Source organism: Temnothorax longispinosus, chromosome 7 (genome assembly GCF_030848805.1).
Source record: "Temnothorax longispinosus isolate EJ_2023e chromosome 7, Tlon_JGU_v1, whole genome shotgun sequence".
Lineage (NCBI taxonomy): Eukaryota > Metazoa > Arthropoda > Insecta > Hymenoptera > Formicidae > Temnothorax > Temnothorax longispinosus.
The window spans coordinates 7,275,770-7,386,884 of record NC_092364.1 but is presented as its reverse complement, the minus strand read 5'-3'; the positions used below and the strand labels follow the sequence as shown (position 1 = coordinate 7,386,884).

General features: G+C 36.0%; 3 protein-coding genes, 2 long non-coding RNA genes and 2 pseudogenes across 7 annotated transcripts; 2 read left to right on the top strand and 5 right to left on the bottom strand.

Moving 5' to 3' along the window:
• Positions 1–3,510: 3,510 nt before the first annotated feature.
• On the bottom strand, positions 3,511–6,623 carry LOC139815959 (18S rRNA (guanine-N(7))-methyltransferase-like; annotated as a pseudogene).
• Positions 6,624–20,262: 13,639 nt separating this feature from the next.
• LOC139816224 (uncharacterized) lies at positions 20,263–25,034 on the bottom strand. Its single transcript, XM_071783623.1, has 2 exons — positions 24,349–25,034; positions 20,263–24,234 (listed from the first exon to the last, which is right to left on the bottom strand). The coding sequence occupies exon 2, from the start codon at positions 23,591–23,593 to the stop codon at positions 20,933–20,935; it is 2,661 nt and encodes an 886-aa protein (XP_071639724.1). The 5' UTR covers positions 23,594–24,234; positions 24,349–25,034; the 3' UTR covers positions 20,263–20,932.
• Positions 25,035–26,927: 1,893 nt separating this feature from the next.
• On the top strand, positions 26,928–28,076 carry LOC139816405 (uncharacterized). Its single transcript, XM_071783890.1, has one exon. The coding sequence runs from the start codon at positions 26,928–26,930 to the stop codon at positions 28,074–28,076; it is 1,149 nt and encodes a 382-aa protein (XP_071639991.1).
• Positions 28,077–32,853: 4,777 nt separating this feature from the next.
• Positions 32,854–53,678, top strand: LOC139815836 (uncharacterized). Its single transcript, XR_011732835.1, has 2 exons — positions 32,854–33,179; positions 52,769–53,678. It is a non-coding gene; the product is annotated as an uncharacterized lncRNA (long non-coding RNA).
• LOC139816230 (putative nuclease HARBI1) lies at positions 49,766–51,123 on the bottom strand (annotated as a pseudogene).
• LOC139815835 (uncharacterized) lies at positions 51,196–52,775 on the bottom strand. The gene is made up of 3 exons (XR_011732834.1): positions 51,683–52,775; positions 51,410–51,606; positions 51,196–51,317 (listed from the first exon to the last, which is right to left on the bottom strand). It is a non-coding gene; the product is annotated as an uncharacterized lncRNA (long non-coding RNA).
• An 864-nt stretch (positions 53,679–54,542) lies between the features above and the next one.
• On the bottom strand, positions 54,543–97,958 carry LOC139815834 (fatty acid synthase-like). Of its 3 annotated transcripts, none has more exons than XM_071783019.1 (18): positions 97,347–97,958; positions 95,914–96,073; positions 78,813–79,010; positions 78,372–78,622; positions 78,044–78,275; positions 65,788–66,203; positions 64,596–64,886; positions 64,299–64,503; positions 64,062–64,222; positions 63,539–63,856; positions 62,923–63,422; positions 60,713–61,017; positions 60,210–60,629; positions 59,079–60,097; positions 58,688–58,929; positions 57,915–58,611; positions 56,962–57,799; positions 54,543–56,854 (listed from the first exon to the last, which is right to left on the bottom strand). In XM_071783019.1, exons 3-18 carry the CDS (start codon positions 78,982–78,984, stop codon positions 56,679–56,681), a joined length of 6,243 nt encoding a protein of 2,080 aa, XP_071639120.1. In that variant the 5' UTR covers positions 78,985–79,010; positions 95,914–96,073; positions 97,347–97,958; the 3' UTR covers positions 54,543–56,678. The 3 variants fall into 3 exon arrangements, with proteins under 3 accessions (XP_071639120.1, XP_071639121.1, XP_071639122.1); XM_071783020.1 differs by having other exon boundaries at positions 95,914–96,041; XM_071783021.1 differs by lacking the exons at positions 95,914–96,073; positions 97,347–97,958 and adding an exon at positions 84,514–84,901.
• Positions 97,959–111,115: the final 13,157 nt, after the last annotated feature.

Sequence of the window (111,115 nt, the reverse complement as noted above, 5' to 3'; positions counted from 1 at the left end):
CATAATACATAATACACTACTATGCGTGTACTTGGCGCCTTTTTTTACCTTTTTTTTGAAAAAGATAATTTTGTACGGATATCACGCCTTTTTGTAGTGTTACGCATCTTAATCTTAACAGAAAAAAATTACACCTTATAAAGAAATGTGTCTGAAGTTGTTAATATATATAATATATACATTGCCGGACATTGCTTTTATGTAAAATATGCATCTATATTATGTTGCTTGTAAAAATTATTTCTTATCAACTTTTTCCAAAAATAATAAATTGTGAAACATTTTAAGACTAAAACCAATTTGTTTAAAATGTACAAGTTCGCGCAGGAACCTGAGCTCTAGAAATTATAGAAAAGAGAACGATACTTTTCTCGTTGTTATGTCGGTAAAGAGATTGTGTATTTTCGTAGCCGTTAGATTATAATCAGTAAATTTATCGGAATAAATGGTTTACAAAGAACATATAGCATAAACACAAAATCAGAGAATGTTGAATTATTCTTGCATAATCCTTTCTCATATGTAACGACAAGAATTTAATCTCTCATCAAGATTAAGTTTAAGAACACAAAAGTCTGTTAATTTTGCATCTAAATCAGAGAAAACAATCAAATGATTTCAATCTGTATTTCTGTTTCAAGAAAGGATCCTGTAAGTCAAACATATGATTCAAAACGCATGTTACATAATTAGAGCAATATTATACAAAGCATATATAAATTGAAGTACTGTGTCAATTGAGAATTCGTTTATCACAATTCGTATATATATCTCACTTAAAGTATAAGCAAATGAACATATGCAAAGTAAAGCATTCGAGAGAAGGTTTAGGCTCTTATAAATATTGAGTGAGATTCGGTAACTGCAATATATTGTTCTTTCTAGCTATCAATTGACACAGCAACTTATATGGTAATTCAGGTTATAAGTATTTCGAGTAATAATATAGATATGTTAATAACTGAAGAACGAACTAAATTAAACGATAAGTAACTTTTCATCAGTAATATAGTGCTTCGTACACTTTAATAATTGGCAAATAGCCACAGGATAAATCGCAATATTCGTTAAGATAATAGCAATTATACGTGAAGATTCGATTCACATTTGCATCGAGAACGTAAGTTAAACAATTGCATATTGAAGATCAATGACTTTATCCGCGGGTTGCCACCATGTAAACTTGACTTTAATTCGACTGAGCTCAGACCGATAATTAGTTCCATAAGATTTAGCTACGTATCCTTTAGGCGAAGATACAATCCGTTGTCCCGTGTTTTATGCGAGGACGATATCCTTCGATCCGTGCCAAATGCGAGAACGATATCCTTCGCTCCGTGCCAAATGCGAGGACGATATCCAACGCTCCGTGCCAAATGCGAGGACGATATCCAACGCTCCGTGCCTTTTATGAGAACCTTGCGTTCATCATAATCCGATTGATAGATGCCGATTAATCCCGCACGTGATCTTTAAGTTACACGAATTCGATATTTTACCCGATTGCGTCCGCCGTGTTAATTGTAATGATGGTCAACGACCAAAACCGTAAGTTACCTGGTTGCATCCGCCGTTGATAATTGTAATGATGGTCAACGACCAAAACCGTAAGAACCTTTTCCGATAGATAGGATGGCCGCTTCGTTCCTTTATGACGATGCCACATCGCAATGTCCAAAATGGCCGCTTTTGTCCGTTTTCCGAATCCTTGTCGCAATGGCTAAGTTCGTCCTTCCTTCAGTCGTATATATCGGGAGAAGTGCTTGTAATCGCCTCTGATCCGGATTGCAATGTCTCCTCTGATGTTACGGAGACGTCCTTGTAATAGTCCTGGTCAGTCTCAGACTCAATAGTCTGGCGGATTGCACTCGCGTAGCAATGGAATAAATATACGACGCCGGGTGAAGGAACGCAACTCTACGCCTCGCTCGCCGGAAGAAGAATACCTTCCCGGCGGTCTTCACGTTCATCTCGATACGTTTACGCTTGCGCAGTATCGTCGATCCGAGTCGTTTTCCGGCGCTGGGGCGCAACGTCGCCGTCGCAGCGCGCGCGAAACTCTTAACGCTAAAGATAACTAGGGAACTGTAACACCGATGCCATCTATCGTATCGCCACTTATAAATCCACTATGCTCACAGATGTCTACACCTACACAATCTCTTCACGATTTTTATTGCCCGTTTCTAAACACAATTCGCTATCTGTATTTTAACTGGTACTTTACTCTTGTACGTATGGGGTACTCACGTTCGAGTTGGCCAAAGGCCGTGTTTTTATTTTTCCGCTACGTGCCCTACGAGCGGAAATATTGCGACGCAAAGTTGAAATGTAAAAATATTATATTAAGATATTTCTACTAACGTCGACGTCTCTCAATATATATGACATATATATATCAGAGAAATGTAACTTTCACTTTTTCGACACTGGTCGATAGACTTATCGGTCAGGAAGAAGATTTCTATTTAGGTAAATTAGAAAATAATATTAACAGGTCGCTTATCGCAATTATTTATTTTTTATTTAGTAAGATAGAAAAAAATTTTATAATTATCTAACAAACAGTAATACAGCATTGCTCTACATAGATTTTTGTAGTAAATTTACTGCTCTACAAAAAATATTTCTTATCATTTTTTCATAAATTCAACCGTTCAAAAGATGTTCAAAGTTTGATAAATATAAAACTTGTTTTTGCTTCTTATGAATTTTGTATCATATCGACTATCAAAAATTATGAAATAATTAATACATATTTTTGTAGAAAATTTAACGATCTATAAAAAAGGTCTTATATTTTTTTCATAAATAAAACCATTTAGACGATATTAAGGTTTAAAGTTCAAAGTGTATAAAAATTACTTTTTTTATATTAAATAAATAAAGCTCAGAATTTTGTTATAATATGAAAAAAAAAGAATAATTTTTATACACTAAACTTTAAACTTTAAACCTTAATATCGTCTAAATGATTATATTTATGAAAAAAATATAAGAGACCTTTTTTGTAGTTAAATTTTCTACAAAAATATGTATTGATTATTTCATAATTTTTGATAGTCGATATTATAAAATTTATCAAACTTTAACTTTGAATATCTTTTGAACGGTTGAATTTATGAAAAAATGATAAGAGATCTTTTTTGTAAAGCGATAAATTTATTACAAAAATCTATGTGAAGCAATGCTGTATTACTGTTTGTTAGATAGTTATAAAATTTTTTCTATCTTACTAAATAAAAAATAAAAAATCGCGATAAGCGACCTGTTAATATTAATTAATATTAAGGGCCCAAACTTTAACAGGTATCTTATTTTACCCTCCTGCAAGTATGCTATTCGTGAAATAAAAAAATGGCATAGTTCTTTTAAGAAAAAATATGTAACATCAACAATGTATAATCAACGGACATTATATATATTTCAACTTTTATTTATTGTATTACAATTATTAATAAAATTATATAATTTCCTTTATTCACGGTCGTACTTATTCGTATCCTGCGCCGTGACATGTCATATGTACGTTCCGAGCTCATGTGTACCAATGGGCCTGCTTAGTCTGCCTAATTCTCTATTAACATTTTTTGTCATATTTTGTAAAGGTTTATCTATGGTAATTTCATAAAGGAATCATTCCGCCGCACATGATAAAAATTGGAATACATTATACGTAGAGTTTAAAAATGTAAAGATTTTTTGCATAAATGCATTGCCATATTTATATTTAACAGACTGTTAAATCTACATATAATTTTCTGCAAAAACTAATGATGTTACAATCACGCCAATATTTGTTTTACTGCCCTAAAAAATAAACAAAGTTTTATATATATTGCATAAATATACATTTCAAACATAAAGAAACGAGTAAGAATTAAATAAACAATTTTAGCCGAATAAATATATTACAACTTCTCTCTACAACTAATTTTGCATGTGAATATCTTAATGGGGACAAAAAAGTAATTTGAAAATGTTCTTTATCAATTCTTTTACAAACTGCGGAGAGAGTATTACAAGATACATGTGGTGCAACAATAAAAGTAAAGTTTTATGGAAATGCACCTATCGGATTCTACAAATACAAATATCCTAAGAAGCTTTGCGAGCAAGGAAGTTATGGTGCTAAAATATTTTATTTCTTAGCCAAACATATGGATGGAGATATCAACAATAACGTAAAATACCAGTGGTTGGATCATGAAGAATTAGAAAAAGTATTACCTACTAGAGTACAACAGAGTATTTCACAATTTATGTTTACGTAAAGAATAATAATAATAATATAAAATATTGAACTCATTCTTTGATCTCTTATTATTAATATTGTCTATTATTACCGTAATATTAACATTATAGTTAGAGAAATATTTAAAATAATTGCAAATACAAAATAATAAAATAACGGACAACGAGAGAATCAAACCTTCTTGAATTAGCGACGGTTTGTCTATCTTCGTTCTCAACGCCTAGTGGTTTTGGAAGCGGAGCAGCCGGTCATTAAAACTAAGAACATTTTCTTTTCTTTTGCGCTATTCGGAAAATCGACAACCACACCGCCATAAAAGCCAGCTTTTGTGGCTTGTGCCGTGATTAATTCAACCTGTTCACCGTTCTCTGGATAGAATTGTAACACTGCTCTTGCGCTTCTTGACAGGCATGCATACTACGTTGAGAAGAAACGATATAAACGTTTTGTAGGATTGTGCGAAGTTTTGCTTGCATAGCACAACCACTGAAGCGCAGAAATACTGACAGCCCCATCAAACGTACCAGCTTTAAATGGCAATCCTTGACCTATATCTCCCAAAATTAAGTCACCATCTAATTCTCTTTCAACAGCTACGTCTAAAAATAATGTGTTAATATGATTATATATCAAGATATATATATATATATATATATATATATATATATATATATATATGCATATGTTACATATGCTGTAAAAAAATATTCTTAAAATATAACTGTATCGCACCATAATTAAAATACCAAGCATAGCTGAAGAGATGTCCACACCTATCCATACGTGTCCCTGATCTTCCAATACACTGCCACTGAGCCCTGACCCACAACCGATATCCAAAAGCAAGCAGCTCTGATCTTCAGGTAGCACAAGAAGTTCTATAGCACGTTCACACATCTGTACTTAAATTTCTATTATACGAGAGCTGCAAAAACATGGATTTTATTATGAAGATATAGTAAATATCTAGGTAATTCGTATAAAAATTTCATATAGACATACCCATCTCTCTACAACTAATTTTGCATGTGAATATCTTAATGGGGACAAAAAAATGATTTGAAAATATTCTTTATCAATTCTTTTACAGACTGCGGAGAGAGTATTACAAGATACATGTGGTGCAACAATAAAAGTGAAGTTTTATAGAAATGCACCTATCGGATTCTACAAATACAAATATCCTAAGCTTTGCGAGCAAATATTTTATTTTTTAGCCAAACATATGGATGGAGATATCAACACTAACGTAAAATACCAGTGGTTGGATCATGAAGAATTAGAAAAAGTATTACCTACTGGAGTACAACAGAGTATTTCACAATTTATGTTTACGTAAAGAATAAAATATAAAATATTGAACTCATTCTTTGATCTCTTATTAATATTGTCTATTATTACCGTAATATTAACATTATAAAAGACTCCTAATATCCTTTTTAAAGGAAAATATTCCCCTTTACACAAACATTTATGCACAGTCACAATTATTAAATTTTATGTTTGATATTCTTTAACAAAAAAATTTTTTAGGCACATTTTTCGTTACTAAAAAAATATTTTATGCATATATTATTTTTAAGTAGTAGATTGATTATATAGAAACAGACAAAAATTAATTAGATCAATTTTATCAATTTTTTTATTTATAATTAACATTATAAATTATAAAAAAAAATTATTAAAATAGTGTTTTTTATATTAACAAAGTATATCTTACAATTAGAATCTCCCGGGTCTCTTTCGGCCAGTATATTTGGAGTCATCTCTAACTTCTTTTCCTTGCCGGCGCCGCCTTTCTTTCTTCTCTAAAATCCAATCACTACTTTTCTTCAATGATTTACCCTTGGCTTTCTTTATGTATTCCCTATAAATAATAGATATAACAGACAACGAGAGGATCAAACCTTCTTGAATTAGCGACAGTTTGTCTATCTTCGTTCTCTACGCCTAGTGCCTTTGGAAGCGGAGCAGCTCCTCCGGTCATTAAAACCAAGACCATTTTCTTTGCTTTTGCGCTATTCGGAAAATCGACAACCACACCGCCATAAAAGCCAGCTTTTGTGGCTTGTGCCGTGATTAATTCAACCTGTTCACCGTTCTCTGGATAGAATTGTAACACTGCTCTTGCGCTTCTTGACAGGCATGCATACAACGTTGAGAAGAAACGATATAAACGTTTTGTAGGATTGTGCAAAGTTTTGCTTGCATAGCACAACCACTAAAGCGCAGAAATACTGACAGCCCCATCAAACGGTTCCCAGTCAAAATGTCTCTCCTAAATGATCTCATACAAAAAAGTCTCGGGAAAAATATCTCAGTTCAAAATGTCTCAGTCCAAAAATATCTCAGTCCAAAATGTCTCAGTCCAAAAATATCTCAGTCCAAAAATGTCTCAGTCCAAAATGTCTCAGTCCAAAAATATATCTGACAATAATTAACTTCGGAGATACATCATACAATTAATATTACACAATATCATTATAATCAATTACATCTTACAAATTTTTATTACAAAATATCATTATAAAAAATTAATATTACATTTAATTAGTATTAGGACAGTTGTAAACTCATGTGACAACTTGTCTCGCGTGGAAAGTGTATATGCGTGGAGGCAGTAGGTTCCGCCCCCCTGCGGGGGGCTCCACTATTATTAAATTAGACACATAGTGTGCCTTCAAAGTACATGCATGGACTTTCCACGCGTGGAAAGTTGTAAACCCATGTGGCACCTCGTTTCGCGTAGAAAGTGTATGCGTGGAGGCAGTAGGTTCCGCCCCCCTGCGGGGGGCTCCACACTATTATTAAACTAAACACATAGTGTGCCTTCAAAGTACATGCATGGACTTTCCACGCGTGGAAAGTTGTAAACCCATGTAGCACCTCGTTTCGCGTAGAAAGTGTATGCGTGGAGGCAGTAGGTTCCGCCCCCCTGCGGGGGGCTCCACTACTATTATATTAAATTAAACACATAGTGTGCCTTCAAAGTACATGCATGGACTTTCCACGCGTGGAAAGTTGTAAACCCATGTGGCACCTCGTTTCGCGTGGAAAATGTATGCGTGGAGACAGTAGGTTTGCGATTAATAAATCACAAACAATTAAGCCAACACTAGAAACATGTACCCGCATCATTTAAATCGACGATTTAGAACGTTAATGAATCCAGCAGACGTTTCATCCCACCAATATTATTTTACTTGAGATATTTTTGTTCGATAGATTATTGCCTGAGATATTTTTGGACTGAGACATTTTGGACTGAGATATTTTTGGACTGAGACATTTTGGACTGAGATATTTTTGGACTAAGACATTTTGGACTGAGATATTATAGACGAGATATTTTTGCTGAGATGTTTTGGGCTGAGATAAAATAAGGGGTCACCCCATCAAACGTACCAGCTTTAAATGACAATCCTTGACCTATATCTCCCAAAATTAAGTCACTTTCATCACAGCTCATCTAATTCTCTTTCATCACAGCTACGTCTAAAAATAATGTAATGTGTTAATATGATTATATATCATCTTTCACGCAAATTTTTACAGACAGCGTTACTAGCAACGTGCACAACTTCATTTGAGGTTATAATTGGGTACAACATTCATCGCACGATACTGTTATACGTGCAAATCGGAAACGTACCTCGAATCCAGCTCTTCTGCGATCAACAAAGTCGGGATCGAACGTGTCAGTCGTCACTTTCTGCCAAGCGTAGAGAACCTTCTGTTCCGGCAGCGGTGCAATGGTAACACGATATAGGGATACGAAATCTCCAGATAAGAGCACGAAGCAATTCAAATTCAGTATATCGCCGGCACGATTATACGGTGTTACTACCGTTTCGCGTACGCGCGTGCGGCTCGTGCAAACGTTATTAACGCGCGGCCGCAATCGCGCGGCAGAAACGCCTCGTGTGAACAGGCTCCTTGATCTCAGTATCCTCAGCTTCCTGCCATCAATATAAAAATAAAAAATAATATAATAGGTTATTAACCTGTATGTATAAACACTCACGTAAACGTAATAATAAACAGTAAATAAAAATAAGTATAATAGTAATTAATCGTCGCGTCGCGTAAAGAGTCACGGTCGGTCTCGCTCCACGCGTACTTCGTACTTACCGTGTCTCTCGAGTGGGGGTTTTTTCGTTTGTATTCCTCGGGTGAGGAATTATGGTGTCTTGTACCCGAAGGTAATTGACACAAATCATGTAAACCAAAAAGACGCAGACGACCGCACACTTCCGACAATACAAAATGACCGCATACAGTCATTGACAAAAACTCTGATTCAACTCGCGTACAGTCTCAGACAAAACACTAGATCGATTATGTAACCTCTAAATAACTTTGCCAATACTTTTAAGAAATTTATAAATTATATAGAGAACATTCCACTGTTTGGATTCAATGATACGCAACAAATCGATATTAGCAAAAAATTTCGCCTCTCTCAATTCCTTGTCCATAGCAATTCTTGAGTCGTCATATTTACGACACGTCAATAATACATGGTAAAGATCCTCCCTCTCGTATCCACAATCACATCTTTCCTGTTCCACGTATCCTTTTCTTTTTAATGAAGAGCCCAAATTAAAGTGATTCGCCCTCAGTCGGTTAAATAACGTTACGAAATATCTCTCTGAATTTATTTTATGAAACCACGGTTTAGTTGCCAGCCTATCATAAAAATGCTCAAAGTAGAACGCTCCCTTATGCGAAGAGTCGCCCACGATCGATGACTGGGTCGCCTCCCAAGACTCCCTTTTATCCTGTGTCCTAAAGTCTCCAACCGGCACTTCGATTGAAGGGTCAGCTTCCTCCTGTGACGCTTCCTTAGCCAGCACGTCCGCTAGCTCATTGCCAGCAATGCCAACGTGTGCTGGGATCCATAGCAGGATAACCGTTTTGCCATATATAGTCTCCAGATCGAAAATATAGCGTCTAGCTTCCGTGACATACCGATTTTTATGGACATTAATATGATTGTTGTAAATCGATTGTAGAGCAGATTTACAGTCAGACATAATGACGATGACTCTCTTCCTAACCTCATGCTGCAGGATCATAAGTTGAAGAGCAGATTTGATAGCAAACGCCTCTGCAGTAAACGACGAACACGAGCCCGGGAGGCTAATCTTGTAAGCAGTATCCTGATCAGATATAACAATGTTGGCGCCCGTCGAGCGGCACGACTCATCAAAAGAACCATCCGTGTAAATAATTTCCAAAGGAAAGGTCAAATTATGTTTCCTGACGACACTACGAACAAGCACCTCATCCGGGTATCTCTCATGCTTCCTTAACTCACCAGTGACCAAGTCCACGGAAGGTCTAAAAGTATGTGCGCCAAAGGGGCCCTGAAAAACTTCAAACTGTCTCTGAGGTCCGATCCCCGTCCTGAATCTCAGTTTCCTCCAAATTTCAGAAAGCATAGAAAATTTGTAAGTCGGAAGAAAAAAACGGCGATAATTCTCTCGGTCCAGGGTACATTGTATTTTGAGACACAAACCGTTGTTGTTATAAGCTATAGCCTTTGTAATGAAGTTCCTGCCTAGCATAATCGCTCTATCTCTAAGTAGCATGACTTTAGCTTCGGCTATCAAAACGTTATTGGGAGTGCTGTTCCTGTATCCCAGGGCGGTGCGTATACCCATATATTGGGTCCTTTCCAGCTTGAGCTGAAATCCCGAGTCGCTAGGGAAATATATGAAGATGCCATAGTCTGAGACAGATCTAACCAGACTTTTGTAGAGCATGAGGGCCGTGTTAACCTCCAAGCCCCTTGACACCCCGCACAAGTATCTCATAACAGAGTTGGCCCTATTAACTTTGCCTCTAACTTCCTGGACCTGACGGTGAAAATTAAGGCTGTTGTCAAGCCAAACTCCAAGAAATTTGGCCCCGTCGCAGTTGAATACGTCGCATCCTTGTATATTGATGCTCAGACTTTTGTCGACGTAACCATTTCTATTGAATTCAACCAAAACTGTTTTTTTAGGTTCAAGATCAAGGCCAATAAGTTTTAATTTCTGAGCAATAATGTTAACGGCTTGTTCAAGCAGGAGTCGATTCCGACGTCGATTATGACCCGAGACGTATAGGCCAATGTCATCCGCAAACTCCACCATTTCAACTCCCGCCGGAAGATCCTCACGGAGAGCCCGAGTGAGGAGCGAATACAATGCCGGACGGCGCCTTGCGGGAGGCCCCTGTAAACAAAGCGATCCACGAACTCACCGGAGTTGACGATAAATCGAACTTTTCTTCGATATAGCCAATTACGAACAAAATTGACGATACCCGCAGGACAGCCAAGCGCCACTAACCTATCCAGCATGATATGGAATTCCACGCTGTCATATGCCGCAGAGACATCGAGGAAAGCAGCCAAGGTATATTCGCCCGCACTCAGAGCAGCTCGGATATCTGATGTAATCCTGACCAGGTTATCGGCACAAGACTTCCCCCTCCTGAAACCGCTCTGTGAAGAGCTAAATTTTTCTTCTTTTTCAGCCCACCAGATCAATCTCTCGTTAATCATGCGCTCCATAAGTTTGCCAACGCATGAAGAGAGAGAGATAGGACGCACCTTTTCCCGACCAACCTTATCTATAAATATCACCTGATAGCAGGACCAATCCGCGGGGAGCACACCAGTAGACCAAACTATATTGAATAGTTCTAGGAGACAGGTCCTGCCTGATTCAGGAAGGAGCCTGAGCATCTTATACTTCATGCCATCCATGCCAGGAGCGGAGTCCCTCCTGATCATTTCAATCGCCCGATCCAACTCGGATCGAAGGAATGGAGCATCAAGTTCTTCATTGGGGCAAACGCGTTCTGCTCCAAAAGAAGGGTTTACACCCACATAGGGGGGAGCGAGAGTATCCATTGTTTTTCTAATTTCCATTTCTCTGTCCTTGGTCTGCCATTTATTCCACTCTATATTTTTTCGAGCATTCTTCAAGATCCGAATGGTACTCCAAACATAAGAAAGGCTCGAAAATCTATTGATTTCTTTGCAGAAATCTTCAAAATTCTCCCTTTTTGCTTGATTAAGGATTTTCCTGGCCACAGCACAGCAACGCTTATAGTTATTCCATGCATGAATGTTCCTAAGCCTCTTAAATTCAGCAAAGGCAAGCCTCCTGTCCCGAATAGCGGCATCACAGTCCGCATTCCACCATCTATGAGATCTCTTGGTTTTTCGTGGAGAATCCGATGCACGTAATGTGTCTCCGTCCCCCAGAAGCCTGATGGACGGCCCCCTTAAGGGAGTCAGTGAAAGCCTGATAATATTTTTCAAAATCCAGCTTGAAAGAAGGCAAATTTGGCAGGAGGGAGGAATCGATTTCCCTCCTGACAAAATCTTGATAATGAGACCAGTTCGTTTTTTTGGAAGATGATTTATTTGAAAGCCTTCTATAGATCTGGGTGGGAGCGTCAATAGAAAAGCTTATAGGGAAATGATCGCTGTCGCAAGCATCCTCAAGTTGGCGGTAGTCAATGTTACCGACGATATCTCCAGAGCCAAACAAAAGATCGATGTTGGAATCCCTTTGACCACTGTAACCAATGCGGGATTTGGTGTCAACATTGATACATGAAAAATTCTCGTTAAACATTAGGTCATGCAAAAGCTCGCCGTTGTTGTTTGTAGTTTCACAGTTCCATGCAGTGTTGTGAGCATTAAAATCACCTAAGATAATTGTATCATTGGAATTACTATTCAAAGAGTTGAAAATAGAATTAAAGTCCCGAGTACCAATATTAGATCTGGGGTGTCTGTATATCGCAATTATGTTTATATTATTAACAAGATTCGTGGTTCTGATACTAATTACATCGTAGTCAGTCGGAAGTGCCCCGTTGATCGGCAATATATCGAAAGTGATGTGAGAACGGACGGAGATGGATACTCCTCCACTACCCAGCAGGTTGTCGCTATGGAGCGTCTTGAATCCAGGGAAATATACTGGAACACGACCGGTACAGCGAGTCTCTGTCAGTATGATAATATCATACTCCAGTGCGATTTTAGATAGTTCATTTTTGTGGCTTTTGTATCCTCTACAGTTCCAAAGAAGAAGATTGAATGTTTATACAAAAATAGGGCGATGATTCTCTTTATTCCTAAAATACCTTGGTAGTACTCTATAATCCGACTCCCCAACACCCCCATCATTGTGGAGAGGGGGGAGGCCCCTCCCGGGACCACCACGAGCATCCGATTCCGCCAGAGCGCGCATCAGCATCTCACGCGCACCCGGGGTTCTTCGCAATAGCAATAGAATGCTCTCAATGGTCTCCAAAATACGATGATCCTCCCGTGGGCTAGACTCCGCTTCGTCGTCGGGAAGATTCCCGCGACCCACCCCAAATCGGGCTGTGTTCATAATGCCATGTTTTTCCTTAGTGATTTCGCCAGCACGAAGATCAAATGATTTATAAAAATTGCGCGAGGCTTCATATGAGCTCTGTTTGTCGTTGTGTATATTGCGTGAGATGCGTTCTCTTTTATCTCTCGATTGTGGAACAGTCGTCTTAGCCGATTGAGAAGGTTCGGCTCTCAGTGCCTCAGAATATAACGCCGGACCGGCAGAACTCGGCAAATCAGGCCACGACGTAGGACTCAGAAATTTATTACGATCCAAAGGGGGGGAAGGACCATCACCCTCCACGATTCGTTTCGCACTATGAAAAGAAATGTTCTTATGAGCCATCACAATATTTATGTTCTTGTTTTTTTCAAAAACGGAACAACCTCTGAAAGTAGACTTATGGTGGCCTCCGCAGTTGCAACAATGTATCGGTTTTTCGCATTGGCCATGGGCTTTATCTCCACATATTATACAACGCGTGTCACTCTTACAGGATATTTTAGTGTGACCAAACCTGAAACAGTTGAAGCACTGCCGAACTTGCGGGACGAAAGGGCGAACCCTGAGGCAGACACCATTAGTAAAGATATTCAGGTCTCTAATGTTTTTGTCCTTGAATGTCACGATGATGTTGTCCGTGGCCAGCAGCGTAGTCTTGTTGTTTACCGGATCCCACTTCCTGCGGTACATGCGCTCCATACTTAGGATTCCAGATCTGTCCCGAATACTCGACCAAAGGTCCGGAATCGACGAGGGCCAGTCCGAGACAACTCCCTTGCAAACGATGAAACGTTGTTCCAAACCGGCCTTAAGTTTCGCCGGTTCCTTAAGCGCATCGATCTTGTCAAGCGCGAAATTAGCGTCTCTGAAATCCTTAAATACAGCCTTTGCCGAAAAGTGATTAGTCATGGTAACAGATAACGGACAAATCTGCAAATCATTTAAAATCATCCAGATCTTAATCAGATTCTTACCCCTTCTAGTTGTAGTCTGATCGGGAGGGAGGCGCAATATAATATTAGCCTTACCTATAAAATCGTCATCATATCTAGAATATTTCCGCAATACCGGAGAGTCATCGACAGCAAGGTCACGTGCCTTTAAAATAGATCCGCTAACAGTGTATACTTCCTTAGTAATAATGGCAGGCATGTTTACATTGACTTGAGAGTCATCAGGTACATTAGTATTTGTCATGCCGGAATCACGTGATTCTCCGGCTTTTCCATCACAGTCTCTATGTACAGGCGGCAAAGGAGGAGCGTTGTCATTAATATCACTAGTATTGCGGAGTACCTGATTCGATCCCTGAGAATCTGCAAAGTTCGAGTTAACGTCAACCTCCATATCATCCCGGGGCGAATTATCCTCCATGTCAATATTGCGTCGTTTAAGGATTTCCTCCTCTCTTTGCCTCTTAGAGGAGGAGTTTCTTTGGAGCTTCACCTCCTGCCAATCCGTCCCAGATGAGATGTTTTTAACAAACGAGTCGAATTCCTGCTCATTTAGGCTCGTTTTCAGTCTTTTGCTGGACTTATACTGGGAATCATTACCCGAATGAGCCTCGTCACGCGCTGACCCCGTGTCACTTAATATCTCCGAAGATTCCATACAAGGAGACTATTCTCTACAAAACTAACCGCTCCCCCTCCGAGAGGGGAACAACAGAGGCTATAGATAATTAGGGCCCACCCAAATTATAACAACCCCCCGATACACAGCACACGTCTTCCGCGGTCCGTATAAGTGAGGTTAACCACAGCGAGCAAGCGCGACAACAAAACACGTCCGACTCGTACCACGGCTCGAGCCGAACTCCTGTCTCTCGAGTGCTCTCGAGATAGGTTAACTGATGAATAGGAACTGACTGACAGCGCGCTAAACGAACGCACTGTCTACACTGCACTGCACTGCGATACTAACGCCGCTAGCCGCCAGTGTCGAAAAAGTGAAAGTGACGTTTCTGATTATGACGTCATCATATAAACGTCGGCGTTAGAAGTAGTATCTTAAAAATAAATTTTCACATTTGGACTTTGCGTCGCAATATCTCCGCTCGTAGAGCACGTAGTGGAATATTATGAGAGAAACCCCCCCCTAATTTTGGACCCCAAGCTATCGATCAAGCCTACTTAGAACTTGATCCGTTCACTCGTTATCGAGATCTTAACATCTCGGGTACTCGCAACCCGTCGCGTCGCGTAAAAAAGTCACGGTCGGTCTCGCTCCGCGTGTACTTGGCGCGAGACACTACCGTGTCTCTTGATATATTTTGTTATATATATAATTATAATATAACAAATGCGTCTCAAGCTTGAACAAGACTTGCAACTAATTCGCACGACGGCCTCAGAACTTTTTTCCGCGCGAGGACGACTGTTTTTTTCGTGAGCGTTATGTTTTAACACTAAATACAGAAGGACACATCGGGGGCGGCAGTGTGGTCTAGTAGTAGAGCGCCAGACTCGTAATCTGAGGAACCAGGTTTGAGTCCACTAGAGTCATGAAGCATGGAATGTTTTTCCGATAGCTGCGCCCCTCCGTGCAAGATAGGCTCATGCGCGGAGAAAACTGGGCTCCGTCTTTCGCAAAGAGACGTTAAGCCGTTGGTCCAAAGGGTTAAAGTAAAGGTGAAATTTCATGGGCAGTGAAAAGTAGCAGCAGATCGTACTGATTGGCTACAAAATAGAGAAGTTCTAGGAACTCGAGAACTTCTCTATTTTGCAGCCAATCAGTACGATCTGCTGCTGCTTTTCACTGCCCATGAAATTTCACCTTAAGAGGAGAAGGATAGTATTGGTGGTAGATTGCGAACCCTGCGGGAATATGCAATAAATTACGAATTAATAATTAATACAGAAGGACACATATAAGATATCGCTCTGACTTGACAATTATTGGCCTTGATCTAAAGTTAAATATCCTACTAATTTATTAAAATTCTACATATAATTTGTAAAATCTGATATATGGATAAACCAAAAATCTTGATTCTTACTATAATTTTATTTTCTATAATTATTTGATAATTTCACAAGCAAAATATCTCAAAAGTTAAATTAATATGAATGGATTATTTAGTACTTACAAATTCATTATATATATAACGATGGTAAACGTTATATACATCGTCAGAAAAGTCGTTTTTAAAATCACGAGAACATGGTAATTGTAACATAATTTATTTTTGCAGATAATAATAAACGTATGCATAATGGCTTATGTAATGACTGAAAATAACATATTGTTCAAACGTCTTTCTTAAGGAGGGTGGCTAGTCAAATCAATTTGATAAGAATTAGTTCAAATTTATGGAGGACATTCGTCTATAGGAATCTGTCGTCCATGCCAAAGTTGAAGACGATCGTCTGCATGGTTGTCGAGTAATTAATTATTGAAGTTGTACTCTAATACATGGGCGACATAACCAAAATGTCACGATATCTGTAATATAATCCTTGAAAGCATATTAAAAATGATAAGAATGTAATGAAAATAGGTGCAAATAATTCTTTACATATTTAGGAAGGAGCCTTGCCAAGGCTCAAACGATTTGTCTACATAGTTAGCAAGAAATTATAAAAATAAAACAGCATGTTGTAGCTATTTCGCGTAAAGCTATCGAGCACGCGACGGAGAGCGGCAACGTCGCATTAGAGTCGGCCCTGATAAATCATGGGTGCCAATGGGGCCATAATTTAGTTACAGGTTATACAGAGAAAATAAATTTTCGTATCATAATTTTGATGAAAACAATTGTCAAATAATTGACGCTTTATTTTATTATTTCATTATAATTATTTTTTATCATTACAAAATGATGTAGAATGAAATGTAGAGAGACGTAATGCGAATTAAAATTTGTTAATTGAAAATTGAACAAACTTGTTGAAAATATAAAATAATATAATATTATATATAAAATAAATTAATACATTTTATTAAACAGATATGTTATGCTATTAAACTTTATAACGCAGCATATGACATGTGCAAAAACAGTAATACTTAAATATAGCTTACAGCATACATATCACAAATTTATTTGAGCAACTCTTCGAAATGACTTATGATAATATTCAGCATTTTTTTTTGTTTTAATCACTTCCCAGTGAACACATTTCATAACGGCAATATAACATGGAAGTTACATGTAATATCACAATGTTATTCTTGTGATATATAAGGGCTACATAACATAGAAGAAACATGCAATTTAACATTTGTTATATGCAGGTAATATAACTGTTATACATTTTTTTGCGTTACAGTTATGTAACAAAAATTGTGTAATTGTTACGTAACACGCTTGGATCAATGTTAGTATAACTAGTAATATTCTGGTAATATTAATGGAGTGTAACGGAATAACATATAGAATATAAAACTGTTGATTTGCTTACTGCTCACGTTTTTCTATGCTTTTAAACCCTGCATCGTTTTATTTTGCTAGAGCTAATAATGATCTGCGCTTTTTATCATAAATTTTTAATTGTTTTTAAATATATATATTTTGTTTGAAAGGTTTAATATTGTGCAAAGGCCCTTTAGTTTGCCTTAAGGCAAAAATTATAATTTACAAAATACATAATTTATAATTAATAATTATTAATAATTTACAAGATATTTATAATTTATATGATCAATTTATATAATCATCCATCCATATCGGTAAATAACGTAATTAATCATCATGATGCATATTACCATTACATGTACCAATTTAGTAGAATGCATTTACGTACTGCTTCTATGTACATATAATAGATATAATGTCAATATTAAAAATTTGTGCAGCTATATACTCTTTTTAAACTTAATTTGTTTCTTAAGATGATTTTTGAAAAATTATATATTTGCGCTGGTTGTGACATATGTAGACTATATATAACACTTACATCAAATTAAGAAGTAGCCTACCACGTAAGGCAGTTGGCTCACGATCCAGACCCAGTGAACACAATGCAACATGTAACGTACAGGTTAGTTGTAATTTCCTACTCAACAATATAAATGCAATGTAACACGTGTGTTATATTGTTGAGTAGGAAATTACAACTAACCTGTACGTTACATGTTGCATTGTGTTCACTGGGAGGTCCCGAGTTCGAATCCCACCAAGGTAAGTGTGTTTTTTTAAATTCGAGAAAATATTTATAATCATAGACTGCATCTTAAGAAACAAATTTAGTTATAAAATGGTAATAAAATCTTGAAAAAAAAAAAAATATTTTTTACGCTCATTATTACGGCTAGTACAACAGTTGGTGTAACTGTTACGTAATAGTTAAATAACACGTTATGTAACATGTTATATTGCTGAGTCGGAAATTGTAACTTACATGTAAGTTACATGTAACACTCTGGTTGATATAACCTGTTACATTCGGTTACATTGCCGTTGCATTGCTACTATATTACTGTGTTCACTGGGTTGCTTTTTTCCATTCTCTTTCTTTTCAAGTAGTGATATAATCTCTTCCTTTCTTTGACTGTATGCATGTTGTAATAGGACGTAGCTAATACCTGCATTAGCCATTCTTTTTCTTATCTCGTTGGAATTTGACAAAGGTACAAGTGATTTGAAATTCTTGTCGTATTGCAACATTTCTACGTACTTTTTATTACTGGTAAGTAATTCGTCGACTGTGAAGTTATAAAAGGCCACGTTCTGTAGCATTACTACATCGTACATTGCATCGTGAGCTTTTTCTGGATGTAGAGCAAAGTTTCGAGCTGCCAGCTTTACTAAACTGCAATCTTCACCGGAAAACTTATTCCTAAAAAGTGGCAGAGTGTCTACGAAACCGTCAATAACGTGGATAAATTCTGTGACGAGGCCTACTTGATTGATAAGACGTATAAGTCGTGGAGCATCAAAAGCACAATTATGTGCAATTAACACGCAAGGCTTCTGTAAACCCTTTAAAAATTGGAGCAATTCGTTCGCAACTACGTGCAAAGGCTTCGCAGGTACGCTTCTTCCGTGTAAGAATAGATCGTGTCCTTCGTTGGTTAGTCCATTGACTTTTGAAGCAGCCAAAGATATATTTTCGTATTTTCGTTTGGCCTTATGTATTCATTGAACATTGTGCTCCCACATTTCATAGCAACCTGTAAGACTTCGCAAGTCAGTTTTAACCCCGCAGTTTCCAAATCGAAAAAAACCAAAGCTGTGGAGTTATTATTGTGATCGAAATTGTTTGCTAAGCTTGGCAACTCAGTAGATGATGTATCGCGGTCAGTTTCTACTGCAGGCATGCTCAATAGACCGATGTGACTGCTATAAGTTTCACCTTCGAGATGATCCCGTCTATTTCGTAATTGAGATCTCTGTTTTCTGAGAGTTCGTCTTCGCGCTTTGAAAAGTGGTGTCTTTGCTTTCGTCGACCGTATCCGAGCTGATTTTGCACATCTTTCTACGTGTTTAGACAAATGTGATCCTGGACTCAATTCGTAATATTTATATACCTCTTCTACATATTTTTCTCCGTAATTTTTCTGGGCAACCGCGGATGCATATCTAAAATCAGCAGATTCGGAAAGACTGTAGCACACGGCTTTTGGCGCTTTCTTTGACATAATGTTATTCAGGCTTTCATTAGCCTGGCTCGAAGCGCCAGTCGAGAATTTCTCTGCGTTGTTTGCCAATTTATTAAAAAGTTCTTTTAACTCTTCAAATAAACGTTCGTTTTGAAAACCACCAAGAACGGTTGAATGTGTGTAATTTTCCGGATCCTTCGAATAATTGCACCAATCTCCGCAATTATCATGCATGTTAAAAGCATGGAATGGGATGTTCCTGATTGCAGCAGCCAAATTATCCGGATTTCCTGGATTCTGGGATACAGCATATGTGAAACATCTGTGTAAATATTTGATAGCTTCTGACGTCAGCTCTTTATTAGCATCACTTCTCTTGTCAATTTTGTATAACATATTTGTCACACCTCTCGAAGTGTGGTTTTTGTCTGAGTGCTTCACAACGGGGTGACTGCATGCATTTCTCACAGCGCAGATACTTGAACTGTCATCATCACCTATGAAAACTCCAACTTGTACGTTTTGCGACTTCAAAATCGTGCTATTAGCCGCTAGTTGAGCTGCAGTATCAGGCTCCATTGCTTTGGCACTGCCGTTGAAATTTAGACGACAATCATGCTTTTCCTTCGCTTTTCCTAAATAGCATAAGCGGCACTCCCTGTTTCTCGTTGCAAAATCTAAGACTTTACCAGACTGCGTCCCGATTATAGAAGCGTAGCCATTCAAACTGTCATACTGACGCCCTGAGCCTCGTTTGCTCCAACCCATGTCGTAAGAAATAAAGATTCGTGTTAAATCATTCATCGCTTGATTGATTGATTCGTCTGGCGCATTATAGTTTTCTTGAAATTCACGCGAACCATCTGTTTCTTTCGTCGATAGAACTAAATCTTCGGATTCTTCTCTACTTCTAGAATCATCTGTTTCTTTCGTTAATAGAACTGAATCTTCGGATTCTTCTCTACTTCTAACTAGAAACCCGCTTCGAAGATCTTCAGGCCTATACATCATTAGGGAAAAATAATGAGAGTAAGAATACGAAAGAGATATAATAAATGTCTGAGTTTTTGCTGTGTATAATTATAGATTTTATTTATAATTTTAGATTGGATACAAACATAATTTCTTTTAAAGGAGGGTATCGGCCAATAACGAGCGAAAACAAATTAGTTAGAATTATCGATTTTTTCAAATGTATTGTCAACAATGTTGAAGGGACGTTTCGGCACACCGTGCCTTCTTCAGCCTCATAATATACATTAAAATATACGCTTCAGACTATTTTTACAATCAAAAAAATACCTTAGATATTATGAAGTCGCACGAAATTTATAACTACGTATGGATTTAACCAGTTAATCTCCATGCTGTTGACAGCCTGAGTTATCTCGGTGCGCATTTGTTTGAAACTCTTCATTTTAAATCGAAACAGATCCATGATTAATTCTTCAGTGGACAATGGGAATCAATCGTGTCAGTCAGCGAAGCCAGTTCGTCACAATAGGAGTCAAATATATAAAATTAGAACGCGTGTGAACTGTAATGTAATGAGGTGAATTATGTTATTTGTCAAAAAGTAAAATAGTAACAAAAGTTAACGATTCTACGTACTAAATTGTGGAAATACCGAGAGCTATTTTTAAGTACCGGACTGATTCGAATCCTCCGTGCGACTGGGCTACAACGTCGTGACACAGTCAACCAACAATAAAGACTGTCGGTCTATACGAAAAATAAGTCCCTATGAATTGTTACTAAGTTCGCTTAAGATACTAAAATATGACCCATCAAGTAATTCAGTATCTTTGTTGGAATTAATGCCGTTTTTTTGTTCCTTTATGTGAATCATTTCGGAAATAAGCCTTTTATGATAATTTGTCTCAAAATCTAATATTACAGGATTGTTCCAATTGAAACTATGGTTGAGATTTTGCATATGTTCCGTTATGACCGAATGCTTTGATGGATCCAATTTAAAGTTGGTTCTGTGTTCATTGATTCTTGTTTTTAATTGCCTTTTGGTTTGCCCCACATAAGAGGCATCACAATTGTTACAATTGATTTTGTAGATGACATTATTATTCACGCACAGTTCAGAAACATCTTTATGTGTTCTTATAAATTTGTTTAATTTGTTCAGCACTCTGTAACCAATTATGTGTTCGTTTTTATTTAAAAAACGAGCTACTTTTTCCGAGATATTATTGATAAATGGTATAACAATAATTTTTCTTTCATCATTGTCATCCGAATCAATTGTATCAATTTTATTTTTATTCATATTAAGTTTGCCGTTGAACAATTTATTCAATCTTATATTGATTCGTTTGAAAATTAAATTTAAGGGATAACCATTGGCAATTAACAATTCGATAACATACTTAATGTTCTTAGAATGGAACATAGGATGAGATAAAAGTAAGGTTCTATCAACTAAACCGTATATCGTGCCGATTTTATGGCATTCCGGATGGTTCGAATAATAGGATAAGTATCGGCCTGAGAATGTATCCTTATGATACCAATCTATGACAATAGTGTCATCAATCACATGTAGTTGTAAATCCAAAAAGCTTAACTTACGATCTTTTTCAAATTCAATGGTAAATTTAAGTCTTTCGTGGTAATTATTAAATTTGTTTAAAACGTAATGTGCTTTGTCGCGTGGAACAGGAAAAATTATGTCATCAACGTACCGGAAATAAAACAATAATTCGAAATCCATCGATTCTAATATTGATTCCTCTAAATCTTGCATGACAATGTCAGCAATAATCGGGGACAGCGGAGAGCCCATGGGGGAACCAAAGGTCTGCTTATATGTCACGTTGTTGAATGTGAAATATGTAGATGATAATATGAATTCTATGGCCATTAAAAACTCTTTTTCGGGGATTTTGGTGCCTTTACTAATATCCGGCCATCTTTTTTTGATGCTATTCAATGCAAGATTTAGAGAAATATTCGTAAAAAGAGAAGTTGCATCTAAAGATATGAGAATGTCTGATTGAGAAACTCTCAATATCTTACCAGAGAGCTCCTTATATAAGTCAAAGCTATTGTTCACATGGCTTCTTGTTTTAGGAATGTTATCAGAAATAATCCCTTGTAAATAACTGGCAAAGGAATAAAGTGCTGTATTAATTGAGGACACAATTAGTCGGAACGGATTATTCGGCTTGTGGATTTTTGGAAGGGCATACGCTTTAGGTAATAATGCGTCACTGGAATGCATTCTGAAATAATTCTGTTTCAAAATGTAGTTTTTGTTGAACCATGATTTAAGTAAATTGTTACATTTGTTTTCAATTTGTTTTGCGGGGTTCTTATTTATCACTGTATAAGTACTATCATCTTTTAACATATCTTCTGTTTTTTGAATGTATTCAACTCTATTCATCGCAACAGTGATATTACCTTTATCTGCCCGTGTAAAAATAATATTAGGATTGTTTTTACAAAACCTCTGGGTAATTTTATAGCTAGTAAGAAGCTTCGTGTTGATATTATTAATAGTGGGTTTAGAATATAGGTAATTATGTAATTGTGGGATAACTGCATTTCTAATTCGAGAGAGGTTGCTAATGTTTTGACGTTTAGTATTCCCTTCTATATCTTTAATGAACTCGTGTATATTCTTCTTTCTGTTTAAACTGTTCGGAAGGCAAAAATTGCTTCCCAACTGTAACAATCCGGTAACATCCTGAGGGATGACAATGTTAGAGAGATTGACAAACCATTTGTCATTGGTTTTCTTCAAAAGGTCAATAGTTAACTCTATGAATTCTTCTGGTTGGATGAAAGTTTCTATTACAGTGTTAAGTGGATTGTTGGGAGGTTTGTTACGTGCGTATTGTACTTCGTTAGGGTTGTTTTTATTAATGATCGAAAACATTGTTATTGCTTTCGATGATTTAATTTGATTTAGTTTACTTTTATGGACTAGCCAATTAAATTTTTTGTTGCTGGACATCTCTAATCTACTTTGCAGGTTTAACAAAGGAGTATTATAATGCGCCTGAATGTCATTCCAAATGTATACCGGTAATATGTTGGATAATTTGTTGGAAAGGAAGCCAATCTTTTTATGTAAGTAATCTACTGTTCTGTGTAAATCGAAAATCTCAATATTTAAAATGTTATATTTTAACTTATGTAATGAGCTCTCCACTTTGTTCTTCGATCTTACATGAAACAAGTTAATATTGTTTACGTAGTTGTAATATAAGTGTGATGGTATTAAACCATTATGTTTACACAATTTTAAAAATTGTAATTTGGATACAGATCTTATAGCTCTATAATTCGTGTCGATCCATTGTTTCAATAGTATGGAAGCGTTTTCCCCGAAAAGAAAAGATACAGATTTAACGTTAAAACGATAACAATCATTATAACCCATTGTAGGGTTCCTTCAACATTGTTGACAATACATTTGAAAAAATCGATAATTCTAACTAATTTGTTTTCGCTCGTTATTGGCCGATACCCTCCTTTATTGTTTATATACACGAGCTTGTTTTGTATTTTTATGTTGATAATTTCTTTTATTATTTACGAGTCATTTTATAATATTCATATGTACAATTATTAAAAATTTGTATGTATATTTCCTATAATCCTGCTTATGTATGTAATCATTGTAAAATTCATTATCATTAAAAGAATATAAACTTTTAAAATAAAAAATAAACATTTGAAAAAACTGGATTTTGTTGTAAAAAAAAGTCTAAGTCTAATACTATTATGTCTAATACAATTATTATTGACTTATGCAATTTAGTGAGAATAGAGAAAACAAATGCTCGTAAAAATCCTGACGCCAATAAACTTACAAAAGTCTTTCCAAAGACTCCACATTTTGTATTGTTAAAGATTGTTCTAATTTTGTGGCTTCTTGACAGCTTTGCTTTGCAACTACTTCAATTATAGGTCCAATCTCTCTCTCATATCGTTTGTACGAGGACGGACAAACGGTCGGGATATTCAGGCACTGCAGATACTTGTTAACAGATGTGTATCCTAATCCTGAGTGTACAGTCCCTGTACAAAAGTCCCATCGTTAGAAAATGTAAATATTTTATTTAATTTTTTATTTTTATTAATGAATTATACAATTTTGCAAATATGTAAAAAGATTTATAATGTACAACTTACCTAACGCTGATTTAGTGTTGACATCGTATTGCAACTTATTTGGTCCAGGATGCATATATCCACTCGGTACCTTATTCATTAGCAGGCAGTTCTGGCAGAGTACAGAAAATATGAAGCCAAACCATATCTCTTTTCTTGTTTAATATTTCTCATCCATAAATCCTCATTACAGAAAGTACAGATCATGTGTTGCGACATAACCTTTAAATCAATATACGTCGCCCATCGACCACGCATTCTGTTTCTTCTGTCTCTTCTGTCTCTTCTTCTTTTCTTCGCCGCTTTCCATTCTCCACTTGCTTTAAACGACGATTGTACTGCTTTACAGTTTGCAGTTTTCCTTTCCACCTTTTCATTTTCGTCGAGAACACCAAAATTAAATACTTCAAGATCTCTCGCGTTCCTGTCTTCCCGAGGCCCGAGGTTATTGTATCAGTGCTACCAGCTACTGAGAACGAAATTGCGTGGTTGCCAAATTTCAACGTGAATAATAACGTATTTGGGTTTTAATTGTACAAACAACAAATTAAAACCTTAAGAAATAGCTAATAAAATGCATTCTACATATTTATTTGCTCAAACTCGTTTATTTCTCGCGATGAAAAATGTGATTATTTAGAGTTGGCAGCGTCCGTGTAAAAGTGCAGGCTATGTGCGCGCTTGAACTTTCTGCACTTAAAAGAGACATAAATATATATTGGGCGTTGGAGAGAGAGAGGCAGCAAAAAGCAACGCTACACCTATAAGCTTTCCCCTCTTGCCGCCTGCCCCGCAATGACACTAGCCACCCTCCTTAATGCTTACAAATATATTATTATTATAAATTCAATTATTCATATAACTAAGAATTCTTATGTAATAATTTAAACTGTTAAGGGGATGCTGGAGCCGTAGCCGAACTCAATCGGCGTCGGTAAAGAAGACCGGCGAACTATATCTGTCTGGTTGGCGCTCGCCTGTATATATCAGATGTTCGCGTCATCATTATCTGTTGTACATATTAGCTGATAAGTTGCGCGTATAATTAACGTACAAATTCGTAATTCGTGACTCGCGCGAGACGTTGGCGGATCGCGATAGATAGCAACACTCGCGCGACTCACCCGACTCGTGCTGCCCGCCCACGGGTGGCCCGCAATTATTTGGAACCATGAGTACTCGCTCCGGCCGCTATTCGCAGGTGCGCGAGCCGAGGAGTACCGTGGGAGGATTCGCCGTTCAAACGTGGACTCGAGAACACACACTCGCCTTGCGCTCGCACAGTTCGGAGTAATCAAGTGAACTCGCAGTTTCGGAGCTCGACAAGTCGTCTCAGTAATCTCGGGCTTGAGTGCTTGCCTCTTGCACATGTGCCTGCTATATCGCCTGCTTGCCGTATTGCACGTTTTGCCTGCCTGCCTGCCGCGGCACGTGAGTGCCTGCACATCCTAGCCTGTTGCACGCCTTCCGCTCTCCATCACCACAGGGAGGACCAGACGCCACGAGGCCACCACAAGACCATCGGGCAACGATACGGTGAGTCGCTTTTTCGCTTGCTTTCGCTTTATTCGCCTAATTAAACTTGTGAGGGGATTGCCCCTCTGGTCCTTCGAGCCGCGAAATCTCATCGACCGATCGCAAATCCGGGGCGATTGACACCCCCCCGAGCATTGGTCCTTCGAGCCGGATCTTTCCTTCTCGCGTCTAGAAGCTTCCGCCGACCTTTCGCGCGATTCATCGGAACTCCGCATGAGCGTTTGTCATTGCATTCGACTAATCGGCGTTCGTTATTGTGGTCTCGCCTGCGTGCGGGCCATCATTCGAATTTTCTTGCATCGTGTGATTGGCGCGTGCCCCCTTGCCCTGCGTGATATCTCTCGTCCTTCGTCGCACTCGGCACGTGGCGACGAAGATATCCGCGTAGGAGTAATTGCTTGCGCGCGTGCTATCACTCGACCACCTAGTTTAGTTCATTAATCGAACATTGATCTCGCGGTCCATCGGGACATTGAAATCGGATAATCGGGGTGTGCCTTTCGCGTGATATATCTTGTCCGCACGTCGCATCGTCACGTCGCGGCGAATATATCCGCGTATTCGTTGTTTTCGCGCGCACGCCATTACTCCGATCTCTCGAGCTAATCGTAGCAGAATCGTTGCGGATTTTGCATTTGAAAAATTAATTGCGAAAGGCGATCGACTATTCGTGAACTTTCATCGCCATCAACCTTTGTTTTCGAGCTCGAGTCGTCCGCCCCCCCTCGACCTTGGCGAGCGGCGCGGCTTTCGCTCATGCTTATTTGATCTCCGCATTCCGGAGCGAGACATACTTCTTGCGTTTGTTGTGCTGGCTGCCACCCCCTGAATTCTCTCGACTTTCGAACTCGTTGCTTCGTTTCGTGCGTTGTGTATATATTTTCGCTACCGGCTGACGAGCATAGCGTCGCGCGTTCACGAGCGGCCTTCAATTTGAGACAAGTACATCTTGTACTCCGATTTCAAGATGACTCGAGGCAGCAGCGCGCGGCGCCGCGAGCTGTGCATTCGGCGCATGCAGGAAGTGCATCAATATTCGATGCTCGCGGTAGACAAACGTGGCCATGAGGCCAACCTTTCTTGTTCGGTATCCGGCGGTAGCGCAATTAGTTCAGGATTTTGAGGAGGCCCACCTCCAAATCATCCAAGACGCTACGGATGAAGAATTCGCCCAAGAAGACGTGATACGTAATGACTTTGACACAATGCGGTTCGCGGTAATAGGGCGTTACGAAAGCTTCGTTCCCGCGCGGGAGACCGACGAATCCGCGCGGGGCGCGCCGCCGGCGCATCACTCCGCGATTAAATTACCGAAGATCGCCCTTCCTCAATTCAACGGTGATCTTGACAAATGGCCGTCTTTTATCGCGCTGTATAACCAGGCGATCCACGAAAATCGCAGTGTGTCCGCGATCGAGAAATATCAATATTTGTTGGCCTCGCTATCGGGGGAGGCTCTCGGCGTGGTGAGAAACCTGCCATTGACCGCGGAAAATTACGAGATCGCGTATGATGCGCTTCGGGAGCGCTACCAGAATAGGCGCAAATTAGCGACGCAGTACTGGCGTTCGTTCGTACACGCCAAACCGTTGGTTGCGGATTCCGCCGAATCCCTCCGCGCGTTACTGGACGTGTTCACCGAAAACACGCGCGCCCTGAGTATGCTGGATTATCCTGTCGACGCGTGGGACTTCATGCTGCTTAATCAGTTACTCGAAAAGCTCACTCCCACGCTCCGGGAGAAGTTCGAAGCGGCCCACATGACCGGGGAATCGCCGCGGTATGACCAATTAACGAGATTTCTAGCGGGATACTGCACGGTTCTCGCGTCGGCATCCAACCCTTCGGCACAGTCGAGTAAAGCAAAACCTCAGCCGTCAACGAAAACCGCGTCGACTACTTCGCTCGTCGCTCAAAGCGCCGCGTGCCCAAAATGCACGGAGCAGCATCTGCTGGCTAAGTGCCCCGTTTTCCTTCAGCTCTCGACCCAAGAACGGTATAGCTTTGCACGCGAACGGGGACTTTGTCTGAATTGCCTCCGCGCAGGCCATAACTGGAAGACTTGCCCTAGCCTTTGGACTTGCCGGTCCTGTCAGGCGAAGCACCACTCTCTCCTGCACTTCGAGCAGGCTAGCGTCCCGTCTCTCGCGACCGCTCCGGCGGTAACTTCGGTCGTTGACGTCGCGGCACCGGAGAATGCAGGCGGACACTAAGCGAGCATTGCCTCGAGACATAATCGCGCGCCCGTCGCCACGCGTGATGTCTCTCGCCCGTTCGTCGCATGGGCACGTTCGCGGCGACAATATGTGTAATTGAATGTGACAATATCCGTGTAATTGTAGTTCGTTTGGACGAGGTCGAGTCTTACACACTCACCCCGTCCCGGGTCCCTTACGACTCATCGTGCACCGTCGAGTCACCATACACTCACGGTGCTTTTGGACACCGCCGTCTTGGCGCATCACCACTCGGGTGGCGCCGAACGGTAGGACCTCGTCACGCCGTCTTGGCGTAGCACCATCGTTCTCCCGCTATCATGGAGGGCTTCGGGTGTCGCCAAACGGTCGGACCTCACTCGGAGGTCTTCGACTCCCGCCGTCTTGGCGTCTCACTATTGTTCCTCCCGCTATCACGGAGGGCTTAGGGTGTCGCCGAACGGTAGGACCTCGTTACCGCCGTCTTGGGGTAGCACCATCGTTCTCCCGCTATCACGGAGGGCTTCGGGTGTCGCCAAACGGTCGGACCTCATTCGGAGGTCTTCGACTCCCGCCGTCTTGGCGTCTCACTATTGCTCCTCCCGCTATCACGGAGGGCTTAGGGTGTCGCCGAACGGCTGGACCTCATTCGGAGGTCACACATCGTCACGCGTGATGTCTCTCGTCCGCACGTCGCATGAGCACAGTCGCGGCGAAGATATTCGCGTAATCGTAGCTCGTTGAACGAGGGCGAGGCCCTACACCCTCGCCCCGTTATCGTGCACCGTCGAGTCATCGTACACTCTCGGTGTCCGAGGACACCGCCGTCTCGGCGCGTCACCACTCGGGTGACGCCGAACGGTAGGACCGCATTACCGCCGTCTTGGCGCGTCACCATTCGGGTGTCGCCAAACGGCCGGACCTCACTCGGAGGTCATAACCGGCGAGTCACCACACACTCCCGGTATCGTGGATATCTCCGTCTTGGCGATCACCAGGGTTCCTCCCGCTATCACGGAGGGCTACGGGTGTCGCCAAACGGCCGGACCTCATTCAGAGGCCAAAAATTACCGACGTCTTGGCGTAGGACTCGCGCTTCTCCCGCGATCACGGAGGGCTGCGGGTGCTGCCAGACGGCCAGACCTCCGCCGGAGGTCGTCAACAAATGTTGCGCACACGCGCGCCCTATTATCTCGATTCGCTTGACAAACCCATTAGCGCAATCATTCGGGTCGCGTCGTTGTCTCGCATCCATTTGTGTCCGACCCTTCGCTGTCCGACCCTTGGATTTTGCAAATCCACTCGTTCAAATCTCGTTACAAATAAGCAGATTCGTCGTTAGATAAAATTCGTAGGGTAATTGCGTATCTCATAAGGTTGCGACTCGATCCGGGGCCAAGCCGGTACCCGCGACCTTGGCCGTGGATCAACTCGAAGCGCATTCGGCGCTACTAGCGGTGGTAAAATTGATTCAGCTGGGGTCCGTCGGTAGGGGGATCGATCGACTGGGGAACGGGAAGAGACTACCCAAGTCACTCAGCTCACTCGCTTCATTCCTAGACCCAACGGGACTTCTCAGGGTGGGCGGCAGACTCAGCCACTAAAGACGACAACGCGTTCCCGTTGCGCTGGAAACGTGGCCGAGTAGAAAACGCTACATTTCGGTAGCGATAGCGTCCCGCGTGTCGCCACGGTTCGGGTGGCGGACGGCTCAATCTCGCGTCTCCCGGTTAAGCTGCGCCCTTTGCCGACGGGCACACCACGGGACGCGGACTCCGAGTAAAAACAAAAAAAAATACAAAGCATTGTATTTTGGTGGGCGGTATGGTTGGCGCTCGCCTGTATATATCAGATGTTTGCGTCATCATTATCTGTTGTACATATTAGCTGATAAGTTGCGCGTATAATTAACGTACAAATTCGTAATTCGTGACTCGCGCGAGACGTTGGCGGATCGCGATAGATAGCAACACTCGCGCGACTCACCCGACTCGTGCTGCCCGCCCACGGGTGGCCCGCAATTATTTGGAACCATGAGTACTCGCTCCGGCCGCTATTCGCAGGTGCGCGAGCCGAGGAGTACCGTGGGAGGATTCGCCGTCCAAACGTGGACTCGAGAACACACACTCGCCTTGCGCTCGCACAGTTCGGAGTAATCAAGTGAACTCGCAGTTTCGGAGCTCGACAAGTCGTCTCAGTAATCTCGGGCTTGAGTGCTTGCCTCTTGCACATGTGCCTGCTATATCGCCTGCTTGCCGTATTGCACGTTTTGCCTGCCTGCCTGCCGCGGCACGTGAGTGCCTGCACATCCTAGCCTGTTGCACGCCTTCCGCTCTCCATCACCACAGGGAGGACCAGACGCCACGAGGCCACCACAAGACCATCGGGCAACGATACGGTGAGTCGCTTTTCGCTTGCTTTCGCTTTATTCGCCTAATTAAACTTGTGAGGGGATTGCCCCTCTGGTCCTTCGAACCGCGAAATCTCATCGACCGATCGCAAATCCGGGGCGATTAACACCCCCCCGAGCACTGTCCTTGTATAGACAAAGATATAGACAAGGATAGCACGCTACATTGCACGCACACATACGCACGATGCACGTCGACATTATACTTTTATATTACGCTTCCAAATCTTGATTTGGAGGGTTTATCGATGTTTTTCTTGTTGTGCAATTCGGGGGAACTTGTTTTCGCGTTCGTACCAATGGTATATCTCTTATATGAAATACATCTTGTGACGAGCTGACAGCTCGCCGCAACTCGAGACGCCATATTGGGATAAAAGTAGGATAAGGAAATCTGTGTACTTCCGTAATTTTTTCTCGTTTTCTATATAAAATCGGAGTTCCCCCGAATCATTAATGTACGTACTGCAATTCTGGAGAAGGATTTTTAATTCTGTCAAATTAATATGACGCTACGTGCCGACAAAAAATGCCGGTAAAACAGACGGCTCATCCCTTAACAGATATAAAGATTGCAGTCGGTAAGTTAGAATTCGCAAGTAGGTAACAATGTAAAATAATTACAACTTAACACTCCTCCTTAATTATTTTACACCGTAGCTCGGTGTTCGGAACTCTTGACATGCTTCAGTTTAATTATTTTTCCAATATGTTCCTCAATAAATTTTCTAGGAATCTCAATGTGTTTCTTGCCCTTTGTTACCTTACCTTTACTAGCGTTCTGTATCGCGCGCGCGCGAGAGAGAGAGAGAGAGAGAGAGAGAGAGAGAGAGAGAGAGAGAGAGAGAGAAAGAGAAAAAGAGAGAGAAAGAGAGAGAGAGAGAGAGAGAGAGAGAATTGAACTAAATATTATATTAAATATTATATTATAGTGAATAGCAGACTGATTGTCAACGCACAGCAAGGTTGGTGTGTTTAAATCGTTACCGATATGGATAGATGATTATATAAATTGATCATAGAAATTATAAATATCTTGTAAATTATTAATAATTATTAATTATAAATTATGTATTTTGTAAATTATAATTTTTGCCTTAAGGCAAACTAAAAGGCCTCTGCACAATATTAAACCTTTCAAACAAAATATATATATTTAAAAACAATTGAAAATTTATGATGAAAAGCGCAGATCATTATTAGCTCTAGCAAAATAAAACGATGCTGGGTTTAAGAGCCCGGACACATAGAAAAACGTGAACAGTAAGCAAATCAACAGTCTTATATTGTATATGTTATTCCGTTACACCTCATTAATATTACCAAAATATTACTAGTTATACTAACATTGATCCAAGCGTGTTACGTAACAATTACACAATTTTTGTTACATAACTGTAACGCAAAAAAAATGTATAACAGTTATATTACCTGCATATAACAAATGTTAAATTGCATGTTTCTTCCATGTTATGCAGCCCTTATATATCACAAGAATAACATTGTGATATTACATGTAATTTCCATGTTATATTGCCGTTATGAGATGTGTTCACTGGGAGATGTCAATTAAAGAAACGGCTGCCCGATACTCAGCTTCGGCTGTTGAAGTTGCGACAAGGCGTTGTTTTTTAGAGTACCACCCATATAGCACAGCAGCGCGTGCAAAGTGCTTTGAAAGCGCTATTGAGAATGCCTTTCCCAAAACCGCTGTCACGCACTTTTTTGGCAGGTGGCTATTTTGATGGATTTTGATTCACAGTGTGCTGAAAATTATTTTTAAGACTATAAAAGGTTGCTTGAAAACATGTAATTCACTTTTCAAAACATTTAAAAACATTTTCGTTAATCATGCGTGTAAAAAGCGCTTTGAAAGCGCACGTAGCACAAGAGCGCGTGCAAAGCACTTTGAAAGCGCTGTTGAGAATGCATCTTCTAAAATTGCTGTGAAAATGTGCAATTTGCGTATAAAACATCTATAATAACTTTCAAATCTTTTAGAAATAATTTTTGACTTGCATGAGAAAAACATGACTCGCCCTCGTGTCTTTGTGGAGAGATTAAAACACGACATTTATATTATATCAGACGCTCGCTGCGATACCGTCATATACGGGCGCGATTCGGCTTTTGCATAATGACAACGATTGGCGCACGGCGAAACGCGACGCGGTAGCCAGTTAATTTATCGCTTTTTCGTATAAGCGAAAGAATAATTGGCTACCGCGTCGTAATGTATCTCGAGCGTGGCAAGTGCGGGATGCATGTGTGCACGCGGCATTACTCGCGAGTACGGTGAGAGGCGGGGGAGGGGGGGTCGGACTCACGCCCACGACCCACGACGCCTGCGTCCGATTGTCATTTTCAAAGCCGCGAATCGTAAACATGTCTGTACGTGCGTGTGTGTTCATCAGTCTCGTCAAGAGGTTATTCGATCAAGGCCCGTAGTCTCGACACAGTATATACTGTGGTCTCGATCTGTGTGCAAACGCGTCAAGACGTGTTTCGTCCGGTATATAGAATTTTGTGAAAATTGACGATGTAATATATCATCTGTGTGGTAGTGGGTTAATATATACGAGTAAAAAGAAGAGGAATAAACGCATATATTTTGAGTAATATGGTCGTATAACACCTGATCAAGGGAGCTTGAACCAATATTGTCTGAACTAGTCATCAAGGTCGTCGTCGTCTTCGGACGTGGATACTCTGTAAGTAGTTTCTCATATATTTGTACGCGTGTAAAAATACATGAGTCGTATAATTACCCCGGCTTGTAATATATGCAAGCATTTTTTACAGAGAGTCCGTTTCGAATTGCGCATCAGACGCATAGCGTATATACATCAGTACAAAATTACCTTTTTTTCAAAAAAGGTAAAAAAAGTGCCAAGTACACGCAATGTATTTTGTAAATTCAAAAATCCAACCTAAGTGGTAGCTTTATATCTTTTTCACAAAATTATATTATCTAACTTAACTCAATAAGTGACATGTATTTCAAAAAAAAGATGTGAAATCTTTAATTTCTTCTTCACAAAATTATATTACCTAACTTAACTCAAGTGACATGTATTTTAAAAAAGATGTGAAAAAATTTTTCTTGTAAAAAAACTTGGCGCTGCTAAACTTGAAATTTAAACATTAAAATTTAAACATTAGTACTAAGATTTTTGATTGAATAAAAAACAATAAACATAATTTAGGGAAGAATGCGACAGGAGTAAAAAAGCAGCGCCAAGTTTTTTTACAAGAAAAATTTATTTATTTTGTTTTAATTAAATATTTTTATTTTGTACTGTTACTTCTTTAATTCTTTGTAATTAAAATGATTCTTTGTAATATTAAAAATTTGTTAAAAAGAATTAAGAAGCTATTATCACTTGGGTTTAGAATAGGAAGACCCTTGAATAGGAATACGAAAATACCACTTGAGTTTTATTTCTTTAAAGTAGTTGCATAACAATTATCTTTCAAAGCAATATACATATTCTCTTTACAATTGGCGCAATTTAATTTAAAGATTTCACATCTTTTTTAAAATATACATGTCACTTGAGTTAAGTTAGGTAATATAATTTTGTGAAGAAGAAAATAAAGATTTCTCATCTTTTTTTTGAAATACCCTACATGTCACTTGAGTTAAGTTAGGTAATATAATTTTGTGAAAAAGATATATATAAAGCTACCACTTAGGTTAGATACATGTCACTTGAGTTAAGTTAGGTAATATAATTTTGTGAAGAAGAAATTAAAGATTTCACATTTTTATTTTGAAATACATGTCACTTGAGTTAAGTTAGATAATATAATTTTGTGAAAAAGATATAAAGCTACCACTTAGGTTAGATTTTTGAATTTACAAAATACATTGCGTGTACTTGGCACTTCTTTTTACCTTTTTTAAAAAAGGTAATTTTGTACTGATATCACCTATTTTGTAGTGTTAAGCAAGCATCTGCAAAACATTTTTTTTTTATTTTTTAATTATTCACAAAAGTTAGCCATAACAACAAATACATAAAAATTAATAATATTTAAGTAAAAGTAAATTATACATTTCTCACAAAAATTGAAGGAACACTAAATTTATCTTTAAAAATAGGCAAAATTTGAGCAGCTGTAACTTTGTTAAAAATAAATAAAATTTAAATTTCAAGCTTAAAACCTCTACTTTCGAAAGGTTACTATTATTCGTCCAATTTTTATTATGTCTAGACATAGTTTTAATTCAGCGAATTTTTATTATGTCATGACATAATTTTAATTCTGCCGCTAGGGAATTTTTAAGTCGATTCTTATGAATCAAGCTTGAATTCGATGTCTAGGTGTCCCGGGCCCTCTATTCTTGAATCTGTACGCAAATGAACGTATACGAACATTGCGAATGGTGAAAAAGCGTATACGCTTTTGAATTTATATTCTTGAGTATTATTTTGTAGTATTCGCAATTAGAAACGTATACGTTTTCTATTGCGCTGAAATACACTTGGCAACGTTGGAAAATATACTAACTGTTCAAAAAAATTAGGACCAACGCGCGAAATTTAACTTTTCCTAGGCCTAGGAGTCTAAAGAGGGACGCGCGAGGTTAAATGAAATATTTTCTCGGCTAAATCACGGTTATCGGCAGCGGGACTTGAGAACATTATTACGTGCACGTGAAAAGCATCATTACAATTGATCTTACTATATAAAAGCACCGACGAGATACTATTAAAGACCGACAATCCTGGGGTAAATTTTCGTGACTGCCCGGGGGCCCGGTGGTAATTGAAGAATACTGACATTATTGACTGTTTTGGCTATTCGACTATTCCGAAAGAATAAGAGAGTTTTACCTTATATAATCACTGTTTTATCATCAGAAATGTACAAATCTTTTATCATCGACGAGATGGTAATAGCTAAAAGTGTATGAAAGATAAAATAGAAATTAGTATATGAGTTGCCATAAATAAGAAGTTATTTTATAATTTTTTCAATATTTGTATCTTTTTATTAATATTTTATAATTTGTTCAATATTTGTATATATATATATATATATATATTTTTTACGTCACTACGGATTATATAATTATGACAAAAAATATACGTCATTTTTATTTAAATACACTTGAATATATTATGTTTCTTGCAAAAGGTATATTATTTATAAATTTCGTAATTTTGCATCGGATTTTTCCACTATAGGCTAGATCATCACAATCGCTATTTATTAAGCATGTTAATTATTAATTATTCTCTATCTTTCACAGGCAGACAGTAAAATCGGCCATTCGATACATTTTTTCTTATACTTCTTATAAATGCAAGTACTATAGTATAAGTTGTCTATTTCAGAAATAGTCAATATTTTTTGCGTGCTTTAAAATATTAAAAAGCTTACTTCTTTTAAAATGCAGATTTTTCATGCTTACTTTGTTTTGAAACACTACATCAAAATTAAATTGTTACATGACGTTATAATAATTTTACTAATGTCTAGATATTACCTTAAACGTCTGGTCATAAGTATGATCAGCCAAATAGACGACATCCGTTAAATAGACGATATTTTACTATTTTCAATAGTGTTATTTTTTTATGAAAATTATAAGTTAAAATATTAAATTATTTTTTTCTGAAGCTTAACAAAAGCGCGATATTATTAAATAAAATCTGTCCAGTAGCATCGTTTTTTAAATAAATATATATGTCTATGACCCGCGTGTCTCATATAATATGCGTAAAAATACAGACAAGGCATACAATTCACGGATACATATCTATCTATCTAAAAAATAATATTAATTACATAAATTATATTTAATAATACATTTCTTATTAAACGACCGATAAAAAGAAAAGTTTACAACATTTTTACTAGTTTATTAGGGCATAACTTTTATTACTTGGCGCAAATTATTGAACATTCTCCGTGTATGTGCCTAATGAAGGCAGAGTATTAAAATAATATACATATTTAAAACAAAAAAGTGATAAAAAGAATTTTTACAGAAATTATACGAATTTTTTAGCATACACGTCCGTTAAGTATGTAGGTACATATATACATCATATATATATTTTGAAAGCCAATTAATCGCATTTAACATCAAAAGACCTACGGAATATAATTATTTTATTTCTTGCATTTTCTTTTTGTTCTCTAGCTATGTAATCGACATTGCATTATCGTGGACGCCGTGTAGATAGATTCAACCTATATTGTTCGTCGAATAGCTATATATCTACATCTCGCAAGAGCAGATGTCAATTGTTTATGATTTCTTTGCGACGCTAACTGCAGCAAGCACGTGTAGGAATTATTTACAGTGTTTCGATAAAATTGTGCTCAGCAATTCTTATAACTGTATTTAAGTGTTGTAGTGTTACGCAGTGCAGTAAGTATTAAGACTACATCTGAAAACAAGTAAGATTTTAACAGTTTGGTAATTTTAGGTACGTAAAAATGTCGACTACTCGTAAAGTCGGAAAGACTCATTCTAGTACTTGCATCTATAAGAACTGCGGTATAAAAAGCAGAGAAAATATATTAAATGTTCGATTTCATCGTCTGCCTGTAGAAGATAGAGAGCAATTAATAACATGGTTGGTAAATAGCGGTTGTGATGATTATGCGGAAGAATCCGATGCAGAATTGCGAAAGTTCAGAATATGTAGTAGACATTTTCCAACAAATATGATATATCCAAGCGGAAGATTAAAAAAGAATGCGGAACCATTATTATATCCTGTCGATTTTGATGATGATGAATCAATAGACGAGGATATGCCATGTCAGGAGCATTATGGGCAAATACGCATTTTAAAAAGAAAAATAACACATAAGAACGCTCAGAAAAACCAATTAAAAAGATGTAATGACAAATCGAAACTCATGCTTAGAGCAAAACAAGCCGTAATTGTTCGTTTACGAAAAAAAATTATGGCAGGTAATTTACCAGACAACAGTATTTTGAATGCTTTATTACGAAGAGTGCACAAGGTTTTCTTTTGACATTTTTAATAATGCAACTTTTTCACAAGGAAAGAACTGTGTATAATGACGAAGAAAAACAATTGACTAAAAAAATGCATTACACTTCGCCAAGTTTATATAGAAAAATGCGCGAGGAGTTCGGTTTTATATTACCTTCAGAAGGGACCATAAAAAATTGGTTTAATGTAGTAAATTTATGGCCTAAAATTTGTAGTACCGTGTTTAATTGTTTAAAAGCGAAGGTAAATTGCATGGACAATGACGAACGCAATTGTGTTTTACTTTTTGATGAAACAAATATTAAAAAAGGTTTTGATTTTCACGAAAAACGACAAAAAATTGAAGGCTTTGAAGACTTGGGATCACTGGAACATAACACAACCGTAGCGGCAAGTGTATTAGTTTTTATGGTACGAGGTTTGTTACATAATTGGAAGCAACCTGTAGCGTATTTTTTAACCGGTGGAGCTCTAAATAATACTCTTTTAACATCTGCATTAAATCAAGTTATAGGAGCAATATTAGATACGGGATTAAAAGTGCGTGCTATTGTTTGTGACCAAGGCACTAATAATCAAAGTGCTATAAAACATAAAATTTCTATAGATCGTCCTTATTTCATGCATGGACAACAAAAAATATATGCGATTTTTGACGTACCACATATTTACAAATCTATAAGAAATCATCAATCTATAAGAACTCTTAAAATATAATATTTTTTACGATGATAACAAAATAGCATCATGGAATGATATACGTTTATTATGGCGATTGGAAAATGATAAAGCGACAAGAGCTGCTTGCAAATTATCGGAAAAACATGTAAATCCAAATAATTTTGACAGAATGAAATGCCGTCTAGCTTTACAAGTATTTAGTCGCAGAGTGTCAGCAGCTTTATTAACTGCAGGAACAGCAGGAGGAATTGATACTGAAACTGTAATGCATACTGCTGAATTTTTTAGAATTCTGAATGACAGTTTTGATTCTTTAAACAGTCGCAGCTGTAATAGTCCAAATCCGAACGCTTGTGCTCTATCGCAAATTCGGCTTGATGTGGAAAATGATCTCAAACAATTATTAATAGATTGTTCTAAATGGCGCTATTACAAATAATGGTCTCAAAATACCGCCATGTTTTGAAGGACTACAAATTAGTGTTAAATCTATTTTACAATTATGGGATGATTTGAAAACCGAAGGAGTAAAATTTTTCATGACTTTTAGAGTAAACCAAGATCCGTTGGAAAATCTATTTTCCATGACACGTATGTATGGTGGAACATATAATCAAAATCCAAGTGCAAAGGCTTTTCGACTATTATTACAAAAAAATATTGTATTAAATTTATCTAAGTCTGTACAATCTGCAAATTGTTTGGATGATGAAGATGAAATTTTATTTCAAAGTGTAACAAATACATCTGCATCTGCATCTACATCTACATCTACATCTACATCTATTGATCAAATAACAGCTAATGACTTCGAAAGGGATGATGATGAAAATATATTGATGAATGTCGAAAAAATTGTTGTGGACGTATCAGATGTAAATAATGAAACTTTAGAAGCATCTGCTATTGAATATTTTGCAGGATTTGTTGCTAAAAAATGTGTCATAAAATCAAATTGTGAACAGTGTCGTGTCTCATTTATTGACACAAATCACGAACTGACAGACGCAAGACAAATATTAATATTTTTCCGAGCATATGAAACTAGTGATGGTCAGGAATTAGGACATTTATATGTCCCTACAGCAGAGTTTTCATTTGTATTTAAACTAATGAATGCAGTATTTGATGCAGGTTATCCTAATATTAGAGGAAATTATAACATATTAGATACTCTGTTTCCATTGATGATACAAGCTGTACACATAAAGTATCCAGGTTGGTTTCAGCATGATACTTGCAGCATCCATCGAAAAAATCTTGCATATTATATGATGAAAGTTAAGATACATAAAGATGTAGTTTGGTTAGGACAGCGGCTAAGATTTCCAAAAAATCGCCTTCAACGTAAACTTCCACAGAAATTGATAAATTTACAGAGTATGTAATAATATTAATTTCACATTTTACTCATCGCGGGATTTTGTGCGGATCGAGTAAAAAGATCGCAGCTTTTTGAGCAGAACGATTTATGAAAAGCACTCTCTCTCTCTCTCTCTTTTTTTCTCTCTCTCTCTTTTTCTCTATATATATATATATATACAAATATTGAACAAATTATAAAATATTAATAAAAAGATACAAATATTGAAAAAATTATAAAATATTTTCTTATTTATGGCAACTCATATACTAATTTCTGTTTTATCTTTCATACACTTTTAGCTATTACCATCTCGTCGATGATAAAAGATTTGTACATTTCTGATGATAAAACAGTGATTATATAAGGTAAAACTCCCTTCTTTCGGAATAGTCGAATAGCCAAAACAGTCGATAATGTCAGTATTCTTCAATTACCACCGGGCCCCCGGGCAGTCACGAAAATTTACCCCAGGGTTGTCGGTCTTTAATAGTATCTCGTCGGTGATAAAAGGTAATTAACAATATTTAATTAGACTTTCTACAACCTAAAGAAATAACCCACACAGCACAGGGTATTTTGAGGGACATTTGTGCATCCGCTGGATATCCACCGGATATTGAGATATCCCACTTTCTGTAGGACGTCCCTCAGATAAAGTGTGCTGAGTGAGAATAGGGTTACTCAAATAAGTTAAAGTTTAACGGTTTACAGGTTATGTCGGGTTAAAGTCGAGTAAAAAGTTAATTTTTGAACTTTTAACCCAAAGATTAATGTGATAGGTTAATGAGTCACTTATGTATTTTGCATAACTTTAAAGAGTAACGCGCCCAAAGTTTAAAAATTAACTTTTTATCCGACTTCGGTGAGGAGGGAGCTCTCCTTCAGATTTACCATATATTTTATAAATATATGTTATTTTCTTATGCTAACAGAAAATTTTTGACTTTATAGCATATTTTTCTGAAATTTTATTGTAAGTTAGGTTATAGATAATATTATTTTCCAAAATTCTTTGCTTTGTCAGTGAAAAATTAACACAGGTTGTATTTTTGACCAAACTGACATTTATTCGTTAACTCGACGTTTCGACACTGGTTTTGTGTCCTTATCAAGAGATTTCTAAAAGTATACAAAACGAAGTCGTTACAAGCATGTTGTTACAGGAACGAATGTCGCACGAGAAACAATCAAGGAAATATCTACTTATATTGTTCGCAAATTGCATTAGCCACCCACAAAGTTCTTGCAGTTCTACTAACATTGTCAAATCTTAAAAAAGTCGCACTCCAGAGCGAGCCGCAGTCATGTTTTGAACGGAACCGACCGGTGACACGTCGTTCCGGATCGAAAGACAGCGACTGACTAATCGCCGAAAAATTCTGCCCGTGTGTAAGTCGGTGCTTGCTAACAACGGAGTGTTTATTCACATCTTTTTTGATGTCACCTAAATGTTCCTTCACACGAGTTTCCAAATGTCTTAGGGTTTGTCCAATATAAGAAACGTTACAGTCATTACATTCGATTATGTAGACCACTCCTGTTTCTTTCATATTTTCGAGCTTATCTTTGCCCCGTTTTATAATTGAATCCAGCTTTTTGGGGATCGTGTAAAGGACATCCAGGCCACATCGGTTTACAGTCCGGCGAATATTTTCACTAAGACCCTTAATGTAAAGAAGCGCAATGTATTTCCGGGCGTCGAAAGTATTGCTTACATTATTGCAGTCGGTGATGTTATTGCGATGTTTTAATTCTTTTAATCTGTTGTTAATTTGCTTATCAATCAGCTCTTCTGAGAAGCAATATATCGGCGATTAGTCAGTCGCTGTCTTTCGATCCGGAACGACGTGTCACCGGTCGGTTCCGTTCACATCATGACTGCGGTTCGCTCTGGAGTGCGACTTTTTTAAGATTTGACAATGTTAGTAGAACGGCAAGAACTTTGTGGGTGGCTAATGCAATTTGCGAACAATATAGGTAGATATTTCCTTGATTGTTTCTCGTGCGACATTCGTTCCTGTAACAACATGCTTGTAACGACTTCGTTTTGTATACTTTTAAAAATCTCTTGATAAGGACATAATACAAGTAAACAAAGTATATAATACAAGTTGCAGTAAATAAAAGAAATAGAACAAATTTTTGCTGATAATTATTATGAAATAGGTTTAAAGTAATTGTTTTAACATTTAATGTTTGGAGAAAAATAATATTATATACTCTTTTAGTAGTCTTAAATTATTTGTAAGTATAGTTATAACTTTTTGCATTTATAATGTTAAATTATATAAGTATACTTTATAACCATATACTTCATAAACAGTATTACTTAGAAATTCAGCTTTAAATTCAATAACAATTTAAATAGTTTTTCAGTGCTGGCATGATTTTCAATCGCGCAGCAAGAAGAAACATTTAAGTATAAAACAATCCATGCGCAGCGACAGGTGGTGGTATAATGAATACCAAATCATGCATTAATCTCACAAGAAGAACAAGTTTTAAACATAATGAGTTCCACTAGCATTCATGGACATCCTGCAATAGAAGAATCTCCTGTACATTTATTGAATATTCCAGAGGTATAAAATAGAAGAGTTACATATTTACATTATACTTATATCCTTGTTTAGCGGGACGAAAGTAATCACTTTCCGCCCTAGGGAGGAAAGTGGTTACTTCCCAGTGAACACATTTCATAACGGCAATATAACGTGGAAGTTACATGTAATATCACAATGTTATTCTTGTGATATATAAGGGCTACATAACATGGAAGAAACATGCAATTTAACATTTGTTAAATGCAGGTAATATAACTGTTATACTTTTTTTTGGCGTTACAGTTATGTAACAAAAATTGTGTAATTGTTGCGTAACACGCTTGGATCAATGTTAGTATAACTAGTAATATTCTGGTAATATTAATGGGGTGTAATGGAATAACATATACAATATAAGACTGTTGATTTGCTTACTGCTCACGTTTTTCTATGTGCCCGGGTTCTTAAACCCTGCATCGTTTTATTTTGCTAGAGCTAATAATGATCTGCGCTTTTTCTAAATTTTCTGCGTCATAAATTTTCAATTGTTTTTAAATATATATATTTTGTTTGAAAGGTTTAATATTGTGCAGAGGCCTTTTAGTTTGCTTTAAGGCAAAAATTATAATTTACAAAATACATAATTTATAATTAATAATTATTAATAATTTACAATATATTTATAATTTATATGATCAATTTATATAATCATCTATCCATATCGGTAAATAACGTAATTAATCATCATGATGCATATTACCACTACATGTACCAATTTAGTAGAATGCATTTACGTACTGCTTCTATGTACATATAATAGATATAATGTCAATATTAAAAATTTGTGCAGCTATATACTCTTTTCAAACTTAATTTGTTTCTTAAGATGATTTTTGAAAAATTATATATTTGTGCTGGTTGTGACATATGTAGACTATATATAACACTTACATCAAATTAAGAAGTAGCCTACCACGTAAGGCAATTGGCTCACAATCCAGAGGTCCCGAGTTCGAATCCCACCAAGGTAAGTGTGTTTTTAAATACGAGAAAATATTTATAATCATAAACTGCATCTTAAGAAACAAATTTAGTTATAAAATGGTAATAAAATCGGTTACATGTCTAAATATCCCGGACATAACATCCCGCGACAAAATATCCATCCCAGCGACAGAACATCCCGCGACAATATATCCCGTGGCAAAATATCCCATGACAAAATATCCCCTGGCAAAATATCTCACGACAAAATATCCCTAAGATGCAGGAATGTGAACATATGCACAGCAACTTATAGTTTAATTTATAATTAAATACATAAACATTAATATTTCGGGACTACCGCACCTTCTCCGAAAGCACGGGGGAGGGGGGGTGTACGTGAACCTCGGTTCGCGTGGAAAGTGTATGCGTGAACTATTTCGGGACTACCGCACCTCCACCGAAAGCACGGGGGGGGGGCGTGAACCTCGGTTCGCGTGGAAAGTGTATGCGTGAACTATTTCGGGACTACCGCACCTCCCCCGAAAGCACGGGGGGGGGGGGGTGTGCGTGAACCTCGGTTTGCGTGGAAAGTGTATGCGTGAACTATTTCGGGACTACCGCACCTCCCCCGAAAGCACGGGGGGGGGGTGTGCGTGAACCTCGGTTCGCGTGGACAGTGTATGCGTGGAGGCAGTAGGTTCCGCCCCCCTGCGGGGGGCTCCACTTTTTTCGGTAAAGCAGAGTATACAGCAGAGTATATAAACTAATATATTTGTACTTTGTGTATGATTTTATAGTTGTTTACATTACTTAAAACAACCTGTCTTCGAAGCGCGGATCGAGCTCGCGGCTGGCCGGGGTTCAAAGGAGGTGCGGAGAAGCAGACGGATGGCGAGGTTAGCGAAATGAAGGCGCGTCTCGGTTAAAAGAAAATAGTTAAATTTATTCTATAACAATTACAATCTACGCTCGCGGCATTTACAATGGGTCGATGCGTGCGAGGCGACGTTAGTTTGGTCGCGGGCGGCGCGGGGCAACCCGCGGTATGTGCGGGCGGAGCCGCTGCTTTTGTATTTGCGCGGACCGAATCGCGTGGTGGCAGGTATCGGCACGGGCGGCGCCGGTTTCCCGGCCGAAAAATGGCACGAAGCGCGGCGGCGATATGGATCGCGAAGCGTGGATAACGCGGCGGAAGCGGGTCGTCGGCCGAGACACACTCGGCGAGGGCAGAGAATGCCGGAGGCGCTCTACCGTCTTGTCCGGACAGGCTTCGGATGATTTGGATAACGAGAAGCTGGTCCTTCGCCGAGACACACTCGGTGAAGACAGAGAATGCCGGAGGCGCTCTACCTTCGTATCCGGACGGCTTCGGGTGATTCAGATAGGTGCGAAAAGCTGGTCGTTAGCCGAGACACACTCGGCGAAGACAGAGAATGCCGGAGGCGCTCTACCTTGCGTTCGGACTAGCTTTGTGCGGGAATTCAGGATCGGTGTTGTCGGGAAGACGGATGATCGGGAATCGCGCTCTGTGCCAGCGACGCCGGGCTTATATACGCGTCGCGGCGGCGTCGCGGCGTGGTGGGGGTAGCGACGGCGATCGCGAGCGCCGGGCCGGTGCGGCGGAACGATCGGGGATCGCGGCGCCCCGACGCCGTGATCGCGTTCGGCGGTCTTCGGCCGCCTTCGGCACCGCTCGGCGCGGTGAAGCGGTTGCCGCGTTTAAGTCCATTCGCGGACTTCCTAACGTATGAGATGATTAAAAAATACGCTGGGCACATCGTGCCCGTTCTTCACCCCCGCGGGTGGTCGGCGGGGTGGTCTCGGCGTGGTGTTCCTGCCGGAACGATGCATGTTTGGGGGTGCATCGTTACATACTTGAGAGCTGTTTTGGTTTGTTTCGCGTGGAAAATGTATGTGCGGAGACAGTAAGTTAAAAATGTTAAAAAAGTTGCTAAACTTTGGAGTCGCAAAAAATCCTTTTGGTATATGTGTTTTCTATCTAAAAGGAACCTATTCACAAAGTTTCACCTAAATCTGAGCATGGACGTTTTCGGAAGTACAGCCTTCAATTTTGAATATATTCCTGCATCTTTGGGATATTTTGTCGTGAGATATTTTGCCAGGGGATATTTTGTCATGGGATATTTTGCCAGGGGATATTTTGCCATGGGATATATTGTCGCGGGATGTTATGTCCGGGATATTTAGACGTGACACCATAAAATCTTAAAAAAATAATAATTTTTTTTACGTTCATTATTACAGCTAGTATAACAGTTGGTGTAACTGTTACGTAATAGTTAAATAACACGTTATGTAACATGTTATATTGCTGAGTCGGAAATTGTAACTTACATGTAAGTTACATGTAACACTCTGGTTGATATAACCTGTTATATTCGGTTACATTGCCGTTGCATTGCTACTATATTACTGTGTTCACTGGGTTTCGTCCCCCTATGCCGTCCTGGCGTGAAATGGCCACTCTCGCCTCTCTCTAGGCATGGAGGTCGAACTTTCCGTAAAGATATTGTGAAAAATATCGTGTGCACCTCGGGGCGAGAGCTTTTTCAGACTCGTGTGATTTGCCGCCCGAGCTTTCGGCTCGGGGGGCAAACTTCACACTCGTCTGAAAAACGCTACTTTCGCTCCTTGGTGCACACTATACTATTTCAGTGTCTGTGATGTTGAATCTGGGAGCTAGTTGAAGTTTGGAACGTTCCTGGAGCAATTGAAGTTTGAAACGTTCCTGGATTTTTTTAAAATGATTTGTCCCATTTCTCCTTTGGCACAGAGACATTTCTGAGTGATAAATACGAAATACATAAGAGACCGAACCGATACACCCTGCGGAAGACACCCTTATACTTAAAAAACCTACCCCCCGACCACTTTAAATATTCTGGCTACGCTGAAAACGATTTGTCCCATTGCTCTTGTGCGAAGAAAACTGGGCTCCGTCTTTCGGAAAGAGACGTTAAGCCGTTGGTCCAAAGGGTTAAAGTGAGAGGAGAAGGATAGTATTGGTAGTAGGTTGCAAACTCTACGGGGATATGCAATAAATTATGAATTTTACAGGAAATTTATAAGTTGCTTTGTGCCAAAGAAGAAATGGGACAAATCGTCAGCGTAACCAAAATATTTAAAGTGGTCCGGGGGTCGGTTTTTTTAGTATAAGGGTGTTTTCCGCAGGGTGTATTGGTTCGGTCTCTTATGTATTTCGTATGTGGCATTTAGTATTTGTAGTCCAAAGCTGACGACACTTTTGGCCAAGGATTTTATAAATCACGATTTTCCGTTATAACCTGCGTGGTACGACTCTCCCTTCGATAATCCCCCCGAACACCTGGCTGGCCGTACTTAGGGTTTAGAAGTACCGGCAGGTGAGAAAAAAACGGATTTTCAAGTCATAGTATAAGTCTTAATTTTTATCGGATATTGATATTGATCACTCAGGAACATGCAAATAATTGCCAGTTCGATTGCTCGGGGGTGAATTAGGTCGCCATGCTTAATTAAACATACATTAAAAATAATTATTTTCAAGTCATACTATAAAAGCTGGGTTTTTTTTACTAACAAGTATAGTGCTAACACATACCACCCAAAAAAAGCCAAGTAAAAATTTTGGTGGCAACGTTTCTAAAAAAATTATTGAAAATGCACAAAGCCGGCGGAGGGGTCTGACGGTTATATCCGGCTATTAAGATATTAACCACTATAACTTTAATTTTGCTATTCTCTTATTATTACTCTTATTATTTAACTTCGCCATTTATTTGATACTACAATACTAATTTTTCTTTAACTGTAAATAGTCAAGTATTACGACAACTTATTATTTCTAAACACTTTTAAATTGAAACGCAGATCGTCAAATACGTGCAGGGTATTCGCTCCGACCTAAAATTCTGGATGGCATATTTTCCACAAAGCTAAAAGTCCCATTTTGCTCAGGTTTTTGACGAAGGCAATGTTACGCGATATTAGAATACTGAAATATCGTGTTATTAAATATAAATTAAAATGCAACGCAAGCCTCTTTATGAAATAAATTAAATGTATATGTAAAATTAAATAACTGTAAATGTGTTAAAGACTAGAAGTTGGGTCGATCGATGCGTAATTGGTCTCAAAGCAAAAATTAACGTATTTTCCCCATTAACTAACTTTTACCCATGAATACATTTTGATACGGTAAAAACAATTGAGGCCATCATCAGACCCCTCCGCCGCGCGCCGGCTTTGTGCATTTTCAATAATTTTTTTAGAGATGTTGCCACCAAAATTTTCACTTGGCTTTTTTTGGGTGGTATGTGTTAGCACTATACTTGTTAGTAAAAAAAACCCAGCTTTTATAGTATGACTTGAAAATAATTATTTTTAATTATTTTTAATTAAGCCTGGCGACTAATTCCCCCCAAGCAATCGAACTGGCAATTTATTTGCATGTTCCTGAGTGATCAATTATCAATATCCGATAAAAATTAAGACTTATACTATGACTTGAAAATCCGTTTTTTTTCTCACCTGCGTACTTCTAAACCCCCTAAGTACGGCCAGCCAGGTGTTCGGATTATCGAAGGAGAGTCGTCCACGCAGGTTATAACGGAAAATCGTGATTTATAAAATCACTTGGCCAAAAGTGTCGTCAGCTCTCAGCCTATTGCTCTGTGCCGAAGGAGAAATGGAACAAATCATTTTTAAAAAATCCAGGAACGTTCCAAACTTCAATCGCTCCAGGAACGTTCCAAACTTCAACTAGCTCCCAGATTCAACATCACAGACACTGAAAACTTCTTACCAAACCATTTCAAAACCGAATCAATATTTAAAAACATGATTACGTTAAATTATGTAGATTTTTCTCTAATTTTCAGGTTTTCAGCCGCCATATTGGATCAGCCATCTTGGATTTCAAAACGGGACACATGATTTTCGAAAGTACTAGTGAAGACTAATTTTTTGAGCTATCGAACGTCTTTGTAGGTCGCTTCAAATTTTGGGCAGACAAGTGATCCGGTTGACGTGAAACTGTTGGAGAGTCTACAACTCTACTTTCCTGTGGCGACACGCACTTCCGGCAGTACATGCGATACCACCCTGGCGCGAGGTTCTTATTGGGCGAACCGCCCGCGCCGCCCATCTTATTATTTATATACTCACTGCCGCTACTCTGCTCAACGTGCATTCTGTGTACGACTCGATCTGAGAGTCTTCCGTATAATAAACGACTGAAACGTGTATTCACACTATTACTGCGCATTTTATCACGATCCTCCTCCGACCATCGCAACAGAAACGTCCTATTGTATATATAGTATTGGATATATAATTGTATAGTGCAAGGAACACAATTGCTGTGTTCCAAAATTTACTACTTGCATTAAAAATCTATAGTTCAAGCATAATATAAATTTTTATCACTAACAGTAAATTTTGGAAAGACGTTATTAGTGTTATTAGTGTCATTCTATTTTTTTCACTCATTAGATAAACAACAACAGCATGCTATGGGTCAATTGCACAACCTACTTTAACCGGATTTTAACTAACAATATCCAATAAGAGAATTTGTTTTATATAAAACAAACTCTCCTATTAGGTATTGTTAGTTAAACTCCGGTTAAAGTAATTTGTGGAATTGGTCATAATGTTCATTTCTACCAAAGTAGATTAACTTTAATCTTGGTTTAACTTATCTTGTATCTTTTTCCAATTCATAGAATTAGAGAAAAATAGAAAGTAAGTTAAACCAAGATTAAAGTTAATTTACAGCGGTAGAAATAGGCATAAGAGTGGTAATAGCATCTCTCCAAATGCACCTATAATATGTATAAAATATCTGATATATATGAATAAAATATCTGTATGTGACAGGCTGTTTCAAAATTTACTGCCAGTGATGAAAATTTATATTATGCTTGAACTGTAGATTTTTAGTACAAGTAGTGAATTTTAAAGCACAGCCACAGTGTTTGATCTTGCTCTACGTTACATGTAAAAAAGATTAAAAATTTAATATACGTATATACTTATATATTTTATGACATAAATAATTTTTATATAAATAGAATGTTTATTTGCTGTACAGGAAGACACAACAGAAGTGAAATATTTAGATGAAGATGAAGATGATCTTTTACTACAGTTGCGTAATGACACAGATACAAACAGCAATATTGTTGCTTCAGAAAAAAAGAATAATTCACACAATGAACATAATTTTCAGGATTTAATGAGTGAAAAAGAAAATATGAATAAAACATTTAAGAATTATATGGATATTCAACCATATTATAATACAGGAAAAAAACAATTAAAGAATGTTATTGAAGTATCAGCACATTTGAATGACATTTATAAAGATACATATGAATTAAAGAAAAATTATTATGAAAAAAAATTAGAATATTTAAAAAGATTTGTAGAAGTAAGCGAAAAAATAAGCAAGACATTAGAAAAATGGAATTTTTAATGTCTAATTAACATATACAGAATGTTCCAAAACCAATTTATGAATATTTTTATTTTTTATATATTTTTATTTTTTATGTCTTACACTTTCTGTTGAACGTTCCATTAAAAGCACTAAAATGAATGTAATAAGACTGATAACTAGTCAACTAGATGATTAGTTTAAGCATTCGATAAAATTAATAAGATAATTATTTATGTTTGGAAAACATGTGCATTACTAAAATAGAAAATACCAATATTATACTTATCTGCAATTTTGTTTTAATAGTTATGATTTAAGTTTGATGTATTGTTTTATTATCTTCTTTTGTACTATGCTATGATACGAAGTTTGAAAATTTATTTTATGTTAATATAAATTTTATTTCTAATTACAAAGACAAATAAATATTTGGAGGTGAAACAATAGTTTATTTATACCATAATACTTAATTATAAATATTAAATTTTTTTACTAAGTAATTTAAGCATTAGAAATATACTAAAATATAAATATATAAAATATACATTAAACGTAATATGGTTTCAGTTTTATAACGACTCAGGAAAAATAATTTCTTATAATTTGTCGCCGTTTCATTCTTCCAGCTGCTAAATCTGGATCGATTCTTCGAATGTTTCTTTCAGGTCCGTTTATTTCTTTCATTTTCAATAAAATTTTCATTATTATATATTCCAAAGTCCAGTTCGTCAAAATCATCATTAACCTCCAATGGCATTGGTACATTTTTACTAATACATATATTGTGCAATATAACACAGGTATGTATAATTTTTTATGCTATTGGTGGAGCATAATGTAGCACTCTATGTTTCAATAAACATCTAAAACGCATTTTTAATACACCATTGCACTGTTCTATTAATGCACGACATTTCATTTGCTTTTTATTATATGCTTCTTCCGGACTATTTTGCGCTGCATCCGTTACAGGAGTCATTATCCAAGGCCATAAGGGATATCCTGAGTCACCTGCAAACAAAAAATTGAAATGCAACAATTTAATGTATATAAAAATTTTTAAACAAACAATGATTTACCTATTAAATAGACATATTGAATGTGTAATAAAACTAATAAGAGAAATGTTCAAATCTTTAATCTACTGATTATATAGTATAATAATTTTTTTGTTTTGTACCTTTTTTGTTTTTATTAAGCATATGACAAAAAATTTTTTTCTTCATTATATGTATACTACCCATTCAGATTTCTATCTAGCAGACACAATGTTACATGTAATGTATGTACATGTTGTAATTTCCTACTCAACAATATAACTGTATATAACATACGTGTTACATAATAGTTACATTGTTAAAAATCTGGAAATTACAACCAATATATACGTTATATGTAACATTGTGTTTGCTAAGTAATTTCTCTAATATTTTATTATTACACGGTGTGTTAAAGTATATGTGATACAACATATATCTTACCTAGTAAATAAAAATTATTGTTCGGATATCGTCTGTATAGATGGATAATTGCATTCTTTACATTGGAATTATTCCAAATGTACGAATCATGACTGCTGCCAGGGTAACGTGCGTTTACATTCATTATTCTTAAACACCAATCACAGATCTGTAATAAAATGCAATACATAATTATTATATACATTTGTAATAAATGTAAATAATTCATGTTAAATTAATTATTACCAACTGTGTATTAATCGATAGCCTTTTCTGTTGACGTATATATGCTCGGGATTATTATGTCCTGTTGGAGGAAAGATTGCGATGTAAGTGCAATCGATACATCCAATAGTGCCTGGTACTTCATATTTTGTATAAAATCTGAAACAGAAAATAGTAATATAATTGTAAAAAGATTAACATTATATAATTATATATTTTATATCATATAGAAAATTTGTATGTATTCTTACTGTATTCGTAATTCATTCAATTCTGCTAAGGTAGAAGGAAATTTTATCCATTGGTTCATAATCTCTTGCCTTGTCATTACATTTATTACTTCATTCATGCAACGAGATACTGTTGGTTGACTCACTGCCATATAAATATTTTTACCGATATCCATTTGATACGAACCACTTGCAAAGAATCGCAATGCTGTCATAACCTGTAGATTTTTGTATTTATGTGCATTATGCACAAATATTATCTTAATTTTAGAATCTTAATTTTAGAATAATTACCTTTGTTGTAGAATCAATTGCAGAAATTCTTGTTTGAGGAGTTAGATATGGTTCAACGAGATCAATAACATATCTTGCTGCAGGTTTACTTATAGCGAATTCGGACGATTGCACTAGTGCACACTGAGTGCGCACTAAAGGCTTGTTTATAATATATTCTTATATTTAAAGTCGCTTAAATACACATTAAAAAACTTTTTAGCCAATAAAACAATCTGTAATATTTATATGGATGCTGTACAAATTATTTTATAGACTAAGAAGTATTTAAGATGATCTGTAAATATAACAATTGATTAAGAACAAGCCTTAGTGCGCACTCAGTGTGCACTAGTGCAAGCGCCCGAATTCGCTATTAATCGAAAAATTTGAATAAACTTTTTATTTGATAACTCAAAGGGATCATCTCTGTTGTGGAAAATTCTCTCTCGTTCTTCTGCTATATATCAGCATTTTCTAATATATGTAAAACTGGTGCATATACTAGGATGTCTTCCACATCCATTTTTCAATACATAACTTTCTGTTTTCTTCACAGTATAACTTATACTTATACGTTTCTCTTGAAACGTATAGTGGGACCCATTCGTTGCATTGCGAATAGTAAATTGCGTATACGTTACCACTTGCGACTGTCAAGAATACTGTTCTAGGGATTTTCCATTGCGATCATTCGCAACTCATCACTTGCGTATACGCAACTATTTCAAGAATAGGGGCCTAGGGATTTTCCATTGCGATCATTCGCAACTCATCACTTGCGTATACGCAACTATTTCAAGAATAGGGGCCTAGGGATTTTCCATTGCGATCATTCGCAACTCATCACTTGCGTATACGCAACTATTTCAAGAATAGGGGCCATAAACCTTCTCTATTGGCTTTAGAAAGTGCTTTCAAAATAAAATGGAAAATGTCATCAATTAAAACCTTAAATTATATAAGGTACTTTTCTTGTTTCATTTCTCACAAGGTACCTGATAATGATGAACATTAGCGTTTATATATTTTATTAAGAAAAGTGTTGGATCTAGCAATGACTGACTCTGTTGATACGATTGCATGTGACCGTCTAAATGGACGAAGAAGAAGAAGAAGCTATTCAACGACGGGGGCTGATTGGGGCGGATTCGGAACATCATGAACGGAGTCGAGAGGCTCGGACTGCAATGCTAGAAATCCAACGGAGTTTGACACGCTAGGATCGAATTCACCGCCAGTATAATATGCGCGTCGTAACCGTTTTAATTGATGAGCTCGTCCCGACCGTCTTGATCGTACCATTGGTGACAATATTATATATTCACTTACTTTATGATACTTCCGGTTCTCTTTTTAATCTCTCTCAGAGCTGTTTCGGTTCCCTTTTTATAGAAATAGATCGCATGCAAACGTGCGTGAATGTGTTCCTGTCAGAGTGTATGTGTGTTCGTGAACTCTATAATAACATACAGCTGATAGACAGATAATCAATGTTCAATAATTTATCTTTATTTAATATTTTTAGGAACGAGGAAAGAACAGTGGTGACTACCCGATAAAAACAGTCACGTCACATCCACAATCCATGTAATTTACGTGGACTACGTGGATGCAGATTTATCCACAAACTATCCACATAGATGCAACGTTCTTTTTTCATTACTACATCGAAGTCTTTTATCCTCAAAATATCAATGTAAATTCTCTGTGGATATATCTATTAAGAGATATATACAGGGAATTTTTATCGACATTTCGAGGATAAAAGACTTCGATTAGTGATGAAAAAAGAACGTTGCATCCATGTAGATAGTTTGTGGATAAATCTACATCCACGTAATTTCTATTAAAGATTATAATTAATCAATGAAAGTATTATTATACTGCGTTTATATGGCAATGTCATAGCTTTTAATGGATAATCAATAGTGAATTATAATTTGATGCTGCAATTATACTTTGTATACTGCAGGTGGAATGAACTTGTATTGAATAAGATTTTGTATGCAATTGCCATGTCGATTGACACATTTTAGCTCTAGTCGGTGCATCAGCAATTTATGTTTCTGCATTATTTCTAAAGTTTCATTAACAAAAGGTTTCCTTATTTTTGTCTAGTGAGGTCCTTGTAAGAATTTGATAAGAATGTTTTAACTTTATAAATATGCTTTTTTCATAAATATATTTACGAACACAAAATTTCATAATGAGCCGGCACTGGTTTCTGACATTAAGAAATATTATATCATATATCCAATTCAAAATTTTATTACTCTTTTTAAACTGAATTTGTTTCTTAAGATAATTTTTGAAAAATTATATATTTGTGCTGGTTATGACATATGTAGACTATATATAACGTTTACATCAAATTAAGAAGTAGTCTACCACGTAAGGCAGTTGGCTCACGATGTAGAGGTCCCGAGTTCAAATCCCACCAAGGTAAGTGTTTTTTCAATTACGAAAAAATATTTATAATTATAGACTGCATCTTAAGAAACAAATTTAGTTAAAAAATAATAAAGTTTTGAAATAAATAATTTTTTTTATGTCGGGTGAATAATTATTCAGTGAAACACGTAGATTTCACGTCAAATCGATTATCTCATCCACGTGGACTACAGTACCGTTCTTGAGCGGATTGTCCACTCGAATGTCCACGTGGATTCCACGATGCTGATCCACGTAGCAATAACGTGGATTTCACGTACTGTTTTTATCGGGTAGAGAACGCCCTGCGGAAGGCGCGCATCTACGTGAGGACCTGCCGAGAACGCCCTGATAAAGGTGCGCATCGACTTGAGGATCTGTCAAGAACGCCCTGAGAGAGGCGCGCATCGACACTTAGGTGAAAAGTAGAAAATCGTGGAAGACTAGGTCAAACTAAATTAAGTCATGTATTTCACTGCAACTAGTATTTATTACAGGCCTCACTTTGTTTCTCTGTATTACAGGAAAGATCGAAAACCGACAATACGACGCGCGAAACTAAGAGAAACAGTCCTCCGAAAAATCAAACTCGCTCGCGGCTAAGTCCTTATTCACGGCTTGCGGCTAAGTCTTTCACGGCTCGCGGTTGTCCTTCTCGGCTCGCGGCTAATTCTTTCGCGGCTCGCGGCTAAGTCCTTCCTGGCTCGCGGTGCTCTCAATATATCAATCTCGCGTGACTTATTCGGAAAACAGAACAGAAGAGAATGCGAATGCCCGATTCACAGGGCCTGTATATGTACTACTCGTTTGGTGACGTCTCGGGGTAAGGGACTAGGTATTCATGTGAATACGTGAGACCATCACGTGAAATTATTTGGAATGTCACGGTTATCGGAGCGTCGCGTGCCTGTCCAGACTATGAATTTGATCGCTCAATAAATGAAATTATTAATCAAATTATATGCTCGTTATTTCCACGTTCTTTTAAATTCTTTCTGATGTGTCCTATATTCTTTCAATAATAATAATACTAATATTACCTAACATTATCATTAACATGCGTACTATTAACTTATATTTGTACAATAATAATAATACTAATATTACTTATTATTAGGTATCATTAACATGCGTCCTACTAACTTATATTTTTACAATAATAGCAATGTCATTACTAACGCATGCATCCTACTAAATTTATAATTTATTCCCAATAATAGCAATATTACAAATTACAAGCAATATCATTCGTATAATAGTCTGTTTACAATAGCCGGTCTTAAGCCGCATTGGTATGTTCACGGGTTGACTCGAGTTTGTCCCGTAATTTTGTTAGGCGGGCAAATGCAGTACGGGACCGAGAAAGCGGTTCCGTACGTAACACCACTATGTGAAGTATCCATTTAATCAGCAAATTTGTAAAATACGATAAATACGCTTATCTTCAGCATATGATCAGATGATTGATTTAAAAATAAACAATGACGCCCACATATATCGCAGAAGCATTCGACTGCGTTTGTGCATTAAAAGTTGACAAATTTAAACCAGCTTTACTGTTTACCGGTGAATATTGTTCGCTAAGGTTTGTTATATATTCCAATATTGCAAAATTTATATGGACAGATTTGTGTGAAATGTTGATTTGTATTTTTTACCACAAAAACAATAATATCAGAAAATTTGCGCGAAGTGGATATGATAAATTAATTGGTAACAACGTCTGATTTTCTTAATCATGTTACTTTAACAGATAAGATACTTTTTCTTTGCCAGTAAGTAATAAATCGAACAAAATCCTTTACTTCGACCAAACTGGCAGTCTTGGTTGAAGTAAAGGACTTTTTTATTCTAAAAAAGAACAGATACACAAGTCTAATAAAGAAAAATGATTAAGAAAATCAGACGTTACTAAATTATTTACTTGGCGCAAACCTTCTGATATTATTGTTTTTGTAGTAAAAAATACAAATAAGATTATAAGCTCAAATTAGATCAAAATTTTTTTTAATGAAGATTTTGTATGGAGCGTGTACACTTAATGCGTTTTTTAGCCTTTTCTGAAAAAAAGGTAAGTTGTATAAATATACATATATGTAACGTTTTATTATTAGGTTAATGCAAAAATAATTGCAACTTTTAATCTTCAACTTCAAATGTAAATATCTCAGCTCATTGAATGGTCTATGTTAAGTATAACTTGTGCAATCTCTCTAGTGGTTTTCAGTGGATCCGCAATAATAGCTCTTTATTAATTATTATCAACAGCTTCAGGCCGACCCGCTTTATCTTCTAAGCTTTCATTTTTACTACGGAATTTGTAAGACCAATGTTGAGCTGTATATTTCTTAGTTGATATTGCGTGCAGTTTCCGAAGCTTTACAACCCAATTTGAACTCACATAAGATAATCGTACGAATTTGCTTCTTTTCTATCTTCAATTTGATAGTTTGCAATAATTTCATATACACTCTAAGAAGGATAGCTCTAATATGTAATAAATAGAGGGAAGTCGGAACTTTACAGTAGTATACCACATGACCCCAATTAAACTCAACTTTATGTCGAAATACTGTACCGAAATTCAAAATAATTGCATCTTATTAAGCTTCGCGAAGGTGAGATTTCGTATCTCTTGCGCAGTCAAAAAAATGTCAAACTTTCGTTCCAGAGTTTGTTTAATTTCCACGGCTATCATGGAGTCCATTCCAAGTTCGGCCAGAGATGAATTTTGACTTACAAACTTTATGTCTTTTATGTCTGTAATATAAAAAATTATCATAATTTTTAATGTATTACTTATAAACTGGTTTGATAAAAAATATAATAAGTATATGCAAAAAGTAAGTTTATTTTGAAGCAGATACCTAAAATATTGGCGACAGTTTTTATCAGACTGTTAAATCCAGAAGATCTTGCTTTCTTTTTAGCTACAACCATGCTGCTTACAACCGGTCGGCTTTGAATTAAAAATTTATTGAGCTCGTCGAGACAGGAAGATATCGTTTGCTGCAAGATGCCGACGCGGTCGGTAATCAGTTCCTTATCGTTCTCCTGCATGTCAGCGACGATACCCACGTCATCCACATTACCCCACTGAATCGCCAATCCGGGTAATCCTTCCTCCGCTCTTTTCTCGCACACCCTCTCCATGATAGAGTTGGCCATGCCATAATTAGTCTTTCCAGCGTATCCTCTACCGCAGGCAAAGGAAGAGAATACTACGAAGTGCCGCAGTTGGGAGCAAATCTTTCTAGACAGTTTGTCCAATGTTTGCGTTGCTCGAGCCTTCGATTGGAAGGACTCCGTGAAGGTCTCCGCGGTTTGATTCTTCAACACGCTGTCCTTCAGCACCGCACCGAGATTGAATATCGCGTCCACCGGCGCTTTCCTTTCAACAGTTTGCAAGAGATATTCGCAGTCCTTGGGATCAGCGACATCGATATCCTTGATGATTAGTACATTTACACCGTACGACTTCCATAGTCGAACTTTCATGCGTTGATACCCGTTTTTCATTCCTGTTCGCGATATTAACACAACATTCCTGGCGCCTCGAAATATTAACCAATCGGTCAACTCCAAACCAAATCCACCTAGGCCTCCCAATATAATATAACTTTTATTTCTGAGACAGTAATAGCGACGATATGCGACAATGGGCTCGTCTAGAGGTTTATCCTTTTCCTGGATTTTTATAATTATCTATAAAAATATATATTTATATGTTAAAAATGCACATTATATGTAAAATAGGTAAATTCTGTAAAACTATTATGAATAATTCTCTATGCTACACTATTAATCAATACTAGCGTACCTTTCCTACGTGTTTTCCACTCGCCATGTATCTAAAAGCTTTTTCAATTTCTGTTTTCGAAAAAACTTGTACTTGAATTGGTTTAATGACTCCATCCTTAAGACCATCAGCTATCATTTTGGACAACAGCGACTTATACTTTTGATTGCCAGGATACATCATATTATCGAGTAGAATTCCATGAAAGCTAATACCTTTCTGAAACACAGACATACCTAGCGGATTGTTAGAAATGAGATCAAATTTACCAATTTCCAGAAAACGACCATTTTGCGCCAAGCAACGAATGGACGCGATTAACTTTTCTTCTGCCAATGAATTTAACACGATGTCGACGCCGCGACCGTTCGTTTCTCGCATTATCATTTGTTCAAAGCTGGTATCTCGTGAATTTCCAATATGTTCATCCAGAATGATCGGAAACATCTTCTTAATAAAGTTCCGTTTGTCTCTCGTGCCTACAGTAGTGAACACCTCGCATCCTTCTTTGAGAGCGAGGTGAATAGCTGCTTGTCCAATACCGCCAGTACCAGAGTGTATAAGTATCTTATTGCCTTTTTTCATTTTCCCATGTATATATAAGGCTAAGTAAACCGTGCTGTAAACGCACGGGACCGTCGCCGCCGCTTCAAATGTCCACACATCGGGTATCTTCCAGCAGAAATCTTTATCTTTCACAACGGCGTTTGCAATACAACTAGAAAGAATAATCTTAATTTAGTTTTAATTCTATAATATTACGCAACGTAATTATTTTTTGGAGCATTATTTACTCAGTATCACGGATTCCCATTACACGTTGCCCATTGGCATCGAATCCTACGTATTCAAACCCAAGGGAAGTACATTGAATCCGTCCTCGCGAGATCGCTTGATCAGATACTAATTTACCAGTCGCAAGCATTACATCTTTGAAATTGAGCGATGAATAAACCACACGCACCAAATCCTCACGATGGGTTTCGACAGATAGACTGTTCTCTATCCAACAAAATGTATCTAGATTACCACGGACCTATAGAAAAATATCAATTTCATAATACGTGACATATATATAAAACAAAATTTTATATCGTGTGACAATACTCAGAGACAAAAATACATAATATTACTGTACATTGATAAAGTATATCGATATGGTTTGAAAAGATTCGTATGACATACCGTTTGGCATACATGAGCGGTAGGTACGGGTTCGGCTTCCGGTCGTGGTAATCGCAAATGTCTGTATGATCCCCAGGTCTCATTAGATCGCAATACATTAATGAACATATCTTTTTGCAATTGATGTATATAGAAGGGATCCTGTAGAGAAAACTTAGGGACTTTCTCATCTTGAATAAGCACACCCCTAACAAACTCTCCGCCTGGCTCTTTTCTCAAACAGTTAACAAAACCTAATAAACCGCTCTCAAAATCTCTCTCTCCAACAATTATAATCCTGCTCTTTTTCTCGAGTTTATTTTCATCGCTCACAAGCAGCTTTAGATCCTCCAGCCAATTAAAATTATCATTATTTATGTAGACAACAATTCTCTTTTCTATCCAAATTTTCTTTTTCAAAAGCACAATCATTTCTTTGTCGGTGCGCTTTTCAAGAATAACATTTAATTCGTATTGCTGTAAATATTTGGTGTAGTTAACTACGTCGCATTTCTCACGTGACAACAGATAACCACCTTCTCTCAGAAATGACAAAAGTCGTTCTAACGAGGCTGGTTGCTTGGTCAAAATGTTGAATCCGGCAACTATTAAGGCTTTGTCATCTACAGATGGTTTGTTTAAATCTCTAATTGAAATGTTCTGCGGTAGATCTTCTGGACTATAACGATTTGGCGATGTTAATACAATGATGTTCGTTTGTATCAATGGCTCATCACCAAAAGCCTCAAGCAGCAACGAAGAAGAAAGATATTCTGGTGCGACATCGTCGACATCTTCCACTAGCTCGATGGTTTTCACTTTGATGATTTGATGATCTTCCAAGGCGAGTTGCGCCGATATTCGAATCGCTTCGTTCAAAGAAATCTTAGCGCGATCATGATGAGCTACAAATACGTGTTCTTCGATAACAACATCCTGACCCAATCTTCGGCGAGAGATCTGAGTGGTTTTAATGCCTCGAATCTCTATTCCGCCAGCTATAATCGTGTCTAGTTCTCTGTATATTCGTATCGGTAATGCTGCAATAAGACAAAATAATACGTTTTATATATCACATCAGAGATTTTCTTACACGACATTCGTCAAAACAAAATAGCTCAAAACAAGTGATTGAAGAAGAACACTTATTACTTTTATCCTTGCATGTCGTATCTTCCACACCAGCCACGCTGTTTCGTAGCATCGATGCATGAAGCTTAGGATTGATCACCAACTTCTGAATACTCGTCGTAACACATAAGTCTCTGGTATCATACCCAATAATAAACATCTGTATCATAGTATCCATAAACGTTACCCAATTTGTTTTCCAAACAATATGTCCTTTATTGCCTGAAATAGATGCGCTATGTAATCCGCGAAACCAGCCGTTGTACTGGTAACCACGCAGTCTCAACTCTTTATAGATATCTCGAGCAGTCATATATTCTTCTTCATCGTTAATCTCCGGTAATAGATCTGTCCGAATCATTTCCTGTTCTGAATTCGATATCTCGTGCACTGTACCTGTCACAAGAACGCTATCTCTTTCGGTTATTTCAAACTTCCCATCTGTAATATTTTTATATATCCGATTATTTTACATACATTCTTATATGATTATGCTACTTTAAAATAACTCATCTCATAAATACCTTTCTGTATCGAAATCATCACTTTTACAGCATTACTTTTCGTCAAGTGAGTAGCGCGAATAAAGTTTACATCTCGAAATATTATCGGTATTGCTGTGTATGTTATCCCTTTCATCATACCGAAAGTTTGCCAAACGAGTACAAGATAACTCGTCGCGGGTAGCAAATTTCTTCCATCGATTATATGACCATGCATATAATAGTAGTCCTCATCATCGAGTGAGATTTCGACATATCTTTCTCCAGATTTTATGGACATTTGTGTTTCAAAACACGGTATATACCAATCTTTGGAGTGATCCCATCTAATGTGGCATTAGAATGCTTGTTTGTACATTAATACATTATATAATTACATATATAAGAAATATATATTATATGATTATTTATATATGTGATATATATTTAAATAATAATAACAGATTTGATAATATTAATTTATTACCTAATAAATATAATTATAATTAATAATATATATTAAAAAGTGTGCAAGTAGAAACTTGCACATTGCTTCCTCATAGTTTTTAAGTGTGCAAGTAGAAACCTGCACATTGTTTTCTTATGGTTTTGAAATGTGCAAGTAGAAACCTGCACATTGTTTTCTTATGGTTTTGAAATGTGCAAGTAGAAACCTTCGCTCACAAAGCTCCTCTATGAGGAAGTTTGTATTTTATTCGATGTATAATTATTAGTATTTATTTGTTTTGGCTTCCTCATAGAGGAAGCTTTGTGAGCGAAGGTTTCATCCATTCATTTATTTATTTATTAAACCTTGAATGGATGAATGGATGAATGGGTAAATGGATGAATAGATTTAATAAATAAATAAATGAATGGATGAATGAATGAATGGATGAATGGATGAATGGATAAATGGATGAATGGTTGAATGGATTTAATAAATAAATAAATGAATGAATGAATGAATGGATTGATGAATGGATAAATGGATGAATGAATAAATGTATTTAATAAATAAATGAATGAATGGATGAATGAATGAATGAATGAATGAATGGATGAATGGATAAATGGATGAATGGATGAATGGGTGAATGGATGAATGGATTTAATAAATAAATGAATGAATGAATACTCTCGAAAAGTATTAAAGAAAAATATACTTTATTATATAGTTTTTGAAAGCTCTCGATGTAAGCTAAATGTTTTCGTGGTTAATTTTTCGATATGGGTTTGTTCTGGAAAAGTATTAAAGAAAAATATACTTTATTATATTATAGTTTTTGAAAGATCTCGATGTAAGCTATGGGTTTTCGCAATTTCATAAATAAATAAATGAATGAATAAATGGATGAATGGATTTAATAAATACATAAATGAATGAATGAATGGATGAATGGATGAATGGATGAATGAATAATGAATAAATGGGTGAATGGATGAATGGATTTAATAAATAAATAAATGAATGAATGGATGAATGGATGAATGGATGAATGGTTGAATGGATTTAATAAATAAATAAATGAATGAACTCTATCGATTAAAAAAAAAACAACCCGATATCTCAATATTTGCGGAAGTTAGAGCAACCACGGACATTTCTAAAAAAATTAAAATTAAAAAAAAACCCTTTACCGATCATCGCCAAATTCAATACCAACCTTCCTTGAATGATACTCTATCGATTAAAAAAAAAACAGCCCGATATCTCAATATTTGCGAAAGTTAAAGCAACCACAGACATTAAATCTGCACATCTAAAAAAATTAAAATTAAAAAAAAACCCTTTACCGATCATCGCCAAATTCAATACCAACCTTCCTTGAATGATACTCTATCGATTAAAAAAAAAACAGCCCGATATCTCAATATTTGCGAAAATTAGAGCAACCACAGACATTAAATCTGCACATACATACACACATACGGACAGGCGATTTTGATGCGATATTTCGACATTTTAGAACACTCTGAACATATTAGCATCAAAAACTCAAAAACCAATCTCTTCGTTGGTTTCTTCTACCCCTATTTCATATATAAATCACTTAAATTTGGTTGATTAGACCCAACTTTATACGCAATCAAAGGTTCATATACGAAATTCACGAAAACAAAGCTTCCTCTATGAGGAAGCAATATTAATAATTACAATATAATTATAATTATAAATAATATAAACATATATTTATAATTTCTTTTATGTAGACATCATCTAAGTTGCGATTTCAAATAATATTTTGTACCTGATCGATGGGGAAATCATAGGAGTTCCTCGACTAACAGGATATTCCACTGGCGGATATAAATTAGCAACTTTCGGCTGTAAGCCACAGTTATACAGCCTTCCAATTCCTTGTAAAATTGCGTCAATATTTTGTTCAGTGCGTCGAGTCAATACAACGTTCATTACTTCCGAACACAAGGATTCTTTCAGAACGTACTGCAGAACGCTATCTGGCGCAATTTCGATGGTCACTGCGTTATTTGAAATTAGATGCGTTGTTTGTTCAAAAAGAACGGTATTTAATATACTATGTGTATGATAGTCCGCCGATGATAATTTTGATGCTGAGGTGAACCATTCGGTGCGAGGTATGGAAGTGCTGATCCATTTTGGACTCCGTTTCTTCGGCCGTGATATTACTTTGTTTAAATTAAGCAAAAGTTGAATTTCCACAGATGCGAGATAAGAAGTGTGATACGGTACATTGCAGTGTACCTCTTTCACGTGAATATTATTGATCTGACAATACAAAAGTACAAATTTAATATATGCAAATGCGGCAAGTTTGATATTTTGAAGATCATTAAACGAAGTTTTCTATTCGCTTATGAAATATAAGAGCTATTCAATCCTACCTGCAAGATTTTCATAAATTCTCGCACGGAGTCTGTGGGTCCACTCACAACGCTGCTATTCTCGCTATTGCGACATATTATTTCAATATCCACTGGGCACATATTTTTGAGACACTCGTAATCAAGACTGACAATTGCCATAGAGCTACGAATTATTTTTCCTTCGACACACGCCAAACCAATAAAATATGCTGATAAAATAGTTTGTTCGATAGTGAGACATCCATCGGCGTACGCGCAACCAAGTTCACCAGCAGAATGGCTAATCATGTAATCCGGAATAATTCCTAATGATGTTAGGAGATCTACTAAACCAATCTAAAAATTTATACAAATAATTTTATAGCTGAATTACTTTGAAGAATTCATTTTTAATAAATCAATAAAGTGTGGTGAAATAAATGTAGTTATGTAAGAAGATAATTCCACTAGTAGGACAAAATGACATAGAAAGAATTTATATTGCTTCATCAATAAATATAGTATAGTTGACATTATTTTATAGCTTCGAAGTATATTTTACCTGAATAGCAACAATGCCAACAAACGCGTGTAACGCGTCTTCGCACACTTTTTCATCTGTCTCTGTCAAAATATCCGCGACACCTATACCATATGGTTTTAAAGTAACGTCGCACACTCTTATCGCATTTGCAAAGACGTGAAATTTTAATAAATTTCGACCTGATTTTAATTAAAAAATATATTATTATTTAAATGCTACTGTAAATAAAGTATGGAACATTAAATACATATATACCCATTCCTGGCCATTGCGAGCCTAAAGCAGAAAATATAAACCAAACAGGTCTTTTCGCATTCTTGCAATTTTGAATTTCTCTTATTGAATCTTGTTGCAAAATATTCAGTATAGTGAATCCTCTCCATAAGTGACCATCTATGCTGTCCCCATAGACGTCGTGTATTAAACGGATATATTCTATATTTATCGGACGATTAGCGACCTATAATCGAAATTTTTTTAAAGCAAAAGTATGATATAATGATTAATCACTAAAAAGATCTTGTTGAGATTGCTTTCGAAATGTCTACTAACATCGTTTAAGAATAACTTCACTGATTCTTCAGTGCTCCCAGATAATATTACAAGTCTTGGCAAGTCATTACTCGGTGTTCCATTGTTAACTTTTTGTTTGAGGTTCCACTTTAATAACATGTGAGCATTAGCTCCCCCGAAACCGAAAGAATTGATACCTATATAACCGTTTTTAAGTGGCATCGGTTCTTCGATGACACGAACAGTTCCATTTATTAAGGCATCTATATTTTGTGGTGATGTATAATTGATATTTGGTGGAACAAAACCGGTTTCAAATGCTATTATTGCCTTTAAAAATCAGTAACAATTATAAAATGTAAATATGAATTAATTTGTTAGATATTGACTCATATATTATTGATAAATAAGTAGTGATATGCCACACACGTTTGGTCGAGCTGGATCTTTATAGCTTAATATTATTTTTGTGTGAATTTATATACTTTTTTCACTAAAACTGATCGCCAATTATACGTTAGTCTTGAAACACAGTTTTTCGTTGGAACCATAAGTTTAACATATTTAAATTGATTTAACTTATTGATGCTAATGTATATCAGCATCATTTATAAGTCACTGTAAACAATTTTTAACTTAAAATAAACTTGAAATAAATTCACAAAAAATCAAATCCAGCTCAACCAAAGATGGTACATCTTTAATTGTCAAAATTATTTATCGATCAAAATTTCACTTACCGTATATTATATGGAGAGGTAAAAGCCATAGTGGTGTAAGTCAAATTTTTTAAAATATTGACTTGTGTGCATAGATACAAATTATATATTGTATAGATTGCATCTATGCACACAAATCAATATTTTAAAAAAGTTTTACTTATACCACTTATGGCTTTTACCCCAAATTATATATTGTATAGATTGCATCTATGCACACAAATCAATATTTTAAAAAAGTTTTACTTATACCACTTATGGCTTTTACCCCTCCATATGTATCTCATTATGTTAATTCTAGAAATAATTTCAGAAATGTAATAGAAAGTAATAGAATGTAATAGAAGGTTTTCGCGATCCTTTAACCTTTGTCATGCTCGAGTACGATAGAATGACTTGTCAAATAATTTTTACGTAAAATAAATCTTCTTGTGTGCATGCGTGCGTTTGTATTGCGTAAAATAAACATAAATTTTAAAATAATAAATAAATGCAAAAATTACTTGTTTTACCTTAGCGATTTGAGTAAAACCACTTGCAGCTTCAGTATGACCAAGATTGGATTTTATGGAGCCGATCATTAATGGAGTTTTTCTATTCTTACACAAAGCGTTAGAAATAGCATTGACTTCCAAAGAATCGCCGATAGTACCGGTACCATGTGCTTCAATGTAATCTAAGCAAGATGTGGATATTCTGCACTCATCGTAAAATTCCGTTAGCAAAGTACTTTGCACAAGCATCGATGGATGTGATATTCCTTCTTCTTTGTAACCATCGTTATTTGTTTTAATATGAGGACATATAGCATAAATCCTTTTCGCATTCTTTGCTTTTTGAAGGTATATCACTCCTATCGTTTCGCTACGTGAATAACCGTTTGCAGCGATATCAAAAGGTCTGCAGTAACCGTTGGGTGACAAAACACCTAAAAAATAAAAATATGGTAGGTATACATCTTTTAATATATATATATATATATATATATATATATATATATATATATATTATACTATATATATATATTATATATATTATAATAATATATTATAATATATATTATAATAATATATATATTAGGGTGTCATTTTGGAGCAACTTTTTTTTTCATTTCACGAATAGCATATATACTTGCAGGAAGGTAAAATAACCCAGATACCCAAGTCTGTCCAAAACAGATTTTGTAAAATCTTGCTACAAATGTTGTTGACAAGAAGGATACAAATTTAATACAGAATTTGATTTAACAAATAATGTCGACAAAATGCTAGCAAATATGTAACAAAATCTGCTGACATAATTAAATAGCAAATTGCCAACAAAATACGGGCAAATGTAGCCATGTAACCAGACAGCAAATTGGCAGCAAAAATCGAGCAAAATTTGCGTTGAGCACTCTAACAATCAATTGGCGGCAAAAATCGAGCAAAATCTGTGTAGCGCTGCCTGACGACATTTTGGCGGCAATATACGGGCAAATATACTCATACTAGCTGCCCCGACGAACTTCGTACCGCCTGACAGTAATGAATGTAGTGATAAGACACGCAAATAGTTCCTCTCTCTCCCCCTCTCTTTCTCTCTCCCTCTCTCTCCCCCCTTTCCCCTTTCCTCCCTCTTTTCCTCCCCCCTCTCTCTCTCTCTCTCTCTCTCTCTCTCTCTCTCTCTCTCTCTCTCTCTCTCTCTCTCTCTGTGTGTGAGTATCGCCAGTTCACTGTATTTTTGCTCCTTCTTTGAGTGATAATCGTTGTTGCTTTAAGCTGCCTTCGGGCTATTCTGTTGCAGGTGTAAGCAAGTCTTTAATTGCTTGTCACGATCTATAATCATTTTCTTGGTACTTGCTGCCTATTTCTGATCATCTCGTTGACAAGCAATATTGCTCATCCTAACCTTATTCTCGGAAATCTGTGAATTCTTGGAATCTTCCGTGATAGGCGTTGACTGCTGCTGCGCATGCGCCTGCCTTGTCGATCTGACCTGTTCTGTGCTTCTGGTCGCTTGCCGTTTCTCTATTTGATGCTAACTCCGTGCACGTACCGGTGGCTGCTGACTGGCCGCTGCTTGCGCACGTGCCCATCGTTGCCTGCTTGTGCATGTGGCGACACCTTTGGGCTCTGAGTGGCACTACCTTCTGTACCCACCGAACAGCCGCTTTGCATTGGTTCTCCTCCGCGCTGCTGTCCAGTTATGCAGCGTACAGGCATCAAGTGTACCAGGTGCAAGAAGTCGATTGCGACCGAGGCTGTTGAATGTAAGTGCGGGAAAACTTTCCATCCTGGTTGCGTCAAGCCATTTTCCGTGACAAGATACGCGGACCATTGCTGTAAGGAGCTGGCTGCTTCGCAGCCTCCGGTGCCGGGCGTGGACGCTGCAAACGTTCTGCCTTGCGTGTCGTCTGCGGCTTCCCCGGTTTCTCACCTCACACCGGGTGTTGAATGCACCGAGCAGTTTGACTTTGCCAACACGACCAGCCAGACTGACGTTACAACCAATACGCTATTGCGCCAATTGATTGAGCAGTTGAGGGCATCGGAAGCACGATTCTCTGCTTTCATAGAGACGTCGGATTCACGATTTTCGGCGTCTGAGGCTCGATTCTCAGCTTTTATCGAGGACCAGCGGCATACGAGCAATGTAATTAACGACAAACTTAATCAACTGGGTGTGATTGCAGAGGGTGTCGATCGCAATAGTCAGCGCATTACCGAGCTAGAGCAGCAATGTGCTGCTCTTGAACGTGAGGTGCGCGAATTGAAGGGTGACTCGAGTTCTCATCCTGTTTTGCAGCCTTCCGCGTCTCGAGGCTCGCGAACGTCGGATATTATTATTTCTGGGATACCTGGTTCTTTTACCGACTCATCTGAACTGCTCGTTGCCAGCGTTTTTCGCGCGCTGGGTATACCACAGCTTGCGTCCGACGTTCTTGAGACTCGGGACGTGGGGGTTGGCAATGCGTCTGCGACGCGTGAGGCGGCGCCTGGCACTGTTTCCGCCTCCGATCGTGCGGTCACCACCGTTAAACCGCGGTCAATTATTGTTGTGCTTAAGTCGCGTGAGATTCGTGACTTCGTTCTCGGGACTGTGCGCCGCAGGCGTCGCTTGACTGTCAGCGATGTCCTCTCGAAGGAAGTCCCCGGGCACATTTACATTAACGAGCTGCTTCCCGCGGATATTTATAACTTGTTACGCAGGACTCGAACGAGGGCTAAACAGTTATCTTTTAAGCACGTATGGTGCAGGGACGGCCGGATCTTTGTCCGTAGAGACCGCGGTCAATCTCCGATTTTGATCACCACCGAGGCTGATCTGGCGGGGCTCCAGTGACCCACGGTTGACGCCGGCCATGTTTCGTCTGCTTCGCATGACCGTCTCGCGATTGCCCACTTTAACGCTAGCTCCCTTCCTGCTCATCTTGAGTCAATACAGGCCTTTTTATCATTCAACTTTTTTCACATTATCTCAATTTCCGAGACTTGGCTTCACTCACACATTTCTGACGATCTAGTGCGTATCTCTGGCTATTATTTGTTGCGTGTTGACAGGGAGGGCAGGGAGGGTGGCGGTGTGGCCTGTTATGTGCATGAATCATTGCGTGCGCGCGTTCTTGCGTCGTCACCTTCTGCTTTCTCGAATGCACCCGAATATCTCATTCTCGACATCCGTTACGGCACACGCGAGCCTCTCTTATTCACTACTATGTATCGCAGACCGAAAGGCAGAAACCTTAGTAATTACATCGATGCACTTTCCGTATTCACTCCTAGTTACAAGAACATTATTATTACTGGCGACCTAAATTGTAACCTCCTCGCTTCTTCATATGAGGCTAATCATCTTAGGAGCATTGTTTCGCAGTTGTCCCTCAATATCGTCGAGTCGCAACCGACTTTTCATACCAGCTCCTCAGACTCTTGGTTGGACGTTTTTATAGTCGACAACCTCGATAAAGTTTTATCTTACCGTAAGTCGGATGCCCCCTTCATCAACGGCCATGATCTCATCGAGCTTACCTATTCTGTCAAGGCTCCGTCCTTCACGGATCGTACTTTGGTCCGTCGTTGCTATAAGGGATTTGATAATCATGAGTTCGTTGAGACTCTTACCTCCAAGCTCCTTTCATCCTTCCCGCGCGATTTTGGCCTGACGAGCCCGGGCGAGTCGGAGATTGACGACATCCTGAGCACCGTTACTAATGATATCACCGCCAGCTTGGATCTACATGCTCCTATTCATTCTTTTCGTGTGACTCGTCCGTCGGCGCCTTGGCTTACAGTTGACCTTATACGCGGAATTCGGCATCGTAACCGCCTCTTCAATGCGGCACGTAGATCTGGCAACATTCTCGATTTCCATATTTACAGGCTCTTTAGGAATCAACTTACACTTGATTTGCGAGGTGCAAGAGAGCGGTTTCACATGAATAGATTGAGTTCAGTCTCTGATCCGTCCAAGATATGGCGGCAACTGGCCAACCTTGGTTTAGTTGAATCGCCTCTTTCCTCACCTCTCAACTTCTTTTCACGTGATCTCTTGAATGCTCATTATTCCTCTGTCTCTAATCGTTTTCCTTCTTGCACTCAATCTCAATTCTCCAATATCATTCTATCCAATGTGCCCATCGAACCACAGTTTAGTTTTACCGAAATATCTTATGACGACCTATCCTCCCTAATGGTTTCATCATCTTCTGTTTCTTTTGCCTCGGGTTACGATCGATTGCCTCTGTTTGCCATAGCTCTGGCCTTGCCTCATATTGGTAACCTCCTGACCACCTTTTTCAACTGCTGCCTCAATCTGGGCTATTTTCCATCACTTTGGAAACGCGCTATCGTGCGCCCTCTCTCCAAGGTCAAATCTCCTTCCTCTCCGTCCGAAACGAGACCCATTGCTAACTTGTGTGAACTCTCGAAGCTGTTCGAAAAAATCTTGCACCGCCAAATCGTTGACTTTGTCAACAAGCACCACATTCTCGACGACCGTCAATCGGGCTACCGTAAGGGTTACTCCACCCAGTCCGCTCTCCTAAGATTATTCCACGATATCAAGAGCGGCGTTGATGCGGGCGAGGTATTGATCCTCGTCCTCTTCGACTTTAGTAAAGCCTTCGATACCGTCTCACATCCTCTACTTCTAACCAAACTGAGGCAACTAGGGTTTTCAGATCTCGCCCTAAAACTAATTTTTTCATACCTCACTGGTCGCTCCCAAGCGGTTGCCGATCTGGCGGACGTATTCTCCGATTGGCTACCTGTTACCTCAGGTGTTCCTCAGGGATCGGTATTGGGTCCGCTCCTCTTTTCCCTATTTATCAACGACATTGGTGCTTTCCTAAGATTCACTCAACGCTTGATTTTTGCTGACGACACGCAAATTTACCGTAGGTGTCTCTCTAGTCAGCTGAATGTTGCCTTGCAGTTAGTGGCTCACGATGTTGGGGTTATATCAGAATATGCGGCCACAAATGGATTATCTCTCAATCTTAAAAAATCCAAGGTTCTAATACTCGGCAGCAAGCGTTACGTTGACCATATTAATTTTAATGAATTACCTCTCATCTCCGTTGGTGGTACCTCTATTCCGTTTGTCACCCAGGCGCGGAATCTAGGTGTCATCATGAGCTCTGACCTATCTTGGGACGGCCACGTCGCCCACATTTCCAGGAGGGTACACTTCACGCTGCACAAGCTCAAGTATCACAAAAACTCTTTATCATTCCAGTTGCGCGTAAAACTTGTGTCTGCTTTGATTTGGCCTTTGCTGGATTACTGTTCTCTCGTTTACAACGACGTCACAGACGAGCTTAATACCAAACTGCAAAGGCTTATCAATTGTGCGATTCGGTTTATCTTCAGTTTGAGAAGGGATGAACATATTACTCCTTATCGTCATCGACTCAGGTGGCTGACTGTGAGAAATAGACGTCTATACTTCCTCGGTATTGAGATGTTCAAAATATCTAATGGTATGTCTCCTAGCTATCTCTCTGAGATCTTTGTCAAGGCCGATCTCTCGATGAGGCGATCTTCACGTCTGGCGCTTCCTCACACCTTCCAAATTCCTATCCATAGAACTGAGACTTATCACAGGTCCTTCCACCTTGCGGGCATTTACTTATGGAATTCGCTACCTGTTGAAGTAGTGTTGTCGTCGTCCATCAATGAATTCAAGCAAAAGCTCTATGACTACCTTTTTTCACTTGAACTTGGTTCCGTCTGAGGTTCTGCAGGGGGCCTTACCGTTGGGTGAGACGTGGCGTGAGTGCGTGATCATGTTGCGTCACGTATGCTAAGTGTGTTCTGGTCTTTGTAAATAAATTGTTGCTGCGTCAAAATCTACACTAGTGCCAAGTGGCGATGTCATAATTCCGTTTTCAGTTCTTATTCAGTTTGAGAGAGCTCAACGACCGAACTCCGTTGACTCACTAATCTCAGCAATACTTCACACAACATTTCACACAACTTATACCTATTCAACGAAATTTAGTTGTGTGATGTATTGCCATCACATCAATTATGTACATTCAGGCACGTTTCATTTGTTTATTTGGTTTTATAATGATGAAGCGGTGGCCGAGTGTAAATGATTTATTATTATTTTTTGCTTTTTACACATCATTATCTTCATCGTTTCCACTTCTGCTCACCGCTTCATTACAGTTATCACACCGTGTCTTTTCTCTTAGTTCTTACTTATTCTAATTTTGTCTTTTGTATTTTGCTCTTGCCTATTACATATTTTCTTGTATTATTCATTATCGCCTAAAGTCTTGACTATGGCGAAATAAAGAATCAATCAATCAATCTCTCTCTCTCTCTCTCTCTCTCCCTCCCTCTCTCCCTCTCTCTCTCTCTCCCTCTCTCTCCCCCCTCTTTCTCTCTCTCTCCCTCTCCCTCTCTCCCTCTCTCTCTCTCCCCCTCCCTCTCTCCCCCTCTCTTTCTCCCTCTCTCCCTCCCTCTAGGTATTTTTTCTATGTATTTGGATATCCTTCTAGATTAATTTTTTTTTTACGTGAATTTTTCCGATATTTTATTAGTTATTCTGCTATTCCGGAAAATTCTACCCCTATTTTATATACTTGTGGTAAAAATTCGGCCCAGCCGTTCTTGAGTTATAAGTGGTCTAACTAACCCGACTTTGTTTTATATATTAAGATAACCAAACAGCAAATTGGCGGCAAAAACCAAGTAATATTTGCGTCGAGCACTCTGACGATAAATTGGCGACAAAAACCGAGCAAGATCTGTGCAGCGCTATCTGATGATAAATTGGTGCAAAAATCGAGCAAGGTCTGCACAGTGCTGCCTAACGACAAATTGGTGGCAAAAATCGAGCAAGCTTTGTGCGGTGTTGTCTGATGACAAATTGGCGGCAAAAACCGAGCAAGACCTATCACAATTTAACGATATAATGATATTAATTATATATTTTTTTATTCTTATATATATTTAATTTAATTTAATGCGTTTAACGAGGAACAGTGTATAATGAGCATAAAAGTATTCGAAAATACTTTATATTCAGTAATCTTTTTATTGTTCTATATTGTTATATGTACCTATATATGTATATTGCTAGAACAATAAAAAGATTACTGAATATAAAGTATTTTCGAATACTTTTATGCTCATTATACACTGTTCCTCGTTAAACGCATTAAATTAAATGAACATTGAACAGATTAAATAATGAGCACGCGCGGGCACATAGACTAGCACATAGACTAGCTATAATAACATGGCTATTACACAAAATCCGGTTTAATAACTATATATACTGTATATTATCTAATCCAAAATTTTTGCAGCCCCACCATCACTTTCAGTTTTTGTTTGCTCAGCGCCGGTAGTTCTTTAGCTCTTCCTAATCTGCTGTTTTAAAAATTATATTCGTATATCTAATTCAAAATTTTATTACTCTTTTTAAACTGAATTTGTTTCTTAAGATGATTATAAAAAAATTATATATTTGCGCTGATTATGACGTATGTAGATTATATATAACACTTACATTAAATTAAGAAGTAGTCTACCACGTAAGGCAGTTGGCTCACGATCCAGAGGTCCCGAGGTCCCGAGTTCGAATCCCACCAAGGTAATAAGTGTGTTTTTCAAATACGAGAAAATATTTATAATCATAGACTGCATCTTAAGAAACAAATTTAGTTAAAAAATAGTAATAAACTTTCAATATAATTCTTTTTTTTTTTTTTGACAGTGTTGCGCATTCCTTGCACGGTTTTTGAGGACAATTTGTCGTCGGACAGCGCTACGCAAAGCTTGCTCGGTTTTTGCCGATTATTTGTCGTCGGACAGCGCTACGCAAAGCTTGCTCGGTTTTTGCCGATTATTTGTCGTCAGATACCGCTACGCAAAGCTTGCTTGGTGTTTGTCGACAATTTGTTGGTAGACAACGCTAGACAAAGCTTGATCGGTATTTGCCGACAATTTGTTGGCAGACAACGCTAGACAAAGCTTGCTCGGTTTTTGCTGCCAATTTGCTGTCTGGTTATGTACACAGGCTTTGCTAGCAAAACACGAGCTTAAAGATGACACAGATGGCACCGGATTTGACACCAATCTTTGAACGAATTTGATGCCATTTTGGCGACAATTTGCTATCAAATTGCTTACTGGGAAAAAACTTGTTAAAATTTTAGCCCTTAATATTAATATTAACAGGTCGCTCATCGCGATTCTTTATTTTTTATTTAGTAAGATAGAAAAAATTTTATAACTATCTAACAAACAGTAATACAGCATTGCGCCACTTAAATTTTCTGTAGTAAATTTACCGCTCTTCAAAAAAGATCTCTTATCATTTTTTCATAAATTCAACCGTTCAAAAGATATTCAAAGTTAAAGTTTGATAAATTTTATAAACTTGTTTTTGCTTCTTATAAATGTTGTATCATATCGACTATCAAAAATTATGAAATAAGAAATACATATTTTTGTAGAAAATTTAACGATCTACAAAAAAGGTCTCTTATGTTTTTTTCATAAGGGGCAAAATTTGTCAATCGGGCCACCGGCTTGCCCATAATTGTTTTCATCGCAGAAAAACTACCTTGCGCCTAGAGGTAGCTATGAGCAAAAGCTATCGAAAGCCGTGTGCAACTTTGCAGAATTCAATGTGGCGGTACCAAAATGGCGACCAAAACATTTGAAATCCATGAACGGCTTCAATGAAATTATTAGAAAACGAAGAAAATCGTGATTAAAACACTAGCTCTAAAATGACCTGTGTTAGAGTTAATAGTAGGTTGACCACGAATATGTAGCTGGGTGATCGAAATTTGGGATGGTAATCCAATATGGTGGACAAGAAACTGCATTTACGCACCGCAAACTACTGACAATTGACCGGATCTACTTGAAAATGGTTGTGCGGGTGGTTCATGGACTGTATATGACAAATCCGATCCCAAAGAAGCAAAATCCAAAATGGCGATGATTGAAATCCAGGATGGTGATCCAATATGACGGCCGATCCACTCTGTATTGTAAATCACTGGAAATTCAGCAGAACTCAAGTAGCGTTTTTCAGACGAGTGTGAAGTTTGCCGCCCGAGCCGAAGACGAGGGCAGCAAATCACACGAGTCTGAAAAAGCTTTCGATCCGAGGTGCACACGATATTTTTCACAACATTTTTACGGAAAGTTTGACCTCCATGCCTAGAGAAGGGCGAGAGTGGTCAATTTTACGCCAGGGCGGCCATAGCGGGCGGAAAGTGCTCACTTTCCACCCGCTAAACAAGGAGGTAAGTTGCTACTTTCTTCCCTAGGGAGGAAAGTGGTTACTTTCCGCTCGCTATGGCCGCCCTGGCGTGAAATTGACCACTTTCGCCCCTCTCTACAGGCATGGAAAGTCAAATTTTCCGTGGAGGTGTTGTGAAAAGGGTATTTCCCTAGGTGTCAAATCCATTTTTATGAATCTTGTTTCATAATTCGAATTTTGAGTGAATCTGCTGAATTTCCAATGATTTACAATACAGAGTGGATCGGCCGTCATATTGGATCACCATCCTGGATTTCGATCATCGCCATTTTGGATTTTGCTTCTTTGGAATCGGATTTGTCATATACAGTCCATGAACCACCCGCACAACCATTTTCAAGTGGATCCGGTCAATTGTCAGTAGTTTGCAGTCCGTAAATGCAGTTTCTGGCCACCATATTGAATTACCATCCCAAATTTCGATCACCCAGCTACTGATTTGTGGGTCAACCTACTATTAACTCTAACACAGGTCATTTTAGAGCTGTTTTAATCACGATTTTCTTCGTTTTCTAATAGTTTTATTGAAACCGTTAATGGATTTCAGATGTTTCGGTCGCCATTTTGGTACTGCCACATTGAATTCTGCAAAGTTGCACACGGCTTTCGATAGCTCTTACTCATAGCTACCTCTAGGCGCAAGGTAGTTTTTCTGCAATGAAAACAATTATGGGCAGGCTGGTGGCCCGGTTGACAAATTTTGCCCCATAAATGTAACCATTTAGACGATATTAAGGTTTAAAGTTCAAAGTATAAACCTTAATATCGTCTAAATGGTTATATTTATGAAAAAAACATAAGAGACCTTTTTTGTAGATCGTTAAATTTTCTACAAAAATATGTATTAATTATTTCATAATTTTTGATAGTCGATATGATACAACATTCATAAGAAGCAAAAACAAGTTTTATAAAATTTATCAAACTTTAACTTTGAATATTTTTTGAACGGTTGAATTTTTGAAAAAATGATAAGAGATCTTTTTTGTAGAGCGGTAAATTTACTACAGAAAATCTATGTGGCGCAATGCTGTATTACTGTTTGTTAGATAGTTATAAAATTTTTTCTATCTTACTAAATGAAAAATAAAAAATCGCAATGAGCGACCTGTTAATATTAATATTAAAGGCTAAAATTTTAACAGGTATCTTATTTTACCTTCCTGTAAGTATATGTGCTATTTTTAAAATAAAGAAAAAAAAAGTTGCTTCAAAATGACACTCTAATATATATATATATATATATATATATATAATATATATATATATATATATATATATGTAGGTCCGGAAGTATGTTCCGGGACTTTTATTTTTTACATCGGTATATTCCAGGACATTGGGCAGTTTCCAGGACTGTCCTGGAAAAATTCATGTCCTACGGCACGTTTCGGGACAATTTTTTGAATCTGATTACATATATATGCGTTTATTCCAGGACTGTACATTTCAAAAAACGTAAACAGTCCCGGAACATACCTCTAGACCTACATATATATATATATATATATATATATATATACAGGGTGTCCGAAAAATTGCCTACTCCACTTCGAGAGGTGATTCGGGACCCAAAAACAAGCAAAAAAGTTCATACAAACATGGGTCCGGAAATGAGCCGTTTCCGAGTTATAGCCACTTTTACGTTCAAAAATCGTAATTTAGAATCCGCTTGACAACCCTCCAAGCATCCCTCTTTCTTAATTATTTCTCAAATTATAAATTTGTATTTTTAAATATCAGCTAATTTATTAAAACTTAAACGATCCATTGATGAATACGAAAAGATTAGATACAACCTAAAAGTAAAGTGTTGTTAAATAATAATTTGAAACTTATTGAAAAGCCGTGATTTACTTACTGATTTTAAATAGGCGTGAAAACAACTGATTTCAAGTAGCCGTGAAAACAACTGATTTTGAATAGCCGTGAAAACAACTGATTTCAAGTAGCTGTGAAAACAACTGATTTTTTTCAAAAATAATGTAATCGTATTTACAAATATTGAAAAATTAAAAAAAAAAAAAATAAAATTTAAAAAATTAAAAATATTTAAAAATAAAAATTTTTAATTTAAGAAATAATTAAGAAAGAGGGATGCCAAGCGGATTCTAAATTACGATTTTTGAACATAAAAGTGGCTATAACTCGGAAACGGCTCATTTCCGGACCTATGTTTGTATAATGAACTTTTTTGCTTGTTTTTGGGTCCCGAATCACCTCCTCCCGAAGTGGAGTAGGCGATTTTTTGGACACCCTGTATATATATATACATATGTGGATCGGTATACGAAAGTAATGCTTCCTAATTTTTTTTTTTCAAATCTGGCACCATAGAAAATTTTGCATTTTACTGAGTTGTTATTTAAAGTCTCTAGTTATATTATGTTGAGTAGTGTTGTGATCAGTTTATGTTAGTGTGTCACACGAATAGTTCAAACTAATGTGTATTTTAAATACGCGTGACAGACAAGGTCGGTGTAAAATCTTATTGAAATCTATTCGTATTTCAGAAACGGTGTTATCATAAACATTTCTGAGACGCGAATGAATTTCGATGGCTGCGTGCAGCAGAAAAAGAAATTTAGTGAGCAATCAGTAATTTTTTTAAATGATTGGACCTTGTCATCAGTTCTTCTCTGGATCCAAGTGTAGAAACCAATCATAATAAAGAATCATTGAGCGCGCATTAAACTGCTTTCTCCGCTGAACGCAACCATTGGAACTCACTTCTTCCACGATAAGAAATTCAACCACCACCCTTGTCTATTACGCGCATCTGAAACACACACCAGTTCAAACTGCTCGTGTGACACACTCACGTAAATGACCACAATACCACGCAACATAACTCGCAACTAAAGACTTCAAATAACAACTCATTGAAACGCAAAATTTTCTATAGTGCCAGATTTAAAAGAAAAATATTAGGAGGCATATTACTTTTTATGCTTCATATATTACAAGATTAATTCGTTTCAATAAAAGTACCAAGACGAGCGAACTGCAGGTTTATAATTGAATATAGACATAATTGTGTAGCCCCAATTATCGCATCTTCGCATTTGCCCGATATGATATAATGATAACCAAGGGCCATGGCATAGAAACAGGAGCTGCAAGCTGAATCGATTGCATACGATGGTCCCTTTAGATCCAAATGGTACGAAATCATGTTTGCTATTGTAGATCTGCTACATCCAATAAGATTCAGACCATCCATCTAATTGCAGAAAGTTAACGATTACAAAATCTCGCACACAAATGATAAATTCAATAATCTTTTCTATTACACTTATCAATTAATAATTTTCTCTACCTTAAGATCTTCATACAAAAATTTAGCTTGCGTTTCAGAAATGGTTGTCGCTATTATCACGGCAGTATTCTTTCCTCGCAATTGCTTCGGATTAATCCCCGCGTCGATAATTGCCTCATAAGAATGTTCCAGTAACATTCTCGTCTCAAGTCCGAGTGTGTGCGCTTGGTCGAAAGATAATCCGAAGAAATCCGCATCAAACTTGTTCAAATTATTAACTATTCCCATACGGTTTGATACGTCTGGATGATCTAACAAAATGTATAATTTCACGCAAAGGCGGTACGCTCCTTGTTCACTTTTTAATAAAATTTTAGTTTAAAATACATATCCTTAACATATAACCACTAATAATAATTATTGCAGAAAGATATGGCATATCCTATATCCACCTATCAGGCATAAATGCAGAATTATCCTATAGGTATATGAATTAATCACCTTTCTTCCATCGTCCATGATCAGCTCTAACAAGATCTTTTTTATTAAATAGATTTTCTCGTAATTGATTCATATTATCTGAATCCGGAAATCTACCAGCAATACCAGAAATAACGATCTCCTCGCCAGAGTCAATACCGTTCCAGGAGCTACATGCTTCTGTGCCATTCATGACTTCGATTATTTTCTTCGGATAATCTAGAAAAATGCTATGTGTATTTTACATACTTATTTCTTTTTTACGTATCATATCATACCTGTCTTAATGTTCATAGTATCACTATGATATCAATTAAGGTTGGCGAAGAAATAAAAAATTCGTATAAAACTTACCTTTTTTAAAATAAGGTAAAGAATAAGCCAAGTGTACGTGTACAAAATCTTTATTTTAAACAATTTTGATCTAATTTGTTCTTATAATTCTATAATATGTATATTTTTTACTACAACAAACAATGATATCAGAATAAGGTGCTAAGTAAATATTATAAATTAGTAACATTTGATTTTCTTAATCATGTTTTTTTATTATACTTGTTGCGTACATGTTCTGTTTTTTCTTTATACTATTTATAATTAGTTTTACACACAAATATACTTGGCGTTCCCTTCTTATGTTACTGGTGTACAGCAACATAGCATATGCTACAAACATATTTGTGGCATAAAAAAGGCACGTAGAGTGTTTTTTGTGTGTGAATATAAATAATAAAAAAAATAGAACAGGTACACAATAAGTATAATAAAAAAAAACCTCGATTAAGAAAATCAGAAATTATTAATTTATCATGTTTATTTGGCGCAAACCTACAATATCATTATTTTTGTAGTAAAAAATACAAACGGTATTATAAGCTCAAATTAAGTCAAAATTTTTTTTAATAAAAATTTTTAAATTTTGTATAGAGCGCGTACACTTGGCGCATTTTTTTTTACTTTTTTTTGAAAAAGATAAGTTTTGTACGAATATCACTCTCTTGTCACAAGTACATGTAAGAAGCGTAAAAATATAAAATTTTTGATATCAAGAGATACGGTAGTGTCTCGCGCCAAGTATACGCGAAGCGAGACCGCACCGTGGATTATTTACGCGACGCGACGAGTTGCAAGTACCCGAGATTTTGAGATCTCGATAACCAGTGAACGGATCAAGTTCTAACTAGGCTTAATGGATAGCTTGGACCAAATTTATATTAAAAGTGTCTTTATTTTTCCGTTACGTGCCCTACAAGCGGAGATATTGCGATGCAAAGTCCAAATGTGGAAAATTTTATTTAAGAAACGTCCACGTCGTTGTTGTCGGAAAAAAATGGCGGCTGATGTGTGTCACTTTCCCATTTTTGACAGAGAGCATTGATGCCCGTGCAGACCTAGAGATCCTTTACTAGAGACTGGCCAAATTTAAGTATGCGACCACAAAATGGCGGCGAAGTCGTATGTGTGTGTGTAAATACGTGAACTCGATATATGTGTGCGTGTTTGTTTATCGCTGTCATCCGTTGCATGTGAATTCTGCGCTACTGCGTCGTGTAAGTAATATAATATTTTTCATTGTAATAACAATATGTAACATCTTATTAATTGAAAAATAAGAAAGTAGTATGTTTGATGTGTCTGCGATAACTAATATAACTAATATTTATTTTGGAAAAACTAATCTGTATATAATAAATATAAAAAATAAAATAACATTAATAAATCAGGCCCCGGAAGCCCTCCGTTCACCGGGAAGACTGAACGCGCGGCGCAAACATTGTCAACATTTCAAATTCCTACCGAGAACTCCGGTGATTTGTACCAATAATTGACGAAATTTTTATACGTTGTTGGACGTTAGGAGTTGGAAAAAAATTTGTTTATTAAAAGCGAGGACCCGAAAGTCCTCCGTACTCGCTAAAGTTCATGCGCGCGCGCACCTAAACACCGACAAAAATTTCTGCTGACGTTCTCAGCGTTTTGTACCACCGAAGGACAGTACGTTTGTACTTTCTCGTATGTGCTAAACTAAAAAAAAAATATGTGACACTATTCAACAAGTAGTTGATATCTTCAGCACACGTGTTTTGCTACTACATATATATATATATATATATATATATATATATACTAGATTTTGAGCCCGCGCGAACAATTCCCCTCTCCCCAAACTCACTCATTAATTAGGAGCACCTTTGATATTCTTCCTCCTCAAACTCTAACTTACATCTTCGAATTCTTTTTTAATTCCCGAAAATTTGGAAAAAATTTGTAACCGGTTTCCCAAAAAATTAGTAACGAAAAATTGTACACTTTATAGCAATCCCGGGGAAATTCTATCTTTATTTCATAATGTAATTCTTTAAGATTCAATTATTTCTTGAAAAATTGGAAAAATTTTGTAATCGGTTTGCAAAAAAATTGGTAACGAAAAATAATACACTTTATAGCACTCCCCAGAAAATTTTACCTCTACTTCATATACAATTGTTTGAGATTCGGTCAATTAATTTCCGAAAAATTGGAAAATTTTCTGATACCGATTACATTTATTTACTATTAATTAAAAAATATAAATATTATTGAAAGCGATTGTATTTTGTGTGTCAAGAGTTAGCATACAGAAAAGATACATACCTTTTTTTCTTTCTCTCTCTCTCTCTCTCTCATTCTCTTTCTCTTTCTTTCTTATAATGTTCTCTTTTTGTCTTTTTCTTGTGATTTGTCTTTAATCGATTTCATAAAAAACTGTATTCTTTCTGTATGCTAACTCTTGACACACAAAATACAATCGCTCGCGACAGTCACAAATTGAAGTGACTCATTTATCAATTGACATATAATATGTGAAAGTAGCAACTTATCCTACATACCTTATAACATATATTTTAAAATTGATCAACTTATGAACGATATCATTTGTTAAATTTATATTCATTTTTATGAAAAGGATTTATTTATTATTAATTTTATTACATTTATTTACAATTAATTAAAAAATATAAATATTATTGAAAGACATTTTATTTTACACCGACGAAATATACGTTTAGCCAGATTGAATAAAACTCAATTAATTATTATTTAATATTTATAATTACAATTTTTGTAATCTTCCATTTCCTTCGTCCAATCTTCTGAGATCAAAATATTAATATCGTTAGATATCGCAGTGCGTAGTTAAGGCTCATTCAAAATTAATATAATTTTATACACATCATCGGAAACCCCATTTTTGTTAGCAATTTTTCTAATTCTATTACATTCTTTAGTTCTTTCTACCTCTATCTATATAATTCTTTAAGATTCGGTCAATTATATATATATATATATATATATATATATTCTATATATATATATAGTAGGTCCGGAAGTATGTTCCGGGACTTTTATTTTTTTACATCGGTATATTCCAGGACATTTGGCAGTTTCCAGGACTGTCCTGGAAAAAATTCATGTCCTACGGCACGTTTCGGGACAATTTTTTGAATCTGATTACATATATATGCGTTATATTCCAGGACTGTACATTTCAAAAAACGTAAACAGTCCCGGAACATACCTCTAGACCTACATATATATATATATATATATATATATATATGTGTGACGTTCCACGTCAAGTGGCCCCTCCCTCTGTCCGAAAATTGAAGCAACTTACAATATTGCGTTTGGGCTTAAAATGTTCGTATAAGCTAGGGCTTTCGAAATTTGAGTGGCCTTTTTAAAAAACTCCATAACCCCATGACCCCATAAGCAAAATCACCCAAAAACCTGATGAAGTGATCTTACAATATGATTTATACGACTTGTCTCATCTCAATAATCGCTTTAATTAACCTGTTTGGCCCTAAAACCCTCATAAACTATTAACCCCATGACCCCTTGATCTTATAACCCTCAAAACCCCATAACCCTATAACCATATAGCCTCATAAACTGCTAAACCCCTGTAATCGAAACCAACGCACTTTGATTATTTTTTTATACCTCCGTAATCCTGTAATCCCATAACCCCTTGACCCTAAAACACTAAAACCCCATAACCCCATAACCCCATTCTAGAGCTGATTGAAGTTTGGAACGTTCTTGGAGCGATTATTTAAAAATGATTTGGCCCATTTCTCCTTTGGCACAAAGGACCTCCTGAGTGCCGCACACGAAATACAAAATAGAGGAATACGATACACCCTGCGGAAGACACCCTTATACCTATATACAAAAAAACCTACCCCGAGATCACTTAAAAAATTCTGCCGCAGGGCACAGTATATACAGTAGCGCAACTCTCCTGATTTCTTGTTGTCTAAAATGGAGTGCGCATGCGCGAAATAAGTAAGCGCCCACTAACACCATCTGAACGTCGTTCTCTGAACTTCTTTCTCAATTGCTCTTCCTTTCTCCGTTTTGCTCCGCTCCCTCTCAGAATTTAAATGGTCAGTTAAGTAAATGCCTATCTGTATTGGAACAGAAATTTGGAAAGAATTAGCTCAATTACCCACTGAATGCTATTGAGAGCTGTTAGAAGTGTTTGACAGACTCTGAATAACTACGTTTGTGATGAAAGTGAAAAGAGTTTAGGAGTATAAAGTGGTTACAAACCTCAGAAGGTAGGATAATTATTCATAATCATTGTACTTAAAATCAGTCATGCTTAAATTAAGAATATCGTTTATCTATTTATCTTGTGAAACTAACTCTGTGATACTCTAATATCTAGAAAGAATTGCTGCTTGATTCTACGTTGTCTACGAACGGTTACATTTCTGAAATACTTATTAAAATGCAAATTTCTGAAACAGACGTCAGATGATTCAGATATCGACTTCACAAAACATAGTGGTGTCGATTTTGAAATGTTCAGCATGCATTCCACAATACAATACAATTTGTAAGTTATCATACAACAGCGTTTCATGATTTAATTCAGAATTTATATTAAAAGTAATGATTTTTTTTTCTTGTAGGGAAGGCCCATGGTTGAAACTATATGATACTTCCACCGTTTGAATTTTTAGTAAATTGAAAGATAACATATTCTCTCAGCAACATTTATCTAAAAAGATACAAGTACGTATTATACCATCTTAAGGTAAATGCACCTATTTGCGTCCATGTAAGGGTTATAGCAGAATAGAAGACCAATATACGAGTATAATCTATTCCAATTTGATTAAAAATCATTACTGATTGAAAAATATATATTTCTTTATGGAAAAAAGCTTTTGTTTTGACAAATTGCTACATATTGCACCGGAAAATTCTAAAATTACGCGAAGGTATTATTGTACGTCGTTGCGTCCGCCTGATTAGTTTTCGAACGTATTTGCGTCCATTGCGTTGCCCCCTTTGCGTCAGGACGCAAACTAGTAGGACGATTTGTTTGCGTCCGTCATGGTCATGGATAAAACGAATATGTATTGAATGTTTTCGGTCGCAAATAGAAACAGAATGTGTAGGGCCCCCATTTGCGTCTGCTCTTCAGAGGTTATGGTGGACTTGAATTATTCTGATAAAACTTATGTTACTTTATAAGTTGTGCCGCAGAAAAAAACAGTGCACATCGAAAAAGTGATATTTTTCGCATCATTCACGACAATTTTTAGCATGAATACACTGACGATTCAATTACTTTGAATATTCGAAGCAACCGAACGCACGCATGTACATTAGGATGTTGTTGCGTTGCTTTGCTACTATTGTGTGAAATTAATAATTTACTGACCTTTCGTGTGATGAAATCACACGTTTTGAGTAGCTTGTGGAGCTGGATTGCTTAAAACACTTGGACTTACTTCGTGATTATTTCTCAGGATCCGCAACAACGATAAAAATGACAGTCACTTTCACCGTCCGATCTACTAAGAATTTGCCCTCAGAGCACGCGTATACACAGATGGTCATTTACGGCGCGCACTATGAAAATTGAAACCGTGTTATATTTTTTTAATTTCAATGAAACACATTTTAAAATAGACGCAATTATAGAATATTGTCTATAGAATGAAATAAATATTCTTCATGAATCAATAAGTGTGGATATTAATTGATTTTATTACTTTTTAATCAGATTCGGACGCAAATAGGTGCACGGACGCAAATAGGTGCATTTACCTTACTTACAAAAAATTAATACGTCATTTAATATTAATGTGGCATATTATCAAATATTTTATTTTAATTAATATTGTTGCGGAATTTATAGATATCTTGTTTCGATATAACAATAACAGCTAACGCTCGGCAATGCACAAAATCTAAACGCAATACCGAGCGAGAAGGATTTCAAAATTTATATGATAGAAACAGAGCATGGAGATCCACATCCAGACACGGGTATTCCACCTTCTTTTGCGACAATAAAATCTGAAATGATTCTAGGCAAAAACCGCCAGTTTTTCATTGAAATGGGACGACCGACGAAAGTACATTTCTCTTTATCCCGGCTCAATCAACTTTATAACATACGGAATAAGGTAACTCAACAAAGAATGTATGACATATTTCGTATATATTTTCAACAGTTCTAAATTATATCAATGTTCTAGGTATTATCGTGTTTTATTGATGACGACGTGCAAGTACCTACAGAGAAGAATGAAACTACGGATATGGATTTGCAAAATATAGCAGTGCCGACGAAATCGAGGAAATTCAGTGTACCTGATTTACATTTAAATACAAGACAGGTTGTATTATCCTTAAAGACTGACACCGGAGCAGAAATTATTACCAGTTTAGCATCGTTAAACGGAAACCTATCGACACTTCTAAGACTAGACAGAATATATTTAAATCTATCCATAGATTCTTTCATTGTATCTGCTATCTTAAATGGGAATATCAAAGTGCTATTAAATCCATGGTGTTGCAACTTCGTATGTGGACTTTTGCTTACTCGGATCAGAACGGCTCTTAGGAGAAATTTTATAAATTTATAAACGCAATGCTCAATCCGGCGTATGGAAATCATTGAGATAATATAATACATATGTCCATTATTCTATTCAGATACATTTTATATAAGCCATAAATTACTGCCAATTGATTGATGCATATCTATCGAAGTACATATAGACTCTCATCCAATGAAGCATTAACGGAACGCGCGGAAGCGCGTCCCAATTCCGAAATACAACGATCGTCGCTGCTTCTGCGAAGTAACAATATGTTTGTAGAATTTTGAATCGTTACTCGACCACTCTTTCGGGACACTTTTATATTTTCATAATATATCATATTAGGTATACATTGATTATTTTGCATATAAAATTTTATTTTGCATGTCTGTATGTACGATAAATATGTCGCTCATATTATACGAATTGTTTGTTATAACAATTAATGATACAATATTTCAAATCTGTATACCAATTTAGTAATATATAATCATTAATCGATATAGGAGTCATGGATACTTCTATTTTATATTTTCCTATATTTATATTCCTAATTTCAGTGTTTATAATCCTAATATTCTGTCTGTAACATCGGATAAGAAAGAATCCTTCATAATCTATCCGAAAACAGTTTCTGCATCAGAAAGAACATAAAATGGATTAGCACATTTCTTATCCTTCAGATACAAAGGAATTATTTTTCTATTCTATAAGAAATCGCAATGCATTCGAAATAGCGCTTAGATAGAGCTCTATTAGAATACTATCTAAACATAATTTCGAATATATTACGAATTCTTACGGAGTAGAAAAGTGATTTTTTTTGTATCTGAAGAAGAACTCAGAATTGGTGACATAGAAAAGAATTTCTTTTGAACTCTTAAGAGTTGTTTTGGGACAGAAATAATATACGGAAAAAATACTTTAAAAATTTTTAAAATCGAGAATTTAAAAAGAATTCCTTTTCAATTCTCCGTGCTATCCGGAAACATATCGTCGTATTAAAATTAAAATTTCATTTATCGCATTTTAAATTAAGCATGAATATAGTATATCTTATTTTTATTTTGGATGCATAATTAAATCATTCGTTTATTTCATTTAATGTAAATAAAACTATTTTATGTTAAATATTTTATAATTATAATTGTTTTCTTATAAGTATAATGTATAAAATATTATATTTTGCTTTTCGGTTGTTCAATAATGTTATATAACATTATATTTTTTAATAATTTACCTCAATACATTTATATTATTCAATCTGCAATCACATTTATATAATTTTATTTTTTCTTATTTTTGAATTTTTTTTCTTATTTTTAATAGATACATAATAAATATTTATCTTCATTATTTTCATTAAATTCAGATTAATTTCATGTAAAAGTGGAGTGAGAGCGGAGAAAGGAAGAGCAATTGAGAAAGAAGTTCAGAGAAAGACGTTGGGCGCGTAAAACCGCTCAACAGCACGTGATTGGCTTTTGTACTTTTAGATCCAACGAATCAGCGTAGCGTGTCGGTAAGACACTTAACAGTTGTGTCTGCCTGAACGTGGCCGTTCAGTTGGTGCTAGTGAGCGCTTACTTATTTCGCGCATGCGCACTCCATTTTGGACAACACTAACATCAAAGGCGCCGACAGAGAGTTGCGCTACTGTATATACTGTGCGCAGGGTGTATCGTATTCCTCTATTTTGTATTTTGTGTGCGGCACTCAGAAGGTCCTCTGTGCCAAAAAAGAAATGGGCCAAACCATTTTTAGCAAGAGCAGAATTTTTTAAGTGATTACAGGATTACGGAGGTATAGAAAAATAATCAAAGTGCGATGGTTTCGATTACAGGGGTTTAGGAGCTATATATATATATATATATATATATATATATATATATATGGGACGTTCCACGTCAACCGGATCAGTGCTGCGGCCAAAATTTAAAGCGACGAAAAAATACGTTTGAGGTCTCAATTTAAAGCTTGAACAAAGAGCTACAAAAAGCCATATGCGCCTTAGCAAAAATCAAGATGGTGACGTCAATATGGTGGCCATAAACTCAAAATTTTTGATCAATCAACCAGCTCAGTACTGCCGCCAAAATGTTCAGCGACAAATAAATTCGTATAAGGACTTATTTTGAAGCTCAAACTGAAAACTTTTAAAAGCCGTATGCACATTTGCAAAAATCAAAATGCCGAGTCTAAGATGGCCGACTTTTCGTCAAAATTTGATGTCAATGCCTTTAAAAACACCAGATTTGTTTGAAAATAGATCGACAGGAATTTTTAAGGTCACTTCTCTCAAATCTGGTGTGATAGGTTCCAAATCACAAAATGGCGGATCCAAGATGGCTGACTTTTCGTCAAAATTCGATGTAAAAGCCTTAAAAGACACCGGATTTGTTTGAAAATAGATCGACAAGGATTTTTAAGGTCAAATCTGGTGATAGGTTCCAAATCACAAAATGGCGGATCCAAGATGACCGACTTTTCGTCAAAATTCGATGTAAAAGCCTTAAAAAACACCATATTTTTGAATATTCCATATTTGCTCCTTCCATTTTTAAACAAAATGGATCAACAGGGATTTTTAAGGTCACTTCTCTCAAATCTGGTGTGATAGGTTGCAATTCACGTAATGGCGATCCAAAATGGTTGACTTATGACTAAAATTTGTATCGATTGCCTCTAAAAACACCGGATCTCGTTGCAAAAAAATTTATGGAGGTTTTTAATATAGCTTTTTACGATTCTAGTATAACAAAATCTAATCGCAAAATGACGAATTCAAGATGGCGGACTTATAATCAAAATTCGTATTAATTGCCTGTAAGAATAAGCGTTTGAGAATAAGAATTAATTTTTTTCACTAAAGCTAATGTTGCCAATAACATGATAATAGTTTTTGCAACAAGATCCGGTGTTTTTAGAGGCAATCGGTACAAATTTTAGTCACAATTTGGTCATCTTGGATCGCCATTACATGAATTGCAACCTATCACACCAGATTTGAGAGAAGTGACCTTAAAAATCCCTGTCGATCTATTTTCAAACAAATCCGGTGTTTTTTAAGGCTTTTACATCGAATTTTGACGAAAAATCGGCCATCTTGGATCCGCCATTTTGTGATTTGGAACCTATCACACCAGATTTGAGAGAAGTGACCTTAAAAATTCCTGTCGATCCATTTTCAAACAAATCTGGTGTTTTTAAAGGCATTGACATCAAATTTTGACGAAAAGTCGGCCATCTTGGACCCGGCATCTTGATTTTTGCAAATGTGCATACGGCTTTTAAAAGTTTCAGTTCGAGCTTCAAAATAAGCCTTTATACGAATTTATTTGTCGCTGAACATTTTGGCGGCAGCACTGAGCCGGTTGATTGATCAAAAATTTTGAGTTTATAGCCACCATATTGACGTCGCCATCTTGATTTTTGCTAAGGCGCATATGGCTTTTTGTAGCTCTTTGTTCAAGCTTTAAATTGAGACCTTAAACGTATTTTTTCGTCGCTTTAAATTTTGGCCGCAGCATTGATTCGGTTGACGTGGAACGTCCCATATATATATATATATATATATATATATATATATATATATATATAAATTATAAAATGCAAGGTTAAAACTTTGACTTATTATGAGGTCACATTATACATCTTTGAATTATACATAGATATAGATAAACCATACATACTCGTCGCTGAGTAAAAATGGCGATCATGCGACTCTGACGCCGCGTCCATTTACCGACTTTGACTATAAATATACCAGATACATACATTGTGTGACACCGGATATGCCTTCGCTTTGTGGTGTGTGTTGGCAGCATGTGGAGGAGATCGGAAGATGCGCTGGGCCTGTATTTCGTTCCTACCAACCGATAACTGTCGGTTCGATTAAGCGTCGTTGCGCAGGTTTCTCGTATCGTATAGAAGCTGCGCCAACATGGCCGACCAGGCCGACGCCGTTAACGGCACTGACGACGAACAGAATATGGCCCCTGCGCATGCGCTAGCAGCGCATCCCTTCCACATGCCAACGCACACTAAAGCAAAGGCACATCCGTGTGCTGTCGAGCGTCTAAATCATTAGTTCAAACAAATAATTAATGTAAAATAAATATTCAATAAATGTTAAAAAAAATTTTTTTTACAATGAATTGTACAATGTATAATTAATGAAAAATAAATATTTAAAAAAACATTTAAAAAATATCTGCTACTTGGGTATATATATATATGTATATATATAATTCAAAGTTAGATATATGTATAATGTGGCTTCATAATAAGTTAAAGTTTTAACCTTGCATTTTATAATTTTTATCTTTTGTTTTATAATTGGGTGTCAACACTGAAACCCGATTGTCGACACCAAAAGTTAGGTGTCGACACCAAAATTTGGGTGTCGACACCAAAAGTTGAGTGTCGATACCGAAACTTTGGGTGTCGACATTCAAATGTCGGTGTTAACACTGAAAATTTAGGCGTATTCTTTATTCGTCATCCAGTTTCTGATGCTTAATTTACGTAAATTGCAGATGTATGTTACATTAGGATCTGCCCATTCTTTTATGCTTTTTTGTTTACCGGTTTTCCCAATACACTGTGGGTGTGCCCAACGCCTACATATACATATAAATTGCACATCACTAGATCTCTTTTCTTAATATTAAAGCAAAACAGGCATCTCTCTTTCATGTTAGATGACGTATTTACCAAAGTTTCCGCAATTTCTCTTCGAACAATTGTTGGTTCTAACGATGTACCAAAATCTTTACCTTCGGCAATGCATTTTATGTAATGCAAAATGTACACTCCGCAGTTATTTTCATCGCTAGTTTTTTTGAACGGACAATTGTTAAACATTTTCTTTCGCTTGAAGTCAATATTGTATATAGTGTGTTCAAGGATGTTTTGGGACAAACTTCTAAGAATCTCTTCAATGATTCTTCCGCTCTTTTGTCATCTTTACCACATTTATAAGGATCCAGTACAGTAATGGTTCTTTCGTCGATGTCGACTACCAATAATCTCCAGTGCGATCGATATAAGTATGGTAATAACATCTTCCAACAATTGACGAGTATTCCTTCAGTATTCATTCGGTAGGTAAGACGCGACGGAAATTTGAAATACTACATGAATACTCGTCAATTGTTTTACTGGAAACTAACGCAGTGGAGGCCTTCCCGGTGGGCAGTCTGTGGAATCGCGCAATCAGTTGTGTCTACTACTGATGTGGTATTCTCGGTTGTGGCTCGTACATGTTTGCTTGAACAGATCTGAGACGTAATTAATTTTTAAGGTCAATTATAAGGGATAAGCATTCACTATGCTTCAGAAATGGAAAACTGAACATACGATCAGCGCTATTGCTAAAGCAATATGCCAAAGTGTATCAAATACTTCAGATATCAAATTTTACGGAAGAGGCGAAGGATCTCTATGTTATATGGTAAGATTTTGTTTCTATGCGTATATAGTTATCAGTCATTATTAGATACTCGATTGTATCACCCGTGTCAGATTTTTTTATGACGTATATATTTAATGAGCAACGTGTAATATATGTAATATGTGTGAAAAATATAAAATTTTATCAAAGCTATTTTTAAATGATTGAAATTCAAAGTCAATTGTATTAAATATTTTAAACAATTTATGAATGTTTTGTTTGCAGATTTCAAAAATATTAAAAAAGAAATGTAATAATAAAAGTAAAATGCTAGATGCACGTCTATGGGAAAAAAACGTGTACAACTTGTAAGACATCGTACGTAACACGTTGAAAGATAAAATTAATGGAAGCATTTCGTGTAAACCAGAGGAGTCTGCAATGGTAACTTCAGCTGAAGTCGTGAACAGTGAAGATAATCCAGATAAATCAAATGAAGAGGATGAAGATAATCTAGTTAAATCAAATAAAGAGGATAAAGATAATCCAGTTATATTAAATGAAGAGGATGAAAATGGACAAATCAGTAACATAAGCGATGAAATTATTGAAACGCCTAAAAGGTCAGGCATAACGAAGAAAAATGTACCGCTATTTTCTGAAGACAATTTTGATAACGACGTGGATAGCGATACGTTTGAATCATCCAGTAGCGAAAGTGACGAATGTAATTCTCTCTCCTGTAAAATCACCATTAATAAAACAAAAGTATTGTGTTGATCACGGTGAAATTGAAGTAAGCACACGTGCTTTAAAGCACGATGATTCTGGTATTAACAAAGAAAATGTACGTGCTGAAATATGCAAATTCATGTTGCATACGCTAAAATTTCCATGTCCCTTAGCATTTTTTGATGGAATACAAAAAAATCTCGATTCTTATGTAACTTCTATGCGATGTCGGTATAAAAGTCATCCTATATCGTTCAGATTTGTTCTTGCAAAACTAGATGAAGGGATATGTACAACATTTTTTATCTCCAGTACAAAATGCGAAGAAATAAAACATGAAGGACCTACAATTTTTTGTACTTCAAGAGGAAACGTAAGATTGTAAAGGAACAACTGCAGTACATTCCTCCAAGAACAATGCAGCGTGAAATTGCAGAGTAGACCAATCCGGAACTTGCTCAAGGGGACACATGCAGGATTTGAGATTGTTATCCACATATCAAAAAGCCAAATCAGAACATAATTGCCGAAATGATCGTGTACTGAACTCAAGCGATTTGTCTGATTTGTTTCAACAATGGGTAGAAGATTCTCGTTATAAGGATCCGTGAATACGATATGTTGGTCTACCTTTACATGCTATTATGTTTTCACAGGAACAATTAGATATTATAGATATTAATGACAGTATAGCTCATTTTGACTCGACGGGATCAGTAGTTCGTAAACCATATAATATTTATTGCAAAAGAATTATGTATTACGCCATAGTTGTGAAAAAGGGTGAATCAATAATACCTATCGCTGAAATAATTACGTCTGAGCATGACATTCCATCGATAAGCACATTGTTAAAAAGGTATTGACAGTTTGCCGAAGTAAACCGAAGGAAATGGCCACTTTTTAAAGTTGTAGTGGTAGATTGGAGTTGGGCATTAATAAACTCCCTTATGAATGAATGGAATAGATGTGACATCACAGAATATTTGGAACGTGTGTACTCCAGTTTGAATAAAGGGACTCCGATTGAAGAAACACTTGTATAGTCCAGGGAAATTAGGGTTTTTCTGCGGAATAATTCGCATGTAGCTAAATTTTTGCATGGACCTTTATTTCGTCAATAAAAACAATATGTGAAAAGTCCCCATCAATGTGACCCCTGCTCAAAATTTTACAGAGGGTCAAAGGTAAAGAAAAACAGTTTTTCACGAATATCTCATTATTCATTAGTCCTACGGCAAAAATAGTTATTACAAAATTTGTAGCTTATAAAATTCTCTACAAAAAATGTTCTATACGTTTTTTTGTACAAGCAATACTTTTCACGTAATAAATTTTGCAAGATATGTGCTGCGCGGTAAATTTACGGAGCGCGCTGACAGACGTCAAATAAATTGAAGCGTGCGTCGCACGCGCGCACAATTTGGAACCTACTTGTGGCTGATTTTATGAAAAAAGGCAAAAAATGCATGTAACAATTTGTTTAAACCATCGTACAATTTTCAAAAATGATCATAGAATAACGAACCAAATTGCATTAAAAAACTGAAAGTTTCTGCTTTTCAACGAATCTTTGATCATTTCTGTACGATGATTCGTTCCAAAGTTATAACATTTTTGGAAGCATCAGAAACTGGATGACGAATAAAGAATAACTTACAACAAATATCATGAATAAAATATCCTGCAATTTTTATTCATCCTGTATACGCCTAAACAAGTAAAAATTTTAAAATTTTAGAGAATTTAACATTTTATTTAGAACTAAGGTAACTAAATTGAAACATTCAAACAATATGTCAAGGAGCGATGAAAGCATTGCGTGTCTCATTGCTCCTTGACATATTGTTTAAATTTTTATTTTTTTAAGTCTTATTCAATTTTATTTTTAATTTTTATTTAAATTAAAACAAATTAATTACTATTTTATGCAATATATTGCTCAACACGTTCGTTACAGCTTATTTAAGTAGAATTCTTACCATAAATCCCAATGTACTTACATCTATGTGAATTATTCCTCAACACATTCGTTACTACAGCTTATTTGGGGAATTCTTCCCATAGATCCTAATGTACTTACATCTATGTAATTGTGTAAATTAGATATAGATTGTTTATGTGCAAATTGAAAGATAAATTATCGCTCTTACATACATACATACATACATATATATATATATATATATATATATATATGTAGGTCCGGAAGTATGTTCCGGGACTTTTATTTTTTTACATCGGTATATTCCAGGACATTTGGCAGTTTCCAGGACTGTCCTGGAAAAAATTCATGTCCTACGGCACGTTTCGGGACAATTTTTGAATCTGATTACATATATATGCGTTATATTCCAGGACTGTACATTTCAAAAAACGTAAACAGTCCCGGAACATACCTCTAGACCTACATATATATATTATAATATATATATATATATATATATATAGTAGTAGCAAAACACGTGTGCTGAAGATATCAACTACTTGTTGAATAGTGTCACATATTTTTTTTTTAGTTTAGCACATACGAGAAAGTACAAACGTACATTGTCCTTCGGTGGTACAAAACGCTGAGAACGTCAGTAGAAATTTTTGTCGGTGTTTAGGTGCGCGCGCGCATGAACTTTGGCGAGTACGGAGGACTTTCGGGTCCTCGCTTTTAATAAATAAATTTTTTTCCAACTCCTAACGTCCAACGACGTATAAAAATTTCGTCAATTATTGGTACAAATCACCGGAGTTCTCGGTAGGAATTTTAAATGGTGACAATGTTTGCGCCGCGCGTTCAGTCTTTCCAATGAACGGAGGGCTTCCGGGGCCTAATATTAATAAAATATTTTTTTTCTAGTCTGGCTCATACGAGAAAGTACAAGCGTACTGTCCATCGGTGGTACAAAACGCTGAGAACGTCAGCAAAAATTTTTGTCGGTGTTTAGGTGCGCTCGCGCATGAACTTTGGCGAGTACGGAGGACTTTCGGGTCCTCGCTTTTAATAAACAACTTTTTTTCCAACTCCTAACGTCCAACGACGTATAAACATTTCGTCAATTATTGGTACAAATCACCGGAGTTCTTGGTAGGAATTTCAAATGTTGACAATGTATGCGCGCGTTTAATCTTTGCGGTGAACGGAGGGCTTCCGGGGCCTAATTATATTATTAATCAAGTATTTTTTTCTTAACTTGCACATTCCGGGAATTTTAAATGTGGTGTAAATTTGTGGCACAAAACTCTGATATTTCTGTTGAATGATTTGAGATTTCAATATTTGTAACGTTTTTCGCATTTTCTTTGGTTATTTATATTAATATTGTCACTTTTTTAACCCAGTTTTATTGTTTTCTGCCTATTTTTGTTTTTTTACTTTAGCTAATTTTCGGAAAAAATTATTTTTAATTTTTGCTCAAAGATCGCTACAAACTTCAACCACGTTATTTTTGTTAGGATTTCACTACTTTTTGTAGAAATTAATAATATACAAATTTGTATTATTTTATATACTTGGCATATGTTTTTTTTTCATTGGTAATGTCTTTTTATTGGAATTTTGTTGTCTTTTGTGGAAATTATTTATGTTTTGTAATATTATAGAAATTAATATTAAATCTTATCACACTTTTTCAGCAAAGAAAATGTATACGTTTTTGATATTTTAAAGCCAACTGCATTTGTTTACTTTAGAATCATTAATTAAAAATCCTTCCGAGCTCTTAGCATGAACAATGTTTGCACAATGTCCATCAGTTATACAATGATGAAACTTTTATCATAATGGAAAATTACACTAATATAATTGAAAAAACATTTATTTAATATTAATTTAATATTTTGTAACATGAATTTTATATTTGCAATAACATAATAATTTTCCAAATATATATATATATATATTTTTTCTTATATATATATATTTGGTATTTTATATATATATATAAATATATATATATGAGGCATTCTCTGTCAAAGTGGTTACTTTCCGTCCGCTATGCCGCCCTGGCGTGAAATTGGTTACTTTCGCCCCTCTCTACAGGCATGGAAAGTCGAACTTTCCGTGGAGATGTTGTGAAAAATATTTTTGAAATACATGTATAGGTACCTCTCTTTCTTTGTTCCTTCTCTCTCTCTCTCTCTCTCTCTCTCTCTCTCTCTCTCTCTCTCTCTGTCGCTCGCTCGCTCTGGAAGTTTTTTTCCTCTGTCTTTCCTCTTCTCCTCTTATTTGTCTTCCTTAATATTAAGGAAAAAATATCTATAATAATCTGTAATCGAAACCAAATATACATACATACATGCATACTTACATAATGCATACATGTATACATAAGTATAATATCCCTCACGGAAAAAAACTTGTAGTAACTATTGAAATGACAACTATTCGTAACTATTAGTGCACACTACTCAATAGTAATTTCGAGCACTGTTGGAATTCGCACTAGTAGTGTTACGTCCGCACTAGTACTCTCTACATGTTTCACTGAATAATTATTTACCCGACATAAAGAAATATTTATTTCGAAATTTTATTACTATTTTTTAACTAAATTTATTTCTTAAGATGCAGTCTATGATTATAAATATTTTTTCGTATTTAAAAAACACACTTACCTTGGTGGGATTCGAACTCGGGACCTCTGCATCGTAAGCCAACTGCCTTACGTGGTAGACTACTTCTTAATTTGATGTAAGCGTTATATATAGTCTACATATGTCATAACCAGCGCAAATATATAATTTTTCAAAAATCATCTCAAAAAACAAATTCAGTTAAAAAAGGGTAATAAAATTTTGAATTGGATATATGATATAATATTTCTTAATGTCGGGTGAATGTCAGAAACCAGTGCCGGCTTATTATGAAATTTTGTGTTCGTAAATATATTTATGAAAAAAGTATATTTATAAAATTAAAACATTCTTATCAAATCCTTACACACAAGGGCCTTATTAGACAAAAATAAGAAAACTTTTCTTATGGCATGCCTAATAAATAATGATCGGGACCTCATCCGGTTAGCCCTAATAAATAAGTATTTAAAAAGTTAAAACATCCTTATCAAATCCTTACAAGGGCCTCACTAAACAAAAATAAGGAAACCTAGGTATATATATATATATATATATATATATATATATATATATATATATATATATATACCAATTAAACTTTCATGTGTGCGGAAATATAATTCTGCACCATACAGAATGTGCACTATTTGGTTTAATATTGCAAACTTCTGCACACTATTAATTCGCACTGTTGAATGATTAGTATAACAGTGTATACTGTTAAATTTTTGCACTAATGGCAGTAGTATCTACTGTTACATTCTAATAATTTACACTGGTCAATAGTAATAATTGCGTAGTGGACACTACTTATTACCAGTATTACAGTAAGCATTGCAGTAGTGATCACTGCTTATAATTATTGGCATTTAATAGTTACTATTATCATTTCAATAGTTACTATTAGCATTCCAATAGTTTATTTCCGTAAGAAATATGTTAAAATATTTTTGGAACATATACCTCTTTTTGTATTCCCTTCCGTTCTCTCTCTCTCTCTCTCTCTCTCTCTCTCTCTCTCTCTCTCTCTCTTTCTCTCTGTTGAAAAATTCTCTCTAGAAACTCTTTCTGTAACCTTGTACTGTCAAACGCAAAACAAATTTCACCTTTTGACACGCTTTGACAAGCCGTTGACACTCAAGCGAGATAACTAACCAACATCATTAAATATCAATTTCACTCTTATGATAATTTTGAGATTCGATTTGCATATAAGCGAGATAACTAATCAGCATCAAGGAACGTGAGCGTGTGAATGTGGTTACACTGATTGCACTGATCAGAACGGTATGAACGCGTTTTGAGGGACAAACTGGCTTTGCGTGTGTGAGTGCAAACGCGTGTCTGTGTGACTGAAATCTGAACTTCTTGCTGAGATCTCGCCAAAAAAATTCACATTTTTGACATGTGAGATTTCGAGATCTCAGTATTGACTGCACCAATCTTAATCAGATTGGTCGCAATCGAAAACTCGTATCAATGTTATATTAGAAAACTGTCGTCAGATTTTCGATCACAGTTTTCTTTCTTGAGATATTTGATTCGGAAAATCTATCGGTCCGAAAACTCCGGATAAGCTACTTGTACTTGGTAGCGTCGTCTGCTAGTTCTCTCTTTATGTACTTGGCGTCGCGACCTTGAACTTGACTATCGCGTCGCTTAATTATGACATATTCAATTTTTGTAAAAAAGAATATGCATAATGTTTTATGCAATGAATGAAAATGATATGTGCATATTGCTGAAACATTTTTTATAGACTCATATGTATATTGTAACTACCCAGTAAGCAAAAAATCATTATTACAATGTTATTGCAACGATATTCTAGAACTTGTAATGTTGTTAAATATGTAGTTCTTAATGTTGTATAGAACATCATTATGAACATACTTTGACCACGATTGCGAAATTTCAGTAATGTTGAAATGGGAGTCCCATAACGTTGCAAATAACATTGCGCTAAGGTTTCTCTATCATTCCTGTAATGTTGTTGAGATAAAAATTTAAACGTACTATCAATTTTATTACAATATTATATTAAGATTACCGTAATATTAATTCTAACATTTATTTAAAATTTTTATTGATGTTTTATTTCTATTACAGGCAACATGTTTTCAATAAATATGCAATAGTAATAAAATATCTCAATATTTATTGTCTAATTAATATTTAGATTGCTTTTATAAACCAGGCTTGGACAACTTTGAGCTCCAGAACCACGACACTTCTTTTCTATCCACGGAAAGTAGGGGAGTGTCGTGACTCCGGAGCTCGAAGTTGCCCAGATTTGTTATATACTAATCTGCATTAGGGAATAATTCACTAATTATCATAAAAACAAGTTTTATTTATATAAAAATAATACATACCATATAGGTATTACAGTTTTCAGTTTATCACAATAATATCTTTGGTGAAGATCATTGATCATAGCGGAAGGTTTTGGGATAAAACTCATCTTTTAAATAAAAAAATCAGATTTTTGTCTCAAATCCAGAAAAAAATGCATTTTAAGGCAAGATCAGATGTGGTTCCACATCTTCGTCGTTGATCCTTGAATAAAAACTAAATGTGATACTGAGAAAAAATGTCAAACTAAATAATTTTATCAAAATCTTCCTTTTTTATTTGAAATGTGTCCCCTCGAATGAGGGTGTTAGTGCCTTCGACCTTATCCTTTTAGATCATATAGCACAAATCACTATTTCTAATGTATAAAAACTTTCTTTTTACTATCGCCTAGACCTATGTATTTTTTTTTCATTCTACAAACTTTCTAAAACGGATTATTAAACCACATACAGGTCTTTTAAGCCTTAAACCATTTACGAGGACTGTATATACGGGATGCAGACTAAGTCGAGATCAAACCTAAGACCCTTTTGTTACTATAATAATCACTCGCGCGGAGCCACGCAAGTAAGATAATATATTTATCACTTCCTGAAAAATAAAAGTAGAATTAAATTAGTGAAAAAGTCACTTATAAATTATAACGCGGCAAACTATAATGATGTTATTTTATAGAGAGTATATACCGAAATAAATTACATTACCTTTTTAATGTTTTTTTCTTTCCTTACGGACATTTGTGAATCTGATAACTACTCTATTATAAAGTGTTCAAAATCTTTTTCTGTATTCCGAGGGAATAGTGCTCTAAAAGCTTCTGGAATAAGAAAAATTCAATACAGTTTATTGTTAGATGAAAGAAATAAATAATGTTAATTTAACGGCAATTAAAACTTATGATAATTATTGAAATAACACAAAAGTTTCCGGAATAGTTTACATATATACTAAATCGATCAAAAGTATTAGTTTATGGATATATATTTTTTTTTTATTTTGTAAAAATTTTTAACGTGGTGTCCTGCTTTTTAACGATGATTGCCACAAAAAAATAGGAGACAATTTTAATAAATTTTGAGACATAAAACATAGCATTTAATACTGCAAGTAATATATACATTTCTTAAAAAATTACTTACTTTTAATGCTCAGGATTGCGTATCTCCAATTTTATAATTATTTTTTTGGTCAGTCCATGAACACATAGAGGTTAAGTCATCAGAAAATGTAGCACTCAAACTTCTTCTAATAAAATCCTTTTCATGTTTCCCTCCAATTAACATAACCTTGTTCATCTGAAAAATTTATACTTGTAATTCTATATAATGCAGTTTATTATTATAAATTGCAAGGAAAATAATTCAGAAAACTTTTAAAATATAATAACACATATTATAGGATATTATAGAACATATTAAAGGACATATATTATAGATATAAGTTTGTAAGATTAAGAGTCAGAGTAACCATTTTTGGTTTTAGACCCATTGAGTGCTCCTCCTCAAGATTCTATTTGATCGTTTTATACATAAAACATACAGTTGAATACATTATAAAGATTAATACAAATACATTTTGATTTTTGAAGGACATACCATATTTGAAAACTTTACCAACAAAATTCTACCTTCTTTTAGAAAATTTACATATATCGTATTGGTTGCATAGAATTACAAATGCTTTTACATAATAAAAATAGGTGTAAATCAATTAGAGCATTTGCTCAATATATCACAAAAATGATTTAAAAATTTCAAAGTAAAGATCTCGAGCTGTCAGTGTAAATATTTATCTGTTACAAAAATTGTACAACTTTTATATATTATCAGTATGTTTGCTCCGTTAAGGGGTTATACCCAGTCATATATGTCAAAAAAAACGATTTTTTAGAAAAGATTTTTTAGAGGCAGCAGCTACAGCTGAAGACTTTCTGTATGGGCCTGGAATAGATGACTCTGTGTAAGTTAAAAAATAAATGTTTTAATTGCGTGTAATCAGCTTTTGAAACTTTAAACGCGTTTTTCTCAAAACTACGTTTTCAAAGTCGGTGAGCAAGATATCTCAAAAACTACTGCATCAATCTTTCTGAAATTTTTGTGCTTTTTTTAGATATAAAAATCTAGTGTTTAATCGAAGGATTTTTTTTTCCTATGTATACTTTCGTTTTGATGAACGAAAAATGTCCAGTTTTTTTTCGCAAAAATCAAGACTCTAACTTTAAACACCCGCCATTTTGTTTTTACTTAATATTTCGGAAATTCCATCGATTAACCACTAGATAAACTAATATACTAACGAAATCTTTTTGGTTTTTTGATTTTAGATAACCTGGTTCCGAACGGCAGTGCTCACCGCAAAAGTACTTTTCAAAAAGTGCTTTCCGGACATCGGCTGTAACTTTCTTATAAATAAATATTTTTACACGAAAAAATTACTGAATGTTCTTCAAATGTTACTGTTTCAAATACAAAACTTCTGTACAAATATATGCTTATGATTTTTCAAAAAAAATTTTCAAAAATTTGCTTTTTTTCGGCCTCTTGACTAGATATAACCCCTTAAAGAAAATTGTAAAAAAATATTACTGTACCATTTCCATTAAATTTAAAAGTTTAAAAATATATGAAAAGTTTGCAAAAAGATTTTTATATATAAATACTTAAGCTTTTTGCTAAATATGGTAAAACAAAGCAACACACATTTATATATAGAAGATCTATATGCATAAAAGACTAGAACAATGTAGCGTGAATGCGTTAGTATTTATTTGATATGACGTTTAGATGATTTTGTCTGTATGTTACTGACACTTTTAGAGTTTTTCATCTATTTTTTCATCTAATAAATTGTCATAAACAAAAAATATATGCATATGTTACGTTACAATCAAAATAACTATAAACATAGTAGATACAAATAATGCGCAATTACTATCTTTGCTATAAGTACTACATTGAAAATAATACCAAAAAATCGGTAAAAATTGCAAATCCTGGTGATCTCTTTGTCGACTCTAAATTGCAAATATTATATTTACTACTCTTGGAGAGAAAGGGAGAAAAAGGGAGAGAAAAGGGAGCGAGAGAGAGAGGGAGGGAGAGGATTTTCAAAGTCTGATTTTATTGTGTAAATTTATATCTACTACGATTATGTAACTACTAACCGGAAATGTTATTTGTAAATGTTTATAGAATTAATTATAATTGTGATAAGCAACTTTACTTACAACTTGCATGAAAGCTTCTTGATCAGTTTTTAGCATATCTTCAAAAGTCAGAAAATTGTCAATGAAAGATAAGGGGAGATATTGTCCAATCTTTGTATCTTGTACAATACTTTTCTTAGAATATTGCTCAGCCTCGCGGCCCGAGTACATCAAGAATATGTTCGCTCCTTAATACTTTGGTATATTTCTTTTCTTCTGCAAATCTCTCTCTTACATAGGTCAAAAAATAGGTCTTGAATCACCAGCTACCTATTTACAGCACATATAGATAATTGAGTTTCTTATCATTAATATGCAAGTTTTAGAATATAATAATTACTTACCCATATAAAAATGTTGTATAGAATTAAAAGCGCTCGACAGCACAAGCACAAACGTACGTATATATGACACACTCACGCATCATACGTATGTAAGATAATATGCGACTACAGTCTCCAGAACTATTACTGCTTCCGATTGGCTGTCGCGACAAGCGTGCGTCTGCTCATGATTTCGACGCGCTCAAACAGCTGAAAATAATCGGCAGTAAATTGCAAGAAAATAAGAAATAATTCCACTATATAGCTTCTACCGATACCCAAAGAACGTTATTTGTAGTTAACCTAAATTACAGGTTATAGAAGGTTATAGATCATCATATCAGCTACTATTCATAGCACGTATGGTTAATTGAGTTCTTATTATTAATATACAACTTTTAGAATATAATAGTTACTTACTTATATATAAATATATTGTAAATAAAGAGCATTCCGCACTGCTCGATCCACTATACGCACTCACGCATCGTACGTAGGATAATGTACGCATCATGGCTCTCGCGATGAGCGTTGCGCACAATACAAAACAATAACATTTTAACAACAGAAAATTAATATACTACCAACGTTATTTCCAAGTCCAAATTACAAGGAATTTTTAACTGTTGCATTGATCTCAAATAAATGTCAAAGTAACATTTGAAAAATATTTTCTGTAACGTTTTTAAAATATTTTAACAACATTCAGAAAAATTATATTACAAAATAATATTTTTCAAATAAGTATATAATATTATTAAAAAACGTTTAAAAAATACACATAAAATCAATATTTCTAAACGTTAATTTAATGTTCCTTGCTTACTGATGGGTATAAGTTTCCTAATTTATGTAGAAAAAAATGTTTTATTTAACAATTGAAATTATTGACGTCAAAGAATTTATTAAGCTTATAGGTGCATTGAAATTATAATTTTGTATTATTTATGTCGTCTGTCTGATAATATGCAACGATTATCACTCTTAATATTTAGATCAGAAAAAAATTTCAAAAATAATAGTTCCAATGCAAATATAGCGTACATGCAACACTACAAATTAAGTACGCTAACTATCGCACTTACATTCGTTTTGTCAAGTGTGTATCAACAGGATCTAAATAACTTATACTAGTACTTAATTATATTAGTCTGCAGTTCGAAAAATATAAATAAAATAAACATTAAGATGTTCACAGCGCTCCATATTTTAGATAATTAAAGTATATTTATTTGGTTTAGTTGTCTCTTATCTTCTCAGCTTTTCTCTTCGTCCGACTAAAATTGTATAATGTACATTTTAGAGATAGATATTCGTTTCTAATATATCACTACTACATAATGTGAAAGAAGCCAAAACATTTATTATCAATCGTCATTCACTCTCCTCACTATCGCCGCCGTCGTCGTCGCAATCGTCATCCGCAGGACAGTCTCAAAAATCTCGCAACATCATTCTCTCCGATATCTCACAACACACGTCTCCCAAATCTGTTCTATTTGATCTCGGCTGAGCTCTCAAAAAGATGTAGTGTGCAGTATTTATTATATTTTGTTATATATATATAATTATAATAAAACAAATGCGTTTCAAGCTTGAACAAGACTTGCAACTAATTCGCACGATGGCCTCAGAACTTTTTTCCGCGCGAGAACAACTGTTTTTTTCGTGATCGTTATGTTTGAACAATAAATACAGAAGGACACATATAAGATATCGCTCTGACTTGACAATTATTGGCCTTGATCTAAAGTTAAAGTTACTAATTTATTAAAATTCTACATATAATTTGCAAAATCAGATATATGGATAAACCAAAAATCTTGATTTCTACTATAATTTTATTTTCTATAATTATTTGATAATTTCACAAGCAAAATATCTCAAAAGTTAAATTAATATGAATGGATCATTTAGTACTTACAAATTCATCATATATATAACGATGGTAAACGTTATATACATCGTCAGAAAAGTCGTTTTTGAAATCACGAGAACATGGTAATTGTAACACAATTTATTTTTGCAGATAATAATAAACGTATGCATATAATGGTTTATGTAATGGCTGAAAATGACATATTGTTCAAACGTCTTTCTTAATGCTTACAAATATATTATTATTATAAGTTCTATTATTCATATAACTAAGAATATCTTATGTAATAATTCAAACTGTTAACATCAAAGAATTTATTAAATCCTAAGTGTATTGAAATTAAAATTTTTTATTGTTTATAACAGTCATAATAACATAAATTTTATGTTGCTGACAATAAGTATTTTACGCAATGCTTATCATACTTGATATTTAAAAATAGATCTTAAAAACAATTATTTCAAAGCGCAGCATATAACAGTACAGTCGACAACAATTGCAGTTACATTCGTTTCGTCAAATGTGTACTCACAGAATCTAAATAATTTTGGTACTTTACATTAGATATCGATAGTTCGAAATATGCAAATCAAATAAACATTAAAACATTTACAGCGCTCCATATTTTAGAGAAAGTATATTCATTTGATTTACTTGTTTCTTATCAGCTTTTCTCTTTGTCCGATCCAAATTGCATAATGTTTATTTTAGAAAGAAATATATGTTTCTTATATATTATACTATTACATAATATAGTTACAGAAGTTTTGTATGTTATCATTTTTTAATTAGAATCAAAATAAGATGTACATGTCATATTTGTCATCTTATATAGAGTATTATTAAAATAAAGTTGTTTTGAATTTTGCGAGGATCGGTGAAAGGGTTATCGATTTTTGCTTAAAAAATGTGTAAGCTATTTGATGGATAGAATATTATTTAAGGAAGGAAGGAAAAAATATATATATGTATATACAATATAATGAGAATACATATATATATAAAATAAATGTATATATATGTATATATATATATATATATATATATATATATATATGTAGGTCCGGAAGTATGTTCCAGGACTTTTATTTTTGATATCGGTATATTCCGGGACATTTGGCAGTTTCCAGGACTGTCCTGGAAAAAATTCATGTCCTACGGCAATTTTCGGGACAGTTTTTTGAATCTGATTACATATATATGCGTTATATTCCAGGACTGTACATTTCAAAAAACGTAAACAGTCCCGGAACATACCTCTGGACCTACATATATATATATATACATTTAAAAATAAATGTATATATACATATATACATTTATTTTTAAAAATCCTCTCCCTATTTCGGATTTTAAAATTATAAAACAATTTTAGTGTATTTGCACGTGCACCGCCGCAAGTCCTTGGAGGTAATTATCCGTAATCGGATAAATCGGAGCAGGCGGACGCGCGTCATAGAGCGGAAGCTCTTACGTCTTAGATATTCGCCGCGTTTCGCGCCTCCTCCACCTCTCTCTGTCTCTCTGAGCTATCGAATCCTCCCCGATACCCCTGACTCATCCCCCTTCCTATAGAGCCCTCCTATTCCCCGGTTTTTTCCGAGGAACTCGAGGATCCCCGCCACAACCTTTTCCTGGACTCTTATTCCCCGCTTCCATTCGAATATTCCGAACAACTACCGTACTATAGAACACCCTCCCCCGCTATCTCTACATCAACCATCGAGATTCTCTCCGGTCACTTTCCCCCGCGCTCTTCAGTTCCAGCGTGCCATGGAAATCCTATACCAATCGATTTCCTTAGATTAGATAAGCAACATCATTAAACTAATGTAACCTTAAGCAATAGTTCCTCGATATGTATATATACATTATTACACCATTTAATTTCTCTTTTCTTTCTTTCCCATATCAATTTTTCATTAATAACGATTCTGTAATTATCCGATTAGATTCATTTCCCTTAAAATCCTGCTCGATGACCTCCGTACCATTGTAACACCTGCGTTTTCTCCACAATCCAATGTAAACTATTAATTTACTCACCAAATGTATTTTGACGGGGAGAATACCGATCTTTATAAAAATTCTCCCCGACCCTCCGAATCCGTACCGGAACAAACGTCACTTCACACGCACACACCACACTCGCACGTACATACCTTATAACGTCGAAAAAAAAAGAAAGTAGTAGTATTATACCTCGATAAAATTTAAGTAACAAAGTGGTAGAAGTAATCTTTATATCTCGAAAAATCTCGAAAAAATCTAAGCAGTAGTATCTTTATTTCAGAAAAATTATAACCCAAGTGATCTATCAAGACACATCACAAAATTATGTTACCTTATCAAAAAGAAGAGTCGCGCTTCAAGTGATCTATTACAATTACAAAAAAGAAATGATATCTCTTTAAATTACAGCGCCAGTTACAGAGAGAACATATATATTGCCTCAAAAAATAATTGTTGCACTACTTTGAAAAATCTTTAAATTGTGTTTAAATTTAACAAAGGAATACAAGATATTTAAATACAAAGTTTACATGTGTATTTTTTAGTGGTCACAAAGAATTACAGAGGTAACAGTACAAAATAAAAATATTTTATTAAAATACATAAATTTTTCTTGTAAAAAAACTTGGCGCTGATAGACCTCGAAATTTTAAATAAATAAGGACAACTATATAAATAAAAATAATTCAGAGAAGAATGCGATAAGAGTAATATTAAATGATTATCAGCGTGGATGTGCGAGTGAGTGATATGGGTGTGCGTGACGACGCGGACGGCGGATAATGCGGCTTATAATTAAGTAGAGGATAAGTTTATTAATTTATTTAAAATTTCGAGGTCTAGCAGCGCCAAGTTTTTTTACAAGAAAAATTTATGTATTTTAATAAAATATTTTTATTTTGTACTGTTATCTCTGTAATTCTTTGTGACCACTAAAAAATACACATGTAAACTTTGTATTTAAATATCTTGTATTCCCTTGTTAAATTTAAACACAATTTAAAGATTTTTTAAAGTAGTGCAACAATTATTTTTTGAGGCAATATATGTTCTCTTTGTAATTGGCGCTGTAATTTAAAGAAATATCATTTCTTTTTTGTAATTGTAATAAATCACTTGAAGCGCGACTCTTCTTTTTGATAAGGTAACATAATTTTGTGATGTGTCTTGATAGATCACTTGAGTTATAATTTTTCGAAAATAAAGATACTACTGCTTAGATTTTTTCGAGATTTTTCGAGATATAAAGATTACGTCTACCACTTGTTACTTAAATTTTTTCGAGGTATAATACTACCACTTTCTTTTTTTTTCGACGTAACAACATATAGGTACACTACTATGCATGAACTTGGCGCCTTTTTTTACCTTTTTTTTAAAAAAGGTAATTTTGTACGGATATCACGCCTTTTGGTAGTATTACGCATTTTATAAACAGTATGTACAGGGTAAAGCTATTTGGAGGTATAATACTACCACTTTGTTTTTTTCGAGGTAACAACATAACAGGGTAACAACATAATACATATACACTACTATGCGTGTACTTGGCGCCTTTTTTTACCTTTTTTTTTAAAGGTAATTTTGTACGGATATCACGCCTTTTTGTAGTGTTACGCATCTTAATCTTATAAACAATATATCTTATAATCTTATAAACAGTGTATACAAGGTATGAAGCTAAAAGTGTTACGGATTATTATTTCTAAAGAAAACAACAATTTAATATTTTGCTTAGTTTTTTAAAAATAATAATCTGTAACCCTTTCAGCTGTACACCTTGTATATATTTTACAATTTCAACATAAAACATAATCGCAATATAGCATGATTAATGTTAATAAGTCGTTAACTGTAAAATTCTTTATTTATTTTTATTCGCGTGTCTTACTGAATGTTGTTCGCAACTGTATATGTACCGTTATCTTCAGGTATCGATATTTTTGATAATTACAGATGGACACCTGTAACACGTGTCTGAAATTTACCCGATTTGTTTATTCTTTTATTCCCTTCAACTAATCGCAAATTAATTCTATTTGATAAAAGCAATTCTGTTAAATTTCTCATACATAACGCATCGTTTATAATTTTCTATTATAAATATTAAATAGTACGATATATATATATTCGTACTCACATCCTTGAAAATTATTTCGAGAATTCGAGCGAATGTCACAATTAGATAAAATTATCTTTCATATTTTGACAGTTGAGTAGGAACATATTTGAGTTGGCGAAAAATGATTCTCTGAAACCGCACGTGTGTGTGTAAATAATTCAGTAGAAAATATATAATTTTTATTTCAAAATACATTTGCACACTACGTACCAAAAATATATAATATGATAACGTAGTTTTTGCTATTCAATTGATTGAATTTCAGAAAAGAAAAATATTTAAAAGTATATAACTATGTCAGTCAATAAAGAGACATAGACGCAAATTGAATCATATATATTTAATTGCCTGCTCATATTAAATATAAAGTGCAAACACATAGAAATTGTATATTTTTCTATACTTAAATGCAATAGGAAGAAATAATTAAACAAGTATCCTTGCATAGGAATATTGTGCATAATTTTTACAAAACAGAGATTCGCGCAATTAAGATATATAATAAAATTAATAACGATTCTATAAATCTTAGTTATATGTTAATAATACGACATAATCTTTTTAATCATGAAACTTACAAACTAACGGAAAAAGATTCGTATCCTAAATCCAAAACAAATTATGTGTACACATAATAAAAATTGTATGAATTAAAATTATGTGTACCTATACACATAATAAAAATGCGGAATTATTTTTGTCAGACATAATTTTAATTCATCCAATTTTTATTAGACATAATTTTAATTCGTCCAATTTTTATTATGTCTAGACATAATTTTAATTCAGCGAATTTTTTTATTATGTCATGACATAATTTTAATTCTGCCACTAGGGAATTTGTAAGTCGATTCTTATGAATCAAGCTTGAATTCGATGTCTAGGTGTCCCAGGTTGCCGATGACGAGGTCCACATAGTGCGCTCCATAGTTTTCGGTATCCAGGTGTATTAATACCTTGAATTCGATGTCCACGTGTTCCAGGTTGCCGATGACGGGTTCCAGATAGTGCGCTTTATAGTTTTCGGTGTCCAGATGTAATAATACGTTGAATTCGATGTCTAGGTGTCCCACGTTGCCGATGACGAGGTCCACATAGTGCGCTCCGTAGTTTTCGGTGTCTACGTGTATTAATACCTTGAATTCGATATCTACGTGTCCTACATTCAGATTTAAAGTTATTAATACACCTAGACACCAAAAACTACGAAGCGCATTATGTGAACCTCGTCATCGGCAACCTGGGACACGTAGACATTGAATTCGAAATATTATTACACCTAGACACCGAAAAGTACGGAGCGCGCTATCTGGACCTCGTCATCAGCAACCTGGGACACGTAGACATCAATTTCAAGGTATTAATACATTAATACACGTAGACATCAATTTCAAGGTATTAATACATTAATACACGTAGACACCGAAAACTACGGAGCTCACTATCTAGACATCGCCATCAGCAACCTGGGACACCTAGACATTGCATTTAACGTATTATTACACCTGGACACCGAAAACTACGAAGCGCACTATGTGGACCTCGTCATCGGCAACCTGGGACACCTAGACATCGAATTCAACGTACGATTACACCTGGACACCGAAAACTATGAAGCGCACTATCTGGATCCCGTCATCGGCAACCTGGGACACGTGGACATTGAATTCAAGGTATTAATACACGTAGACACCGAAAACTACGGATTGCACTATGTGGACCTTGTCATCGGCAACCTGGGACACCTAGACATCGAATTCAACGTATTATTACACCTGGACACCGAAAACTATGAAGCGCACTATCTGGACCTCGTCATCAGCAACCTGGGATACCTAGACATCGAATTCAAGCTTGATTCATAAGAATCGACTTAAAAATTCCCTAGCGGCACTTTCTGCCAAGCGTAGAGAACCTTCTTTTCCGTTGACTCAATATATATTATATATATGTTATAGTCAAAGCCCGAAACGCAGGCATTCCTAGGATTGACTAGTCAATCCCGGGGTACGACCAAGCGTCTTGGTCAAAGCCCGAAATAAGTTTTGCGTTTCGGCTTTTAACTAGTCAATCCTCGGAATAACTAATACGGCTGGTTAAGGGGATGCTGAAGCCGTCTGTTTTACCGGCATTTTTTGTCGGCACGTAGCGTCGTATTAATTTGACAGAATTAAAAATCCTTCTCCAGAATTGCAGTACATACATTAATGATTCGGGGGAACTCCGATTTTATATAAAAAACGAGAAAAAATTACGGAAGTACAGATTTCCTTATCCTACTCTTATCCCAATATGGCGTCTCGAGTTGCGGCGAGCTGTCAGCTCGTCACAAGATGTATTTCATATAAGAGATATACCATTGGTACGAACGCGAAAACAAGTTCCCCCGAATTGCACAACAAGAAAAACATCGATAAACCCTCCAAATCAAGATTTGGAAGCGTAATATAAAAGTATAATGTCGATGTGCATCGTGCGTATGTGTGCGTGCAATGTAGCGTGCTATCCTTGTCTATATCTTTGTCTATACAAGGACAGATATAGTTTGCCGGTCTTCTTTACCGACGCCGATCGAGTTCGGCTACGGCTCCAGCATCCCCTTAAAGTTAGAAACTAAAGAAAAATCACTTCGGCATTTGACTAGTCAATCCTAGAAATAACTAATACGGCTGGTCAAAGTTAGAAACTAAAAAAAAATCACTTCCGACTTTGACCAGTCAATCCTAGGTGTGGCTTAATTTGGACTGTGTGACTGTTAACAAATAAAATCAAGTTTTTTTTTTACTAAATTAAGTTCTTATTGTTATTAATGCCCCGCGACGCGAGATATTA

Excerpts from the sequence above, each read along its gene's own strand:
- LOC139816405 (XM_071783890.1), top strand. The coding sequence starts at position 26,928 with ATGAGGCCAACCTTTCTTGTTCGGTATCCGGCGGTAGCGCAATTAGTT.
- LOC139816224 (XM_071783623.1), bottom strand. The coding sequence starts at position 23,593 with ATGGGTTATAATGATTGTTATCGTTTTAACGTTAAATCTGTATCTTTT.
- LOC139815834 (XM_071783019.1), bottom strand. The coding sequence starts at position 78,984 with ATGAATGGCACAGAAGCATGTAGCTCCTGGAACGGTATTGACTCTGGC. Across the intron at positions 64,223-64,298 it reads CTCGCAATGGCCAGGAATGG|GTCGAAATTTATTAAAATTT; the intron begins GTATATATGTAT and ends AATTAAAATCAG. Across the intron at positions 56,855-56,961 it reads AACTGTCGCCAATATTTTAG|ACATAAAAGACATAAAGTTT; the intron begins GTATCTGCTTCA and ends TTTATATTACAG.